We start from the raw sequence: 129,499 nt of genomic DNA, 5'->3' as shown, positions 1-129,499 counted from the left end.
TGAAAACGTCATGTTTCATCTAAAACTGGAGAAGATCAAATTTACCCTAAATGGAAAAAGGGCTGAGTTCAGGAAAACCTGGCCCCCATTTATATCTCATTTCACTGCTGTTACTGGCTAACAGATTGGAATGATGCATAGTGCTCGTATGGGAATGCAATAAAGTGTGAATGAATATGTGTAGCAGTATGTATGATAGGCTGCCTGTGTTTATGTGCAGCTTTGTTTATGTAAATTCTGGGTTCGACTTTAACATACGATGCTGAAAGAACAAGGAGCTGCCGGAGTTAGACAGTACAGTTACAGTTACATCTCCCAGGAGGTATCGTCCAGTTTCTTTTATTTATTTATTATTTATTATTATCAGTACCGACCTTATAATTATCAACTGCTACCCGGTCCTTACAGGACATTTGGATAATTTCACAGTGAAGAACCTCGGAGGTAATCAGAGTTATAGCTACGCCTAACAGAAAGTATCATGTAGTTATCAGTACAGTCCTTACAGGAGATTAATGAGTTTTAAGAGAAGAATCCAGGTGGCTCTTTTTCAAACGTCAAATCATTTTCTGTTATTTCACTGCAGCAACCATGTTATTTCACCATGTTATTTCATCACTAAACCAAAACATCGTTTAACCCACACATGTTCAACTCTTAAGTTTAAATGTATAAACATGGAATAATGGTCAAGTTTGCTGTAACTACTGTCTAACTCTGACTAATGCGCACTAACCACCAGGTAACTTCTGCAGGTTCTGTTGACGTACTCGCATTCGTCTTACAACATCCGGCAGCGCCCTGTTCTTTCAGCATCGTATGTTAAAGTCGTACCCTGTTATCCTTAGGCTATAGGACACACCACTTACATTTTGACATGAATCTTAAGTTCTGGCATATGATAAGATATTGCTGACATGAAATACTTCTTCAGGACAAATTTACAAATCCAAACAGAATGGGTTTGTCAGAGAGACTTTACAGTTTAGTCCTCAAAGTGTTAAGTTTTAAAGTTGCACATGCCTTCATAATCACATCTTTTCTTGCATTTTTCCTCAAAAAATATATGTTTGTCTGTGTTTACACAGGTATTTTTATTTGAAACATTTCTTTATTTCAGTTGACGTTGTCATTGCTGAAGTTGTTCCATCAACTGTTTAAACTAATGTCCCAGAAAACAGAATTGATCTCTTATGCAGCGTTAACGTTGTTGTTTGGTGATATTGATATCGCAGCACAGGAACAGACAGGAGTCGATCTGATCAATTAGTAGACGTTTAATGATGCATCATTGGAAAGAAACAACATGAACAGAGTCAGTGAGGCTAGTCTCTCTGCACTGAGAGAGACTTGTGATCTATATAGTGGTCAGTTACCTAATGACAGATAGTATGACCTTCAAGTGACAAGACACATCAGGCACATAGTGAGACTTAGTTCAACTTGGTCAACTTGGTCAGTCGTATACAATTCCACAATCCCCTCTTATTAAATGTTAATTCAATCAGATTTATACAAAAGTGACCAAGGTGGTAAATAGATGTATACATAAAATAACAATCAATCAATACCATAATCATAAACAATAATCATAATCATCATGAATATACCCATAACATGCAGTACAAGGAGATACCATGTGACTAACCTGTCCAGCATGTCCTGTGAGTGGGACTGATAGTATCAAGCTAAAGAAACACCCGCCTACTCAGACGGAGGTCAGACGGAGGTCGCAGGACATAAAGTTCCACACCGGCCAAACATCTCCTCCCACCGCTGACAAGGGAAGAGTGAAAGACACAGTGGGGAACATTTAGGACAACAAGACTAAGAGTCTAACAATTTTCATTCCTGCTGGAAATCGAACTTCGGTCTCGGAGAGCGTGCGGTCTAACTCCCTGCGTGCACTTTCACCCACATGACCCATAAAGTGGTGAACAGAGCGAGCGATTGACTGACCAAGAGTGTGATCCATAGAGCCCCTGCTGTCGCAGGGCTAAAAACCCTCAAAATGACTGAAAGAGGGAAAAATCCTAAATGAGGCAATACAATCTACAAGCAATCAAATTCAATAAACACTCAGTAATCGTCCTTTTGCAACACAAAACATTATTACATGTAAAGAGAGAATCAAAGAAATAGAGAAATGATTCCTTCACTACAAACTCAGTAATTCAGTATGACTAAATGGATCTTTAAATTTAGTGATTTTAGATTTTAAACTTAATCAAACCCCATGATTACAATCAAAAAGATAAAACTTAAACAAGATGAAACTTAAACCTAGCATTTAATCAATAATTACCTTTATATCCAAACTAAGACAAGGATTTAATCAATAACTACCTTCATATCAATCAATGAGATATAATTAATAACTACCTTCACATCAATCAATGGCTACCTTCATATTAATCAATGGCTACCTTCAGTATTTCCCCCTTTAGTCCCGTAAAGGACTAACAATACTCTCTCAGGTCATCTGTTGTGACCTGGAGCTTGTGACCAAAACACCCAGAGGGAAGAGAACAACTTCAGTACCTTATCTGATCAGTGAAGCCAAAAGTTTGTATATTAACCTTATTAAATTAGATTAAAGTTCAAACCCATTAATCATCTCATCTAGATCCACAGAATGATGGGGAAGTTGTAGGATCGACACTGTGTGATGTCATAAGGGACTTCACTTCTCATTTCAGCTGACAGTTATGAAAACACTCATCAACCAGAGGATCGGCAATGAGCAGAAAATCACCATCACACCGATCTTGGATCTGAATAGTAAAATTAAGTTATTCTGAATTAAACCAAAAGATAAAAACAATCCTCCTCATACACATCCAGACAGGCGTCTAGATGACCAGGGAGGTGGAAGATCTCTGTAGTCTTCATTGTACTTCTTCACAGGTCTCAGGTGGCAACACTCCACTGTAAATAAAACACAAATAGACAAGTTTTCAGTCGGATAAACTGCTAATCATAATGCAAAGCATACAATGTAAGAGCGTTCTCTTAATTGGATGTGTACCTTTTTAGTGAATATAAATATTCTATAATTTTGACCTCTTCCTACTTCATTGAACTATGTCATTAACCCCCTAAATCACAAACCTCTCCTACAGACTCAGGAGAGGAGAACTCCTCCCATTCACATAACAAGTCTTTCCTATTTTGGACAGTGCAGATAAGGCAGCAATCACATATTGCCTATTCTGTTAGAGGAAAGAGAAGTCAACATATGTTCAGTTCATAAACCTGCAGGTGCCGGTCAACCAAGAGAGGCTGGCAGAGCGTTATGAGACTGATGACTTCAATCAGCTCATCCTCTGTTTCTCCCTGGTGAGGCTGAGCCAGTTGTTGCTTCACCAATTTGGGCCTTCTGCCATAGAGCTGCACTATGAACGTGTGTCTCTATTCCAAGTACCACCTACCCTTTATTAAATATTTTTATACTATAAACACTCATATATGAATGCTGTATATGTGCTTTATTTTAGTATCAATTTAAATGTGATGTTACCTTTTCATTATAGGATGTTGGAGACTTGGTTCCTAAATGGATCATTTTGATTCTTGTAGCCCTGGTTTGTGATCCATGTATTAATGGTGTTAACATCTGTCGTTGTCATGACACCCTTGCCTTGAAGCAAGTCAGACCATTGCTGTACCATCTTTGTACAGTGTTGCTGAAAACTTTTTTCAAAAATGGTAAGCCTGGTTTTACTCTTCTGGTTGTTCTGAAAGTCCTTGAAGTTCTTGGTGCTATCCAACTTGAATCTGACCATTGCTCCAAGGATTGTCAGTTTGAATGTGCCCACAACATCATCCTTGCTTATGGCAGTAGCCAAGCTTGATCGGAACGCTTTTGATTTTGTACTGGGAAACTCTCGATGTACCTCTTGTGGCACATAAACAGTTGGAAGTTCACGGCCATATTTGTGCACATTAGGAATCAGGTTGGTATCCAGAGGAGATGAGTTTGTTGCCACTTCAAGCATGGCTGCAGCTAATTTGCCATTCTGGTTCAATTTTCTAGCTTCCAATATACTACTCACTGGTGGTTGGTGATCTGCATTGATGAATTGTCCAATTCCTGGATTTTTAACTCTATATTTTATCCAATCTGCGTAGCGTTTTATTTTTCCAACCTCTTTCTTAAGCACCGTTTTGTTTTCTTTTATGATCTTTTTTGGTGCAGCTCCCTCTGCCATATACCAGTCTCCTCCTCTGATAGCTTCAGTCCACTCTTTGCGCTTGATGAAAGGCTCCCATTGGCCCAGGTGTCTGTGGAGAGTGTCGGCCTCCCGCAGTTTCAACTCAGCGATGTCGTTCGTCATGTGATTTATCTTTTCTGCTGCAAGTCTATCCCTTCTGTTCTTAGCTTCCCCCAGAGAAGACACGGTCCTGAAGGACTGCTGCAGATGATCGGTGGACATGATTATCTGAGCAGATCCAGGTTTACCTTTGCGTGCGGTTCGGCCAAAAGCCTGGAGTTCCACTCTTGTGTTCTCAGAAAGGAAGGAGAGGATCACAAATAATCCTCCATTGTTGTTCACCTCTTTGGAAACTTTTATGTCTGTGCCACGCCCGGCAAGGTTTGTGGCAATAATGACATCACCAGGAAGCAGTTCCTTTTCTATTTTGCTTAAACTGTCTTTGTCACTGCGGCAGTAGAGAATGATTTCACCTGGGATGCTGCTTTTCAGCTCTTCGTAGATATCTTTGGCTTCGTTGATAGTTTCACAGATCACCAGGGCTGCTCTTCCATTTCTGTATGAATTTGGGGAAATTTGAGCCATAACCACACGTTTGATTTCAGATTTCCACTCTTCAACTGAAGTCTTCAGAGTGCCTTTGACCTCAAATAACTTCCTCCTGTTGAATGTTGGCATTTTGCAGGCAGAGAGATTTGGATATAGGTCCTGCAAAAACAGAATGTCTGTTTTGCTCCCAAGTGTCCCCGTTGTTCCATATATTTTCCCATGGTACTTTTCAAAAAAGGAGATGTTGGAAACGTAGTTTGTCACTATTGAAATTGTGCTCAGTTTGATTTGGTGTTTAATCTCAACAAACTGCTGCAGACCATCACCCCATTTCTTGTTCAGTTCTACAATTCCAGTGGATCTGAAGTCCACCGGACAGACACTGTCATTTTCTACAACATATTCCCGTCCTTGCTTCAGTCTCATTGCCAGAAATGCATTCTGGACCCACATTGACCCTTTCGTCTCTATCAGATTTCTCAGGAATCCTGGGATGCTGATTTTGTCATTGTTCATGTTGGTGTGGAGCACCTGAAAAAGAGCCTTAATAAACCCCTGTCTCAGTTCCATATGCTCAATGTGAAATTTACCCATGAGGCTTTGCAGGATCTCTGCTGCAAACACCAGGCCATCATTGTCCTTGAGCCTTGAAAGTTCCAGATTATGGGAAGCACTGAGACTTCTTTCTTCAATGATAAATCCACGACTCGGCTGAGGGTTTCCTGTTTCCATCACCTCTAAGCCGTATTGAAAGTAATCAGAGACAAAGTCATCCATGGTACCATACACAATGTCAGCTTTATAGACATCCCTGTGTAATGCATTAGCCTTCTTCATGTTTGTGATGACAGAAATTCCAAGGTGCTTGTAGAAGTCAGACCACTCCTTAGTTTGCTCCTCTGAGTGAACGTCAGAGCTTAGCACAATGTCCAGTCGGTTTCCCATGCAGACTTGTGTGGCTGCAAACATGGCTGTGACACATGGGTCCTCTTCCACACCAACCAGTTCTAGCGCTCCACTCTTCTCAGTCAGCACCAACGCACACCACCGCAGCATCTGCTTCACTGTGGGCCACCAGCCTTTTGTGTCAAAAACCGCTTTGCAGAGCTGAGACAGAGACTTCTGGATGTCATCTGCATCCAAGTTTACACATTTAAAGGAATCTTTCATAAATGGTGCATCTTTTGGGGCATTTTCTGAATATTGCAGGACGCCAGTGGTAATGTTTTTTATCATATCAATCACAGAATCATCCAATTTCCTGAACATTTTTAATTCAGCTAGAGCTGCAACTAGACTGCTCTCATCTTGCTTTCTGAGAGACGTTTGGAAATCCTGTTGGAATCTGTCAGGGCCAGCAAAGTCAAGAGCCTGGATGAGAGAGCGTCCGGAGTCATCCGTCCACTCTGGTGACATGTCATACACTTGTACCAACGTAAGCACTTCAGTTATTGGAGCATCCTCTGTGTATTTCTGTGACAGCGCTTTGAGCAGAGCCACTGCCTCTGTTGGAGTCCATTGGTTTGTTTGCACAAGTCTGAGGAGCATTTCAGTGGATTCTGAGTGGGTTTCCTTGCTATTTAGATGTGTGAGTGTGGATAAGAGAAGCTTCAAGCACTGTATTTCCATCTTTAAAATGAACACAGAGGCTCTCTCAACTGTATTCTGCAGCGATGGTATGAGGTTGCCGAGGAATTCTATCAGAAAGAGATCCTCAGTGGAAAGCTCATCCTCAGCCCAGTTGTTGGCTATGACGGCAGCATCAGTGTCAGAGCTTCCATAGTCATTGAAAAAGTGCATAAGGTTCAGATAAAGGGCTTGAGTCAGCAGGAAACTCTCACAAACATTACATGCTGATTGGCTGATGGACCCCACCAGGGACTGCACATGATTGGAGATGCTTTGCAGGGAAACTCCCTCAGATATCTCCAGAGACAGAGCACACAGCTCTGTGATGAACACTTGAGTGTGCTGCAGAGTGCTGAGGGATGGAAGAGCACCGATCCATTCATCAAACAGAAGTTTGTCCAGGGCCGACAGGATGTTCCCCAGCTGATCAGCTGTCAGCTGAGTGAGACTGAGCTTTGGAACTGGGATGCTGCATTTTGATGAGAGGATTTCTAGAAGCTCATCGCTGTCACTGTCTGATTCATAGTTTGCCTCAAACTCATCCAGATGGCTTATTAGAACGTCTCGCTTGGACTCACATTCCTCTGAAATGTCGCTGCTCAGTTGTTTCTCTTTCTGCTCTTTGGCTTGTTGGTGTGACTCTTGTAGTCTTTGATTCAGTTCTTATTGTCTCTTCTTCTCTTCAGCCTCTCTTGCCCTTTGCTGTTCTTTCATCTTTAGCTTCTCTTCTCTTCTCCTCTCCTCCTCTCTCCTCTGTCTTTCCTCTTCTCTTCTTCTCTCCTCCTCTCTCCTCTGTCTCTCCTCTTCTCTTCTCCTCTCCTCCTCTCTCTTCCGTCTTTCCTCTTCTCTTCTCCTCTCCTCCTCTCTCCTCATATTCTCTTGATCCCTTATTGGTTTATTAAAGCAATAGTCACACTCGTACAAATTATTGTGGCCAACTGGTCTGTAGTATTCACCTCCATTGAACACATGTACATACCGGCCATGAACAGTACTTTGGTATAAATCGTCGAAGGATTTGCATGGAGGCAGGACTTTATCACACTTCAGCATCTTAGGCTGTCGCCCATGTTGCTTTCTGATGGTACTTTGTTCCCCATTTTTGAAGAATTCTTCAGCAGCTAAGTGGAGATTTTCATGTGCAACCTGTGTTTTCCTGAAAGATAAAAAGTATACATTGCAATGACTTTATGTTAACTTATAACAGGAACTCCTGCTGCTGTTTTGATTGTTGCTTGCTAGAAAAAGAGAGTAGTCAACTAAAAAATAAGGTGACAGTTATGTAAGTAACAATTTTAATCAATAACAGATTGCATTTCTTTAGATTTTCGATTTTGACATTGCTTTCAAAATTACATTACTTTCAGTGTTATGAAACGCCCCTGGTCCTGAAATGCATATATCTCTGAGGTTCTACAGTATTTTAAAATATAGAATTCAAAATATATAGTCACCAAAATATGAAGAGTCTCTCAATACTATGGATGACATGGGACTAATTATCTTTAATATTATTTACGACATGTTCATATTCTGGCAGGAGCAGGGCCTCATTCATGAAACATGCGTGCCTAGGAATGTTTCCACAAACATTTCGGCATTCATGTTTTTTTCATAGTTGAATTTCTTCTTCTGTGCAATCAAAATCTACATCTGAAAAATCTACATCTGAAGGCGTATATACCGAAGAGGTTTCTACTTAGAATACTTCATTCTTCATGCAAAATCAATTTAAGTAGTTACATATTAACAACATGTTATAAAATTATAGGCCTAAATAGGCTATTGATTAATTAATATTAACGACCCTCTGTTCCGATTGGCTAAGCGTTTCAAGAGTGAAACGTGAGACGCCGCGGCCCGGCGGCTACAGGTAGGGAAAACTCTCCGGTAATAAATGATGACGACCGCTCAACCGCTTTGAAAAAAACACTTTGTTAGTCTATTATTTCTTACAAAAATGATAATGAGCGAACCTTTGTGACGCCACAAAGTTACGGAAGTCCAAACGGCTCGTTTAGAGGCTCGCTTTTCTAATATGGATTGTGTGGATTTAGTTTTGATACTTTCACCATGTTTAGATAGACCATCCAACTCCTTTATAATCAAAGAGGCAAGGGAAATCCTGTTTTCCATGATATGGGACCTTTAAGGTGCCTAAGTGGCTGGCCACCAGCCGCTCCGCCCTTTATATGTCCAGTTAACACCAGTTGGGGGGGCACTGATCTGTGGCTTTTTGACTGTTACAGAACAATAATGTGATTTTCATGAACAAATGTTTTATGGTCCTGTATCACTGTGAGCTTACCAGCTAAATTGGATTCCATGTGAGCTAGCAAGCTAATACATAACATTTTTAGCTCTACGCTGTTCTGGTGTCAAGTAAAATATTCTATGCCACATGTATATCATAAACAACTAGAAGGGCACTCGGAGAGCGCAGACCTCCGCCAAGGTTTGTGCTATTATTGCTTGTTCGTGAGTCGGATCCGGATCCGCTCCAAAATTTAATGGGTTCTTCCTTGGCCCATGGTACACCCTTCCACAAAGTTTCATGAAAATCGGGCCAGTAGTTTTGTCGTAATCCTGCTAACAGACAGACAGACAAACAAACAAACGGCACCGAAAACATAACCTCCTTGGCGGAGGTAACAAGAAACAAAGGGGGGTAGGGGAGGAGGAATGCCTTAACATGGTTACAACAATCGTAGCTAACGTTAGCTGCATAGTTAGCTAACTACTTAATTTAATTGGTTCTCTGAGTAGCATGAGTAAGATGTCTCGGTATGGGATACGCTCCCTTGCGTATCTTCAGAAGCATTTATTCCACTCAGCCAGTCCTGAGTGGCTGGCAGCACTCCTCTTCTCGCTTCACCAGAGCAGCAAGAAGGGCGGTCTGGTGAGACATCGCATTCATGCTACTTGGAGAACCGGAGTTACGCAAGTAACCTAAAGTTCTCTTTCATAGCATTTGTTTCAATGTGTCACTATGGGATATATGGTAACTCCCATATTGCTTATCTCGAAGACTGACCACCAATACTCGGGTGTTGGATCAACCAACTGCTCCGCTTTAGACCCAATGCTCAGAACAGCATGAGCAATACTCGGGGCAGTGACATCCAACTTATAAAACCTTGCAAACATGAGAGGCGAGGATATCCTGAATGGAGACCCCTCTAAACAGAGCCCCGGAGGTAGCCAAACCTCTGGTAGAATGTGCGCGTAAACCAGCCGGGACCTGAAGACCCATGCTCGAATAGGCCAGTGCAATAGCCCCCACTATCCAATGGGAAAGCCTCTGCTTTGTGATGGGCTTACCCTTGCAGGGCGCAAGACACAAACAACTGGTCCCCTTTCCTGAAACCACCAGTTCTGTCCAAGTATACACGCAAAGTGCGCACTGGACACAACAAGTGTAGCCGTTGCTGCTCCGGAGAGCCAAACAGGGGAAGTTAGGGTTAGGTTAGGTTAATTCCACAGGCGAGCATGAGTTGATTACCTTAGGGACAAAAGCAGGGTTAGGCTGTAAGGTCACCCGCAAATTCCCAGGGGCAAACTGCATACATGCAGGATGCACCGACAACACATGAATATCACACACACATTTTGCCAATGCAAAAGCTAACAATAAAGTCTAATCTTAAATGACAATGGCTTCATGTCAGTCTGCTCAATAGGCTGAAATGGATGACTTACCAAAGCCTCCAATACAACAGCCAAATCCCACAAAGGGGAAACCAGCCTAGAGACCGGAAGCAGCCTCCATGCCCCTCTCATGAACCGGCAGACAAGGGAGTGCTGACCCACAGTCTTACCCCCAAAACCAACATGGCATGCAGCAATGGTGGCCAAGTACACTTTAATAGCAGAGAATGCTCTCCGCTTTTCAATTAAATCCTGAAGGAAGGATAAAATCACACCCACTGTACACTGGCACACCATTCCTCAAACACCCTTCACTTACAATCATACAAAGACCTAGTGGAGTATGCCCTAGCGTTCTGAATGGTATTTATAACACTCTGAGGAAGCCCCCCACTCACGGGCCAGGCCCATAAGACGAGCCGTTCCGGGTGCGTCCTGGTCGCGTCCTGGTCTGCACTGTCATGCAGACAGAAAAACGGTGGACACTGCGTTCTCTCTGGAGGCAAACAGATCCACTGTCGCCCTGCCAAACCACGCCCAAATCTGGTTTACCACAGCTGAGTGCAGTTTCTACTCCCCGTAGAGAGGATTTCCTCTGGACAGCAGATCTGCTCTCTGTTTCTGAGTCCTGGGAATGTGCGTTGCCCTCAAGGAGAGGAGATGCGCATTGCTCCACAATATCAGTCTACATGCCAGCATGTGTGACTACCGGGAGCGCAGACCTCCCTGATGGTTGATATAGGCAACTGTAGTGGCAGTTTGTATGGTCATGCTGGAGACGACTGTGCCAGACCCTGTTCACTATCCTGCCTTCGTATACCCCCCCAAGCTTGTTAAGCTGGTATCAGTAGTAACCAGTTTTCTGAACAGGAACGTACCCCGTCGTCAGAGAAGACCATTAATTTCAGCGGCATAATGCATGCATGTACGCCGCTGAAACCATCACTCTGCAACGGCTGTGACGCACCGGGTCTAGCCTGAGAGAGGTCACCCAATGCTGGAAATCTCTCATGTACAGCCTGCCGAGTCTCACTACGAGCAGAGCTGAAGCCATCATGCCCAATAGTCTCAGGCACAATGTGAAGTCCTCCCCACGCTGAAGTAGGCCAAGGTGAAGATACAATGATTCAGCTGCTCCAGGAACATGGCTGGAGTTTAAGGAGGGGGTTAACGCAAAGGAAAAGCGCATAGGCAATTCCTTCGTTGTTGGCACTACAACTATGAAATTGGAGAACATCTTGGTTCACGAGATTGTTATAATAATGCGATAATTAATGGAATAATGTGATAATTGTTATATTCTCAAACTCCTTAATAAATGATCCTTCTTGCACTTAAAGGCGAATACCACTTAATATTTCTGCATACAGTTAATGTTACTACTATTATTACTGCACACTACTATAATATTGATTGAGAATCGCATATGAGACCAAGATGACATGCTAAATAGTAATAATAGCAAATTGCAATAGTAAAAAGCAATTTATTATTTTTGGCTGGTAAAAAATCTGTCTGGCCGGTAAATTTTTTCATCTACCAGCCACCTTGGCAGGTAAGCCAAAAAGTTAATTTTGGACCCTGCTTATAAGTCTGTCATAATTACAAAATTGTTACCCCTTAATTTCCAGACTTTTTGTGTCGTTACCCTGTAACTACAGCATTGTTATTTTATTAGTACTCCATAATAACAAACTAGTTACACCGTAATTAGCGGTCTGTAATATAAAGTGTTACCAACTTTTTTGATTCAGCTCGCCCCAGAAACCAAAGCTACTCTCTTCATTCTGTGACGACCCTCCCGCTCTGCTGGCTCTGTACCCAGGGGTTAAAGTGGGCCGGAACGATCCGGAACAGCGTTCCAGCACCTTCAATTAATAAGTAAATAAATCTGATTGGCAGTTTCATACATAATAATGTCAAGAGAGTTCACAGGGCTGCCAACTCTCACGCATTGACCGTGAGACTCACGCAATTGACATTTTTCACACGCTCTCACGCCACAAGTCCATTTTCTCACGCAATGAAAAACAAATTCATAACTGATAAAGAGACGCTGACAGCGCACGAGACGAGACAGAGAGCAGCACCGTGCAGCAGAGAGTTATTCAGACCATCTGAATAGAGAGAAATATACACTAATCTATTATATTGTAATTTATTCCCATGCATGGTGTTCAGAGTAATCTCAGTCCGCGGCTCTTCTGCGTCTCTCCCTCTCCTCTCGCGCCGTGCGCACGCAGGCAGGAGTGAGAGTGAGTTGCTATGGTTACGGGACGCTCTGTGTCTGTCGCTCTGAAACTTTCTCAAGATTCCCAATAATAGGTTTTTAGGTTAGTATGCCTATGCAAAATCATGAATGTAAGCACCTCAATGCTGAAATCTAGCAATATAACATAATTTTACATTTTTGGTTAACATTATACAGGGTTGCTGTTTCTTGACTTTATCCAAGAGGTTAGGTGGTGTAGAAATGCAGGAAATTTGTTTTAAATTACTATTTTTTTCTGATCCCCCACCAATTATGTATCTTACCCCCCCACCCGGAAACAGGGTTCCCCCACCTGCCAAATCCCACTTTAACCCCTGGCAGTAACCGGCTAGCCTCATTCTCCTGGATGCTATCTTCTCACTCAACCTTGGTAACCCCCCATACAGATGTTTGTTGGTAACGTGCTCGTTCTGGTCGATGTTTAGTACTGCACGCAGCATTCTGGTGTAGCACCCATCCAGGGACTTCTGCAGGGTGGGCTTCAGGGTCCAGCATTCACAGCCATACAGGAGAACGGACTCTACAGTCGCAGAGAAGAAGCTGAGCTTGATATGTCGGGGGAGGTTGGAGTTCCACACACTGGCCACGCCGTTCAGAGCCTTCCATGCGAGCGCCTTCCTCACTTTAAGGTCTTGCTCTGACGAGTTGACCCATGAGCCCAAGTATTTGAAGTCATTGACTTCTTTTAGAGCAGTGCCTCCTGTTGTCTTTAGAGGTGGATGGTCCAGGAGGATGTTGTAGGTGATAACCTCGGTTTTCTTGGCATTTAGCCTGAGTCCAACCTTGGCACACTCTGTCTCCACTCTGGTCAAGAGCTCCTGTGCCTGCTCCAAACGGTCAGATAGCAGACTGATGTCATCCGCATAGTCTAGGTCCGTTAGGACTACAGCAGGGAGTCATCTAGACCTCCTAGGTGTAATAGTGAGGCCGAGTTCCTGCTCCCGTCCACTGATGGCTTGCCTAAGTGCATAGTCCAGGACTATAATGAAGAGGAAGGGGGCAAGGGTGTCCCCTTGCAACACCCCCACCAGGATGTCAAACTCCTCGCTGTTGCCGTCTGGGGTTACCACCTTGGCTCTTGTACCCGTGTACATGGCCCCTATGGCCCGGAGTAGGTTGGGAGGGACACTGTAAGCCTTGAGTAGCTTCATCATCACGCCTCTGTGTATCGAGTCAAATGCCTTTTTGAAATCGATAAAACACAGCACCGCTGTCAGGTTGTTCTTTTTCACCTTCTCGATGATCCTCCTTAAGGCCAAGATCTGGGCAACGGTGGTTCTTTCCTCTCGAAAGCCATTTTGGTTCTCTCTCAAGTGGGGGTCGATGGCGCACCGTATCCGGTTTAGTATCATGCGGTTGTACATCTTTACAATGATACATGCCAGACTGATGCCGCGGTAGTTGTCTGGTTTCGAGAGATCTCCAGATTTAGGCACTGGGATGATGTTGGAGAGAGACCACATATCAGGCATGTTGTTTTTCATCAGAGCAAGGTTGCAAATCTCCAGGATGATGTCGTCGAGATCGCAATTCTTAAAGACCTCTGGGGGAATGCCGTCCGGCCCGGCACTTTTTCCCTGCTTCAGAGCGGATTTCACTCTGGCGAACTCCCTGACTGTAAAGGGACCATCATCAATATTGAGATTTGTAAGGACTGCAGGTATGTCCTCCTCAGCTCCATCCACTGCCAGGTGTGTGCCTAGGAGAACCAGGAGGTCACTCTCTCTTCCGGGCTGCTGCCTGCAACCTGTCCCTCCTTTGACCTTTTGCGCCCACACAATTAAATTCAAAAAAGAGTCTCTCTCTCTCTATCTCTCTTTTCCTACAGCAAATATCTCACCTCTCTCCAGTCATTTATTTCATGTTTTTTTTCTTGTTTGAAGCTAAATTTGTGTTCAACGACGTTCAATCAAATTGGAGCAAAGGATAAACGAGCTGACCTGCCGCCGCCAAACATACAGGTAATTTACAAAAAACAAAAATGAAGAATTCATGTTTTTATTATTTTTGGTATTATATCAATAAGTTTCTATATTTTGTCTTTTCAATTAATTAATGTTAATAATTTTTTATTACTATTAAATATTATTGTACTATTATATACTGTTATTATATACTACTATACAATTAGTCTCTTATTCTTTTTATTAAAATATATATATATATATATGTATTTTTTCTTAATATTTTTTTTATCTTAGTGCTTTTCTTTCATTTTCTCTTTTTTCTTACTATTTTTTCTACTCTTTTGTGGAATTTTCAATTTTTCTTTGAATTTTTAAATCTTATTTTTTTCGTTTTTTCTCTTTTTAAAATGTAAATTTTTTTAATGTCATTTTTTGTATTGACATGTTTTTTTTAATTTTATTATTCCCTTTAAAAATAAAAGTTATGAATATTAAATTTTATTTCTCTTTCAAATTAAAAGTCATGAATATCATAAAACATCTTTTTTAGGTGGAGTTGCTATGACGACGGTCTCCCGGAGTCGATGAAGGCCGATGATGTGACATCACTTCCTGCCGAGGTTTGCTTCTCTGTCGCCAAGGCAACCGACATGATCCTGACCGTCAGCGAGGCGTAAGTTACAGAAAAAAAAATTATTCATTCATACATTATATTGAATACATTACATTATATTATATTACATTACATTACATAAAATTGCATTATATTATAACACATTATATTAAATATAGTAGATATAGTAAACATAGTAGAACTCAGTAGATACACAATAGAACCCAATAGAAATATAGAACACAGTAGAAACACAATCGAACCCAATGGAAACATCGTAGAACTCAGTAAAAACACAGTACAACTCAATAAAAACATCGTAGAACTCAGTAAAAACACAGTACAACTCAATAAAAACATTGTAGAACTCAGTAGATACACAATAGAACCCAATAAAAACATCGTAGAACTCAGTAAAAACACAGTACAACTCAATAAAAACATCGTAGACCTCAGTAGATACACAATAGAACCCAATAAAAACATCGTAGAACTCAGTAAAAACACAGTACAACTCAATAAAAACATCGTAGACCTCAGTAGATACACAATAGAACCCAATAAAAACATCGTAGAACTCAGTAAAAACACAGTACAACTCAATAAAAACATAGTAGAACTCTGTAGAAACACAATAGAACCAAATAGACACATAGTAGAACACAATAGAACTTGATAGTTTATCAATGTATTCTATAATTATTTGGTTGTTTATTGGCATTTTTTTGTTGGTTGACATTTTTGGCTCTTCTGTCATTTTATTGTTGTTTTCTGTCATTTTTTCAGTTGTTTATTGTTGTCATTCTATGTTGGTTTCTGGACACTTTGTAATTTTGTACTTGTTTGGTCATTTTGCCCTCTTTTTATGTCATTTTGTGGTCATTTTTAGTTGTTTTTGTCATTTTTCACTCTATTCTGATGTTTTTAATCGCTGGTTGAACTGTTTTTTCTCCTGTGCTTCAGACTAGTTGAACTGGGTCTGGACGGCCTCCTGTTTGCAGAGCACCACTGGTCCAGTTTCCAGCAAATCCGGCAGGTTTTCCAGTCCAGGAGGAGCCAGACCTGCAGTAAGGAAACTTTATTCTCACGGCGCAGCCGAGGGCATCACAAGGCAAATTCAGGTCAGGCAGTCAGGCAGTCAGTCAGTCAGGTAATGCTTAGTGAGATGATGCGTTTCATCAGATGGCCTCTAGAGGGCGTTTTTGACTGAGATACAGTGTTTCCCATACAGAGGCACAAAATCAAAAGTTGGTCAGTGTATATAAATGGATCTAAATCGATCTCTAATGCGTCTGATGTGCGCATCACCTCATGTCTGCAAGTTGGAGATGTACAGACAGCAGACCAGCAGCATTGAACTCAATCCACAGAGTCTCCCGGTGTGAAAACAAAAGTGAAACTACAGACAGTAACTCGTCTTCGCTGCCCTGCAGACTTTAATGGTAGGTGATGTCATCTTGTGGTATTTAAGTAACGTTAGTGGAATTAGGTAATTTAACCGTGTCGCAGTGCTTCAGTGCAGAGAAGTGAACACATGCACCGTGGTTCTGTACAGGATCTGTGCTTGTTGTTAATATGAAAAAACACATGAAATATAAAAAGGAAAAAAAGAACATTTTAAACAAAAAAATTAAGTACTAGTAACGTCGTCCAAGTTGAATTCAATTAAATGTAATGTAAAACATTACATTTCTTTAATAATAAACAGATTTATTAGAAAATAAGCTGCCATAATAATAAAGCTTTATTTTGTATTTTTCCTGTCAGAAAAACGCAGCAGTAGCGGCGTTTATCAATGAGAATAATAGACACACCCCGAGTTTTTTCATCTTTATTGCGATATCTACCAGATTTTTCAACCAAAGACTTTGTTCTATTGGTGGACCAGTTTTATATCACAGAGAGGACGAAACTTGACAAAGATACAAGCTCTTTTTTGAGAATTAGCCTACATCCATACCAAGGTAAACGATCTCTTGTCTAGTTACCTAACGTTCGAAGGTAATGTAGCTAGTAAAGTATTCTTCATTCTCTTTCAGTCATATATGTTAGCGTTATGTCATTTAACTTTAATAACATGTTTGCGTGTTAATACTGTGGTACAGTGTTGTAAACAGCCAGGTTGCAGTCAGAGCTCGGTGCTACAGATCGATAAGGAAGAAAACCACATAAGCTCAAGGTTCATTAGGAGCGAATAATTCTTTGGATTGGCTCCTCTTTCTTCCTCATTGATCTGTAGCACCGAGCTCTGCAACTGGCCGTTTACAACACTGGACACCGTACATAACAGTATTAACGTTAGTCGCACAGAAATGTTATTAAAGTTAAATGACATAACGCTAACATATATGACTGAAAGAGAATGAAGAATACTTTACTAGCTACATTACCTTCGACCTGCGTATCTCGGTAACGTTATTAACAAACGTTAGCTAACTAGACAAGAGATCGTTTACCTTTGTATGGATGTAATTCTCAAAAAAGAGCTTGTATCTTTGTCAAGCTTCGTCCTCTCTGTGATATAAAACTGGTCCACCAATAGAACAAAGTCTTTGGTTGAAAAATCTGGTAGATATTGCAGTAAAGACGAAAACACTCTATACACTCTCTAATCTATTCTCATTGATAAACGCTGCTACTGCTGCGGTGCTTCCCATCTGTGATGACTTCCGCTGCGTAGAACCCGGAAATGTGAAAAGGGTCTATTGGGGTTTTTTTTCTTACTTTTTATCTAAAAAAAAATGTTCAAAATTTTGTGGCAGATTTTCAATAATTCTCACTTCCTCCTCTCTCAGGATTGGTGGAGAGACTCTGGAAGGAAGACTGTTTTTTCGGCCAGCAGTTCCTGAACGGCGCCAACCCGACTCTGATTCGCCGCTGCACAGAAGTCCCGCCCAACCTGGCCATTACCGAGGAGACAGTGCGGGCGTCGCTGGGGGGCGGAGCCAGCCTGCAACAGGAAATGGAGGTCATTGAAGTGAATTTAGGAGGAAATAACAGGAGTAACAAACAATACTAAAAATGAAATGAAGTGAAATTATAATAAAAATAAAAATAAAAAATATTTCGAAAATTAGATTAGATTAGATAAAACAATTTAAATTAATAAAATGAAACAATTTAAATCTTTACTAATTAAAAAACTTTCATTTTAGCTTTTTTATTTCAATTCTATTTTATAATACAAGTGAAATATATATATATATGTATGTTCATTAGTTTTATAACAAAACTGTTCAAATAATAATAATAATCTTTCTTCTATTAATTAAAAATATATACTGTATATTTTCTCCAATTATATTTTTAAAGGAGTAATTTCAAATCAGATTGACTTGACTCAAATAACTTTTTTGTATTTCAAACATGACGCGATTTGTCAAATTACATCATTAAAAAAAATTTCCTTTTCAAATTAATGAAATTAAATGAAGCTATGTTAGACTTAAATAATAAAAATAAAATAAAATTAAACAATTAAAATATATATGTAAATATAAATATTTAAATTATTTAAATTTACAATTAAAATAAATATTGTAACATATTACAATCAAGCCAAGGTAAAAATCTGAATTTAAATTCTTATTAAATAAAACCATTATTTTTTAAACATTTTTTTAATTTCAATTGTATTGTTTGCATCAAATTTCAACATGCAACATTTAAAATGTAACAATATCAATTAAACTAATAAAACCAAGTGAAATGATGTTAAATTGTTTTATATTTAAACTACAAATCAGGTGCAAGAAAATTCCATATTTGATTATGAAAAATTCATTTTTTTTTAAACACACAATTTAAACATGTAATATTTCAAATCAGTTGCTGTTCATCTAGAAAGCAATCTTAATTTTTTTGTATTTCAAATGACATTACATTCCTCAAACCTTGTTAACATAAAAAGAATGATTCCACTAATTAGCTCATTTGCATAATTCAGTGGGGAAACGTCTTCCTGGTGGATTATTGGCGGTTGGACGGCCTCACGCCAAATACAGTCAACAGGAAGCAGAATTACATCACAGCGCCACTCGTCCTGCTTCATCTGAACAACGACAACCTGCTGCTGCCCATCGCCATCCAGGTGACCTCTGACCTTTCCTTTCCTAGTTTCCTTTCCTCGCTTCCCATCGCCATCCAGGTGACCTCTGACTTTTCCTTTACTTGCTTCCTTTCCTTGCTTCCTTTCCTCAATTCCCATCGCCATCCTTTCCTCAATTCTTTACAGCTTTCCTTCCCTTCCCTTCCTCCTTTCCTGCCTTCCTTTCCTTCCTTCCTTCTTCCCATCTGGTTTTTCCTTCTTTATTTCCTTGCTTCCTTCCTTCCTTCTGTCTTTTCTTCCTTCTTCCATTCGCTCTTCCCTTCTTCCTTCTTTTTTACCCTTTTCTTTCCTTCCTCCCCTCCTATGTCACTTCTTTGCTTCTGTCTTTTCTTGCTTCTTCCATTCCCTCTTCCCTTTCTTCCTTCCTTCTTTCCTTCATTCCATCCTTTTCTTGCCTCCTCTCCTAGCTGAAGCACCACCCTCTCACTTACATGCTTCCTTGCTTTCTTTCTTTCCTTCGTCTTTGTCTCCTCTCCTAGCTGCAGCAGACTCCTGGTGAAGGAAACCCCGTCTTTGTGCCTCAGGATCTGGAATTTGATTGGCTGATGGCCAAAACCTTTGTGCGTGCCGCAGACTTCTCCGAGCATGAGCTGCACGCTCACTTCCTGCGCACGCATGTGATGTCAGAGCTGTTCGCCATGGCAACGCTCAGGAACTTTCCCATGGTGCACCCGCTGTACAAGGTAACACTCATGTTACTGAGAGTGGGTTTTGGTGTATTTTGCTGTATTTATTTTTTTTATATTATTTCTGCTTTATTGGACAGTTACAGTAGAGAGACAGGGCAGACAGACGGGATGACATGCAGCATGGAGAACGGGTTTGAATCTGTGCCACTGCGATTAGCCTTAATAGCACCAGTTGAGCCAATGGGTGTATTTTTGGGGGTTTTTGTGTATTTTTTGTGTACATGTTGTGCATTTTTTGTGTGTAATTCTAGCATTAATAGTATATTTTTAAAAATCTAAATCTAGTACTATTTGCAGTGTTTTTTATTTAATTCTAGTACTCTTGATAGTGTTGTGTGTGTAATTCATTCATAGCTGATTTTTGGAGTATTGTTTGTATATTTGTTGGTGTACTTTTGGTGTAATCACAGTACTTTTCATAGTATTTTCTGTGTATTCCAGCTGCTGATTCCGCATTTCCGCTTCACTCTGGAAATCGACACTTTGTCTCAAAACCTGCTGATGTCTGACAGCGGGACGCTTGCCAAGATGAGGCTCCGCCCATCCCTCATTAATAATTAATGGCATAATGAATACATATATTTTAAAAAATATTAATATTTACATTTTTTGTTATTTAAGAAATTTGTAATAGGCCTACTTTTCTTTTTAGTTTTCCTCTATGACCTGCTATGACTAACGTTTTACTTTAATAAAACTTTCATTTATGCTAACCTAATTTTAATCATCTTTTGTTGATTTGAACGTATATATAATTTATGCAATTTTTAATAACTTGCATATTTACATCTCAAACTTTAATTTGTAATTTTTATTGTATCATTTATTTAAAAAAAAATATTTTACTTTTTAGTTTGATTTTGTTTAATGTTTGCTAATATTATACTTTTTATTTTATATGTTGACCAAAGTATGGCTTCATCTAAATATTTAAATCTTAGAAAAATACTTTTGTTTTTGTTATTATCGTTGAAAATGTTGAAAATTTGCATATGTTCCAAAGTGTTAACTGATATATCATCTATATATTTTTTAGTAACTTCCATAACTAGTATAACTCTAATTTTTACTTTTTTCTAAGTTTCATTTTTGTTGACATTTATTTTATAATTTCAAATTTTTACCTTTTAGTTTTTCATTTAAACTTAATTCTGATCATTTCATCTCATTAAATATCGAATTTTTATCAATTATTCTTTTAGTTTTTACTTTTACTTTGTTTTTTTAATTAACACTAATTTATTTCGAATATTCATCTCATTAATTATTCAGTACACAGCGGTGGGCGGTCCCGGAACGCTGGAGTTCCTGCGGAGGGCGTCGGCCTCGCTGACCTACCGTGACCTCTGCTTACCTGATGACATCACGGGGCGGGGCATGGACTCCATCCCTGGTTACTATTACCGTGACGACGGCCTGCGGCTGTGGAGCATCATCCACCGGTCAATACGATTGGACAATGAAAATCATAATTTAGTCACAACATTCTAATTGCTACCTGAAGAAGTTCAAATCAACATGTGGCTTGGCAGATATTTTTAATAGACAAATAATGCAGTCAGAAAATAATTTTAGGAACACTTCGGCCTCAGGAATAAAAGTATGCAGGTAACCAACATGACAAATGCTCGACATTTAAAGTGACAAACACTCCTTTTCTTTTTCGCAATCTAAGGGAATCAATCTAGAGAAAATAAAGAAAAAAAGAGAAAAATATCCAAATAATTAAAAGGGGAGAAAACAAAAAGAGTGGTAACAAATTCAGAAAATGTATAATAATAATTATAATAACAATAATAATTGTGTAATGAATGGAAAGCATAGAGGAGAACAAAACACAAAAACAAAAACAAAAAATCTGGGGTCACAACATGGAGCCTTGTAGTAATAATAATAACAATAATAACCTTGTATAGCACCTTTCATACACAACATGCAGCTCAAAGTGCTTTACATCAATAAAAGGCAGATAAAAGACAGATTAAAAAGATAAAATTCATATAAAAGAACAAGCAAGATGCATTGCATTAAAAGAATCAAATCAAGTAAAATAGAAAGATAGAAGAACACAACAAATACTCCCACTTTTAGATGCACATTGTGAGTGAACCCATATGTTTTTCTTTAATTTACTTTCCCCCTGTCCTTCCTGATTCTACTCTTGATCCGATATTTACGTCAGATCTCACTGCCTAAGGCAGACGAGAATCATAGATTCTCCTCTTGGTCAAAAACCTCACCATCCACAGATGGATGAGAATCATACAGGGTAAAGCTCTGTCCCCCCCACATATAGTGTTCACTTGTGCAAGTAAGCATTACCCGGACAAGACCAATGAAAATTTGTACTTGCCCGTGTCAGCTCTGTTGGGATCCTGAACAGAAACAGTTAAAATGAAGGCTACTTAAAAGCTAAGCTGAAAAGATAAGTTTTTAGCAGTCGTTCGAAAATGCTTACAGAGCCCGCCTCTCTAATATTCTTTGGGAGGGTGTTCCACAGTTTAGGAGCATAGTTAAAAAAGGCTGCATCCCCAATCTTCTTTTGAGTGGGGTTTTGTACTTCTAACAAACCAGCAGTAGAAGACCTGAGGGCTCTTGATGGAATGTAGAACAGCAGGGATTCTGTAATGTAGGCCGGTCCTAAGCCATTGAGAGCTTTGTATACAAGTAAAAGAACTTTAAAATCAATTCTAAAGGACACTGGGAGCCAGTGCAATGCAGCTAAAACCGGAGTGATCTGCTCTCGCTTCCTTGTTTTTGTTAAAAGCCTAGCTGCAGAGTTTTGGATAAGCTGAAGCCTCTCAATAGACTTTTTTGGGAGGCCGGTAAAAAGGGCGTTGCAGTAGTCCAGTCTACTTGTAACAAACGCATGAGTTAGCTTTTCAGCATCTTTCTGGGTTAGGAAGGGCCGCACCGTGGCAATATTTCTAAGATGAAAGAATGCTGTTCTGGTCACCTTGTTTATATGGGAATTAAAACTTAGATCAGAATCTAAGATAACACCCAGGCTTGTTACTTCTGACTTGATCGAGGGATTCAGGTTCCCAAGTCTTGTGGAGAGTTCTTCTCTTTTGGCTTTGGGGCCGACCAAAAGTATTTCTGTCTTATCTTCATTCAGTTTTAAGAAATTTGTGTTCATCCAATCATTGATAGCCAATAGACAAGTAGTGAGGGAGCTTAAGGCATCTGCATGATTTGGCTCTACAGAAATGTATAGTTGTGTATCATCAGCATAGCTATGGAAATTGACATTATGTTCTCTGATAATATCACCTAATGGAAGCATGTACAGTGAGAAAAGCAGGGGACCGAGACAGCTTCCTTGTGCAACACCAGAAGTTAGATCATGTTTCTCTGATACATGATCTCCAAGACAGATGAAAAATTTCCTCCCTGTAATGTAAGTTCTGAACCAGTTTAGGACACATTCAGAGAGACCAACCCTGTTCTCGAGACGATCTATGAGAATATTGTGGTCGATGGTGTCAAATGCTGCACTCAAGTCCAAAAGAACCAGAACTGAGACCCTGTTGGCATTAGTGCTAAGTCGCAAATCATTGACTATTTTGGTGAGAGCAGTTTCTGTGCTGTGGTTGGCTCTGAAACCTGACTGAAACTTCTCCAGAATGTTGTTTTCATTTAAAAAGTTGTTAATTTGGTTAGAAACCACTTTTTCAAGTACCTTACTTAAAAAAGGAAGGTTTGATATGGGCCTGTAGTTACTTAGGACCCCACAGTCCAAATGTGATTTCTTCAACAGCGGTTTCACAACAGCGGTTTTAAAGGCATCAGGAAAAACCCCAGTCTCAAGTGATGTATTAATGATTTTCAGAGCAGAGTTTGAAACACTATTGAAAACCCTCTTAAAAAATGTAGTGGGGACAGGGTCAAGAGAGCAGGTGGAAGATTTACTCTCTATTACCATCTTATTAAGTTCTGCAACAGAAATACTAGAAAATGCCCTCATGGATGTTTGACTTTTACAAGGTTGGTTATTGAAATTACCAGCACCTGAAGCGATACTAGCCCTGATAGTTGTGATTTTGTTTTTAAAAAAGTTAGCAAATTCCTCACATTTTGCATCAGAGGCTTGGCTTAAAATGTCAGAGACAGGGGCAAGATTCAGCAGTTGGTCAATGGTGGAAAACAGTATTCTAGGATCACTCCCGCTCTCTGTAATGATCTTTGAGAAATGGGCTTTTCTTGCAGCACGTACAGCATTGTTATATGCAGTTAAGGATTCTTTATAAATGCTATGATGGACCTCAAGTCCAGATTTTCTCCACTTCCTTTCTGCTGCTCTACATGTTCTCTTGAGCTCACGGACAGAGTTATTTATCCATGGTGATATTTTGCCACTTAACCTCTTTTTGACCTTGAGTGGGGCCACTTTGTTCAGTGTATTACTCAGATTGTTATTGAAAGCATCAACCATTTCATGTACTGAGCAGTTTAGATGACATGAGTCCAGTTCTCTTACAAGCTCTGAGAACTCAAGTTCTGCTGTTGCATCTAGGAACCGCTTTTGAGCAACAATTTCTTTCATGTTCCTGGTTACAATCAAATGAGCATCAAAGAACACACAGTAGTGGTCGGAAACAGAGACATTAGACACTGATACATTGTCAATCGTTAACCCCTTCATCACGACCAGGTCGAGTGTGTCACCATGTTGGTGTGTAGCCTCAGTGACATGTTGAGTGAGTTCTAAACTGTCCAGTAGGTTGATGAATTCCATAGCCTTCGAATCAGACATATTATTTATGTGAATGTTTAGATCACCATTCAAAATTATTCTATCATATCTGGTGATAATAAGTGATGCCAATTCAGAGAATTCTGGGAGAAAAAATGGTAGTTGCCTAGGTGGCCGATAAGAGTGTTAAAATAAGTACTGGAGCTTCAGCCTTGAGGACAAAGGCCAGATATTCAAAAGACGAAAACTCTCCTAGGTCAACCTTTGTACAGTTAAACTGATCTGAGTAGATTGCGGCTATTCCACCCCCTCGTCTGCCCCGTCTGACTGACTGATAGAAGTTGTAATTTGGAGGACATGCTTCAATAAGTGTAGCATTGCTATTTTCATCTAACCAAGTTTCCGTTAAAAACATGAAATCAAGTTTAAAATTAACAATAAGATCATTAATTAAAAATGATTTGTTTGTTAGTGACCTAACATTTAGTAAAGCTAATTTTGACCGGGCCTGAACCCGAGTGATGAGGGACACATATCCAATTATCAAGTTGTTTCACACTTATCAAATTTGATAAGTTTGCAGCATGGAGAGGGTACGTCTTGCTTATTCTACTGCTAGTCAAAACAGGAATGGGGAAAGTTACAGGCACTGACGTAAAAACTCTTGGTGGTGGTTGTGATCCAGCAATACGTGTATTGGGTCCCAGCTTGATATGGGAAATTTCATGAGTACCAGCTACAGTGTAGCAGGGACCCCAAGGCCATCAGTTGTTTGCTTCTCCGGTGTTGATATCAGCAACGCTGGTGTGACACAGTGCGCTTGGCGCCTCCAGGATGGATGAAGGTCGAGGGGGGGCAGGGAGGGGGAGGACGTCTGGGAGTTGAAGAGGGGGGGCATGGGCGAGGGGGACGAGGGGGGAGAATTGAAGAGCGGGGCTGTGGGGGTGGTGGAGCCTGAGGGCTGGCTAGGACGGGGCGGGGAAGCGGTCGAGGGGTGAGTTTAAGTCCAGCATTCACCAGTTCTTCCATCTTATCTGTGAATCCTAATAGAGGGGAGGCGGGGGAGAGGGAGAGGGAGGGGGAGGGGGAGGGTGACTTGGAGGAACAGAGAGCTCCAAGCTGAGGCTGGGACTGGGGCTGCGGTGAGAGTGACTGGTCATCTATGGGTTGCTGTTGAAGTTGGGACTGAAGTGTGTCAGAGTTGAGTGCATCCGGGAGGGGGGCAGATGGGTGATGAAGGGAGTAGAGGAGATTGTCCGTTAGTAGTTTCACTCCGGACCCGTTTAGATGGCGGCCATCTGCTCTGAAAAGGTCTCTATGCCCCCAGAACAGGTTAAAGTTATCAATGAAGTTCAGTCCTTTTAAATTGCAGGTTTTGGACAGCCATGTATTCAATCCAAGTAGCCTGCTAAACTTATTGATTCCTCTGTCAGCTGTTGGTAATGGCCCACTGATAAAGGATTGAATCTCTAGTTTGCCAAGTCTGTTAAAAAGTTCAATGAAGTCCAGCTTCAGCAGTTCCGACTGCTCTTTGCAAATATCATTTGTCCCCACATGTACAATGATTTGATTCATTTCTGGGTGGTCAGACAGTACTTGGGGGATTTTTTCACTGATGTCACAGACCATTGCACTTGGAAAACAACATGTTTTGATCATCTTACCGCTTATGTTTCTGATAGCGGCGTCTCCAACAATGAGAATGTCCGGCACAGGTGTCTGCTCCACTGGGGGGCCAGGCTTCTTGTCCGTCATAGCCTTTGACTTTAACCCTTTATCTGTGCGCACCTTAGTCCGTCGCCATTCTTCCTTGTGCAAATGATCAATAGTGGTCGCCATTTCTGATTCACACAGATTCAATAGTGGTTCAAATCTATTTTCCAGCCGTAGTGTCGGGGATGACTGCAGTCTCTTATTTGCATTAGTCTGCTGTCTATTTGTGTGATTATTTTTGGGCTTTGCACCCAGCGTATACCAGTGGGTAGTAGACTCAGTCTGTTCAGTTAGTTTCTTTGGTACTGGTTCAGGTTTACCAAGTTTTGGGAAGGTTATGGAATCATTCAATGCTGGCACTTCATTAGCACTCTGAGCCTGAGTTCTAGGCTGTTTTAACTCACCGACTGAAGACATTGGAAGTGTGTCATGAAGTTCTCTGTCATTTTCCAGTGCAAAAATTCTGGTTTCTAGCAGAGCAATCTTCTGTAGCAGTTTATGGCAGTCCAGAGTGTGAGGAGGCATCGTGTATTCCCGAATGGTGAAAGAGTTTTAAAAATAGGTGATCACGACCTCTATCACTTTAATCCTGTAGAATTAGTAGTTAACAGGAACTCCCACTCGTATTTTTGTGCAATGCAGCCGGAAAAACAGGAAAATATTGCCGAAAAATTGATAAGCAGGCAGGAGCAAAGCAGGAGCAAAGCAAAGAGCGTCTGTAGTGCTGTAGTGTTATTTTTTTTGTTGTGTTTTTGTTTGTATATCGATAAAATAGTAAACAAAAATATATCAATTAAGACATGGCTTACGCATGCAAAAATCACGTTACATTATCAAACTTATTTTCGCCGCATCGGACTGCATTGCACTGTAGTGGAGATATTTTGACATTTGGAGCCCATTTGGACTCATATTAGCAGCAAGAAGCTAGTGACCGAGCTCAGACAGCTGACTCCAGAGTCAATATTGTCTGTGTGTCCAAGTACTACAGGTATGTAAGAGACAAATTATATATTGGTCCAAAATTGCCGAACTTATCCTTTAACAAAGTCAAAAACTTGAGCTATTTTCTCTAAATGATGAACTCATTTCATGTAAACCTTTTTTTTTTCCTTGTAGGTATTCCTGCCTGATTTGCCATGGTGTTCCTTAGCAAAATTAGAAAGACAGAAGATTTACATCTTTTGTCATCTGATCAGTTTGATAGATAGACAAAATTTTGACAAATCCTGTTGTAAATCTTATTAATATAGCATCTTTCAAATTTATCAAATTTTCAGAGGAGCGTGTACAGCGCTCCGGAGGTGAAATGATGTGTTTTATTTTTTAGTTTAACTTGGGAGCAAGATCTATCTCGTGCAGGGGCATGTCTAAGGGAGTGGCCCCTGAAATCTGATTGGCCACCCCCAAATCCTGAGTTATGATTGGATGATGGCCATGTTAGAGGTGGGACCATCAGGCCAGTGCATTTTTTCCCCCAAAACTATTCTCCTGTGCTCCAAGAAACACGCCATGGGGAGCGAAGAGAAGAGCAAATTAGGGATTTTTTAATGTGAAAAAAAAAACTATGTCTGACCAAACTGAATGGCAAACACAAACGCAGCACACAGCTGAAGATAAAAACCAAGAGGGAATGTTAGCAGCCTACATTTTTTTATATGCATACAGTAGACAGTGATGCCTGATAATTCTGGTTGTTTTCAACCTGGGCTTTGTATGGAGGATTAGGGCCACGTGAAAAATTTAATTCTGAGTTCTGAGTTTAATGTCAGAATTCTGAGAAAAAAAGTTCAAATTCGGAGTTTTCAGAATTCCAAGTTTAAAGCTGCACTAAGCAATTTTCCGACCACTAGAGGGCGACAGAAACCGCAGCACATTTGTAAACACACAGCAACACTGCTGGGCTACAGAAGCCCCTTTGGACAAACCGTGCATAAAGGCTAATGGCTAGAATAAACGTTCCTGCGGAGAAATGTTGCCGGTTACCAGTCTCGCTTTGCCAGGTTTTTCTCCTGCTGAAGGTCACATGTCCCACAATGACGAGTGAAGAGGCAGGTAGCAAGTTTACTGGTTTAACAAGTTTACTGGTTTAACAAGTTTACTAGTTTAACAAGTTTACTCGCTCGCTTCATTGATTCCATTACGAGAATGTTTTTCAGGGATGGGAGGGGGAGAGCGCCGCTTTCAAACAGCGAGGGAGGAGACGAGCTAGTTTTAAAAAAAGGAGAAGCTGCTGAATGGGTCGGGAGGAGCTTCGACCGAACATGACAACAAGCTTCAGAAAACCTAGAAATGGGAACGAAAGTTTATGATGTGTTCATTATTAAAAATGACAAAAGACGAATTGAACCAAAATACAATTGTGCCAAGTTACAAAAAAAAGTAAAACTTCTGAGCTGCGTTCTGATTGGCCCACAGGTATGTAGAGACCGTGATCAGCTACTATTACCGTGGCGACGACGATGTCATCAGGGACCCGGAGCTGCAGAGCTGGATCAACGAGATCGTTGTCTTTGGTCGCCTAGGTGGTGAAAAGAAAGGTCAGAGTACTTTAAACTCGTAGTACTGCAGTGCAGTAACTACAATACATTAACTACAGTACTTTAATGGCAGTACTTTAACTGCAGTACTTTTACTACAGTACTTTAACTGCAGTACTTCAGCTGCCGTAGTTTTACTGTAGTACTTTTACTGCAGAACTTTTACTATACTTTAACTACAGTACTCTTACTACAGTATTTCAACTGCAGTACTTTTGCTTATTTCAATACTTTAATTTTATGATTTCAAAATAAAAGTGGAATGAAGTAAAATTGTAATTGTATGAAGAAAAAAAAATGTAAAAGTTTTTTGAAAATGAATAAATAAATAAATAAATTAATATGTTTTCATACTTGCAAAACTTGCACGTAAAATCACATGAAGCAAATAAAGAAAAAATCCAATTGTCTCTCTCAGGTTTCCCAAAATCCTTCATTTCGGTGTCAGAGCTGGCGTACTTCGTTACCATGGTGATCTTCACAGCAACAGCGCAGCACGCTGCCGTAAACAACGCACAGGTGAAACCAAGGAGGTTCTATATTAACTGGAGGATGAACGGAAAAATGGCCGCCCATTCATTTGAACGTAAGCTGCTCACCCAGCGCATACGGCAAAAAATGTTTTCTTCCTCGTTTACTTCCGTGATGTGCGGCCCACGGGTCATGAGCAGTAGTGTCTGCTTACGTATTCCCGCCAGGAGTAGCGCGCCCACGAGCGAGCTAGCGAGCCCAGTCAGCCCCCAGGCGTCAGGTCTCAGCCTTGCTTCCAATTTGACATGGTGGCCAATGGTGGTACTGCAGCCTAAAATTCACCTGCGGCCCAAAAAGCTTTTTTCCCATAGACGAACATTGTAAAAGACAGTCCTCTAAAACTGTTCAGAAGATACCTACAACACCACACAAGACCTTAAAACACTCTTTGAATTATGTATTTTTTAACCATGAAGGTTGTTGAAGTCGCGCTCTCGTCATCAAGTGAGCAGGTCGGGAGCGAGCAGCTGCAGCTGGGAGCGTGGAACGGACAGTTTGGTGGGGGAGGGGCGAGCAGAGCAGAGAGAAGGAATCTCCTAAAATTAAAATCTAAAACTTTTTAGATATCAACTTTTGATTACTCACCAGTCAATATTATATAAAATATTATAATATTAATACATATTTATATGAATACAATTAATATTTATATTAGTATTATAATTAATTATATTTATATATTAATTAAATGTATTATATAATTATATTAATATTTATATTAATACATATTAGTAAGTATTCAGCCAGTAGTTGATAGAAGTCATTTGCTTGCAACTCTAATTTCCACGTCACTATTCCATTGTGAGAAGTTGTCTTAAGTTTATATTAAAGATAAAGATGTCATCACTTTTGTTATTACTAGGCAGGTTTCCCCAAGCATATCTGCTCATTCAATCTTATAATGTTTACATTTCTCCCAAGCTTGACTGAAGCCGCACATGTAGACCAACTTCATGAGTATGCATGTTGTGTTTCCTGATGTTCACACAGTCCTACCTGCAGCTGTCTGCTGGACACAGCCTGAAGGACCAATGGACTAATGTACATAAGATCAAACCCATGTCATGCTTGATGAATTTGACTTTACATTCTGACATTTAAATGCAGCTTCATTTCCTTGCTATTTTTATTTGAGTTACTTGGAAGAACCATGTAATGAAAATCATGAGTTGGCCCTGTATCCTTGGCCCTGTAGCTTTTACAGCACTTTGCTGTGGTAGTTTGACAACATGTCATCATACAGTCAGAGTTTATCATTAGTCTGTCAAAGCTAAGTCGACCTGGTTCACTTCCCTACAGCAGCCACACACTTCTGTTCAGAAACACAGTGCAACTCTGACTGGCAGCTGGACTCACCATGCAGGCAGGTTAACCACACAGCACCATACAATACTGTCATGAAACTGAATTAGAAATCGCGTACAGGGAAAGTTATTTAAAATCGTTTATTTAAAAAAATTAAAATAACATAAAGTTAATTCACAACGAAATACAAAAGTGATGAATAGCATGACTAGCTGGGTTCGCCAGACAGACCTGTGGAATACATGTAGGCTAAAAACAAGGCTAATATAGTTAGCTTGCTGTCTACATCTCCGTGACATGAACAAGCGAAGAAAACACACCTAATCCCAAACCTCCGTTTTCGGTGATCAGTTCTTATCTGTACATATTAAATACCGGTGGGCTACTCATGTAAAATACTTCATATTTTAATAAAAGCGAAGCCGGACTGTAGGAACACAGCTGACAGACGGAGCAGCAGCGGAAGCAGGAGGCTCGTTCCCGAGGCAGAGCTCAGAGGCGCGTGCTTTGCTCGTACCCTGAGGTGACGTCACCCACAAAAAACAGTGTTTTATACGGCTCTGAGTGATTTTAAAAAAAATCGGCCTTCATGGTTAAAAAATACATAATTCAAAGAGTGTTTTAAGGTCTTGTGTGGTGTTGTAGGTATCTTCTGAACAGTTTTAGAGGGCTGTCTTTTACAATGTTCGTCTATGGGAAAAAAGCTTTTTGGGCCGCAGGTGAATTTTAGGCTGCAGTACCACCGTTGGCCACCATGTCAAATTGGAAGCAAGGCTGAGACCTGACGCCTGGGGGCTGGTGTTAGCAAGTTAGCTGTGTAGCTTCGGTACCGGTGTTAGCTAATTAGCTGTGTAGCTTCGATACTTGTGTTAGCTAGTTAGCTACTTAGCTTCGGTACCGGTGTTAGCTAGGAGGCTACTTAGCTTCGGTGCTGGTGCTAACAAGTATTCACGCAGTAATAAGCGGCAACAAAACGGGCTCTCTGTGAGCATATCACGTTACCAACTCACTTAGACAAAATACTATTAAACACTGACAGTTTAGACTCTGCGTCTGATTGGCTCTAGCGGCTTCTCACTCTCTTGTCTCAGCTCAACTCTCAGCCTCTACTCGCTCAGCCTCTCTCTCTCTCTCTCTCTCTCTCTCTCTCTCGGCCTCTCTCTCTCTCTCTCTCTCTCTCTCTCTCTCTCTCTCTCTCGGCCTCTCCTCAAACTCTAACCTACTCTCTCTGTAAGTCCCGCCTCCACCAATAGTATTACAGGAAAAAGGTACGTGACTGTCATCTAACGAATAAAAGGCTGCATACACGAGAACACGGTAGGTTGTACACATTTTTACATGTGCAAGGCATGTGTGTCATGATGTATGTTACTACCAAACTATACAACTCTTTGGAACTTTATCAAACTAGAATAAAGGGGCAATAAACAAACTTCAACAGGGCTACATATTGTTACATACATATATACCAAAACATATAAAATATATATAATATAATAATCATTGTGTAATCAAAGGTCAGTATTTTGTATCGACTATGAATGTGCCCAGCCTCGGCTCCCTAATGGTTTGGGCAGAAAGAGAGAGACCTGAGCCTCCTCATTAGGAAAAGTCTACTCTGCCTTCCCTTGTACAGTGCCTCCATGTTGTCATACCAGTCCAGTTTGTTGTTGATATGCAACCCAAGGTACTTGTAATGTAAGAAAGCCCGTCAGCGACACCTAGCGTCATGAAAGAATATTACTCCCCTATGTCGGACTTTGCTGCATCAGCCGGTTACTGTGCACGCGAGGAGTGGCCATCATTCATGACAGTTCTTCCTCTTTACTTTATATTGCTGATTGTGCGTTCATGTAATTCTTGTAATTTGTTGCAAACTGGAAATCCACTACCATCTCCTTTGTCGTACTGAGGTTGAGCTGCAGATGGCTCTCCTTTCACTGCTTGACAAAGCTCTCTGCCAGACTCCTCATTGCTTTCACGGATGCATCCCACAATAGAGGAGTCATCAGTACTTCTGGAAGTGGCATAAACCAGTTGGTGAAACCATGGTGATCTTCACAGCAACAGCGCAGCACGCTGCCGTAAACAACGCACAGGTGAAACGAGCAGAGATCCTGTTCAGACCCGCGTGTTCAGGTCTCTGCCTGCAGCACTGCGACACGTTCAGTGACCTAACTCCACTAACGTTACTGAAACACCACAAGATGACGTCACCTACCGTTAAAGTCTGCAGGGCAGAAGAAGAGTTACTGACTGCAGATCTGTTCCTGACTGTGGAGTGTTATGCGCACATCAGGCGCATCAGAGATCGATTTAGATCCATTTATATAGCGACCAACTTCTGATCTTGTGCCTCTGTATGGAAACACTGCAGCTCACAGTCAGAGACGCCCTCTAGAGGCCAACTGACGAAGCATCATCTCACTAAGTGTTACCTGACTGACTGACTGACTGCCTGCCTGACTGACTGACTGCCTGACTGACTTTGCCTTGTGATGACCTCGGCTGCGGCGTGGGAAAAACAACAGCATCTTCCTGTTTGCATTTCAAAATAAAAGCGCACAACATTCATAATCACATTTAAAAAAATATATTTTTCCTTTTTCGTCTGCAGTTGGATTATTTTGGCTGGATGCCCAACGCCCCTGTCGGCATGCAGTTGCCCCCCCCGGCCACCAAGGGGCGTTGCAGCGAGAGCAGCCTATTGGCCAGTTTCCCCAACGTGAATGCCGCCGTGCACGGCCTCGCCACCGTCTACCTGCTGAGCAAGAAACCTGCCGATTATGTATGAATATAAAACATAAAATGTTATTATAAGAGGATAGAATTATGTAATGTAATATGAAACAAATGTTGATTTTTTAAATGTGATGTGTGGAATGTAAGGTAATAGAGAATATACAATTATTTTAGTTCTGGTAACATCCTATTTAATTTACAATTCTCAGTAGTGAAATATAATACATAATTGAATGTAATACAATTTACCATAGTTACAAATAATTTAAAATATTATTATTGCTTCGCTCCGGTCTAGGGGAATAGGAGCGCAACATAAAAATAGGTCTCCTTCCCTCCCGGCCCCCAAACCAAAGGCCAGCAGGCTCATGTAGGTAAAAAGAGTTTATTTATTTTCTTAGTGTTGCCTTTAGAAGAATTATGGTCAGGGTGATCATCAGGGACCAATAGGCAGGGAGTTCCCCCCCCGCCCCTACGGTCTCAGCCAATCCACGGAGGACACCTACTGCCAAGTTACATCACACAGACAAACGAGTCAATACGACCCACGGTGGTCAATTATGTAATGTATGGAATATAAGATAATAGAGTATCATGGAGCATGTAGAATATAAACGTTTTCTTCTGTAAAATAGGACTTAATTTACTCAACTATAAAGTGAAATATAGCCAAATACATAATTTCATATAATCAAATTTAACATAATTAAATAATACTACTTTCAATATGCTAATGTTATAATATAATCTATAAGGTAATACAATACCATGTAGTATATAGACTGTAAATGTATTTTACTATAATTCGTCTGTTAATTCTACATACAATTTAAAATATATGTATAGAATTCAATACCGTATAATGGAGGATATAAAATATAAAAGTGTGTAAGATGCAAAGTTATTTTATTTTTGAGAACACAATTTTATTTCCTACAATTCTCAAAAGTGCAATTATTAATACAGTAACATGATTAACCACAAAACAAACTAATTCAGTAAAACAATTAAACATATTAAGTAAAAATAATGCAATATAAGATAATATAGGCTAATATAGTGGAGTATATAAAACATAACATTATGTAATAGTATGTAATATATTTTATCAATAACAATTTAATAAAAGATACTGTAATAAATAATTTAAAATAATTTTATTTGAATATAAATAATGTAATATATTATAGTGTAATGTATAGGATATAAATTAATACACTAGAATGGAGCATATAGAATATATTTATTATTTTATAGAACATGCAATGTTAACAACTATAATTCTCAATTGTACAAAACAAAACAGAAATTGTTTCAAATAATTTTTAAAATAAGCTAAATTCACACTGTAAATACTAAAAAATATTTTAAATAATATAATGTAACACTGTAACACAACATAACTGCAATACAGTAGAATATGAAAATAATATAATAGAATGTGTCATTTATCGGCAGTTGCCCTGGATAACTTCTGCCCTCCTGACCTTTGACCTTTGACCCATCAGGTCCCGCTGGGCGGCTCGGCCGAGCGGCTCTTCACCGAGAGCGTTCCGGCCGAAGCGACGGCTCGTTTCCGCGGCGACCTGAAGCTGCTCAGCTGCGAGATCCGAGCGCGGAACGTCGGCCTGACGCCGCCGTACGTTTACCTGGAGCCGGCAGAGGTGGAGGACAGCGTGGCGCGCTAACGTTAGCGTTAGCATCTGTTAGCGTTAGCATCTGTTAGCGTCTCCGGTCGAGACCTGCCTCCCCACAATCAGTCCGCTGACCATCACAGCCTATCAGCTCCTTCGTGTCTACTGGCTCCGCCTCCCCAGCCCTTCAACTCGCCGCCGTCACCCCATCCTCAAAAAGCCCGCACTTGACCCGACATCCCCAAAAACTTCAGACCCATCTCAAACTTCCCCTTTCTGTCAAAAATACTTGTTGCTTCCCAACTCAAAACCTACCTGGTCTAACCTGAGGTGCCCTGTGGCTCAACCGGTGGAGCGCGGCCCGTTAAGGTGACGTCTGGGTTCGTATCCGACCCTCGCCCTGTGCTGCATGTCATCTCCCCTCTCTCTGCCCTCACTTCTCTCTCTCTCTACTGTAAAAAAAACCTGGCCTGCAATCAGCTCTAAGAACCTTTCTATAAACTTTTACTATTTCTGTCATTTTTTAGGTTTTTTTTTGTTCTATTCTGTTGTTTCTTGTGGATTTCTTTCCTCTATTAAGTGTTTTTTTTTAATAGTTTTTTTTGTTCTATTTTCTGTTTTTGTTTTTTACTCTTTCCTGTCATTTTTTGTTGTTTTTCCCTCTATTCTATCATTTTCAATAGTTTTCCCCCCTCTATTCTGTTGTTTTTATACTTTTTTATACTTTATACTGTTTTTTTTTGTCTAATCTGTCATCTATTGGTGGCTGGTGGTTCTTGCGGTTCTTTTGGCTGCTGGTTCCTCTGGTTCCTCAGCCAGCTCTTTTTAGAGTTCAGTTTTTATTGTGGTGGTGTTTGTCCTTCAATAGAAATGATAGGGAAAACCAGACTCTGGTGTAGACTGCAGGTTGGTTCTATTAAAAAAACCTGAGTCCGTCTGTCTCCGCCTCCCTTCCATCGGCATCAGTGTCTTTCCCTGCACCAGCACCAAACCACCCCCGCCTCTGTATAAAGAAATTCCTCAACGTCCTGGATGGAAAGCGGTCAGGACGGAGCGTTAGCACCCATAATAACCAGCGTATAAAACAAACATGACAGTTGGAGAGAGAAGAGGAGCAGTGGTATCCTCAAATTGCAACAGTCTTCTTGGTTGTTAAAGATATTCTTGTATTGAACAATGTCATTTTGTTTTGTTTGTTGAGTTGATTATAGTGATGTTGCTTAACTTGAATGTTGAATGAAGCACCAGATTTTGAAAATGTCTTTTGAGGCTTTTGATCATTACTGTACTTATCATATCCCCTAACTCAGCACCTAACACAGTGTTACAGATGCTCAGCAGCCTAGTGAAGGATCCTGCTCAGTGCCTTGCCTCCTAACGGCCACTAGGGGGCAGACAGGCTAGCTGTGTGGATGTGAGTGACTGAGCTACCTTACAGCTCCATGAGTTGCTTTGCACCTAAAAATGACAGCCTCTGCATCACTTGCAAATAGAAATGTGTTAAAGATGACAGTTGGTATGATACTCTACTTTGAAATCAACAGACCATGATAACCTCTTAAATATTTTTTAGTCTCTCTGTGTCTGATTCAATTTGACTTTCTGACTGAATTTCAGACTTAAACATAATTTTGTATTTGTCCTCTAGGTTGTTTTCACAAACCCCGTTAACCCCCCAAAACAACAGAGTGAGGAGCACAACATCTCTTTGGTGTCAGTATCAGTCAACATGTGGGCTATCTCTGATCTGCGACGCCCCGCTGAAATGAAGCCATTTCTTTTGGTGTCATTCAGCAAAATGTGAGGTACACACTACTTTTTACTACTGCTGTACTGTAGTCTTAATTACCTAATAGTAACAAAACCCCAGTGAGCGATTCTCACAGAGAATCTCCCGTCACCGCTGCTTGATCTCAGCCCGAACCTGGATGATTGTGATTTGAAGAAATACCCAGAATAGTAGACATTTCCCCTGTGCTGGCACTGTGGAGACTCATAGTATTGTGTAATCCTGACTGTCAACTTTGATATCCGTTTGTTTTCAAATCTAAGGTGTATCTTGTAGGTGAAATGTGGGGGAAGGAGCTCCAACAGGTTTGGCAAGAATCACCTCTGTATCGAAATTTGTGTTTTATTATCTGATAATCCAAAAAAAAAAAAAAAATTCACACTTTTCTTCCTCTCTGCACGTGAACAGTTTCTTATCTCGATCTGGGATTAAATGTCGTATGAAATCTGAATGTTGATATTTGATTAAAAGCATTACTCTGCTCTGCTGGGTTGTTCTGAGTGGATTCTGAGTGTAAAAGCAGATATGCTGATAATACAGGAAGCCTGAAACCTGCTGAAACACTGCAGAAAGTAAACCAGTTTCTAGCAGAATGAAGGTTCTTGCATGATAAGCTCAGAACAGTAAAATGACTCCTCTGTTGTTGCTCAATGGTTAGTGAAAAAAAGCCATGTGCTTTGTTATCTGTCTTTACTTCACTAGAACACGTGTGTGCGTGTGTGTGTGTGTGTGTGTGTGTGGGGGGGAACTAAGGAACACCCTGAACTTGTTCTACTAACGATAAGGAGAGCAGGTAGGAACGATCCACTCGCTGGCATCTTGTGAAGAACTGGTTGAATTTGACTACATGCTGAATAGGGTGGAGTAGGAAATGGGGCATTCCTATTGGTCATTGGAATGATTGACTCATTTCTCAGCCAATAAACACAGGAGTTGATTAAATGGCAGTTAACATTACAACTAATTATAGAACATTAGGAAAGTCATTAAAATGTCCGTGACCTAATCACCCTTTTGTACAATCCTCTTTTATATCTTTTCCTTATGTTTTACCTTTTTAAATTCTGTTTTCTAATCCTTTTTTGTGTTTTTATTGTGTTTTACTGCTGTATTTTGTATTTGTTTTGTGAAGCACTTTGTAACACTTAAGACAGGTGCTGTGCAAATAAAGTTTATTATTATTATATTGTAATAAACCTAAAGAGTTCAGGCTAACTGTATAAAGCAGAGTCCGGAGTCATAGACGGCATCCAAGAGACAACAGTCCCGTAGGAAAATATGCTTTATTAGAAATTATTAGACATTCGTTTTCCAGAGCAAACAGGCAACTGGACTTGGACAACTGGGTGATATGACACCGGCCCCCAAACTACAGGCTACGGCCCCACTTTATTCATTAAAGACAAGGAGGTTCAGTGCTTAGTCACATGTGAAAACCCACATGTGAATTCAAAGCACACGTGCCTTCTGGACGCATGTCGGTTTTCACATGAAACACTTTTTCTCACGTTGTATTCTGACGACACCTGACAGTTTTTACTTCAGATGTAAAAATTTCAATTTCTAGAATAAGTGTTTTCTTTTCCACATGTGAACCTTTTCTCCACATTTTCACCTGCTTGTGTTTGCTTCACATGTGACAACTTTCATTTCACATGCAAAGAGACAATTCGCAGGTGAAAATGTGATGGGAAAAAAATGAAAATAGGAAAACCAACATGTGTCCAAAAAGCACATGTGGGTTTTCAGCAGTGTTTTTTTTCGTTACACCGCCCCCCAGCCCACATTGGGAGAAATGTATTAGTAACCGGTCAGGTTCTTGACTGTGTGCTGGCTTGTCTCTATCCACGGCTCCCTTTCAGGAGGAGGAAGGGTTTCTCCACCAGCACCGTCAGAACGTAGCCTGCCACCAGCGTGAGAGCCAACAGGCCGCTGAACAGGTACATCTAGAGATGGAGAGAGGAGGCATCTGTCATGCTGACAGACGCACATGGAAAACACATCAAATTTCATGATAAAAATTGAAACAAATGAAATGTGCTCACAAAGTTGAGGTCGGTGTAGTGGATCTGAGTCTCCTGTGTGCCGTTGTAGAAGATCATTATCACAGGGTGAACCACATAGCAGGCATAGCTAATGTTGGAGAGAGGAACCCAGAGACCCAGAGACAACAGACGCTTGATAAAGCCTGGTGAGAGAGAGAGAGAGAGAGAGAGAGAGAGAGAGAGAGAGAGAAATGTAGAACAAAATGAAGTGTACTGGATATTTAACTGGAAGTGGGCGGGGCTTCAATAAAACGTGGGTGTGGCTTAGACTGAAAAGTTAAAATTTCTAATTCTTCGCTTTTTCTTTCCCTTATAAACATTGCCATTGCTATTGTTGAGATATTAAAGCATTAAACGTGTGGTTTTACAATGACATATCAATGATAATGAAGTACATTTAAAACTACACTAAGCTAATTTTTTCTGACCACTAGAGGGCGACAGAAACCGCAACACATTTTGTAAACACACAGCAAAGCTACTAGGCGACGGAAGCCCTTAAGGACAAACCGTTCATAAAGGCTATGGGTAAAATAAACGTACCTAAAGAAATATCGCCGGCTACCAGCCTCGCTTTGCCAGATTTTTCTCCCATTGAAGGTCACACTGAAGGTTAACAGATGTTTGGGGGATCGCTGTCGTTGTGAACAGCCTATCCAACATTTACTATTCTGATGCTATAAGCTGCAGCTAATGCAAAATGCTACCGCTAACAAACTAGACTAAACACGAATCAAGTAACATAATCCGAGCGTGGAGTTGTATTAATTGTAGTGATTACGGCTGATCAAGGTGGCAGAAGGCAGAACCAACGTAACCGTGGCAACCAGACGGCAAATGCAGACTATAAACAATGCAATTACAACGCACACACACTGGACAGGAGGAACGGCGGTGTCTGCTCGCTGATATAAGTTGCTATGATGGTTTCTTTCCCTTCCCCAAATGCAAAGGCAAACACAACTGTGCCCCGCTCTCTGTCGGCAGCCGGCTATGTACAGACAAGTGAAGCTAATATACTATAGGTTAGGTTATATAGCTTAGTAGCTGTACAGGTAGCTGACTACATAAATAAACTATGCCAGTACACATAACCGCAGATATAAACCATACTGGTCCTAAATAAAATTGTTAAAAACTTCAGTACACCTTCAGCTCCCGGAGCTCTCCGACGAGTGAACGCCCGGCCGCGGTCAACGCTGGTCTGACCCCGTGCTTCGTCACTCTCCTTCTTGGCTCTTTCAGCCTCTTACAGAGGGGCTCCGGGCTGCTGTGGACCAGGGGGCCGGGGACCTTCAATCGGTCCGTGGGGCTCCCGGGGGCTCTCCCCCTCCCTCTCCTTCTTAGCCCTTTCAGCCTCTTCTGTCAAAGGCTTCTTGTTTTGTTTTGTTGCAGAGGGTCGAGCAGTTACAGTCCTGTCTTCCATGTTACCACTATCTGCCATATTGATTAGCTTCACGCTGTTCAATCTAAGCAACTAGCCTGCATTCAAACTGCGGCTGTTGTCTTCCTGGTTTGGTGGAGGCGCCTCCTTTCGGCCGTAAGTCAGCACGGCACAGTTCGGGGCACAGAGAATGAACAGACTGAAAGCAACACATAGACTAAAGCAATTTTCTCTGCGTTGGTCTCATTTTTCTACTGACAAATCTTTATGGTATCAAAATCAATTGGAGGATGATAGAATCACATACAAATTTTACATGTAGGGGCTTTAACAAACAACAACCTAGATGTTATGTCACCATAAGCATAGGCTTTTATAAACACACCCACAAACAACCACAGCCATAAACAACTGTAAACAGAAAAACAAAATCATGGCTTGCATGCGAGTATGAACTGCATGAACCCAGTTTTTAGTGTTTATAGTAGTGATGCGCGGGTCAGGTTTTTTCAACCCGCGACCGCCCGATCCGACACACGTCGGAACCCGCCTGACCCATTTTCATACTCGTAAAACAACGACCCGAAACCGATCCGCAACCCGAAAAAAAAAAAAAGATTCAGGAGGCCATTTTCCAAAGACTCGTGTAACTAAGGTAGCCTAATACTTAATGCTGCAGTGTGCGCAGAAAATAATGTTTGGATGGCAGGATAAACCAGCTGGAGATTGGGGAAGTTTATTCCGTTCATTCAATTTTAAACTTATTGAAATTGAATCTTACATGGCTGCCAAGATGGCGTCGGAAGTGTCGGAAGCTACATGGCGTAGAGCTGGCAATGTTTGTTCACTAACCAAACCGGAGATATACAGAACAATTGATGGCAAGGTGATTATAGAAGATGAATTTCCTTGTTGTCAAGATGAGAACATTGAGTCAAGATGAAATTGTTTTGCTGGCCACGAATAACTTCAGCTCAGAGTGGATAGAAACTTCCAAGGAGCTTCTATTTGAGGTCGGTCCCAAAACCTCACAACGCTGTGTTTCTCACAAGGGAACACAGAAGGACATTAATAACGTAAAAACGTGCTTGAAGGTACTAAATGAGTGCGGGGAGAATATACCAAGGTTCGTCTCACACTATTTAGATGAACTTCCACTAGTCTCGTTTGATCACATTGATGTCTCGGCGTTGCTGGGTAGAATGGAACAAGTAAATAAGGACATTTGCTGTTTGAGGAGAACTCTCGAAGCCCAAACAAACGCCTGTGAAGATTTACGGGCGGTGTCTGTAGCAATTGAACATCGTGTGACTGCAATCGAGAAGGCCCACGGTCCCTCGAGCCAGGACACAGGTGCTGAGACTAGTTTATAGTATATCTTTGGATCGAGTTTTTAAATCCTCAATTTCATTTTACCTCTGCTTGTTGTTTAATTTGATTATTCATTGCAAAAAAGTCAAACGTGAAAACCCACGTGAAAACGACATTTTCACCTGTGAATTGTCTCTTTGTAGGTGAAAAAAAAAACACTTTACACCTATGAATTGAAATTTGTGTGTCCAAAAAGCAGATGTGCTTTGAATTCACACGGATTTTCACGTGACTTTTTTGTAAGGGTGATGAAAATGACGAAAAATAAAATCAAAAGCTTCCCTGGGAGAAAAAGCCTTTATGTTTGGCTGCTGTGCCTCTACTCAAACTTCACTAAGTCTGATTTTGTGAAGACCAGTAGTCTGGAGCGATGGGGAAACAAAACATCCCAGCTGTACTGAACAGAAAAAAAATTGGAAGGAACAAATATTCGTTTAAATGCAATATTCATGCTTTGCTGAAAACATGGTATTCAGATTGGGGAACATCCTCACTCTAGACTCACCTCCATAGCCCTCCTCACAGGCCAGTATGATCCAGGCTACAGCCAGGGCCCAGAGGGATCGGTGCAGTCCCTGATAGAGGGCATGGGGGACAGACGGATGGGGCGGGACCTCCCGTAGGACGTAGGCCAATCCAACCACCAAAGCCAAGCCTAACATGCAGGAGAACCAACCCAGTGCTGCTTGCCACTGGAGCAACAGTCGAGCAGGAGAGGCAGACAAGACGGACGGCAGTTTAGCGGTTGTCCAGATGTTGAGTAGGTTTGGTCCTGAGCTAACAATATCACAATAGACCAGAGGTGGGGACTCGAGTCACATGACTTAGACTTGAGTTACATGACTTGGACTCAAGTCAGACTCGAGCCATAATTTTAATTGCTTAAGACCTGACTTGATGCGAAGAGAAGACTTGAGACTTGACTTGACTTGTACTTTGATGACTTGAAAAGGTTTCTAAAGTCTTGACTTGAGATCTTGTGTTTGTGTAAATGACTTAGATTGAAAGTGATGAGATTTGTTCCAGCAGACGACTGAATTTAAATTCTGTTTTCTGAATTTGTATGGAATGATTTAATTTATTGAAGTTGAAACTGATTATAGAAATCAAACTCATGATGTTCTTACCAAGTTTTTATCCTATTAAAACCATATTGCATTGAAAAGTCCTAGATATTTAGTTTTCTTTAAGATATTAAATTGATACTGGACTCTTGATTTGTTCTGACTTGACTTGCTGTTCTACATTTAGACTTGAGACTTGACATTAATGACATGGACTTGACTTGGTAATCTACATTTAGACTTGGGACTTGACGTGAGACTGACTTGGTCAAAGCAAAGTTGACTTGGTCACCTCTACAATAGACCAACAGCAGGTTTTATGGATTTTCTTGTGGGCCCCCGCCGTGCGTATAATGTACTAAAGGTTCTAATAAAAGTGTGTAGTAGTAATTAGTGTAGTAATACTGGAAGAAATGTCTGTGATAGAAATCAGAAGTTCTCACCCGATGCTTTAGAAGCTGATCTTTCTTTGTTGTCATATATATTCCCATCATGATCCCTATCAAGTAAGGCCCATATCTTGTGTAGATTTTATCATAGTAATATACTAAATAATCATCAGAGGTTCTGCAAAACAAACAAACACATATTAATTAATGCCCGACAAAACAGCAAAAACAGAAAAAAGTCAAAGAAAATTAAAATGAATAGATATAAGCCAATGATAGTACACAATGATTATTTGCCATTGAATAAAGAATTTGTATTGGTCTGTGGTGAGAGGAGAGGATGGTTTTGCCAATCAATGAACTAGCAAGTGAGTGCAAGTGATCGCTAGGATCGAATTACCGCTATTAGCCTTAGCTTGCTTGCATAGTTTAGCTATGGATCGACATACTCCAAGTGGAGCAACTAAACGCAAGTTAAAGAAAGGAAAGGGCGAGAGGGAGGCAGCCATCCTTCAAAATGTGCCTTCAATTTCAAGCTTTTTTTAAAGCACAGCCATGGGATGCTACCAGCATGGAAGAGGCTACGGTTAGCCACAGGACCGCTCCCGACCTGACCGACAGAAGGTTAGCAGCAGCAGCAGTTGTACACACAGCTGGCGGGGAGGTTCGTCCTGCAACATCACTGCCGGCGCAACAGTAGCACCTCCTTCGGCTGTGGAACCAGCAGGCAGTCCACCACAAAAACCCTGGGGAGGAGGATGACTGGCCAGAGACAGTCACGGATCCGGCTCTGTGGCGAGACGTTCACAGTGACGGGGTAAAAACTGTACGAATTGACAGAGGGGCGGCGACTTTTCAGAACAGACAATCCAAATAATATAAGGCTTGAACGAGGGACAGCAGATCTAACAAATGACTCGCTTCACTGCCGCCTGCCAAATGGACGGATCGTGTCCAGAGAGTGGATGATGTATTCCCCTTCAACAAATTATATTGTGGTTGTATCGAATTGTGAACCCGGTATCATGTATTGAATCGTATCATGAGATAAGCAGATCGTCCCATCCCTAATAATATGCAACCACTGTGCGTACGTGTGTGTAGGGGGGTATAAAGGATGCTGTTGCCCAGGGTCTGAGGAGGTCATGGTCTGTCTTTGGGTACAAGATCATTGGTACAAGATCACGAACACTGAGTCTTACAGTACAGTTGGCTGATGGACAGGAATCTGGAGGAGGGCAGTTACAACAGCACTGGCCACGCTGGTTATTAGCAGTAGGGTTGCTGCCACTGCTGCCGACAGCACTCTGTTCCTGATAGAAACAGAAGATTGCAGGGATCAGACATTACACAAGATAATGTTTGAGCAGATGTAGTGTGTAATGACACTCATGATTCATAGTCATTTGGCCAAGGTGAAAGTTTGATGTACTTAAAGTCCCCATGAAATTAACTCCTATTACTTTTACTTCCAGGAAAACAGAGTATCTTTCATACTGACCTCATGCTGCACTAGTACGTGTAAATATACATTTCTAACCAATAAAACCATCCGATTTTTTGAACAATCTGCCCCTCCGCACCCCTTCCATCAAATAAAATTGCTTTCTCTCCCTAACTCATTGGTTTAGACTTTTGAATGATCCCTCACCGTCTGAAAAGACAGACCAGCAGAGGAGTGGTGACATAACACTGGAAGTCTAGAGCCAGGTACCATGTCCAAGAAACACACTGTGGAGAAATAGGCAAATAAGTATGAAGAAATAGGTCAGTAAAGGGAGTTAGGCACAGTTGATTTGTTGTTGATATTTTACCTAGAGAAGAGGAGAGACATAAAGAGGACATCAGAGGAAAGGAAACAAATCAAAAAAGTCATGTGAAAACCCACATGAATTCAAAGCACATGTTGGTTTTCACGTCACATGACATTTACTTATTAGATATGTCAATATTTTTTATTAATTATTGTACTTCCTGCGCCATCGAACATGGTTGCCATACAGAGAGCTCCTCCGCAATTTGTAAATTTTTTGTTATTAGTGTTTATGTCGGACAACCGTGTCACCAAGGGCAACCACGTCTATCATTCAGTATGATAGACAGACTTTACTGGACATCAGATCTATGGTGGAAACTATTTATCTATCTATCGACAACAACAAACATCGCGGACGACCCCGACCTGCTACCTGTGTTGTTACCTGGGAAACGGCACAGGACGCGCAGGAGGGGGAAAAGAGCCGGACTTCTAGTCAGGCTGAGGAAGTGTGAGAACCGGCCTCCTCTCCCGAGTATTCTTCTGGCGAATGTCCAGTCACTGGACAACAAACTAGATGAACTTCGGAGCAGGTTGGCTTTTCAACGGGACATTAAGAACTTTAACGTTGTGGTTTTCACGGAGACTTGGCTGGACCCCTCGATCCCCGACGCCGCCATTGTCCCGGAGGGACACAGCATTTACAGACAGGACCGGACACCAGAGTTGGGGAAGAGCAGGGGGGGAGGCGTCTGCTTCATGATCAACAACTTATGGCGTTCTGATGTGGAATTACTGTTGGACCAGAGTGCCTGCCCACTGGAACTATCTAGTGCAGGAAGAAGGCCCTGAACATTATTAAGGACCACAGCCACCCCAGCCACAAACTGTTTGAACTGCTACCGTCTGGCAAACGGTACAGAAGCATCCAGACCGAAACAGCAAGTTCACGGACAGCTTCTACCCCAGGCCATAAGACTTTTGAACATTTAACCCACACACACACACACACACACACACATATATATACCACACATGCATACTTGCACACTGCCCAGTTTAGCCCGCCGCACTTTACATCTCATCTTCATCCTATTTCATACGTCCATATTTTATTTTATTTATATATTTTATTTTATACTGTTAATATACTCTGTCACTTTATATTTTTATTACTTCTTACTGATGGTCACTACCATTTTGCACTGCTATTTTATTACTGCATTGTTTGTATACTGCATTTGTTTACTTTGTTTACATTGTTGTGGCTAGCTCTATGCTCAAGAATTTTCATTGCTAGCATTATCTGCATGTCGCTGTTTTGTTGTGTATTGTCTTAATTTCTCTAATCACAAAATTGACTGTATTAGAGATGAGATTAACAATTCTTTACCCACCGAGGGCGTTGATCCCTCTCCTAATTGTGCATTAGGTGCAATAGAGACCACCGCCGTACTCTCACAATTTGAGACTGTCTAGTACTTTCCTCTAAATCCATAACCAGCCTATCTGACCCTCTTCCCGCTAAGTTGGTTAAGGAACTTCTCCCAATATTAGGCCCCTCCCTACTCAACATCATTAACACCTCTCTCTCCTCTGGCGTTGTGCCCTCGTCCTTCAAATCAGCCGTAATTAAACCTCTGCTCAAAAAATCTAACCTCGATCCTGATGTTCTTAATAACTTTAGACCAATCTCCAATCTCCCCTTCCTCTCTAAAGTCTTGGAAAGAATAGTTTCTACCCAACTAACCGACTACCTCTCTTGCAATAGTCTTTTCGAAACCTCTGAATCTGGCTTTAGGTCTCTCCATAGCACTGAGACTGCTCTCACAAAAGTGGTAAACGACCTACTCCTCGCCTCAGATTCCGACTCTTCTTCTGTTCTTATCCTACTTGATTTGAGTGCGGCATTCGATAATATTCTCTTAAACCGCCTAGCGAGCTATGTTGGCATCCGTGACTCTGCGCTGTCCAACCTATCCGATAGAACGCATTGTGTCTCACATAAAAATACTATATCTGACTACTCTAAAGTTAACTTTGGCGTACCGCAGGGCTCTGTGCTGGGGCCTCTGCTTTTCTCCATTTACATGCTACCTCTTGGTGAAATTTTCCGCAGTTATGGTATTAAATTTCACTGTTACGCGGACGATACTCAAATTTACATACCAATTAGACCTGATGACCGTTCACAACTTACAAACCTAGAATTATGCTTATAAATCGTTACATGGGCTTGCACCATCATATCTATCCGACCTCATCATCTCTTATATTCCCCCTCGTGCCTCCGATCGCAGGACGCTGGCTACCTTACTGTCCCTAGAATCAAGAAAAAATCATCAGGCAGTAGAGCGTTCTCATACCGAGCTCCCTATCTCTGGAACCAGCTACCTCTTACAGTCAGGGAAACTAATTCTGTCGAAATCTTCAAATCTAGACTTAAAACCTATTTATTCTCGCAATCATACGACCTACCTTAGCACCGTTGGCTTGGGTTCGACAGTCTTTTCTCTTACCCTAGCCTAGACAGTATTTATATAGAAATTTGCCGTTGGGAACATAGCATAGGGCCGCCTCCTGGTTACACTGTGTCTAATCACTTTCTCAGCCCGCCCAAGGTTTCTTCCAAGTTTTCCTACTAAGGTTTCTCTTGGGAGTTTTTCCTTGTGTGCATTTAGGGTCTAAGGCTGGGGTGCCGGGTAGGTTAGGCTGTAGAATAGGTAGATAGGTTTGTCTTGCTAAAATCTGCTCTTGCCTACCTTGTGTTTTTCGCTATGCTTGTCCTATATAATTTTGTTCACCATTGATTGTGTTTAGTTAGATCTAGCTAGACACATCCTCTGTAAAGTCCTCTGAGACATGCTTGTGATAAAGGGCTATACAAATAAACTTGAACTTGAACTTGTGCTTATGACAATAAAGAAGCTTGAACTTGAACCTTATTTGTTTTACATGTGAAAACTTAATTTCACATGCAAAGAGACAGGAAATTTCACATTTTCACATATGAAAACCAACATGTCCAAAAAGCACATGTGCTTTGAATTCACATGTGGGTTTTCACATGTGACTTTTTTGTAGGAGAGAGGAGAACAAAGGAGAAGAGAAAGGAGGTCAAAGCCATTCATGTGGCAAAATAGAACAGGACCTGTGTAGAGTAGAATTATTGGCTCAACTCACCATTGCGTGGACACCGTAGAGATTGTTAATCAATAGTATGTTGGTCCACCAATACTTCTTACAACGCCTCACCTCGTCCTCAAATAGGAGCCCGTAGGGTCCCTGCCGAGCCACAGAGAAGACGCCAATGTCTAGACACATGATGAACAGATGCAGTGGCTGGACCCTACGGTGAAAGAAAGATAGACAGAAAGATAAAGAGATAAAGAGAGCATTTACATTTACATGAAACACACTTCATATAGGGTCATCACTGACCAATGAAATTATATTTGACTGTATGTAATAAGTCCAGAAATGTACTGTATAGGGATTGGTGTTTAAATTAGACCAAACCTTGAGGACAGAGTTTCAATGATGCATTGATTGATAGTTTGACTTGATGAACTGATGTCACTGTACCTTTTCAACCTCTTGAAGAAGAAGCCGGCCACCAAACCGGGGCTCATTTTGTCCTCAGCCCTGCGGATGGAGTTCAGCAGAGACCTGGCGCTAAGGAGACCCCTACAACACACAACGGGTTCAACAAACTGCTTAAGAATTAAAAAATATTGACCACTTAAAACTCAGTTTTTACTTCGCATTCCCTTACAAAAAGTCTCATATGAAAATGCACATATGAATTGAAAGTGTATGTGTTTGCTGGACACATTGGCTCAGATGTGAAAAAAAAAATTTCACCTTCAATTATAATTATGTACATATGGAAACCAATGTGTGTCCAGAAAACATGTTCTTTGAATTCACATGTGGGTTTCACATGTGACTTTTTTGTAAATGAATCAAACAAAGTTTAAAACTCAGTGTCTTTGCAGTCTCACCCTAGGAGCAGGAAGGTGTCTACAGACACATAAACAGGTCCACTATTGGTAAACACATGCAGAGGGTTGCCTTCAATTGTCTTCTTCCACGTATTGGAATTATCTACAATAGAGACATTGTAGTATGAGTGAAAAATAAATGAGTGAATGAATAATAATAATATTGTGCTGGTGAGTTGTAAGACAAGTGTAGTTCGGTCACACCCAGTATGGACAATGCGGTCATAAGTGAGCTGTGACCACAGATGATCCAGAGCAGGCTGAGGGCGCGGATGCCGTTCAGGGAGGAGAAGCTGCCTCCCGAGGAGGTGCTAAGGACGCCCTGGCTGGTCGTCTGAAGAGCGAACGCCTGGAGGCACTGGGAACCACAGCTTCGAAGAAAACACAGCGGAGTGCGTCTGGCGCTCTCTGTAACAGTTGAGACAATGAGACAATATTCAACAACTTGTTGAATCTGTTCACAATAGGGCTGTCAAAATTGGCCAAAAATGATGTTCGATTATTCCTTCTAAAAAAACACACAGGTTCGAACCATTCGAATATCTATTTTTGCGCATTATGTCCATAAGAGGGCAAACCAATACAACGAGAGACATAACTACTCGTATAGGTATATTTATTTCAACATAAACATGTCTTTTAAAAGATCTACATACCTACACATTACAAAATAAACAAATAAAATAATGTCCTATACCGTAAAACTTAATTTAAAGACCGTAGACCTCTTTCTCTCTCTCTCTCTCTCTGGTTGGTGCTAGAGTGAGAACTGAGGACGCGCTGTCTCTCGGAGCGAGATCAAATGAATGATTCGTAATTGATATGTTATTCGATAGCCTAATTTTTATACAGGTTAGGTAATATTCATACTGGTTTAAATAAACAATTTGATATAACTTTATCTCGAGGTTCCACAATTTTGCCGTCTGACCAAAATCCGAAGTATTTCCAAACAGCTTTTCAGATCGCTCGGAGGGGTTGTGAACTCTCTGCCATCATCACCACACGGTTGTTGTTGAATTATTCGCTCGTTTCAGCTTGACCTACATTTCATTTTCAATCAATGAAAGTGACGTTGTGTGACTTCTGTCCGTCATGCAGTGCCTTCAGTGCAGCGGCCCAGGCCCAGGCAGACAGCCGCAGTAGTGCTGCTTTTTTTTTTTTTTCACAATTGAATATTCATTTTCACAATCGAATGTCTGTTTTTTTTTACAATTCGATTATATAATCGAATTTAGAATATTCGTTGACAGCCCTAGTTCACAAGCGTGTTAAATGTAAGTTTTCAGGATATTTTCGTGGCCTCATTCAAATGAATGGGAAGTAAAAATCCAAACATTACAAACTCGTCCCCGCTGCATCCGATCTTGGTGAGTAGATTATATTCTGGTTTTCATGGCAGTCAAGAGCCGCGTAACTCCCATGTTAAATCTAAGTGGAATATTGCTTTAAGGCCTTCCGTGCTTGGCACTTTCCTTTAAGCATTCATCAATCTGGATTTAGGACTGAACATCTCTGCTACTTCAGTGGGTGTTAACAACATTATGACTGCTTTGGATAGTAATCAACATTGAGCTGCTTTTTTTGTATCTGTCTGTGAAACTTTTGATACAGTTGATCAAAATGACCAAAATTTCTCAAGAAATTGGGCATTGGGCCTTTAAATTCAAAGCCCCATCTGATTGGAATAGCCTGCCTAAATCTCTTAGATCCATTACTTCTCTTCGCATTTTTAGGACATCTCTACTTGCTCATCTTAAAACAACTTGCTCTTGCTTTTAATTGTGCTTAATCCATTAACAATAATTCCTCGATATTAAATACTATAGTTGCATTTGTACACGTTTGTGCAAGCATTCGTATGTTTTGTGTGCTTTTGCATGAATGCATTTATTTTTGTATGCTTCTGTTGTTTGGGTTAAATAAAGGTCAATAAAGTTCAATTCCCTTAGAGTCTTTCATTAATTGGCTTTTATCCTATTACCTGTGGATGGTTTCAAAACTACATCTCAATGTGTAGTGTTGGGTGATCTACGATCACAGTTTTTGAACATAACTAAAGGAGTTGCCCAAGGCTCAATATTAGGTCCTGTGTTGTTCACTATATTCACTAATAACATTCTATTATCCATAAATACTGTTCATGTATACAAAATATTAGGAACTCTTTTCTGCTGTTGAGTTGCATCCCATTGTGTACAATCAATGTCTTGATTGCCAAGAGGACTAAAAACGCTCTGTAATCCGTTTCCTCACCTCCATCTCCCCTTCATGACTGAAGTGGATTTAATCAGTGAAATCAACAAGGATCCACAGCTTTCACCTGGATTCACCTGCTCAGCCTATTTCATACAAACAGCAGGTCACCCTAACGTTTTGTCCAGTCAGTGTACATTTCTAGGCTGACGATACAATTCTGTACTGTTATGTTGATTCTATATGACTGACTATCAAATACCTGCAACTGCACACAGTGCACAAACGGTACTTACCACTGTCTTCTTCTGAGTTGCTTTTGTCCATCTCACTCTGCTGTTGGGCAGTGTAGCTCTTATTCCCTCCACTAGAGGAGCCATTGGGCATCCAGGTCTCATTAAGATTCAGACCGGTGTTCAAAGAAGAAGACTCTGCTCTTGGACTGACCTCTCTTTGGCGCTTCCACCTTATTATGGCTGTAAACAGGGTCGCCACGAGAGGAATCGCCACGATTACACAACACACAAACCTGAGGGAAAAGAGGCGTCTTGGGTAGGTGAGGATTGGCCAGCGATTTTTAAAGAAAAATAGTTCTGACATGAAGACCTGCACTTGAAAAGAGTCACTTCTCCAGTCCAGTCTACAGTAACAGCTACACATGGACATAGGACAGGAGGAGGTGAAGAAGTAAGGCGAGACTATTGAAATCTAATCATATACTCACAGGCAGATGATGGCTGCGGCGTCTGCGGTGGTGGTGTTGGACAAACAGCGGACCATGAGAATCCTTTGAGTGGACTGAGGGACCAGGCTGGGAGGAAAAGAAGGAATGAGGGATGTCTGACCCAGCTGGAATCTCTCTGGGAAACAATGAGACAAGTCAAAGGTATAAGGAAAAATATTGGTCTAATCAGATGATACTGTAATGGATCAGTTAGATCCAATGAAAGAAGATCTTGAAATCCACTGACCGTGCACCACCAGCATTTGCACCTCCTCTTCCCCACAGGAGTCTGGCACACAAATGCCCACAAAGTACGTGACCATGGCCTGGTAAAAACATCATTATTTCAAAAGATACCTTCATTGTTTGAACATAAATGGTTAAAATATGAAAACTGACAGTGCAGATACAGAATAGAGCATGCCACGCGCATTATTGTTGTACTTTCCCTGATGAAATGTTCCAGCTCAGGCAATTCTACTCTACTGAGCACACCAGCTGGTGACATCACCTGGCACCAAAGATCAGCCAATAGCAGATGGCAATTGCAATAGCACACTTTTAACCATTAGATGGCAGCAAATCTACAAAAGTGGTCTAGGGTTCAATTACTCTTTAAATGTATTATTGTCCTCTTTTTTGTTTACTTTTTTGGTACTTTTATCACTTCTCTGACCTTACAAACAGACTTGGAAAAGAAATTATGCTATCTTACACTTGGGAATAGCTCATCACTATGAGGTTGGCAGCTATCAAATCCGAAGAATCTACCAATTGAGAAGTTGGCATGACAGAGAGGGAAGAGTAACAGTATACACGTTACACTGTAGAAACACTCAGTACCACCTTTATTCAATACACTTAGATAGTACCAGAGCAGCCTAAATTCTTTGAGGCACGGATTCAACTAGATGCTGGAAACGTCCTTAGGCCGCAGTTCATCCATATCCAGAGCAATATGTCAGACATGCTGTGGAGTAACAGGGCATTTCTCTGTCCCCTTTATCGTTCACCCTCTACACCTTGGATTTCTGATTCAACTGGTTTATGCCACCTCCAGAAGTACTGATGACTCCTCTATTGTGGGATGCATCCGTGAAAGCAATGAGGAGTCTGGCAGAGAGCTTTGTCAAGCAGTGAAAGGAGAGCCATCTGCAGCTCAACCTCAGTACGACAAAGGAGATGGTAGTGGATTTCCAGTTTGCAAAATTAACAGATACTACTGCGAGAGCAAACATAAAAGTAATTTCCAATACTCACATAGTACTCATGAACGCACAATCAGCAATAGAAAGTAAAGAGGAAGAACTGTCATGAATGATGGCCACTCCTCGCGTGCACAGTAACCGGCTGATGCAGCAAAGTCCGACATAGGGGAGTAATATTCTTTCATGACGCTAGGTGTCGCTGACGGGCTTTCTTACATTACAAGTACCTTGGGTTGCATATCAACAACAAACTGGACTGGTATGACAACATGGAGGCACTGTACAAGGGAAGGCAGAGTAGACTTTTCCTAATGAGGAGGCTCAGGTCTCTCTCTTTCTGCCCAAACGGCCCCAGCCTCAGCCAACCATTAGGGAGCCGAGGCTGGGCACATTCATAGTCAATACAAAATACTGACCATTGATTACACAATGATTATTATATTATATATATTTTATATGTTTTGGTATATATGTATGTAACAATATGTAGCCCTGTTGAAGTTTGTTTATTGCCCCTTATTCTAGTTTGATAAAGTTCCAAAGAGTTGTATAGTTTGGTAGTAACATACATCATGACATACATGCCTTGCACGTGTAAAAATGTGTACAACCTACCGTGTTCTCGTGTATGCAGCCTTTTATTCGTTAGATGACAGTCACATACCTTTTTCCTGTAATACTATTGGTGGAGGCGGGACTTACAGAGAGAGTAGGTTAGAGTTTGAGAGGCCGAGAGAGAGAGAGAGAGAGGCCGAGAGAGAGAGAGAGAGGGAGAGAGAGAGAGAGAGAGAGAGAGAGAGAGAGAGAGAGAGAGAGGGAGAGAGAGAGAGTAGAGGCTGAGAGTTGAGCTGAGACAAGAGAGTGAGAAGCCGCTAGAGCCAATCAGACGCAGAGTCTAAACCGTCAGTGTTTAATAGTATTTTGTCTAAGTGAGTTGGTAACGTGATATGCTCACAGAGAGCCCGTTTTGTTGCCGCTTATTACTGCGTGAATACTTGTTAGCACCAGCACCGAAGCTAAGTAACATCCTAGCTAACACCGGTACCGAAGCTACACAGCTAACTAGCTAACACCGGCGCCGAAGCTACACAGCTAACTTGCTAACACCGGCGCCGAAGCTACACAGCTAACTAGCTAACACCGGCGCCGAAGCTAAACAGCTAACTTGCTAACACCGGCGCTGAAGCTAAGTGGTTTTCGTTAGTGAGCAGTTTGTAAAGAGACTGTAGTTTCTTCTTCTCAACCGTGAAGGAAGAGAGGACGCCAGATATCCTTCTCTGCCCTGCCCGGGTTTTTCCTGTGGGATTTCCAGCCAGCATTGGGACAGTTACCCGCCATTGGATCTTCAGGACCGTGAGTAACGGGACTACGAACTAACGTTACATCTAGACTGTGAGTACGGAATTAACATTGTTTTTGGCTCTGTATAGAGTGAAGGGGTAAGTTTGGCCACAACGCACCCAAGCTCCGACCAGGCCTGCAACGGGGTTTATTATTCATTTTTTATTATTCATTTTTATTATTCATTTTTATTCATTCAGATTTAATTACTGCCAGCTTGTGCGTGTGTGTGCGTGCGTGCGTGTGTGTGTGTGTGTGTGCGTGTGTGGGCCCACTGTATGTGTTAAGGTTGAAAAGCAAGTGTCTTGATTAGCATTTTACTGTGAAAGGTTGAGTTTACATTTATTCTTAAAGGAAAGTGTTTCTTAAAGGAAAACCACCAACGGGAAGGTTAGATTTGAGTTACATGGTTAAAGACTAGAAAAGGAGATACATGTTAATGCTTACCTGTTGATACTTACTTAGCAACTAAGTTAAGTTGGTATACTTGCCCATCATTTTGGAAACCCACTTACCTGTATTGCCAGTAATTTGAGAGATTTTATTTTATTGTTTATTTTGTACAGTTGCCATAGCATATGAGTACTTAATTGTAACATGCATTAATCATCCAACTTACCTTGAAGAGTAAATGTTAACCTGTGAACCAAAATACACTGGCACTTAATTTAGTTATCTAACACTTGGGTAAAGCTCATTTATTGTACCTGGAGATATTATTTCAGTTTGACCTTTTATTTACACTGATCATTAATAAATCAGAGTTTTATTTTTAAGAAATATACTTATTTGTGTTGTGTTCCTGGTAATTTATAAGTTGTTTTTGTATGAAGAAAAGAGAGAATGGCAGGTTAGGGTAAATTAGCCTAATTCATTGAAGTCTTTAAAACATAGAGGTATCATATCACTTAATTAAGATTTAGTGAAAAACCCAGGGCGCTGCCCTATAGATTAAAGGGTGAGGAAAGCGGCATAGTTGTTGTTAATTTTGTAACTATGTTCCTGGTAAGATTGTATAGAGTTTTTTTATTTATTCGATGTTGGTTGTTGTTTGTTTAACCAATATTAGTTTGTTAATGTAGGTAGTTGAATGTGTAAATGCCTAATTTGTTGTCTGTTAGTTTTTCTCCTCTCATGTATCATTTTAGTTTGGCTAGCCACTATATATGTTCCGTCATGTCTCATTTATAGCAGGTCAAGCTGGTTAAGGTTAAGCTGTAATTAAGGTCTAATTAAGTTGACCTCAGTTGTTTTGGCCAGATTTAGATTTTTTGATATATATATATATAATATATATATATATGTGTGTGTGTGTGTGTGTGTGTGTGTGTATATGTATATGTGTGTATATACATATATATATACAGTGATGTAAATAGGTTTTCAGTGTAGTGAGTCTCCAGGACCCACAGGTGGTAATTTGAGTGGGTCCCCAATAAAATTTGTGTTTTTTGACAAATTGTAGTGTTAAACTCGTGTTTGATGTTATATGGTTATAATTATAAATTATTATAAATTATTTATTTATTTATTATTAATTATTATAATTATAAATAATATAAGAGACGCAGGGGGGCTGTGTGTGCCCAGCAGCCTGTGTGTCACAGAGCTTCAGGAGAAAGTGAGGAGCATAAAACATTGTGCTTTTTTCCACGCATGGAAAAAAAAAAGCAACCGAGCCCGACCCGACCCGACATACAGTTGTAACAGTCGCAAATCTGCCTGCTATGCTTTTGGAACATTGTTTGGTTGCAGTAACAGATTAAGTCACTGGGTGGCGCTCCTTGTTTTTTACTGAGACTGAGTTACAGCAACAGGTTGAGTAGGTTACTACCAACTACTGCCAGTCTACCCAGTACTGACGTCGTCTCGCTCTGTCATGCTATCCAGGAGTAACGTTAGCCTGCTTTCCTAAAGCTAACAAGCACAAAGCTAATGTAAGCTAAGACACGACCGAGCGCGTTACGGTCTCGGGTCCCGTCGGGTTCGGGTCGGGTCGCAGACCTCTAATGTGTAGGAAATGAAACGACTAGTTAGTGAAATCAAAGTCCTATGTTGCAAACACAACGGGCATTTTTATCTTATGGCCATCCACAATGATATGAATCGATTTGAAGAAACATAGGGGCTGACGCACAGACATGTCAGTCATGGCGTTTTTTCCCGAATAATAACGAGCAACTTCAGGTAGAAGAAATATCTGTTTCCATCGCATTAGCTTATCTGTGCTTTCCCGAATACCGTATTCGGATTCGGGTACATCCCTACCTGCAATAGTTTGTTGGCCAGCAATATGTTTCATCTTTTTCTTTGGTGGCATTTTAAAACGTTTTCCTTTCACTCATTGAGACTGAACAAAACGGGAGATATGCGCGAGATATATGCGCAGACGTTTTTTTTTTTTCAACACGGCGTGTCCTCTGGACGGTAAAGCATCATGGGGTCATCATCGACATGAGTGAATACAGCGTCCACGTGAGTTTATTTACCAATTATCAATTTTGTAGCCTTGTTGAAATGAAATCTGTGCGGCGAAAGTAGCGTTGGATGCAGGCCCAGTGAGGGCAGTAAGTCTCTCCCGCGATGACTGAGACTATTTTAGGAAAAAATAGGGTGCATCCCCTGGACGCGTCGATAGTGAGTTTACTGCGTCCTTTCGATTTTAATGCGTCAGAGACGCAGGACGTGCACCTATTTACATCACTGTATATATATACATATATATATATATATATTTTTTTTTTTTCCTGAATGTTATCATTGGTTTTTGTTACCCTCTTAATTTGTAAATATTTTGGGTAAATAAAAACCCCTAAAAACATACCTGTGATTCCCTGTGTCTTTGGTTCCTACACTCACAACCGGGTTGGACCTGTTTTTGCCAACAAAACAACCTAAATTCTTTAGAACATCCCGTTCCACCTCATCCTGTTCCACCTCATCCCGTTCCACCTCATCCCGTTCCACCTCATCCCGTTCCACCTCATCCCGTTCCACCTCATCCCGTTCCACCTCATCCTGTTCCACCTCATCCCGTTCCACCTCATCCTGTTCCACCTCATCCCGTTCCACCTCATCCTGTTCCACCTCATCCCGTTCCACCTCATCCCGTTCCACCTCATCCCAAAGATCCTCATTTGGATTGAGATCTGGGCCCAAGCCACTGGAGGCTCATCTGCCTGAAGGTTTGAGTTTGTGTTATTAGCACACTGTCAGCTTGAGGGGCATCGTTAGACCTCATTTACTGGGGCATGAGCACGTAGGGTAGTATAATATATAGTATATATAGTATACAGTATAATAAGTATAATATCTACAATGTATTTGCTGATTTCAGCGCACCAGAATTAACTTTGTTTTGATTTTCAATGTATCTTTTTCTGGCATGATTCGGAGCAAAGAAAACAAACTCTAGGTGTGGTCGCACCCTAAAGCGATTTAGTACCGTGACAGATTGTTTATATATGTAAATTAAGGGTGTGAATCGAGTGCTGGGGCACAGGCAGTACTTCAATTCTGCTTGGTCAACAAACATCTATAATGTAGTGGCCTTTACTTGTTTACTAGCTCGCTGTCTTATCCTGTTAAACTGGAAAGAACCTAAACCCCCGTCTTATCTCCTGCCAAATGGATGAAAGATGTCATTCACCTAAAACTGGAGAAGATCAAATTTACCCTAATTGGAAAAAGGGCTGAGTTCAGGAAAACCTGGCCCCCATTTATATCTCATTTCACTGCTGCTACTGGATAACAGATTGGAATGATGCATAGTGCTCGTATGGGAATGCAAGAAAGTGTGAATGAATATGTGTAGCAGTATGTATGGTACCTGTGTTTATGTGCAGCTTTGTTTATGTAAGTGCTTTTATTGTCATTGCTGTTATTATGTTAATCGATTATTTTGACCTTTGACCAAACAGGGATGGGACTGGGGGTGGTGCTGGGAGGAATGGGGGTGGTGGGACTAGAGGGTAGGGTAGTTATTTTTTGTATAGTACATGGTGAATTGCATTATGTGTGTCACTACCTTTGAAAAAATTAAATAGAGATGTTATTAAAAAAAACATACAAGGTGTAATATTTATCGCAAATATCCAAGCCAGCCAAAGAGGGAGGGGAGGAGCAAGAAGGGTGACACCAGGGTCCGGTGTTGATCCTCGACTAACTATCAGGTGACAAAAAGTAGATGTTCAACAAAGTGTCACTGAACCTGTCTGCATGCTTTATATGTTGAGCCGCGTCACCTGGGAGGCGATTCAGCTCAGGTGAACCTAACAAAGGGAACGTGTGACGATACATAATCTGTATTTGAGTCAGTATCTCTGGACAGTTTTTCTGTAAATATGCAACCACCATCAACAAATATGTTCTGATTATGATAGAAATATTGATAACAAACATCAAGCACATGCCCTTGCATGTTGTCACTTTTTCTGTAAAAATGGTACCTCCGACTGGAGTTTTTGATTAGTGTAATAACAAGAAATACAGAAACTGTTTGCAAATATGTTGCTGGCTGTTGATGCAGCTGAGAGCAGAGGAACAAGCAACACTGTAGCAGGTATCTCTCTCTCTCTCTCTCTTTCTCTCTCTTTCTCTGTCTGTCTCTCTCTCTGTCTCTCTCTCTCTCTGTCTCTGTCTGTCTCTCTCTCTCTCTGTCTCTCTCTCTGTCTCTCTCTCTCTCTGTCTCTGTCTGTCTCTCTCTCTCTCTTTCTCTCTCTTTCTCTCTCTGTCTCTCTCTCTGTCTCTCTCTCTCTCTGTCTCTGTCTGTCTCTCTCTCTCTCTGTCTCTCTCTCTGTCTCTCTCTCTCTGTCTCTGTCTGTCTCTCTCTCTCTCTGTCTCTGTCTCTTTCTCTCTGTCTCTGTCTAAAATAAATAAATGAATAAAATAAAAAGTGTATTGGTCACTCACTGTTCCTCAGGTTGTGGCAAGTTTCTACAAACTGCCGCTAGGTCTGCTGTGTTTCCTTCTTCTAATAGAAGTAGTAATTTTAATTTTCTAGATGAAGTGGGGTTTTTTTCCACATTAATTTTTTTTCACATTTACACCTGCCATATGTCAATATTTGTTCCACATGTGAAAACTTCATTTCACTTGCAAGGAGACAATTTGCAGGTGAAAATGTCAATGGGAAATGTCACATGTTCACATATGAAAACCAACGTGTCCAAAAAGCACATGTGCTTTGACTTCACATGTGTTTTTACATGTGCCTTTTTGTAAGGGATATTTCACATTCTTTTTAGTCTCATAGTCGTAACGCTACTAATGCTATTTCACACCCTCCATCCTGTAATCAATACTTTTTTCATACTTTCCTCCATATATTTCTACTTAATATGTTCTACTGGTGAAATTGTTGTTTGTGTATATGTTGCCCTTGCTCTATTCTTATTGTATCCTCTTACTGCCCAATTTCGCCACAGGGAGCATTAAATCTCATCTATCTCTTGTCTTATGAATAGTTTCTTCACCTGCTTGATGAACACCTGGCAGTACTGTCCAGAGAAGGCGGGACTTCGGGCTGACTGACACTCCTGCAGCGAGCCGGGCCTGTTGACATTACCGTCTTCAACATCGCTGCCTATCTTCCCAAATGCATCATACACTGAGAACACACACACACACACACAAATCAGAATTGCCTAAAATAATGCGTGTAAAATGAGGAAGGATAACTATGATTGCGCAATAAGTGTGTATTATCTCATTCTATGACTCAAGAATTACAGTCATTTTTGGTGAGCCTCCACAGACTTCCTATCATTTTGTTTAAGCATTCAAAAATAACATATATCAAACTTAAACCCCCCAAAACCTAAATTCCCAGTGCGATCTATATAACTATAAGGAGCATAAGGAAAGCGTCATCACTTACTCAGAGCAGCATATTTCTCCGGCCTGTCCTGGTGGATCTCCCAGAGGAAGGCCTCGGTATCCTGCAGACATCTCTCAGACACATTCAAGGCCGGGCTTCTTCCCAGCAGCGCTGCGCTGCAGCCTGCAAACAGAACCACGGACACCCAGTCCAGGGACATGTTGGTAAAGGAGTGATCTTTTGGGAGTGGGAAGGACCTTTAAATAACACAGGAGGAGGAGGGGACACGACGTCATCAACGAGGCGGGGTGAAATCCTGCTTCCATGGTCTGCCTTGAAAAAGGTGCCCTGTCTTACAAACAACATCCAAATTTGCAGTGTTAATTACAACGCCACCTGGGGCGGGAGGCCTGGGGTCTGGGTCAACTAGCTGGACACACAACCAAACCGGTCTAACTGGTCTCACAAAGGTGCTTAGTCAATCACATGCAATATGGACCCAAAAATTGTCTTACCCATTGATGTTCTGACCCCCGATGTGCCCGGGTCAGATGGGCCCTGCTGATCCCGGCTGGTGACTAAAGCTGAGCTCAGATTCCAGGAGTTTTCAAATCCTAACCGATTTTGAGATCGGGTTTCATCACAGCACACATAAGGAGAAACTTAACCGATTTCTTCTCTCTAGAGAATAACATTGCATCCCTCACTAAGATATTATTAAGATGATCTTGCCCCAGGGAGCTGCTGTACCAACAGCTCACACGATCAGATGTTCAGACATGGAGGCTGAGCTGTTTGCGGTGACAAAATAAAGCGGAAGGCTAAAAGGATTTGCATGAGGAAATGGTTGTGGAGCAACACAGGCTGGCTGTGTCAGTTTTAATATCTGTTTTTATAACTTTGGTATGCTTTTGGCATGTTAAAGTTGTGTTGTCCAGTGTTGAAAGGCATAATGAACATTAATACCTGGCCATATTGTAAAGAAGTCACCATTGCTCCAGTGTAATAACAAGAAATACAGCAACTGTTTGCAAATATGTTGCTGGTCGCCGGCTGTTGATGCAGCTGAGAGCAGAGGAACAAGGAACACTGTAGCAAGGACTGGATTTGTTACCCATCTCTCTCTCTCTCTCTCTCTCTCTCTCTCTCTCTCTCTCTCTCTCTCTCTCTCTCTCTCTCTCTCTCTCTCTCTCTCTCTCTCTCTCTGTCTCTCTCTCCGCCTCTGTCTCTCTCTCTCTCTCTGAGTGGATGGTGAGTGAGTTCTATCTTGTTTATTTCTATCTGTTTTGTTGTTTTATGTGTTTTTCGTTCAGTTTATTTCTTTCATCTTGGGCAGCATGCCGGTGGTTGGTGGCAGTATGGAGTTTGAGCAGCTGACTCGTCGGCATGCGGTGAAGCTGGTGCCGACGGTCGGCCGCTCGGTGGAGGAAGCCGGTTCAGCCGGTGGAGCGGTTGTGGGTCACAGCAGTGTGAAATCTGCGTCCCGCATGAACAGCGCCATTGTTATCTTTTCAGATAGCATTGCTAAAGTGGATGAGTTGGTGTTGTGGACCGGGTAGCAGTTGATAATTATAAGGTCGGTACTGATAATAATAAAAGAAACTGGATGATACCTCCTGGGAGATGTAACTGTAACTACTGTCTAACTCCGACTAATGCGCACTAACCACCAGGTAACTTCTGCAGGTTCTGTTGACGTACTCGCATTCGTCTTACAACATCCGGCAGCGCCCTGTTCTTTCAGCATCGTATGTTAAAGTCGTACCCTGTTATCCTTAGGCTATAGGACACACCACTTACATTTTGACATGAATCTTAAGTTCTGGCATATGATAAGATATTGCTGACATGAAATACTTCTTCAGGACAAATTTACAAATCCAAACAGAATGGGTTTGTCAGAGAGGCTTTACAGTTTAGTCCTCAAAGTGTTAAGTTTTAAAGTTGCACATGCCTTCATAATCACATCTTTTCTTGCATTTTTCCTCAAAAAATATATGTGTCTGTGTTTACACAGGTATTTTTTATTTGAAACATTTCTTTATTTCAGTTGACGTTGTCATTGCTGAAGTTGTTCCATCAACTGTTTAAACTAATGTCCCAGAAAACAGAATTGATCTCTTATGCAGCGTTAACGTTGTTGTTTGGTGATATTGATATCGCAGCACAGGAACAGACAGGAGTCGATCTGATCAATTAGTAGACGTTTAATGATGCATCATTGGAAAGAAACAACATGAACAGAGTCAGTGAGGCTAGTCTCTCTGCACTGAGAGAGACTTGTGATCTATATAGTGGTCAGTTACCTAATGACAGATAGTATGACCTTCAAGTGACAAGACACATCAGGCACATAGTGAGACTTAGTTCAACTTGGTCAACTTGGTCAGTCGTATACAATTCCACAATCCCTCCTAATTAAATGTTAATTCAATCAGATTTATACAAAAGTGACCAAGGTGGTAAATAGATGTATACATAAAATAACAATCAATACCATAATCATAAACAATAATCATAATCATCATTAATAGACGCTCTCTGCTTTGGTCTCTGCCGGCTTATCTATTTTCAGCAATATTTTCCTGTTTTTTCCTGTTTTTCCCCACTGACCAACTATTTTTAAGTATTTTTTCTGTTGCTGTTCTTTTTTATCTTTTATTTATTTAATTTTTATTGTTACTGTGGGAAAATGCCGATGGTTAAAGTCAGTGACTCTTCCTCCTGCTCTGGCTGTGCTGGCTGCCTTCGGTTATCACAGCAAATTACTGAACTGGAAGGAAGGATTCTCACACTTTACCAAATCAGCCAGGATGAGCAGCTCATTGGCACGCTGTTTGAGTCTTCAGCCCGCATTCCTCATGTAGAAACATCTGGTAAAAGTACAGACTCCGACACTATGACCCATACTACGGACCTAGCTGACACTCCCCTGGCTTGACCCGACCGCAAATGGCCCGGCCGCGGAGGCATCCCCTCCGCCACTCGCTACAGACCCGACCGACGCCATCTCCGAGTCGCAAGGTGGACCGGCCCCAGAGGCATCCCCACCGCTGCTCACCACAGATATGGGATATTGGCACAGCAAGGGTGCTAGACCAAAAGTCTCTACTCCTGGTGAGCTGTGGTCGGACGTTGTCCGCCGTAGGGGCAGCGGAGGAAACAACAACAAAAACAGGAGGAAACCCCAATACTCTCCCCAATACACTCCCCAATACACTCCCCAATACTCTCCCCAATACTCTCCCCGGCCAGGACTACAACTGGAGAACAGGTACAAAATACTCAGTGAGCTGGATCCAGTGACTGCTAATGCTAATGACAGCACTTCCATGATGCACCCCAGTACTAGCCGCAAAGCTAATACTAATGCTAATGCTAATGCCAGCACTGGTCCCGGTGCTAACATTAATGCTACCTCCAGGCACTCACCGCCGACTACCTCCAGGCGGAAAATGCGGCCTGCTAATCAACATACTAGGCTGAGGGCCAGAAGAAATATTGTTAATTCCACACTTGATTAGCTGAGGGCCAGAATAAATATTGCTAATTCCACACTTGATAAGCCGAGGGCCAGAACAAATATTGCTAACTCCACACCTGATAAGCCCGATACTATTCTGACTGGGGACTCTATAACCAAGCATGTAAGAATGGCAAAGACTGAAAATCTAACTATGGATGACACATCTGTCAGGGAGCTAGCAGGGCTGTTGCCAGTTATCCTCTCTACACATCCAGGTAACATGAGGATTATTATTCACGCTGGGTCTTTTGACATTCTGCAAGGGAAAACTGGCTCTGAGATCCTGAAAAAAGACTTTTGCCTGCTACTGGAGAAGCTGAGTGACCGTCAGTCGCAACTTGTATTCATTTCAGGCCCCGTTCCAACCTCGGGGAAAGGAATCGAATCTTTTAGCAGACTCCTTGCCCTGAATACATCGGCGTGCCTCACCCATGGGATAAAGTTTATTGACAATTTCAATATCTTTTGGAACTGTAAAGATCGCTTTAAGCCTGATGGGATTCATCCAAGCATCACTGGTTCCAGACTACTCTGTGCCAACCTACGTCACGCTCTTGGGCCGCCGCACCAAAACAAGAATGCACGGATAAGCGCGAAGGACAAGGACAGCACACACAGGTGGACAGCCTGTATCTCTCCCCTCACCTGACCCTCTGCTCCACATCACCCAAGGCATTCAGAGGATGTCTCTGTCCCAATCAGGGACCCAACGCCCCCCCCCCCCCCCCCCCCCCCCCCCCCCCCCCCCTCCACCACACTCACCAATCAAGGAGTTAGTTAAAGCTGCCACGCTCAGTCAAATTGATGAACTATTAAACAGAAATAACCACAGACATCATCAATCAGGTGTCTGTCAGAGATGAGACAGACCCCATGCCGCTTCCTTAAACATACCGGTGATCTTAAACAGCCGGTGGTCAAACACATCGTAGCAATCCCAGACCATCTGGTTCCTGTCTCGGTAATCTTAAATTTGTCAATGTTCAGCCACCAGTTTCCTTTCCTGTCACAGAATCCCTACAGCTGAAATTAGCTCTTTTTAATGTCAGATCATTGGCTAACAAATCCTTTTTGGTTAATGATCTGATAATTGAAAAGAATTTGCATTTAATGTTTTTAGTTGAGACCCGGCTAAACAGCACTACTGGTGTAGCAACACTGATAGAGGCTTGTCCTCCAAACTATAATTTGTATCAGTCAGTCAGACAGAACAGGAAAGGAGGGATTGCAGCCATTTTTTTTTGACATTGACCTGGGTGAATTTACATCATTTGAATATCTTGCTCTTGAGCTCAAAGCAGAATTATCAGTGCTCATCATTACATTGTATCGGCCACCAACATATTCATCACTGTTTCTGCAGGAATTCTCAGAGCTGATCTCACTTGGTATCACTAGATATGATAGATTAATCCTGAATGGAGACCTGAATATTCATATCAACAAAAAGAATGACTCCAAAGCTATAGAGCTTGTGAATTTACTGGACAGCTTTGAACTTACCCAACATGTAAATGAAGCCACTCATCAGCATGGTAACATTCTAGACTTGGTAATAACAGCAGGGTTAAACATTGACAATGTTTCAGTATTAGAATTACCTATTTCTGAACATCACTGTGTGTTTTTTGATGCCAGCCTAATCTTAACAAAGACTAAAAGGGATTTTTTGGTTCAAAAGAGATTCCTAGATAGCAAGGCTGAAGCAAAGTTCTCTAATGTTATGAAATAATTTGAGTTATACAGCATTGACTGCTCTTTAAATGACATGGTTGAAAATTTCAACAATACCTTGTCATCTGCTTTAAATACTGTTGCTCCACTAAAGGTTAAGAAGAGGTCGACTGACAGAATCTCCCCATGGTTAAACAATAACAGTGTTAATGAGATTAAGAGAATCTGTCGAGCAGCTGAAAGAAAATGGAGGAAAACCAGGCTCACAGTTCACTGTAATATATACAAAGAAGCCATGACTGTCTACAACAAAGCAATACGTCTAGCAAGAAAGGATTACTTTTCTAAGATTATTACAGAGAATGCTGGAAACTCTAGAATATTATTCTCCACTATTGACCAGCTACTCAACACTGCCCCCACCTGTCCGCAGTCCTCTGGATCAAATTGTGAAGAACTTACATTGTTCTTCAATAACAAAATAACTTCAATTAGAACCAGCATTGCTGCTGATGTAAACACAGATGACCTCAGCAAACCCTGTAAAAAAGATGTAACCATGGGAAAATTCACTTGTATTACATTAACTGAGCTTTGCAAGACTGTCACCGAGTGTAACTCCTCCTCCTCATGTATGGACCCTGTACCTACAGCATTTTTTAAGCAGGTGTTCGATAGTGTTTCAAGTCATGTCCTGAAGATTATAAATACATCCCTTCAAACAGGCATCTTCCCAGATGCATTCAAAACAGCTGTTGTAAAACCCTTACTAAAGAAACCCAACCTAGATGGTAATGCACTGACAAGCTATAGGCCGATATCCAACCTTCCATTCATTAGTAAGATACTTGAAAAGGTAGTTTCAGTGCAAATAAACTCCTTTCTTAAAGAAAATAATATCCCGGAGGAATCTCAATCAGGCTTTAGAACATACCACAGCACTGAAACTGCTCTTACTAAAATAATCAGCGACCTCAGACTAAACTCTGATGAAAATAAGGTCTCAGTTCTTGTCCTCTTGGACCTAAGTGCAGCGTTTGATACGATTGACCATGATATCTTAATCAATCGTCTTGAAAAGTTGGTTGGTCTTTCTGACTGTGTGTTAAACTGGTTCAAAACATACATCAAAGGGAGAAAGTTTTACGTCAGTCTTGGAGATCATGTGTCTGAGAAACATGACATCTGTTTTGGGGTTGCACAAGGGAGCTGCCTTGGTCCATTATTATTCTCACTATACATGCTGCCACTTGGTGACATCATTAGAGAGCACGATGTATGTTTCCATAGTTATGCGGATGACACGCAACTGTACATCTCTGCTGAACCAAATGATGCATAAAGTGGTGAACAGAGCGAGCGATTGACTGACCAAGAGTGTGATCCATAGAGCCCCTGCTGTCGCAGGGCTAAAAACCCTCAAAATGACTGAAAGAGGGAAAAATCCTAAATGAGGCAATACAATCTACAAGCAATCAAACTCAGTAAACACTCAGTAATCGTCCTTTTGCAACACAAAACATTATTACATGTAAAGAGCAAATCAAAGAAATAAGAGAAATGATCCCTTCACTACAAACTCAGTAATTCAGTATGACTAAATGGATCTTTAAATTTAGTGATTTTAGATTTTAAACTTAATCAAACCCCATGATTACAATCAAAAAGATAAAACTTAAACAAGATGAAACTTAAACCTAGCATTTAATCAATAATTACCTTTATATCCAAACTAAGACAAGGATTTAATCAATAACTACCTTCATATCAATCAATGAGATATAATTAATAACTACCTTCACATCAATCAATGGCTACCTTCATATTAATCAATAACTACCTTCATATCAATCAATGAGATATAATTAATAACTACCTTCACATCAATCAATGGCTACCTTCATATTAATCAATGGCTACCTTCAGTATTTCCCCCTTTAGTCCCGTAAAGGACTAACAATACTCTCTCAGGTCATCTGTTGTGACCTGGAGCTTGTGACCAAAACACCCAGAGGGAATCAGTACCTTATCTGATCAGTGAAGCCAAAAGTTTGTATATGAACCTTATTAGATTAGATTAAAGTTCAAACAGCCCATTAATCATCTCATCTAGATCCACAGAATGATAAGAGGGGGGATGACTTGCAGACTGTCAGTACCAGACAACCAGAAGTCAAAGGGGAAGTTGTAGGATCGACACTGTGTGATGTCATAAGGGACTTCACTTCTCATTTCAGCTGACAGTTATGAAAACACTCATCAACCAGAGGATCGGCAATGAGCAGAAAATCACCATCACACCGATCTTGGATCTGGATAGTAAAATTAAGTTGAATTAATTAGCTGAATTAAACCAAAAGATAAAAACAATCCTCCTCATACACATCCAGACAGGCGTCTAGATGACCAGGGAGGTGGAAGATCTCTGTAGTCTTCATTGTACTTCTTCACCAATCATATTCTCAGGTGGCAACACTCCACTGTAAATAAAACACAAATAGACACATTTTTCCCTCAGATCAACTGCTAATCATAATGCAAAGCATACAATGTAAGAGCGTTCTCTTAATTGGATGTGTACCTTTTTAGTGAATATAAATATTCTATAATTTCTACCTCTTCCTACTTCATTGAACTATGTCATTAACCCCCTAAATCACAAACCTCTCCTACAGACTCAGGAGGAAGTGGCTGCACACAACTCCTCCCATTCACATAACAAGTCTTTCCTATTTTGGACAGTGCAGATAAGGCAGCAATCACATATTGCCTATTCTGTTAGAGGAAAGAGAAGTCAACATATGTTCAGTTCATAAACCTGCAGGTGCCGGTCAACCAAGAGAGGCTGGCAGAGCGTTATGAGACTGATGACTTCAATCAGCTCATCCTCTGTTTCTCCCTGGTGAGGCTGAGCCAGTTGTTGCTTCACCAATTTGGGCCTTCTGCCATAGAGCTGCACTATGAACGTGTGTCTCTATTCCAAGTACCACCTACCCTTTATTAAATATTTTTATACTATAAACACTCATATATGAATGCTGTATATGTGCTTTATTTTAGTATCAATTTAAATGTGATGTTACCTTTTCATTATAGGATGTTGGAGACTTGGTTCCTAAATGGATCATTTTGATTCTTGTAGCCCTGGTTTGTGATCCATGTATTAATGGTGTTAACATCTGTCGTTGTCATGACACCCTTGCCTTGAAGCAGGTTGGACCATTGCTGTACCATCTTTGTACAGTGTTGCTGAAAACTTTTTTCAAAAATGGTAAGCCTGGTTTTACTCTTCTGGTTGTTCTGAAAGTCCTTGAAGTTCTTGGTGCTATCCAACTTGAATCTGACCATTGCTCCAAGGATTGTCAGTTTGAATGTGCCCACAACATCATCCTTGCTTATGGCAGTAGCCAAGCTTGATCGGAACGCTTTTGATTTTGTACTGGGAAACTCTCGATGTACCTCTTGTGGCACATAAACAGTTGGAAGTTCACGGCCATGATATTTGTGCACATTAGGAATCAGGTTGGTATCCAGAGGAGATGAGTTTGTTGCCACTTCAAGCATGGCTGCAGCTAATTTGCCATTCTGGTTCAATTTTCTAGCTTCCAATATACTACTCACTGGTGGTTGGTGATCTGCATTGATGAATTGTCCAATTCCTGGATTTTTAACTCTATATTTTATCCAATCTGCGTAGCGTTTTATTTTTCCAACTTCTTTCTTAAGCACCTTTTTGTTTTCTTTTATGATCTTTTTTGGTGCAGCTCCCTCTGCCATATACCAGTCTCCTCCTCTGATAGCTTCAGTCCACTCTTTGCGCTTGATGAAAGGCTCCCATTGGCCCGGGTGTCTGTGGAGAGTGTCGGCCTCCACAGATCGGAGGCGGCCTGCTTCCAAAGCGATCTCTTCTTCACTGGCCTCTGGTTTCATGCCTCGTGCCAAAGCGTGAAACAGGCAGCTCTTGCCTTCGCTGGCTACGCTCACTGTCTGGTTATTGATGCGCACATCGTAATGGCCGCCTGGGTATTGGGCACTCTTTGGTCTGTAGATCAGTGTCACAGTTTGACCGGCAGGTTTAGTGCCTGGGTTCAGCTCCTGCATTTTGGTAAGTTTGCCCTGGCTGTCCTCTGTTAGGATTACAACCTTAGTGCCAGTGGTTTCTGACAGGACTCTGATATCGAGAATGGTACCCGCCGTTGTTGGGTTCCTGATCTTTTCAGCATGTAACTGTGAGTGTTTACCTGCCTCTCCTGCAAGTTTATGTTTAGTATTCGGGTCTCCAGGCATGTATGTAATGTATCTGTTGTTCTGTCCAGCTCTGAGTTTTTCCTCTGTTCTGTCACTCTTTAAGCCAGTTCTTACATAACGGCCAATGATGCCATTTACTTGACCTTGGACACGAGAAACAAAGTGACTGGAGAACTTCTGGTGGAACACTTCTACCAAAGCATTGGCCAATAAAGCACTGATGGTGTCAGCTAAATCCTGCTTGAGTTCTTTCAGCATCTCAGTGTCTGAAGCAGACAGCTCATTTACCTTCACTTTCTCTGAAAACCCTTTTTCTTTTTTAAATGTATTCAGCTCTTCATGAAGGTTTGAGAAAAACTCGCTGGAGAGGCTGAGCACTGCACTGATGGCGTCTCCTGCCAGTGCCCCCATGTGGACAACTTGGATGGCTGTCAGAATTACATGAGTTTTTCCTTTGGCCTCTGCTTTAGCGCTGTCAATCACTGTGGAGATGGATGAGTTAAGCTTTTTCTGCCAGCTGAGGTCTGCATAGAAAGGCTGTACTGCAGTGTTGCTTAACTCTCTGAAAATGGCCAGCAGTTCACTCTTTCTGTTCTCGTCCTGCAGGAGATCAGAAAATTGTTGTTTGTCCTCAAGGTGTGAAAGTATAATGGAGTCTACTAATGAAGCCAAGGGCTCTTTTTCCATGTTGGATTTCACATTATCAACAATTCCCTTTTTCACCTCATTGTTGATGCTGTTTAGTATTTGTGTCAGTATTTCCTCTTCTGCCTTTCCAAATCCATAGGTAATGATTTCCTCTACCATTTTTTTAGCAGTGTGTTTTACTGCATTCTTCATATTTGTCTTTGTGACAACACTTAAACCATCTTTAGTCTGTCTGGACAGAAACTTTGGCATCGACTTCAGCTGTTTGCCAAATCCCTTAATTGCCATTTTAGAAGCTTTGAAGCCCTTTGCAACCAGTTTTCCAACTCCAAACCCAATGAGAGATATACCAATAGAAATGGCTTTTTCTATAGCCCATGATTTCCAGCTGAATTCTCCTGTCACCATGGACTCTATGCCGGAGATGCAGTCTGATATTCCTTCGGTGATGAGCCCCATGCCGACTTGAGCTAATGTACCAAATGTAAATGCAGTGAGCAATGTCCCTCCAATAATCTGTAAAACTCCGAGGCAGAACACCAGCAGAGCTTCCCATGGGAAACGAGGCTGTTCTTCCACAGAAAAGATATATTTCAGACCTCGACTGTAGAGATTGTAGGCTTCCACTTGGAGATCTTCATCAGCACTCGACACCAGGGAGAAAATTGGTGATTTATTGGCCATTGCATCCCTGCCTCTTTCTTTTATTTCCTCTAGCTTTTTGATGGCCTCATTGATGTTTTTATCAAAGTAACTTAACATGTTGCACTTGGTTGTGAACTGTTTTTCCAGGCTGGTTGGGTTGCTGTTGGCTGAGTCTGGAGAGGACATTTTTACAAACTGCAGACAGAGCATGGATTCCTCACTGAGGTACTTCAGAGACTCCTGTGCCTTCTTTAGATCATCTCTGGCCTTAGTGAGGTAATCTGCCTTCTGCTGCTTTATACTGCAGTACGCATGATTGTAAAAAGCTATGGCTGCCCAACTTTCATCTTGTTTCATGGCTTTTTCAAATAGCCTGCTGCTGACGTCCCATTGTTTTTCACTCAGTGCAATATTCCCAAACTTGATGTAGTGATAAATGCTGGAGCTAGGTGAAGTCTGACTTTGAGACTGACTTTTTGCCAGAGACAAATCAGCTTTCAGGCTCTTTTGCAATTCATTTCTTTTCAACTGGTCAATTTCTTCTGATTTAGTTTGCAGCCATATTCCCCAGAATTCATTCATGATGGAAACAACAGCTCTTCTTTCAACTTCAGCTGTGTTCCTGTGGATGTCTTGAAGAGTTTTGCAGTACTCTGAAAACAGATCCTCCCGCAGTTTCAACTCAGCGATGTCGTTCGTCATGTGATTTATCTTTTCTGCTGCAAGTCTATCCCTTCTGTTCTTAGCTTCCCCCAGAGAAGACACGGTCCTGAAGGACTGCTGCAGATGATCGGTGGACATGATTACCTGAGCAGATCCAGGTTTACCTTTGCGTGCGGTTCGGCCAAAAGCCTGGAGTTCCACTCTTGTGTTCTCAGAAAGGAAGGAGAGGATCACAAATAATCCTCCATTGTTGTTCACCTCTTTGGAAACTTTTATGTCTGTGCCACGCCCGGCAAGGTTTGTGGCAACAATGACATCACCAGGAAGCAGTTCCTTTTCTATTTTGCTTAAACTGTCTTTGTCACTGCGGCAGTAGAGAATGATTTCACCTGGGATGCTGCTTTTCAGCTCTTCGTAGATATCTTTGGCTTCGTTGATAGTTTCACAGATCACCAGGGCTGCTCTTCCATTTCTGTATGAATTTGGGGAAATTTGAGCCATAACCACACGTTTGATTTCAGATTTCCACTCTTCAACTGAAGTCTTCAGAGTGCCTTTGACCTCAAATAACTTCCTCCTGTTGAATGTTGGCATTTTGCAGGCAGAGAGATTTGGATATAGGTCCTGCAAAAACAGAATGTCTGTTTTGCTCCCAAGTGTCCCTGTTGTTCCATATATTTTCCCATGGTACTTTTCAAAAAAGGAGATGTTGGAAACATAGTTTGTCACTGTTGAAATTGTGCTCAGTTTGATTTGGTGTTTAATCTCAACAAACTGCTGCAGACCATCACCCCATTTCTTGTTCAGTTCTACAATTCCAGTGGATCTGAAGTCCACCGGACAGACACTGTCATTTTCTACAACATATTCCCGTCCTTGCTTCAGTCTCATTGCCAGAAATGCATTCTGGACCCACAGTGACACTTTCGTCTCTATCAGATTTCTCAGGAATCCTGGGATGCTGATTTTGTCTTTATTGTTTGTACATGGGGTGTACTGAATCTTCTCTGATATTAATTCTGCAATGGGCTTGATGAGAATTTCCTCTGAATCATAGAGAGGACAACACAAGCCTTCTTCCAAAACAAGGAATGTAAGGTCTGGAATGTCCTGGTTGCTGTATGGGCTGGACTTTCTAAGACAGAGCAATCCGTTGTCATCTAAAGTGTAAACAGTGAAACCATAGGGGACAAAGTCCTCAATTTCATGGAAAAAATCCACCACAGCATCCTGACTCACACTTTTCAGTTTTGTAAGAAGTTCATCTTTTTTACTTCTACAGAAATCCTCTGTAAATCCTTTTGGCACAATGTTGGATTCTTCAGCAATGTGTAAAATGTCCATTGGGTCATTAATTTCAGTTTCTTCTGTGTCAATTGAGTCAAATATGGCCTTGAAGAATGAAACAGGGGGACCCTGTACAAATGTCTGGTGTCCTGTAGACAGGAAGCCGTACTGGCTGACCTGGCCCCAGATCATGGTCAGAATAATGTTCAGGTGCTGCATGGAGACCATGGGGCTGGACAGGTAGGTCAGCTGCACTCCCTGGTCCAGCAGCAACGAGTCCACTTCATCGATGATGATGCACTGATAGCTGCGATCAGGCCTCACATCCTTCATCTCAAATATCTGGCGAAGGTGATCTGCAGCGAAGGCTTCGATAGTTCCGTAGACCACATCCTTCTGGTAGCATTCTTTTCGATCTTCATCTTTGGTTTTATTTGTGTTTGTGTCAGCTGTGATGTCAAAGTACAAGTAGAAGTTGGTCCATTCTTCTGCATCTCTTTGACATAACACAGAAGAGCTGGATACCACATCTACTTTTTCACCCCTAAGCACACGCAGCACTGCAAACATTGCTATGACACAAGACTTCCCTTCTCCAGTGCCCATCTCCAGCAGTTTTCCAGTGTCAGACAAGGCCAAGAGGCACCAGCTTATCATTTGAGTGGCTCTGGGCCACCACTTCCTTTCAGCCTTGTGCAGATGTACAGCATTGCATAAGACTGCCAGGATCTCCTGAAGGTCTTCTGTGTCTGTGCTGTGACTCAGATTCCTAGCTCGCCGTACATCTGTGTGGTTTTTAATTTCACCCGTTTTAATCAGGTTTGTGACATGATTTACTACACAGTATGATTTGCTCAGTGTTGGTTCATCAATGTCTTTCATCTGCCTTATTTCATCAAAAAGAGTGTCAATGCTTTTTATTTTCTCAGCTTTGAGGCTCTTTTCTAAATGCTGGATCAGATTCTCAGTTCCAGATGAATCTAAGAGCTGAAGGAGAGACTGGTTGTTCTCATCTGTCCACTTGGAAGAAACCTGATATGTTGCCATCAAATGTAAAATCTTCATGATGGAAATACAGCCTTCATCATGATGATGGTCAGTTAATGCTCCAAGGAGGTCTAAGGCCTCTACTGGTGACCAAAGTTTTTGCTCAAGACTTGAAACCATCTGGAAGAGTTCTTTTGAAGTTGTTGATGCTTGGAATTGCACTGCATAGGCAAATAAAATCTCCAAACACCATTTGCCTGCAGGAGATGCCCTGTTTTTCTCAGCTTCTGTTTCTCTAGTAACCACTCTCAGCAGATTCTCAAGAAAGGTCAGAACAAAGACCTCATTAGAAGGAAATCCCTTTCCATGAATTTTCTGTGAGCTGGTGACAATTTTATTGCCAGTGTTTGCGTCATTGTTCATGTTGGTGTGGAGCACCTGAAAAAGAGCCTTAATAAACCCCTGTCTCAGTTCCATATCTTCACTGTGAAATTTACCCATGAGGCTTTGCAGGATCTCTGCTGCAAACACCAGGCCATCATTGTCCTTGAGCCTTGAAAGTTCCAGATTATGGGAAGCACTGAGACTTCTTTCTTCAATGATAAATCCACGACTCGGCTGAGGGTTTCCTGTTTCCATCACCTCTAAGCCGTATTGAAAGTAATCAGAGACAAAGTCATCCATGGTACCATACACAATGTCAGCTGTATAGACATCCCTGTGTAATGCATTAGTCTTCTTCATGTTTGTGATGACAGAAATTCCAATGTGTTTGTAGAAGTCAGACCACTCCTTAGTTTGCTCCTCTGAGTGAACGTCAGAGCTTAGCACAATGTCCAGTTGGTTTCCCATGCAGACTTGTGTGGCTGCAAACATGGCTGTGACACATGGGTCCTCTTCCACACCAACCAGTTCTAGCACTCCACTCTTCTCAGTCAGCACCAACGCACACCACCGCAGCATCTGCTTCACTGTGGGCCACCAGCCTTTTGTGTCAAAAACCGCTTTGCAGAGCTGAGACAGAGACTTCTGGATGTCATCTGCATCCAAGTTTACACATTTAAAGGAATCTTTCATAAATGGTGCATCTTTTGGGGCATTTTCTGAATATTGCAGGACGCCAGTGGTAATGTTTTTTATCATATCAATCACAGAATCATCCAATTTCCTGAACATTTTTAATTCAGCTAGAGCTGCAACTAGACTGCTCTCATCTTGCTTTCTGAGAGACGTTTGGAAATCCTGTTGGAATCTGTCAGGGCCAGCAAAGTCAAGAGCCTGGATGAGAGAGCGTCCGGAGTCATCCGTCCACTCTGGTGACATGTCATACACTTGTACCAACGTAAGCACTTCAGTTATTGGAGCATCCTCTGTGTATTTCTGTGACAGCGCTTTGAGCAGAGCCACTGCCTCTGTTGGAGTCCATTGGTTTGTTTGCACAAGTCTGAGGAGCATTTCAGTGGATTCTGAGTGGGTTTCCTTGCTATTTAGATGTGTGAGTGTGGATAAGAGAAGCTTCAAGCACTGTATTTCCATCTTTAAAATGAACACAGAGGCTCTCTCAACTGTATTCTGCAGTGATGGTATGAGGTTGCCGAGGAATTCTATCAGAAAGAGATCCTCAGTGGAAAGCTCATCCTCAGCCCAGTTTTTGGCTATGACGGCAGCATCAGTGTCAGAGCTTCCATAGTCATTGAAAAACTTCATAAGGTTCAGATAAAGGGCTTGAGTCAGCAGGAAACTCTCACAAACATTACATGCTGATTGGCTGATGGACCCCACCAGGGACTGCGCATGATTGGAGATGCTTTGCAGGGAAACTCCCTCAGATATCTCCAGAGACAGAGCACACAGCTCTGTGATGAACACTTGAGTGTGCTGCAGAGTGCTGAGGGATGGAAGAGCACCGATCCATTCATCAAACAGAAGTTTGTCCAGGGCCGACAGGATGTTCCCCAGCTGATCAGCTGTCAGCTGAGTGAGACTGAGCTTTGGAACTGGGATGCTGCATTTTGATGAGAGGATTTCTAGAAGCTCATCGCTGTCACTGTCTGATTCATAGTTTGCCTCAAACTCATCCAGATGGCTTATTAGAACGTCTCGCTTGGACTCACATTCCTCTGAAATGTCGCTGCTCAGTTGTTTCTCTTTCTGCTCTTTGGCTTGTTGGTGTGACTCTTGTAGTCTTTGATTCAGTTCTTCTTGTCTCTTCTTTTCTTCAGCCTCTCTTGCCCTTTGCTGTTCTTTCATCTTTTGCTCCTCTTCTCTTCTCCTCTCCTCCTCTCTCCTCTGTCTTTCCTCTTCTCTTCTCCTCTCCTCCTCTCTCCTCTGTCTTTCCTCTTCTCTTCTCCTCTCCTCCTCTCTCCTCTGTCTCTCCTCTTCTCTTCTCCTCTCCTCCTCTCTCCTCTGTCTTTCCTCTTCTCTTCTCCTCTCCTCCTCTCTCCTCTGTCTCTCCTCTTCTCTTCTCTCCTCTCTCCTCTGTCTCTCCTCTTCTCTTCTCCTCTCCTCCTCTCTCCTCTGTCTCTCCTCTTCTCTTCTCCTCTCCTCCTCTCTCCTCTGTCTCTCCTCTTCTCTTCTCCTCTCCTCCTCTCTCCTCATATTCTCTTGATCCCTTATTGGTTTATTAAAGCAATAGTCACACTCGTACAAATTATTGTGGCCAACTGGTCTGTAGTATTCACCTCCATTGAACACATGTACATACCGGCCATGAACAGTACTTTGGTATAAATCGTCGAAGGATTTGCATGGAGGCAGGACTTTATCACACTTGCAGCATCTTAGGCTGTCGCCCATGTTGCTTTCTGATGGTACTTTGTTCCCCATTTTTGAAGAATTCTTCAGCAGCTAAGTGGAGATTTTCATGTGCAACCTGTGTTTTCCTGAAAGATAAAAAGTATACATTGCAATGACTTTATGTTAACTTATAACAGGAACTCCTGCTGCTGTTTTGATTGTTGCTTGCTAGAAAAAGAGAGTAGTCAACTAAAAAATAAGGTGACAGTTATGTAAGTAACAATTTTAATCAATAACAGATTGCATTTCTTTAGATTTTCGATTTTGACATTGCTTTCAAAATTACATTACTTTCAGTGTTATGAAACGCCCCTGGTCCTGAAATGCATATATCTCTGAGGTTCTACAGTATTTTAAAATATAGAATTCAAAATATATAGTCACCAAAATATGAAGAGTCTGTCAATACTATGGATGACATGGGACTAATTATCTTTAATATTATTTACGACATGTTCATATTCTGGCAGGAGCAGGGCCTCATTCATGAAACATGCGTGCCTAGGAATGTTTCCACAAACATTTCGGCATTCATGTTTTTTTCATAGTTGAATTTCTTCTTCTGTGCAATCAAAATCTACATCTGAAAAATCTACATCTGAAGGCGTATATACTGAAGAGGTTTCTACTTAGAATACTTCATTCTTCATGCAAAATCAATTTAAGTAGTTACATATTAACAACATGTTATACAATTATAGGCCTAAATAGGCTATTGATTAATTAATATTAACGACCCTCTGTTCCGATTGGCTAAGCGTTTCAAGAGTGAAACGTGAGACGCCGCGGCCCGGCGGCTACAGGTAGGGAAAACTCTCCGGTAATAAACGATGACAACCGCTCAACCGCTTTGAAAAAAACACTTTGTTTGTCTATTATTTCTTACAAAAATGATAATGAACGAACCTTTGTGACGCCACAAAGTTACGGAAGTCCAAACGGCTCGTTTAGAGGCTCGCTTTTCTAATATGGATTGTGTGGATTTAGTTGGCGACCGTGCGTTTTGATACTTTCACCATGTTTAGATAGACCATCCAACTCCTTTATAATCACAGAGGCAAGGGGAGTCCTGCTTTCCATGATATGGGACCTTTAAGGTGCCTAAGTGGCTGGCCGCCAGCCGCTCCGCCCTTTATATGTCCAGTTAACACCAGTTGGGGGGGCACTGATCTGTGGTGTTTTGACTGTTACAGAACAATGACGTGATTTTCATGAACAAATGTTTTATGGTTCTGTATCACTGTGAGCTTACCAGCTAAATTGGATTCCATGTGAGCTAGCAAGCTAATACATAACATTTTTAGCTCTACGCTGTTCTGGTGTCAAGTAAAATATTCTATGCCACATGTATATCATAAACAACTAGAAGGGCACTCGGAGAGCGCAGACCTCCGCCAAGGTTTGTGCTATTATTGCTTGTTCGTGAGTCGGATCCGGATCCGCTCCAAAATTTAATGGGTTCTTCCTTGGCCCATGCTACACCCTTCCACAAAGTTTCATGAAAATCGGGCCAGTAGTTTTGTCGTAATCCTGCTAACAGACAGACAGACAAACGAACAAATGGCCCCGAAAACATAACCTCCTTGGCGGAGGTAACAAGAAAAAAAGGGGGGTAGGGGAGGAGGAATGCCTTAACATGGTTACAACAATCGTAGCTAACGTTAGCTGCATAATTAGCTAACTACTTAATTTATCTAACATTAACTAACATTTCACATCGATGAAGCCATGCCATCAGATATAACATCAGTAGTTGCAATGTGTGTCATTAAAGATATGAAAGTAGTTTTAAGTTGGAAGTATATGACAGCTAACTAATTATCATGTAGTGTAGCCTACTAGCTATAAGTCTTGATTTTCAGGTAAAAACAAACAATCCACATCATTGAATTACTTTTACTTTTTTTTTTTTTACTTTTGAGTATTGGAAGACTTCTTCGATGCAAATGATTTTTGTGTATATCCTCATCATTTCCAGATCTTATTTCCTACAGCTCTGTAAACTGTGACAACAAACATTTGGCATTCATCATCTGATAAACCAAAAAATCCCATGTTGGTTTGTCGTAGGCACTTTTCTCAACACCAAAAGTAAGAAGAACTTAAGGAAAGTTTTGTGAAAGAGGTCCATTGTGTTCCTTACAGGTTGTTGCTGTGCATATGAAAAAAGAAACAAGCATGACGGTCATTTGATGTCAGTAAAACTTTAGGTTACTTGCATTACTCTGGTTCTCTGAGTAGCATGAGTAAGATGTCTCGGTATGGGATACGCTCCCTTGTGTATCTTCAGAAGCATTTATTCCACTACGCCAGTCCTGAGTGGCTGGCAGCACTCCTCTTCTCGCTTCACCAGAGCAGCAAGAAGGGCGGTCTGGTGAGACATCGCATTCATGCTACTTAGAGAACCGGGGTTACGCAAGTAACCTAAAGTTCTCTTTCATAGCATTTGTTTCAATGTGTCACTATGGGATATATGGTAACTCCCATATTGCTTATCTCGAAGACTGACCACCAATACTCGGGTGTTGGATCAACCAACTGCTCCGCTTTAGACCCAATGCTCAGAACAGCATGAGCAATACTCGGGGCAGTGACATCCAACTTATAAAACCTTGCAAACATGAGAGGCGAGGATATCCTGAATGGAGACCCCTCTAAACAGAGCCCCGGAGGTAGCCAAACCTCTGGTAGAATGTGCGCGTAAACCAGCCGGGACCTGAAGACCCATGCTCGAATAGGCCAGTGCAATAGCCCCCACTATCCAATGGGAAAGCCTCTGCTTTGTGATGGGCTTACCCTTGCAGGGCGCAAGACACAAACAACTGGTCCCCTTTCCTGAAACCACCAGTTCTGTCCAAGTATACACGCAAAGTGCGCACTGGACACAACAAGTGTAGCCGTTGCTGCTCCGGAGAGCCAAACAGGGGAAGTTAGGGTTAGGTTAGGTTAATTCCACAGGCGAGCATGAGTTGATTACCTTAGGGACAAAAGCAGGGTTAGGCTGTAAGGTCACCTGCAAATTCCCAGGGGCAAACTGCATACATGCAGGATGCACCGACAACACATGAATATCACACACACATTTTGCCAATGCAAAAGCTAACAATAAAGTCTAATCTTAAATGACAATGGCTTCATGTCAGTCTGCTCAATAGGCTGAAATGGATGACTTACCAAAGCCTCCAATACAACAGCCAAATCCCACAAAGGGGAAACCAGCCTAGAGACCGGAAGCAGCCTCTGTGCCCCTCTCATGAACCGGCAGACAAGGGAGTGCTGACCCACAGTCTTACCCCCAAAACCAACATGGCATGCAGCAATGGTGGCCAAGTACACTTTAATAGCAGAGAATGCTCTCCGCTTTTCAATTAAATCCTGAAGGAAGGATAAAATCACACCCACTGTACACTGGCACACCATTCCTCAAACACCCTTCACTTACAATCATACAAAGACCTAGTGGAGGATGCCCTAGCGTTCTGAATGGTATTTATAACACTCTGAGGAAGCCCCCCACTCACGGGCCAGGCCCATAAGACGAGCCGTTCCGGGTGCGTCCTGGTCGCGTCCTGGTCTGCACTGTCATGCAGACAGAAAAACGGTGGACACTGTGCGTTCTCTCTGGAGGCAAACAGATCCACTGGCCGGTAGAAAAAAATGAATTTCCTACACGCGCTGGAGAAATCTGCTGGTTTGCTGTCACTTCAATCTGCTAGATTTGCCGTGCTGCGTGTCATGCGTAGTACGTAATTGCGTCAGTCATCAAACCGCGTGATGTTTTTGTTACAGTACGTGAGGTACTTGTTAAACCCAGAGCCATTGAGAGAAAGAGTTGCGTCACCTCCATTCACTTCATCAGGCCAATTATTTTACAGCAATGGCGGATCATGGAGACCCTCAATAGTTCCAGTTTCTCTCAATGGCTCTGGTTAAACCCAGCCATGTGGAGATTTATTGCGGGAGTGGAGCCCCCAGGAAAGAGAAAGAAAACAGGCGAACTTCAGGCCTCGTCTCATCCGCCGAAACTATCATCGAGGAAATTCTGTGAGAGGCGGCGATACAATGATTCAGCTGCTCCAGGAACATGGCTGGAGTTTAAGGAGGGGGTTAACGCAAAGGAAAAGCGCATAGGCAATTCCTTCGTTGTTGGCACTACAACTATGAAATTGGAGAACATCTTGGTTCACGAGATTGTTATAATAATGTGATAATTAATGGAATAATGTGATAATTGTTATATTCTCAAACTCCTTAATAAATGATCCTTCTTGCACTTAAAGGCGAATACCACTGAATTTATGAATTCAAATGTGTTACACTTTAGTGTTGAAACAGTTGAATTAATATTTCTGCATACAGTTAATGTTACTACTATTATTACTGCACACTACTATAATATTGATTGAGAATCGCATATGAGACCAAGATGACATGCTAAATAGTAATAATAGCAAATTGCAATAGTAAAAAGCAATTTATTATTTTTGGCTGGTAAAAAATCTGTCTGGCCGGTAAATTTTTTAACCAGCCACCTTGGCAGGTAAGCCAAAAAGTTATAAGTCTGTCATAATTACAAAATTGTTACCCCTTAATTTCCAGACTTCTTGTGTCGTTACCCTGTAACTACAGCATTGTCATTTTATTAGTACTCCATAATAACAAACTAGTTACACCGTAATTAGCGGTCTGTAATATAAAGTGTTACCAACTTTTTTGATTCAGCTCGCCCCAGAAACCAAAGCTACTCTCTTCATTCTGTGACGACCCTCCCGCTCTGCTGGCTCTGTATGTCTCTGGTCTGGTGGGCGTGGTCGTCATCAGGCTGACTGAGTTAACAGTTGTCTGATGTCCGATCGCTTGTTTGAGGTGAGCAGTTAATATTATATACAGTAAGGTGAACAGACATTGAATAAAAGCACAGGAATGTCAATGAAGAAGAGAGATCGTGTTAACTAACATTTGCTAGAAAGCTTGCTTGCTCATTTTAGTAAACCTTCACTTTCGCCTAATCTGGATGTTGTTGTTTAATAGATTCTGTAAGTAAGCAGACAGCTGTGTTAGCTGCGTATTGTGATTAAAAATGTTAAAACTGTCCATAGCATGGTCCTGGTTTGTTGCACTGTATTTTTTACTGTCTACAGAGTATCCATCTCTGTAGGTACATGACAAACCTAGATGGGCTGAACGGCCTGTTCTCAAACATGCTTGACTTCTGATGTTTTCTGATCTGTCCAGTCAGCTGCTGGCATGAAGGCAAGAGAGGAAACAGGTCTGCTGTCGCTGTACTTACACTGCCATGCCACAGCTTCTTTGCTTAGTGTGCTCCTGTGTCGTCTTATCACCTTCACTTGCTGTTTGTTGGAAGTGAGTTTATATTTTAATAAGGTGTTGCTCCACCAATAACTCTACTTTAACCTGTCCTCCATGTTGAATCACCAATGCTGTCGAGATGCCACACTATACACAAGTCAACTTGTATTGAACTTGTGTTACAAACAACATCTCAAGAACTGGGAAAAGAAGGTTATCAATATTTCTCAGGATCTAGCAGTAAAAAAGGCCACCAGGATGCTGGGATATATAACAAATAGTATTGAGTATAAATTAAAGGTTATATTGGTGTTATATAATGCCTTAGTCAGACCGCATTTAAAGTACTATGTGTAGTTATGGGCACATTCTTATGTTATATAACATTATCTGTTTTCAGAATCTCATTCCAGCCAGCTTTGTAAAATCAAGATAGAAAACAGGACTGTTTAGTTTTGGAATGTTCCTTGTACTTTCGCACGCAACTTTGGGATTTGATACTAAATATTTCTCTCTTAACTGAAAAAAAAAATACTGTGAGATATAGTATATCTAGCTAAAACTATTGAGTATAAATAAAAGGAGGTTATAAAGAGATGTTGGACATGTCTGGTCTGACCACCTCCAGAGTACTGTGTGAAGTGCTGGGCACTGAACTACAAGAAAGATATAAAATCTGTCAGTGTCTAAAATTTTAATTATGAGGAAAGGGTTATCTATCTATCTATCTATTCAGGCTTAGCAAAAGGAGAGGGGGAGGTTTAACTGAAGTTTTTAAATTCATAAAAAGGGTTTAACAAAGTGACCTACAAAAAATTGAGGTCTACCAGCAGAAAGAGAGGTCGATAACCCTGTTATTACTACAGTAGGACCTAAGGGATCCGAACCACTCAGGACTGACTTTATTGAAGAATAGCAACTTTTCTTAACTTTTTGTTATGGCAAAAGTTGTGAAGAAATAGCACTTAAGAAGGCTTAGAAAAAGGAAATTAAGGGTCCATGGTAATAAAGTGCTTGATATTGCTATGGTGTAACGGTGATTCTACTTCCATGTTCATAAAGAATTTGGTTTACTGGTCAGTCCACAACTCTGAGGTGCATATCTCCAATGTTGTACTGTAATACAGGTAAAATATCGCTGTGCCACCCTCAATGCAAACAAGGAATCTCCTGAGCACCCCTTGACATGTGGGATGGCTACACCCACCTTCAGCAAGTTAAGTGTAATATGAAGCATCAGGTAAGACACCCAGTGTGAAAGATAATTCAGCACAATACATTTTCATTCAACATAAATGTGAAAGACATTTGTAGTATTTGATCTTGGGCTCTGGATGTCGTACCTGACCGTTTAGGCGGGACGCCCCAAAAGACTGCCAGCCAACAGAGACGAGTAACAGAAATATCATGTGATGTGTTGACTGTTAAATGGTTAGTGTGTAATTTGAGTAAGGTGCAAATCCATAACGGTGCATTGAGTGCTGGTAACGAGAGGGAGAAGAGGTATGACGCATTTTACACCGTATGAAAAAGCAGTTTGGGCGGTTGTGGTAATTGTGGAAACTTCAAGAGAACAGAACGCAGCGATAAAACACACTTCCTGTCACTGCTCACACTGCACACACTGGAATGCACACATTGAGGAGAGAAGAGAGCCGTTAACCCACACAAACATAAACACAAATGACCAGAGTCATAACAGCACATATCACCACAATACTCACACACACTCTTAAAGAAGGACATGCTAACATACTACCAAGTACAAGCAAAGCACTTGGTCATTATTGCTTAGTGGTAACACTACAAACATGTTCTAGTCTGCCAAAAGGGCACTGATATAATCTATATCAATATATATATAATCTGTATGCTGCCTACTCATCTTAAAATAGCAAGATTCAAGCAGTGCGAAAAAACTTAGACTTAGAAAATGAACAGTTTCAATGTTAAAGGATAAGGCTGGTATTTTTTAATACATTGCTTACCATCAACAACTCTTATGAAAATAACAAAATCAACAATGCGTTTGCTCTCCTCCCGTTACTTTCTGACTTCCCACGTTCCGTTTTTAGCCGTCAACCCGCAAGTAAAAATCTCTAACTGTTACCATGAAAAGTCAGGCTGTTGTAGTTTTTACCAAATCAAATTCAAGTGGGAACAAATTCTTCATTACGCCGGGGACTATTTTCTGTGCTACGGAACTACTTTCCTGAGATGGAAAACGTGTTTACGGTCGGCTTATTAAGTCGTTTGAGGAAAAAGTCGTCCGGCCCGGTGCATCGTGATGATGAAATATGCTGCAGAGCAGCAGCATGGCTCTGTGACGGGTTTTAATAGTTTTTAATACAATGCAGTTCTATGGCTGCTGGGACATGAGGCTGCACTGGGACCGCTACATGGACGAGACTTGTTAGCAAAACAAATTCATTGCTGATTTTGTTATTTTCATAGGATTAGGGTTAACGGTAAGAAATGCATTAAAAAACACCAGCCTGATCCTTTAAATCATTCCTGGGCGTCTACAACACATTTGGAATAAAAATCATCAATACAAAGTTTTAATTATGTTTTCCCTGCACTGGTGTCTTTCCTTGAAGTGCACAGGTCGTCTGAACAGGTGTAATACATTCATTAATATTATATAAGTATAACATTATATATGAGATAGTTAGTCATTAATATTCATAAACCACAGCCCTGATTGGCTGACAGTACTGGTGACTGTCCAATCCTCTCAGCGCCTCCAAACATTAATGCAAACTGATATCTAATATTTCTATTTTTTTCTAATATATCTATTTTAATAGTGTGATAATGAGTGTCACATGCAGTACTTGGCAATGCAGGTGTAACTCACAAAGTACATGTTTTAATTACATTTCTTATGTCTATGTATCTTTCTGTCATAATTAAAACATGTTCAGAGGTCACCCATGTTGATAATATTATTCTAAACCCTGATAGGATGAGAACACACAAGGTGCAATGTGCAAGTCTAATTTATACCTTGGACTTCATAAAGTTCAGATTACTTTGATATTTATCAAAGTTTGAAGCTAATTTAAAGTTGAATTACATTATTATTTACTATCTATTTCCATGATGGTAAAGCAGAGGAACCTCACCTGTCTCTGTGCTGTGTTGTCTGCTTGGTAGAGTTCAGATCAGAGAGGAGTGTCGACTCAGCAGGTGAGGATCTGGTCTGGTTCAGCGGAGATAAGAACTGCTTTTATCCACACCTGGACTGTCAGGACCCACTGATACAGCATCACTGCAGAGAAACAGTAAGGTGATGAGATACTACTTTATATATTTGGTGCATGTGTAATTTAGCTTTGGGCAGCAGTGTGACGTGGTAATTTATGGAATTTTCTTTTCCCCTGTCCTTCCTGATTCTACTCTTGATCTGATATTTACGTCAGATCTCACCGAGAGAGTCATAGCTTCTCTTCACCATCCACAGATGGATGAGAATCATACAGAGTAAAGCTCTGTCATCTAGCTCTTTGAGTTCCTAGATTCAAGCTTACTCAGCTGCAGAGAATAAGATCAAGTAAAATATAAATATAAAAGAACACAATCAATTTGAACAGTTAAAATGAAAAGATATGTTTTTAGCAGTCGTGAAAATGCTTACAGAGCCTCTCTAATATTCTCTGGCAGGGTGTTCCACAGTTTAAGAGCAGAGTTAAAAAAGGCTTCATCCCCAATCTTCTTCTGAGTGGGGTTTTGTACTTCTAACAAACCAGCAGCAGAAGACCTGAGGGTCTTGATGGGATGTAGAACAGCAGGGATTCTGTAATGTAGGCCGGTCCTGAGCCATTAAGAGCTTTGTATACAAGTAAAAGAACTTTAAAATCAATTCTAAAGGACACTGGGAGCCAGAGCAATGCAGCTAAAACCGGAGTGATCTGCTCTCGCTTTTGTTAAAAGTCTAGCTGCAGAGTTTTGGATAAGCTGAAGCCTCTCAATAGACTTTTTTGGGAGCCCGGTAAAAAGGGCGTTGCAGTAGTCCAGTCTGCTTGTAACAAACGCGTGAGTTAGCTTTTCAGCATCTTTCTGGGTCAGGAAGGGCCGCACCTTGGCAATATGGTAAAGGCAACAGAAAAGAAAACAACATTAAAATCTAATCTAAAGGGGCTGTAACTGAAAGAGCACAATCTCCCTTTGTCTTCAGCCTTAAGTACTGAAGTGCCAAATTGAAAGCCTTGTAAGTATTAATAACATTTTAAAATCCACCCTGAAAGCAACTGATATCCAGTGTAAGGGAGCTAAAATATGTGTGATCTCCCATTTTGATTTTGACATCAGATTTCAAAGCAGCCAAGATCCGATCTGAGAGCGGACACACCTGACACACCTGACAGGTAATGCAAACTGGCGTGAGCGGATCGAAAGACCGGCGGAACCACGGCCACGAGCGGACCGTGTCGGGTCCAGCACTCGGTGACTCAAGCAATTCAAAAGAAAAAGACAGATTTGAACTCTCGGTAGATTTGGACATATTGGTCCTTGAGGTTCTGATCAGTATTTATGTGGTAGCAGAATAAAATGTAGCAGCGCTCGACCGCATCAGTGAGTACGCTTACACGCACACCAATACTTCAGTTACTGGGAGTAAACGGCTTAAGGAAATATTTCCATTACGTCCTTTAAATGGTTTGAAGTGACCCGATTCCTCTAACGAGTCGGTTTACATGGAACCAGTTTATTAATCAGTCTGCCGCTCGTCACTCTGCACCGCTCCATGTTGTTTGCTCTGAAAATACCTCCAGCTTACTGTGTCTGGTACATATATATACACATCATATACATCCTGTACTACGTCATGTACATGCTTCATATACATCATTTACTACATCATATACACACTATACATCATATACACGATATACCATTCTACACACAAACACACTCACGCCTATGGGCAATGTAGAGTCTTCAATTCACCTGGCCTGCATGTGTTTGGCCCTCCTCTTCCTCATCTTCTGGACATCAGTCTGAGAGGTAAAACAGTAACACTGGACACACACACACACACACACACACACACACACACATATATACATGTGTGTGGGTGTGTGTTTCTTCTTTCTACTCTGCTCTGTGTATCAAAATGGAATCTGAACCAACTGGCTTCAGACTGTTTTACTGTTCCCTCCCTGTTCTCCTGTACCTGGATCACCTGCTCAGTGTTGCTCCTCCCTCCTGGACATTACATTACATTGGAAATGCCAGATTAGGCTGAAGTCACGTGTGCACATCTGTGTGTGTGTGTGTGTGTGTGTGTGTGTGTGTGTGCTTTTTGCTGAGATTTGTTTATGAGAAACTCTTGTATTGAATAACTCTGATTGAAAGGAGGTTTGTGCAAAATCTTGATAATTTTTCTTGAAGTGTTGTTGCCACTGGAGTTGCTCTGAGTGCTGTTGTTGCCACTGGAGTTGCTCCCAGCCCTGTTGTTGCCACTGGAGTTGCTCTGAGTGCTGTTGTTGCCACTGGAGTTGCTCCCAGCCCTGTTGTTGCCACTGGAGTTGCTCTGAGTGCTGTTGTTGCCACTGGAGTTGCTCCCAGCCCTGTTGTTGCCACTGGAGTTGCTCTGAGTGCTGTTGTTGCCACTGGAGTTGCTCCCAGCCCTGTTGCCTCGCCTGTTGCTCCCTACTGCTACTGTTGTAAACCTTACAGCATTTAGACTAACCACATTTAGACTTTTAAACAGGTTTGAAACAGGCTGAAGTTTAAAAATCCTTAGTGAGCACAGGTGTGGTCTGTGGGTTCAGGAAACAGAGTGCAGTCGCAGAGTTTCTCCACTAGATGGCAGCAGAGCTTTATTCTTGTTAGGTTTACACTCTCAGCTCAGTTTCTAGTTGAGGATTTATTCCTTTGCAACATTTATATCATTTTTCTTCTAGTTTCCCCATTTTGTTGGTTATGAGGCGACTGACACTACACTGTAAAAACTAAAAGTGCCTCGAATATCCAATAGGGTACCCAAGGAACTTTAAAATATATTGGAGGTGCTTCAAGAAACCCTTTACATATGATGAGGTTACTCAAATATCCAATTGGGTACTCAAAGAACTTAAAATCACATTGAAGGTGCTTCAAGTAACCTTTCCATAGGATGAAGTTCCTGGAAGAACCCTCAACAACCTATAAGCTCCTGCAGGAACCTCTGACCACCACAGTGGGTTCCAGCAAGCACTTTTCTTCAGCTCACAACTTCTGGAGGAACCCTTTTTAATGTGAGTGAGTCCTCGAGCACCTTGGAGGGTTGCTAGAAGAACCCAGTGCCTAAAAGGGTTCTTTTAAGAACCCTGGACTTTTTCTAGGGTTACCCAATGATCCCTTTTACTCAAGAAAGCTCCTGGAAGAACTGAGGTTTCTGTGACCAATATTCATGACTGCATTGGTCTACTGCAGTGTTTTCCTTGGATTGTGAAAGGAAATTGCAACAAAAATAAAATAATAAACTAAAAGAATGGTTAGTGATTTTTTTATATCTCAGATTATTTAACTCTACATCAGTGTGGTTGTGATTGATAAAAAATAATAGGTCATTTTGAGATGATTTGCTGTAGGGCAAAATGAATCAATCGGGAAAATGTGCACATAGGCCTATTTAGTATCACATAAAATTAGGAATGTAATAGTTTAATACATTAGACAGTCAAAATAGAGAGAGTACACTGACAAAAAAGACAAAAAAGAAATAGGCTAATGATCTTGACAATCCATATTAAACTGTTAATATGACATTATGAATATTTACTATATATCCTCGCGGTCCTGTGTCGCCAGGATATGTATGTATATATATATATCGTTAATGTCTCTAAAAATTCATTCATATATGTATATATAAACAGGGTTCAACGTTAACATTTTTTTGCCACTGGGCCGGTGCGTCTGAAACCTACCGGCCCCAGGACAATTTTTACTGGCCCAACCTCGAAAAGTTGTAATTATCAGTATTATTATCAGTTATTATTTACCCATTTAATTTGTAATATTTTAGGTTTGCATAGACGTTTCATGTTTGAGTTCTGATGCACAGTGGGGTGGCTTATTGTCACAAGGCTTATGTTTGAACTTGTATGAACTCTAGTTCCATTTAATGGATATTAGAGTATATTGATATGGAACAAATAAGACTGTCTAATGGTGCAGTGTGTCTTTTTCCTTGGAGGGAAGTTGGGTGGGTTCGTTACCCTGCTAAAAAAACCAGCATAGACCAGCATGAATTCCTTGCTGGTCTAAGCTGGTTTATGCTGGTTAGTGCTGGTCTGATGCTGGTTTAGTTGGTGAAGCTGGTGGACCAGCATGGACGTGCTGGGGATGCTGGTGTCACCAGCATGGGATGCTGGTATGGTTGAATGACCACCCTTACAAAAATTTCCTATGGTACCTGAAAATGCTGCTGTGGTATTCCTGCGGTACTTCATTTTGGTACCACAGGACAAGCAAATTCTGTGGTACATTACCACAGGCTTTATGGTAAAGTACCATAGATTTACCACACAATGCATGTCCTATGGTAATGTACCACACGCTTTATGGTAATGAACCATATATTTACCACACACTGCATGTCCTATGGTAAAGTACCACATTTTAATGGTATTTTTCCACATGATCAATTCCAGCATTGGATGTGACATCTGGACTCAAACTGACTAATAAAACACACAGGGAATACGGATTAAGCATAAATGCAGCATTCACAGTATTTTAATAGAAACTCATAGGGAGAGTGCATACATTTTAATCTAAGTGTCACGGCAAAAAAATAAAATAAAACTGTATTATGACACGAAATGAAAAGGCTTTTCCGAGATATTTTCTGCAAACTCTGAATTTTAACATCTAAAAAGACTATCTACAGTATAAATAAGCGTTTGTTGTATATAAAAGTGATAATTTAATCCCATTAAACATGTTACATTCCCCAAAAGTTCCCGTTTGTTTGTGGAAAATAGTAAAAATAAAGAAAACAGTGGTGTGTCCAAACTTTTTTTATTTATTCTCTTCCTGTGTGGTGTAAGGGTGCAGTCATTTATATTTGCTGATATGGTGACACATTGAAAATGTATGCATGCAATGATGCTGTATTATTTCAGTCCCAATCGACACCTCCATTGCAACAGTCTCAGGGAAGAACACAGACTCTAGTGTCAGTCGCCTCATAACCAACAAAATGGGGAAACTAGAAGAAAAATGATATAAATGTTGTAAAGGAATAAATCCTCAACTAGAAACTGAGCTGAGAGTGTAAACCTAACAAGAATAAAGCTCTGCTGCCATCTAGTGGAGAAACTCTGCGACTGCACTCTGTTTCCTGAACCCACAGACCACACCTGTGCTCACTAAGGATTTTTAAACTTCAGCCTGTTTCAAACCTGTTTAAAAGTCTAAATGTGGTTAGTCTAAATACTGTAAGGTTTACAACAGTAGCAGTAGGGAGCAACAGGCGAGGCAACAGGGCTGGGAGCAACTCCAGTGGCAACAACACTTCAAGAAAAATTATCAAGATTTTGCACAAACCTCCTTTCAATCAGAGTTATTCAATACAAGAGAGTTTCTCATAAACAAATCTCAGCAAAAAGCACACACACACACACACACACACACACACACACACACACAGATGTGCACACGTGACTTCAGCCTAATCTGGCATTTCCAATGTAATGTAATGTCCAGGAGGGAGGAGCAACACTGAGCAGGTGATCCAGGTACAGGAGAACAGGGAGGGAACAGTAAAACAGTCTGAAGCCAGTTGGTTCAGATTCCAGTTATCAAAGCAAATACAATAAAGATATTCCAAAATCAATCTTTTACATTCCACAGAGGCAAAGTGTGTACCTTAAAATTAACTGACCAATCTTACTTTCTTTAGCTTATTCTCAAAATGAAATACAGCAATTGTGGATACACACACACTCAACAACACAGTTTTTGGAATAATAGTAGATCTACTAAAATAAATCAAAATGTCCAAATGAAATAATGGTTGCAGGCCTGAGTCGTTGCTGGGGTGCGTAGAGGCCTTTCAGATGATGATATTGCGTCCACTTCACTTGCTCCGAGCAAGGCAACAACAAAACTAACGCAGTGCAAGTGCACAGACAGTACTCAGGACTTGATGACAGTTTGTGATGGGTAGACCTGATGAGGGCGATGCAGGAAAACGGCGAGTGAGGCCGACTGCAGGCGGATCAAACAGACACACGTTGTACTCCTGCAGCATGTGGAAACAGGGCTTGAACAGGTCTGTTGTCCTCCTGGCCCACGGAGGATTTCCTGCTCCTTTCTCTCCCTATGCGGTACAACAGTCCAGTTCCTATATGCATAAAATCCAACTAAAAATCAAGTACATAACACACTTTGATCTCCTGCTGGTGCCGGCACGCCCTGATATTGTCTTGGGCCACATCTGATTTCTGCTGTAATTCCCGTATATGCTTCTGGTCAGTTTCTTTATGTTCCTTACAGGCTTTCACTTGTGCTTTTAAATATCTGTGATGGTTTTATTGGTTGGATTTTGGATTTATGCCTACTGGTACAGCATGAGGTCACCAGTAAAGATACACTGTTTTCCAGGAAGTAGCCTAAATGTAAATGCGATTTTGATATACAAGGACAGGAAAATCTTTTTTGTGCCCTTTATTATTAAATAGGTGAATACATGAAGAATTACCAAAATGGTGAAAGAAAGTCATTTTAAGACATATGAATGACATGCATAAGACATAATATAAGACACATAACATAAGACATGAAATCAACTGGGAGAAGCCGCACAAAGGTGAGATTTTATACTTTATTCAAATCACTTATCACTTACCCTTCATGCCATTTTCACTAAAACAATAACAATATTGACAATTATATTAACAATATTTGTGTATACATTACTGTAACAGTCTTTTAGAACAGGCTGCTGTGCACGAGTGTACCTCTGAACATGCAAAAGGCAAAGTCTACTGATGAGATATTCATAATAGTGTTTTCCGTTAAGCACATCAGCGTGTAGTCGGTTGTTAGAAAGATGTATTCATTTGATGGTTGTGTGTGTCATTTTATTGCAAAATGACATTTTGAAAAGAGATAAAATGGTTTTGAATGCAGTGTTTCATTTTGCCAGTGATTTGTGGAGTTTTGCATTTTGTGTTAGTGGTTTTGTGTTTAGAGTTTTGAGAAAATGAGCCTCAGTTTCAGAAAATGTGTGTAAGCAATTATGGAAAAACTGTAATGATGCGCGTCCACGTGAAAATGAGACCGAGGTAACTTCCGGAATCTAATTATCCAAAAGTACATTTAAGCAGCCGGCGGAGAGGCGCGCGCACTGGCGCTCCTCGGTGTTGTCCGGTGGGAGGACGAAGCGGAGCGCGATCATGGCACCTGCATTGATGGCCTGGGTTTGTATCGGTTTAACGCTAGCCCGGCTCAGCATGGGACAGAGCCAAATGGACTCCGACGGACGTTTGGCCGACCAGGAGCGAGTTTATGACGGTTATGATCCGGCGTTTAAAGCGCCTTGGGGGGCCGCGACCGGCCGGAGCTTCCCGGTGCCGGTTTGGAAGTACCTGCAGCCAGGTGAGTACGAATTTGACGTCATGATTAGTTTGTTAAAGTAGTTTTCCTCTTTTTAAAGTGTCCAGTTCCCAATGCAGTCCAACTCTCGACCAGAAAAAATCACAATGAATAGAATCTATGCAGACTGATCGAGTTCAGACACTTACACTGAACAAATAAATAAACGCAGCACTTTTGTTTTTGCTCCCATTTTTCATGAGTTTAAATAAAAGATCTAAGACTTTTTCTATGCACACAAAAGGCTTATTTCTCTCAAATCTTGTTCACAAATTTGTTTAAATCCGTGTTAGTGAGCACTTCTCCTTTGCCAAGATAATCCATCCACCTGACAGGTGTGGCTTATCAAGATGCTGATTAAACGGCATGATTATTGCACAGGTGTGCCTTGGGCTGGTCACAATAAAAGGCCAAGGAAAATTTGAGAGAAATAAGCCTTTTGTGTGCATAGAAAAAGTCTTAGATCTTTTATTTCAACTCATGAAAAATGGGAGCAAAAACAAAAGTGTTGCATTTATATATTTTAGTATAAAGAAGCAAAAAAGAAAACTGAATTCAAAGCATGTTGGGTTTTCACTTGTGAACATTTTTTTCAGTTTTCTGACGTCACATGCCAGTTTTTAATTAAGATGTGAAAGATGTGATCTCAATTCATAGGTGAAATGTTTTTTTCTGTGTCTTCATGTTTTCACCTTCCATTACATACAGCCTACACAGGCCAAATAATTGGAACACCACTTTCCCATAAAACTGGTTTCACATGTTCACAAAGGAAAACCAACATGTGTCCAAAAAGCACATGTGCTTTGAATTCACATGTCCATTTTCAAATGTGACTTTATTTGTAAGGGAGTTTTTATGTACGCCTGCTGGTACATGATGAAGTTGCCACTGAAGATTTAGTGTGTTCTGGGAAGTAAAACTGAGGTTTTGCTGTAAAATAGCTACAAGACAATAAAAGTTTGTTTTTTTGGGCTTAAACTGTCAAGTGGGCATATTAGATGGTTGGAATGGGCTAAAAAAAAAAAAATTCATTATGAGTTTTTTAACACCGTCATGACAAACTCTGTTTTCCAGTTTCTGGGAGCGGAGAGCTGTCGGACTTCAACCAGCCGCAGTATCGCTGCGGTAACGAAGCGCTCTCTGTCAGGTTTTCACTGCTCCGACATTCAGATCTGTATCTGAAAGGTGAGTTTGATTCGTCCACCTGCTTGAAAAACTGAATGACCCGTGTTGTTGAAGGCCAACATTTCTTGAAACCTCTTCACAGATGGGGTTCAGCTGAAGTGGTTGCTGTCGCTGCCTGACCGGTGTTACAGTTGCATGCGTACTTATGGGCCTTGGTTGCTGCTGAGACTTTCCTATACCGGCTGCCACCTGGCACTATGGGTACATTTCTTTCTTTTTACAGTCAGATGAAATGGGATAAAGGTCCCATATCATAGGAATTCAGATTTCCTCATTTATATGCAAGAGTATTAAAGAAGTTTAATCAAGATGTGTGATGGTATCATTGGTTGGAGTTTGTTGCCAACTGGTAAGACATGAAGTGACATAAAAAAAATCATCTTTGTCCATGAAGAAAAAATAATGGGATTTTGACTAGAAAAATAAAATGTGCTTTTTTGTTGGAGTTTATTGTTGAATAGCTGACTTAAAGTCACCTAGACTTTATAACATAGAAGATGGGCCAACAAGGTAAAAACGTATATTTACTTCCATCTTTTTCATTTCATTGTGACTTTAATTTTAAAATCAACGAATGAATTTATTTGATTTAAAAACACATATAGGCTAACTGCATTGCAGTCATTGCATACATTAGAATCACTGAGGATGAAAACACAATAAAGCCTGAAGGCTTATTTCCACTGCGGTCCTCCAGTATAACACGTAACAACACAAGATAAAAGCAAGCGAAGACAATACAATCAACATATAAATGGCAGGTGGCGGGGTAGCTATGTCCACATACTCATGTTTTCTTGGTCATAAAAAGTTAGACTTAAAATTGAATATGCTACATGATATTTTGTAACCATTTCTTTAAGGCCACTTTAAACGAGCTCTGTGAAACACTCAATTTCAGATTTGTGGGCAGATTATTCCACTGTGCTGCTGCACTGTAAAGAAATGTGTTTTTGCCCATTAGGCAATTGAATCGACAAGGTACGAAGTCTGTCGAGCTACTTCTTGTAAAGTAGCTATGATTGTCTCTTAGTAGTGAGAAATAATTAAGTACTTTGGTACCATATTTTTAACAATTTTGTAAGTGAGCAGCATCCTAATATAAATGGTTCTTTTCCCCACCGTCAACCAGTTAAGCTTTTTAAAATGTGCAGGATCAAGATGTGTATGTGGATGGACCTTTTAATATAACCCTTATCAATTTATTTTGAGCCTTTTGTAGTTTGTTTTTGAGGTGTTGCGATAATCTGGTGTACCAGGAGATGGCAGCGTAATCAAAATGACTTTGAACTAGAGCTCCAGCTAGTGTGTGAAGAATTGAGCTGTCCAGAAAGGCAGCTTTTCTGGCTAAAAACTTAATTCTTTGATTTATCTTGGTGAGGGCTTTTAACGCCATATTTTCACCTGATAAAAACTTGTCTAAAATGCAGCCAAGATAATTTACATTGTCTTTAGCCATTATATGGAACTCTCCAACTTTGACCTTAAAACCTGGTGACCTTGCTAATATTATTTTAGAACCAGAAAGAATGGCTTCAGTTTTTCCCAAGTGTAGGGATAATCTATTATCTGATAGCCATCTACTTACATTTTGAAGTTCCTCACTGAGTGTTCTCATCCACTGTTTTATCTTTATGTGCTACCAATAAAACAGAATCGTCAGCATATAAAAAAAGATTGCAAGAGGCGGCTGCTTTTAAGTCATTGATATATAATAAAAAGAATAGAGGACCCAGGATACTACCCTGTGGCACCCCACATCCCATGATTCTTGACTATGGAAGGGTCCCATTAACATCAACAATTTGAATACGATTTGATAGGTATGAATGTACCCACTTTAGGGTCAACCCACTGAAACCCATGGCTCTTAATTTAATTAATAAAATGCTTTGATCTACTGTATCAAATGCTTTCTGCAAATCCAGCATGACCATACCACAAAAGTTCCCTCTATCTACTTCTTTTCTAATAAGGTCCGTTAGAAACAGCAAGCATGTTTCAGTAGAATGGGTTTTGCTAAAACCTGATTGCAGCTCATAAAAAAGGTTACTTTTTGAAATATATTCACTTATCTGTTCCTGCATAATTCTTTCGATTATCTTTGAAAGAGCACTTAGAATGGATACTGGTCTGTAGTTGCTTGGGTCGCATTTGCTTCCTTTTTTATGTAGTGAATTACTCTTGCCATTTTTATCTCATCTGGAACTTTACCTGACTGAATAGACATATTAATTATATGAGCAATAGAAGGTGTGATCACTTCTGCAGCCTCTCTAAGAAATCTTGCCGGTATGTGATCTAAACCTGTGCCTTTAGTAGGATTCAATTCACTAAGCATTCTAAAAACAACAGCATCAGAAACCTTGGAAAAAACAAGAGTTTGGCTTGATTCCCTTTTGTGTATAAAAATCTATTAAGTGTTTTTCACCATATATACCTGAAAGCTGTGGAAGTTTGTCAACCAGTTTTTTAGAAATTGTAGCAAAATGTGAATTCAAGTGTTCAGCCACTTCCTTTTTGTCTGATGTGCTATTTCTGTCTATATCCAGACTGATGTTGCTTGCTTTTGATTTTAAACTTTTACTGTACCCCAATTCCTTAAGGCACTTCCAAAGCTTCCTTTGGCAGATTGCACTTAGACTAACAACACAAACGAATTGCGACACCTTGAGGCCTTGAACTTCAGACAAAATCATTTCGCCCTCGAACTTTAAACCTCCGCTGTATGAAATCACCTATGGGTAACAGACACTTGTTTCTCGCCCCAGATTCAGGATGGAACCCAGTTTCGCTCGCTGGAACTGCAGTATTTTGACCGTCTCCTGCAGAAGAACGTGACAAGCGCCGCCACTTGTGAAAGTCCCGTGATGTCGTCAGCCTCGGCGGTGCGAGCAACGCTACCGCTGGTTTCTTGCGGAAGAAGAAACATCACTGTGAAACTGCCTCTTGGAAGAAGACTGAGGAAAGTGAAAGTGCTTGGTAAGAGCAGCTTTTTCGCTTTGTTTTTTTTTTGTAACCACTTGAAATATCCAGTTTGCTTTGCTGGAGACACTAAGCAACTTGGGATTGTCTAAATTGGAAGTATTTCGGATTTCAAAGGTTTACAATGAAGGGGGTTTTTGATATTAAAAGGACTGCACTGATTTTGTCCATGCTAACGCTTTGCTCTGTGACAGACTTAAAGTTCCCTAGGTCCATTGGGACTGGCACTACACTGCGTGGGTGCCACTCCCGAGTCGTTACATTTAAAAAAGAAAGTAAATAAATAAAGACTTGACTTAATTTAGGCAATGTTTCCAAACTCTGAATTTTATCTGACAAGCTTTCTGGGGTCCTTGAACCCTTTTCTGTCACACAAGTAAATCATGTTGTTAGAAAGTATTTGCAATAAAGTACAAAATCTCACCTTTGTGTGGCTTGTCCTAGTTGTTTTCATATGGATGTCTTAAAAATGGCTGCCAGTCTTCTACTCCTCTTACCTGTGAGCTGTAAAATGTTGGCCCTGTTGGGGGCTCGCCGCACAGGAAAGAGGCATAGAAGAAGAGTGGCAGCCATTATGCCATATGAAAACAAGCCGTCAGTCTACAATGCATTTTAAAGTGTGAATGGTCAACTTGGGGAGTGCTTTTTGAGAAACCAGTAGACGACAATGATGTGAACATGATGTGCTTAAAATCCATCTGTAAACCACATTTAAACCAGGTTAATGTACTTTCAGGGGCTGAGCCCTGGGTGAATGCTGACAAAGGATACTCAGTGAGACACTGGACAACCCCTGGCGCTGTCTTTGTAGAGATATCAACGTCACTGGACATGGTAAGGGAGGAGTAAAACGTGTCATGGCTTGTATATTCCAACTTTTAAACTTGTTCAGTGTGAATGTGACAACTTGAATGTTCACAGGATTCAGGCTTTCAGTTGGTTTATCTCGACTCTGCTGGAGAGCTGTGCACTACAGTGGTTGGTTGTCCCCTTAACTCATCGGGAAACACCAGGCCGCATCGTGTTTCCAGAGCTCTAGAGGAGCCAATATGGGAGTTGTGGGGCTTCGATGAGGTTCCTCTAGAACCTTATGATCCAGCTCAAACTACACAAATGACAACCACTCCTTCAACTGCCTCGAGCATTGCCACAACACAGTTGACTACAGCTGCCACAGGAGTCTTTGACATGTGGGGATTTGAAGAAATTCCCATAGGCCCGTATACTGGCACCGCCGCGACTACGTCAGCAGCTCCCACCACCACAACTGCAGCTCCAACAACAACCACCACTGCAGCTCCCACCACGACAACCACAGCTCCCACGACAACGACTGCATCTCCAACCACCACTGTCGCTCCCACGACGACGACCGCGGCTCCCACGACGACTGCAGCTCCCACCACGACAACCGTGGCTCCCACGACGACTTCAGCTCCCACCACGACTGCAGCTCCAACCACCACTGCCGCTCCCACGACGACCGCGGCTCCCACGACGACGACCACAGCTCCCACCACCACCACGACGGTGGCTCCCACCACCACCACGACGGTGGCTCCCACCACGATGACCGCAGCTCCCACGACGACTTCAGCTACCACCACCACTGCCGCTCCCACGACGACGACCGCAGCTCCCACCACGACGACTACAGCTCCAACCACCACTGCCGCTCCCACGACGACCGCAGCTCCCACGACGACTACAGCAGCTCCCACCACGACGACTACAGCTCCAACCACCACTGCTGCTCCCACGACGACCGCAGCTCCCACGACGACGACCGCAGCTCCCACGACGACTACAGCAGCTCCCACCACGACGACTACAGCTCCAACCACCACTGCCGCTCCCACGACGACCGTGGCTCCCACGACGACTTCAGCTCCCACCACCACGACCGCAGCTCCCACCACGACTGCAGCTCCAACCACCACTGTCGCTCCCACCTCAACGACCACAGCTCCCACTACGACAACCGCAGCTCCCACAACGACTTCAGCTCCCACGACAACGACTGCAGCTCCAACCACCACTGTCGCTCCCACGACGACGACTTCAGCTCCCACGACGACGACCGTGGCTCCCACGACGACTTCAGCTCCAACCACGACTGTAGCTCCAACCACCACTGCCGCTCCCACCACGACTGCGGCTCCCACAACGACTGCAGCTCCAACCACCACTGCCGCTCCCACGACGACTTCAGCTCCCACAACAACTGCAGCTCCAACCACCACTGCCGCTCCCACAACGACGACCGCGGCTCCTACGACGACTTCAGCTCCCACCACAACGACCGCAGCTCCCACCACGACAACCGCAGCTCCTACAACGACTTCAGGTCCCACAACAACGACTGCAGCTCCAACCACCACTGTCGCTCCGACGACGACGACCGCGGTACCCACGACGACGACCGCGGCTCCCACGACGACTTCAGCTCCCACCACAACGACTGCAGCTCCCACCACGACAACCGCAGCTCCTACGACGACTTCAGCTCCCACGACAACGACTGCAGCTCCAACCACCACTGTCGCTCCCACGACGACGACCGCGGTTCCCACGACGACAACCGCAGCTCCCACCACGACAACCGCTGCTCCCACGACGACGACGACCACAGCCCCCACCACCACCACGACGGTGGCTCCCACCACAACGACCGCAGCTCCCACAACGACTTCAGCTCCCACCACAACGACTGCAGCTCCAACCACCACTGTCGCTCCCACGACGACGACCGCAGCTCCCACCACGATGACTGCAGCTCCCACCACAACGACTGCAGCTCCAACCACCACTGCCGCTCCCACGACGACGACCGCGGCTCCCACCACGACGACCGCAGCTCCCACGACAACTGCAGCTCCAACCACCACTGTTGCTCCCACCTCAACGACCACAGCTCCCACTACGACAACCGCAGCTCCCACGACGACTTCAGCTCCCACGACAACGACTGCAGCTCCAACCACCACTGTCGCTCCCACGACGACGACCGCGGCTCCCACGACGACGACCGCCGCTCCCACGACGACTTCAGCTCCCACCACAACGACTGCAGCTCCAACCACCACTGTCGCTCCCACGACGACGACCGCGGCTCCCACGACGACGACCGCAGCTCCCACCACAACGACTGCAGCTCCAACCACCACTGTCGCTCCCACAACGACGACCGCAACTCCCACCACGCCGACTGCAGCTCCCACCACAACGACTGCAGCTCCCACCACAACGACTGCAGCTCCAACCACCACTGCCGCTCCCACGACGACGACCGCGGCTCCCACCACGACGACCGCAGCTCCCACGACGACTGCAGCTCCAACCACCACTGTCGCTCCCACGACGACGACCGCGGCTCCCACGACGACGACCGCAGCTCCCACGACGACTGCAGCTCCAACCACTACTGTCGCTCCCACGACGACGACCGCGGTTCCCACGACGACGACTGCAGCTCCCACCACGACAACCGCAGCTCCCACCACGACAACCGCAGCTCCTACGACGACTTCAGCTCCCACGACAACGACTGCAACTCCTACCACCACTGTCGCTCCCACGACGACGACTGCAGCTCCAACCACCACTGTCGCTGCCACGACAACGACCGCGGCTCCCACGACGACGACCTTGGCTACCACGACGACTTCAGCTCCCACGACAACGACTGCAGCTCCAACCACCACTGTCGCTCCCACGACGACGACTGCGGCTCCCACGACGACGACCGCGGCTCCCACCACGACGACCGTGGCTCCCACGATGACTTCAGCTCCCACCACAACGACTGCAGCTCCAACCACCACTGCCGCTCCCACCACGACTGCGGCTCCTACAACGACTGCAGCTCCAACCACCACTGTCGCTCCCACGACGACGACTTCAGCTCCAACCACCACTGTCGCTCCCACGACGACGACTGCAGCTCCAACCACCACTGTCGCTCCCACGACGACGACTTCAGCTCCCACGACGCCGACCGTGGCTCCCACGACGACTTCAGCTCCAACCACAACGACTGCAGCTCCAACGACCACTGCCGATCCCACCACGACTGCGGCTCCCACAACGACTGCAGCTCCAACCACCACTGCCGCTCCCACGACGACTTCAGCTCCCACAACAACTGCAGCTCCAACCACCACTGCCGCTCCCACAACGACGACCGCGGCTCCTACGACGACTTCAGCTCCCACGACAACGACTGCGGCTCCCACGACGACTTCAGCTCCCACCACAACGACCGCAGCTCCCACCACGACAACCACAGCTCCTACGACGACTTCAGGTCCCACAACAACGACTGCAGCTCCAACCACCACTGTCGCTCCCACGACGACGACCGCGGTACCCACGACGACGACCGCGGCTCCCACGACGACTTCAGCTCCCACCACAACGACTGCAGCTCCCACCACAACAACCGCAGCTCCTACGACGACTTCAGCTCCCACCACAACGACTGCAGCTCCAACCACCACTGTCGCTCCCACAACGACGACCGCAACTCCCACCACGCCGACTGCAGCTCCCACCACAACGACTGCAGCTCCCACCACAACGACTGCAGCTCCAACCACCACTGCCGCTCCCACGACGACGACCGCGGCTCCCACCACGACGACCGCAGCTCCCACGACGACTGCAGCTCCAACCACCACTGTCACTCCCACGACGACGACCGCGGTACCCACGACGACGACCGCGGCTCCCACGACGACGACCGCAGCTCCCACGACGACTGCAGCTCCAACCACCACTGTCGCTCCCACGACGACGACCGCGGTTCCCACGACGACGACTGCAGCTCCCACCACGACAACCGCAGCTCCCACGACGACGACCACAGCCCCCACCACCACCACGACGGTGGCTCCCACCACAACGACCACAGCTCCCACGACGACTTCAGCTCCCACCACAACGACTGCAGCTCCAACCACCACTGTCGCTCCCACCTCAACGACCACAGCTCCCACTACGACAACCGCAGCTCCCACGACGACTTCAGCTCCCACGACAACGACTGCAACTCCTACCACCACTGTCGCTCCCACGACGACGACTGCAGCTCCAACCACCACTGTCGCTGCCACGACAACGACCGCGGCTCCCACGACGACGACCTTGGCTACCACGACGACTTCAGCTCCCACGACAACGACTGCAGCTCCAACCACCACTGTCGCTCCCACGACGACGACTGCGGCTCCCACGACGACGACCGCGGCTCCCACCACGACGACCGTGGCTCCCACGATGACTTCAGCTCCCACCACAACGACTGCAGCTCCAACCACCACTGCCGCTCCCACCACGACTGCGGCTCCTACAACGACTGCAGCTCCAACCACCACTGTCGCTCCCACGACGACGACTTCAGCTCCAACCACCACTGTCGCTCCCACGACGACGACTGCAGCTCCAACCACCACTGTCGCTCCCACGACGACGACTTCAGCTCCCACGACGCCGACCGTGGCTCCCACGACGACTTCAGCTCCAACCACAACGACTGCAGCTCCAACGACCACTGCCGATCCCACCACGACTGCGGCTCCCACAACGACTGCAGCTCCAACCACCACTGCCGCTCCCACGACGACTTCAGCTCCCACAACAACTGCAGCTCCAACCACCACTGCCGCTCCCACAACGACGACCGCGGCTCCTACGACGACTTCAGCTCCCACGACAACGACTGCGGCTCCCACGACGACTTCAGCTCCCACCACAACGACCGCAGCTCCCACCACGACAACCACAGCTCCTACGACGACTTCAGGTCCCACAACAACGACTGCAGCTCCAACCACCACTGTCGCTCCCACGACGACGACCGCGGTACCCACGACGACGACCGCGGCTCCCACGACGACTTCAGCTCCCACCACAACGACTGCAGCTCCCACCACCACAACCGCAGCTCCTACGACGACTTCAGCTCCCACCACAACGACTGCAGCTCCAACCACCACTGTCGCTCCCACAACGACGACCGCAACTCCCACCACGCCGACTGCAGCTCCCACCACAACGACTGCAGCTCCCACCACAACGACTGCAGCTCCCACCACAACGACTGCAGCTCCAACCACCACTGCCGCTCCCACGACGACGACCGCGGCTCCCACCACGACGACCGCAGCTCCCACGACGACTGCAGCTCCAACCACCACTGTCACTCCCACGACGACGACCGCGGTACCCACGACGACGACCGCGGCTCCCACGACGACGACCGCAGCTCCCACGACGACTGCAGCTCCAACCACCACTGTCGCTCCCACGACGACGACCGCGGTTCCCACGACGACGACTGCAGCTCCCACCACGACAACCGCAGCTCCCACGACGACGACCACAGCCCCCACCACCACCACGACGGTGGCTACCACCACAACGACCACAGCTCCCACGACGACTTCAGCTCCCACCACAACGACTGCAGCTCCAACCACCACTGTCGCTCCCACCTCAACGACCACAGCTCCCACTACGACAACCGCAGCTCCCACGACGACTTCAGCTCCCACGACAACGACTGCAGCTCCAACCACCACTGTCGCTCCCACGACGACGACTTCAGCTCCCACGACGACGACCGTGGCTCCCACGACGACTTCAGCTCCCACCACCACGACCGCAGCTCCCACCACGACTGCAGCTCCAACCACCACTGTCGCTCCCACCTCAACGACCACAGCTCCCACTACGACAACCGCAGCTCCCACGACGACTTCAGCTCCCACGACAACGACTGCAGCTCCAACCACCACTGTCGCTCCCACGACGACGACTTCAGCTCCCACGACGACGACCGTGGCTCACACGACGACTTCAGCTCCAACCACAACGACTGCCGCTCCCACCACGACTGCGGCTCCCACAACGACTGCAGCTCCAACCACCACTGCCGCTCCCACGACAACTGCAGCTCCAACCACCACTACCGCTCCCACAACGACGACCGCGGCTCCTACGACGACTTCAGCTCCTACGACGACTTCAGCTCCCACGACAACGACTGCGGCTGCCACGACGACTTCAGCTCCCACCACAACGACCGCAGCTCCCACCACGACAACCGCAGCTCCTACGACGACTTCAGGTCCCACAACAACGACTGCAGCTCCAACCACCACTGTCGCTCCCACGACGACGACCGCGGTACCCACGACGACGACCGCGGCTCCCACGACGACTTCAGCTCCCACCACAACGACTGCAGCTCCCACCACGACAACCGCAGCTCCTACGACGACTTCAGCTCCTACGACAACGACTGCAGCTCCAACCACCACTGTCGCTCCCACGACGACGACCGCGGTTCCCACGACGACGACCGCAGCTCCCACCACAACAACCGCTGCTCCCACGACGACGACGACCACAGCCCCCACCACCACCACGACGGTGGCTCCCACCACAACGACCGCAGCTCCCACAACGACTTCAGCTCCCACCACAACGACTGCAGCTCCAACCACCACTGTCGCTCCCACGACGACGACCGCAGCTCCCACCACGATGACTGCAGCTCCCACCACAACGACTGCAGCTCCAACCACCACTGCCGCTACCACGACGACGACCGCGGCTCCCACCACGACGACCGCAGCTCCCACGACGACTGCAGCTCCAACCACCACTGTCGCTCCCACCTCAACGACCACAGCTCCCACTACGACAACCGCAGCTCCCACGACGACTTCAGCTCCCACGACAACGACTGCAGCTCCAACCACCACTGTCGCTCCCACAACGACGACCGCAACTCCCACCACGACGACCGCAGCTCCCACTACGACTGCAGCTCCAACCACCACTGTCGCTCCCACGACGACGACCGCGGTACCCACGACGACGACCGCGGCTCCCACGACGACGACAGCAGCTACCACGACGACTGCAGCTCCAACCACCACTGTCGCTCCCACGACGACGACCGCGGTACCCACGACGACGACCGCGGCTCCCACGACGACGACAGCAGCTACCACGACGACTGCAGCTCCAACCACCACTGTCGCTCCCACCTCAACGACCACAGCTCCCACTACGACAACCGCAGCTCCCACGACGACTTCAGCTCCCACGACAACGACTGCAGCTCCAACCACCACTGTCGCTCCCACAACGACGACCGCAACTCCCACCACGACGACCGCAGCTCCCACTACGACTGCAGCTCCAACCACCACTGTCGCTCCCACGACGACGACCGCGGTACCCACGACGACGACCGCGGCTCCCACGACGACGACAGCAGCTACCACGACGACTGCAGCTCCAACCACCACTGTCGCTCCCACGACGACGACCGCGGTTCCCACGACGACGACTGCAGCTCCCACCACGACAACTGCAGCTCCCACGACGACGACCACAGCCCCCACCACCACCACGACGGTGGCTCCCACCACAACGACCACAGCTCCCACGACGACTTCAGCTCCCACCACGACGACCGCAGCTCCCACTACGACTGCAGCTCCAACCACCACTGTCGCTCCCACGACGACGACCGCGGTACCCACGACGACGACCGCGGCTCCCACCACGACGACCGTGGCTCCCACGATGACTTCAGCTCCCACCACAACGACTGCAGCTCCAACCACCACTGCCGCTCCCACCACGACTGCGGCTCCTACAACGACTGCAGCTCCAACCACCACTGTCGCTCCCACGACGACGACTTCAGCTCCAACCACCACTGTCGCTCCCACGACGACGACTGCAGCTCCAACCACCACTGTCGCTCCCACGACGACGACTTCAGCTCCCACGACGCCGACCGTGGCTCCCACGACGACTTCAGCTCCAACCACAACGACTGCAGCTCCAACGACCACTGCCGATCCCACCACGACTGCGGCTCCCACAACGACTGCAGCTCCAACCACCACTGCCGCTCCCACGACGACTTCAGCTCCCACAACAACTGCAGCTCCAACCACCACTGCCGCTCCCACAACGACGACCGCGGCTCCTACGACGACTTCAGCTCCCACGACAACGACTGCGGCTCCCACGACGACTTCAGCTCCCACCACAACGACCGCAGCTCCCACCACGACAACCACAGCTCCTACGACGACTTCAGGTCCCACAACAACGACTGCAGCTCCAACCACCACTGTCGCTCCCACGACGACGACCGCGGTACCCACGACGACGACCGCGGCTCCCACGACGACTTCAGCTCCCACCACAACGACTGCAGCTCCCACCACCACAACCGCAGCTCCTACGACGACTTCAGCTCCCACCACAACGACTGCAGCTCCAACCACCACTGTCGCTCCCACAACGACGACCGCAACTCCCACCACGCCGACTGCAGCTCCCACCACAACGACTGCAGCTCCCACCACAACGACTGCAGCTCCCACCACAACGACTGCAGCTCCAACCACCACTGCCGCTCCCACGACGACGACCGCGGCTCCCACCACGACGACCGCAGCTCCCACGACGACTGCAGCTCCAACCACCACTGTCACTCCCACGACGACGACCGCGGTACCCACGACGACGACCGCGGCTCCCACGACGACGACCGCAGCTCCCACGACGACTGCAGCTCCAACCACCACTGTCGCTCCCACGACGACGACCGCGGTTCCCACGACGACGACTGCAGCTCCCACCACGACAACCGCAGCTCCCACGACGACGACCACAGCCCCCACCACCACCACGACGGTGGCTACCACCACAACGACCACAGCTCCCACGACGACTTCAGCTCCCACCACAACGACTGCAGCTCCAACCACCACTGTCGCTCCCACCTCAACGACCACAGCTCCCACTACGACAACCGCAGCTCCCACGACGACTTCAGCTCCCACGACAACGACTGCAGCTCCAACCACCACTGTCGCTCCCACGACGACGACTTCAGCTCCCACGACGACGACCGTGGCTCCCACGACGACTTCAGCTCCCACCACCACGACCGCAGCTCCCACCACGACTGCAGCTCCAACCACCACTGTCGCTCCCACCTCAACGACCACAGCTCCCACTACGACAACCGCAGCTCCCACGACGACTTCAGCTCCCACGACAACGACTGCAGCTCCAACCACCACTGTCGCTCCCACGACGACGACTTCAGCTCCCACGACGACGACCGTGGCTCACACGACGACTTCAGCTCCAACCACAACGACTGCCGCTCCCACCACGACTGCGGCTCCCACAACGACTGCAGCTCCAACCACCACTGCCGCTCCCACGACAACTGCAGCTCCAACCACCACTACCGCTCCCACAACGACGACCGCGGCTCCTACGACGACTTCAGCTCCTACGACGACTTCAGCTCCCACGACAACGACTGCGGCTGCCACGACGACTTCAGCTCCCACCACAACGACCGCAGCTCCCACCACGACAACCGCAGCTCCTACGACGACTTCAGGTCCCACAACAACGACTGCAGCTCCAACCACCACTGTCGCTCCCACGACGACGACCGCGGTACCCACGACGACGACCGCGGCTCCCACGACGACTTCAGCTCCCACCACAACGACTGCAGCTCCCACCACGACAACCGCAGCTCCTACGACGACTTCAGCTCCTACGACAACGACTGCAGCTCCAACCACCACTGTCGCTCCCACGACGACGACCGCGGTTCCCACGACGACGACCGCAGCTCCCACCACAACAACCGCTGCTCCCACGACGACGACGACCACAGCCCCCACCACCACCACGACGGTGGCTCCCACCACAACGACCGCAGCTCCCACAACGACTTCAGCTCCCACCACAACGACTGCAGCTCCAACCACCACTGTCGCTCCCACGACGACGACCGCAGCTCCCACCACGATGACTGCAGCTCCCACCACAACGACTGCAGCTCCAACCACCACTGCCGCTACCACGACGACGACCGCGGCTCCCACCACGACGACCGCAGCTCCCACGACGACTGCAGCTCCAACCACCACTGTCGCTCCCACCTCAACGACCACAGCTCCCACTACGACAACCGCAGCTCCCACGACGACTTCAGCTCCCACGACAACGACTGCAGCTCCAACCACCACTGTCGCTCCCACAACGACGACCGCAACTCCCACCACGACGACCGCAGCTCCCACTACGACTGCAGCTCCAACCACCACTGTCGCTCCCACGACGACGACCGCGGTACCCACGACGACGACCGCGGCTCCCACGACGACGACAGCAGCTACCACGACGACTGCAGCTCCAACCACCACTGTCGCTCCCACGACGACGACCGCGGTTCCCACGACGACGACTGCAGCTCCCACCACGACAACTGCAGCTCCCACGACGACGACCACAGCCCCCACCACCACCACGACGGTGGCTCCCACCACAACGACCACAGCTCCCACGACGACTTCAGCTCCCACCACGACGACCGCAGCTCCCACTACGACTGCAGCTCCAACCACCACTGTCGCTCCCACGACGACGACCGCGGTACCCACGACGACGACCTCGGCTCCCACGACGACGACAGCAGCTACCACGACGACTGCAGCTCCAACCACCACTGTCGCTCCCACGACGACGACCGCGGTTCCCACGACGACGACTGCAGCTCCCACCACGACAACTGCAGCTCCCACGACGACGACCACAGCCCCCACCACCACCACGACGGTGGCTCCCACCACAACGACCACAGCTCCCACGACGACTTCAGCTCCCACCACAACGACTGCAGCTCCAACCACCACTGCAGCTCCAACCACCACTGTCGCTCCCACCTCAACGACCACAGCTCCCACCACGACTGCAGCTCCAACCACCACTGTCGCTCCCACCTCAACGACCACAGCTCCCACTACGACAACCGCAGCTCCCACGACGACTTCAGCTCCCACGACAACGACTGCAGCTCCAACCACCACTGTCGCTCCCACGACGACGACCGCGGCTCCCACGACGACGACCGCGGCTCCCACGACGACGACCGCAGCTCCCACCACAACGACTGCAGCTCCAACCACCACTGTCGCTCCCACCTCAACAACCACAGCTCCCACTACGACAACCGCAGCTCCCACGACGACTTCAGCTCCCACGACAACGACTGCAGCTCCAACCACCACTGTCGCTCCCACGACGACGACCGCGGCTCCCACGACGACGACCGCAGCTCCCACCACAACGACTGCAGCTCCAACCACCACTGTCGCTCCCACGACGACGACCGCAACTCCCACCACGCCGACTGCAGCTCCCACTACAACGACTGCAGCTCCCACCACGCCGACTGCAGCTCCCACCACAACGACTGCAGCTCCAACCACCACTGCCGCTCCCACGACGACGACCGCGGCTCCCACCACGACGACCGCAGCTCCCACGACGACTGCAGCTCCCACCACAACGACTGCAGCTCCAACCACCACTGTCGCTCCCACCTCAACGACAACAGCTCCCACTACGACAACCGCAGCTCCCACGACGACGACCGCAGCTCCCACCACGACGACTTCAGCTCCCACCACGACGACTGCAGCTCCCACCACAACGACTGCAGCTCCAACCACCATTGCCGCTCCCACGACGACGACTGCGGTTCCCACGACGACGACCGCAGCTTCCACCACGACAACCGCAGCTCCCACGACGACGACCACAGCCCCAACCACCACCACGACGGTGGCTCCCACCACAACGACTGCAGCTCCCACGACGACTTCAGCTCCCACCACAACGACTGCAGCTCCAACCACCACTGTCGCTCCAACGACGATGACCGCAGCTCCCACCACGACGACTGCAGCTCCCACCACAATGACTGCAGCTCCAACCACCACTGCCGCTCCCACGACGACGACCGCGGTACCCACGACGACGACTTCAGCTCCCACCACAACGACTGCAGCTCCAACCACTACTGTCGCTCCCACGACAACGACCGCAGCTCCCACCACGACGACCGCAGCTCCCACGACGACTGCAGCTCCAACCACCACTGTCGCTCCCACGACGACGACCACGGTACCCACGACGACGACCGCGGCTCCCACGACGACTTCAGCTCCCACCACAACGACTGCAGCTCCCACCACGACAACCGCAGCTCCCACGACAACGACTGCAGCTCCAACCACCACTGTCGCTCCCACGACGACGACCGCGGTTCCCACGACGACCACTGCAGGTCCCACCACGACAACCGCAGCTCCCACGACGACGACCACAGCCCCCACCACCACCACGACGGTGGCTCCCACCACAACGACCACAGCTCCCACGACGACTTCAGCTCCCACCACAACGACTGCAGCTCCAACCACCACTGCCGCTCCCACGACGACGACCGCGGCTCCCACCACGACGACCGCGGCTCCCACCACGACGACCGCAGCTCCCACGACGACTGCAGCTCCAACCACCACTGTCGCTCCCACGACGACGACCGCGGTACCCACGACGACTTCAGCTCCCACGACAACGACTGCAGCTCCAACCACCACTGTCGCTCCCACGACGACGACCGCGGTTCCCACGACGACGACTGCAGCTCCCACCACGACAACCGCAGCTCCCACCACGACGACCACAGCCCCCACCACCACCACGACGGTGGCTCCCACCACAACGACCACAGCTCCCACGACAACGACTGCAGCTCCAACCACCACTGTCGCTCCCACCTCAACGACCACAGCTCCCACCACGACAACCGCAGCTCCCACGACGACTTCAGCTCCCACGACGACTGCAGCTCCAACCACCACTGTCGCTCCCACGACGACGACCGCGGCTCCCACGACGACGACCGCAGCTCCCACCACAACGACTGCAGCTCCCACTACAACGACTGCAGCTCCCACCACGCCGACTGCAGCTCCCACCACAACGACTGCAGCTCCAACCACCACTGCCGCTCCCACGACGACGACCGCAACTCCCACCACGCCGACTGCAGCTCCCACTACAACGACTGCAGCTCCCACCACGCCGACTACAGCTCCCACCACAACGACTGCAGCTCCAACCACCACTGCCGCTCCCACGACGACGACCGCGGCTCCCACCACTACGACCGCAGCTCCCACGACGACTGCAGCTCCAACCAATACTGTCGCTCCCACCTCAACGACAACAGCTCCCACTACGACAACCGCAGCTCCCACCACGACGACTTCAGCTCCCACCACGACGACTTCAGCTCCCACCACGACGACTGCAGCTCCCACCACAACGACTGCAGCTCCAACCACCACTGCCGCTCCGACGACGACTGCGGTTCCCACGACGACGACCGCAGCTCCCACCACGACAACCGCAGCTCCCACGACGACGACCACAGCCCCCACCACCACCACGACGGTGGCTCCCACCACAACGACCACAGCTCCCACTACGACTTCAGCTCCCACCACAACGACTGCAGCTCCAACCACCACTGTCGCTCCCACGACGACGACCGCAGCTCCCACCACGACTGCAGCTCCAACCACCACTGTCGCTCCCACCTCAACGACCACAGCTCCCACTACGACAACCGCAGCTCCCACGACGACTTCAGCTCCCACCACAACGACTGCAGCTCCAACCACCACTGTCGCTCCCACGACGACGACCGCAGCTCCCACGACGACTGCAGCTCCAACCACCACTGTTGCTCCCACCTCAACGACCACAGCTCCCACTACGACAACCGCAGCTCCCACGACGACTTCAGCTCCCACGACAACGACTGCAGCTCCAACCACCACTGTCGCTCCCACGACGACGACCGCGGCTCCCACGACGACGACCGCAGCTCCCACCACAACGACTGCAGCTCCCACTACAACGACTGCAGCTCCCACCACGCCGACTGCAGCTCCCACCACAACGACTGCAGCTCCAACCACCACTGCCGCTCCCACGACGACGACCGCGGCTCCCACCACGACGACCGCAGCTCCCACGACGACTGCAGCTCCAACCACCACTGTCGCTCCCACCTCAACGACAACAGCTCCCACTACGACAACCGCAGCTCCCACTACGACAACCGCAGCTCCCACAACGACGACCGCAGCTCCCACCACGACGACTGCAGCTCCCACCACAACGACTGCAGCTCCAACCACCACTGCCGCTCCCACGACGACGACTGCGGTTCCCACGACGACGACCGCAGCTCCCACGACGACAACCACAGCCCCCTCCACCACCACGACGGTGGCTCCCACCACAACGACCGCAGCTCCCACGACGACTTCAGCTCCCACCACAACGACTGCAGCTCCAACCACCACTGCCGCTCCCACGACGACGACCGCGGTACCCACAACGACGACCGCGGCTCCCACGACGACTTCAGCTCCCATCACAACGACTGCAGCTCCCACCACGACAACCGCAGCTCCTACGACTACTTCAGCTCCCACGACAACGACTGCAGCTCCAACCACCACTGTCGCTCCCACGACGACGACCGCGGCTCCCACGACGACGACCGCAGCTCCCACCACAACGACTGCAGCTCCAACCACCACTGTCGCTCCCACGACGACGACCGCAACTCCCACCACGCCGACTGCAGCTCCCACTACAACGACTGCAGCTCCCACCACGCCGACTGCAGCTCCCACCACAACGACTGCAGCTCCAACCACCACTGCCGCTCCCACGACGACGACCGCGGCTACCACCACGACGACCGCAGCTCCCACCACGACTTCAGCGGCTCCCACCACGACAACCGCAGCTCCCACCACGACTTCAGCTCCCACCACCACGACCACGGCTTTCACCACGACATGATGTCACCACAACCACAGCAACGACGACACCTGCTTCCACCACCCCTGCACCTCCCACCACACCAGCTGCTCCCACCACAACGCCTTCTGCTTCCACCTCAACTTCAGCGCTTAAGAGAGATCGAGTTTCTTACAAATAAAAATAAGCTGTGTCAGATGAGTAATGTGTGTCATTTATTTTTTGGTGATCGGGGATGGCATAACGATAGGGAAGATATGAGTTACTGTTTTTTATTCTGCTCAGTCAGTGAATTGATATGGGTGCTACCAGGGCTTGAGATTGGCACAACTGTTTCCATTTCCTAAAATATTGGTCAATTGAGCTCCTTTTGATAAGCGCTGTTGGATGTTTGGCCTCAGACAGTAACACTCCTGCAGCAGAACTGAGTGCAATGCTACATGGTAGCCATGTTAGTTGTCATCACCTTATGCAGCTCTAGGCTGGACTGAAAGATGCGGGGTTTCTTTAATGCTTCTTCAGTTCAGTGTTTGGTCGCAGCAGCTGTCTGCATACGACGCACTTCTCGTTTTTATCCGGTGCAATTTTGGATGCCGTTCTCTTTCACAAGCCTGTTCATCGGGGAGGGGTTTTGTAACAAATGGCCAACCGCATGCAATGGAGACAGATCCAGAGCAGCTTAAGATGATTTTATTGATCCCTGTGGGGAACTTGCAGCTGCAAAATTTGGCAGGGAAAAGGAGTTTTGTTTATAAGCAAAGGCTAGTGTGTGTGTGTGTGTGTGTGTGTGTGTATATATAAAAAATATGTATGTATGGCAGGCTCGCAGCAGTCAGTGGGGTCCAAGCAGAATTAGAACTGTAGTGCCACATATTTACCAACTCCTGTCACATTCTGTACACACTATTACTACGTCTACTGCTCGTATATTACTACAAGTAATGCTACTAGTACTGCTAATATACTACTCCTCAGAAAACCAGCTCATCAATGGCTTGATGTGAATGTTCAAACAACCTAATAGCAGGGCTCCAGACTGTGACCGTTTGATTACGTTTTGGGATCATTTTTCTTGGCAGTGCCACCAAAGATATAACTGGTCGCACCAGTGCGAGGGGTATAATGTGGCAGATAACTGGTAACCATTGTAAACATCCCTTTAGGAGAATCCTATGTTGCGTTCAGATTCACTTTTGTAAACGTTCTCGGGTCCACTACTGCCCCCTACTGTGTAAAGATGAGACTGCTTATAAGAGTATTGCTGCTTTCAACAAAATAAATCCCTCACTACTACAACTTCTACTAGTAAAATGCTACCACTACTGCAAATAGAACTATTACTACGGCAGTCCATAGACGACATGCATAAAGCTTTTTTTTCTTTTGTCAAGGTAACGACTATCTCATTATCACGACAAAACAAAAGTAGTGTAGTTGTCATGACTTTGTTTTTTCTTATCACAACAAAAGTTTTCTCATAAGATAATATTGTATTGTGAGACGATGGGGTATATAACAAAAACAAAGCATTATTTTGTGCATATGGACTTCTCGTGCATATTTCGGATATTTACAGATGTTTATGATATTGTTTAAATACTGTGACGGCCCCAACTCCCTCTGCCAGGGCTCGTGTGTCTGTGGGCGTGTCTGCTCTATGCTTGCAGGTTCTGGTGGGGCGGAGTTGGGAGCCATCAGAGCAACTGGGAGCACCTGGCCAGTGTTCCCAGGGGTATAAGACCTGCTCCCACTCAGAAGCGGTGGAGACACTCTCCCAGCACCACGTTCTGTTCTTTTCTGCATTATCCATATCCTCAAACATACATTTCATTCATCCACCCACTACACTACTGACTCCACTTATTCACCTGCATTATGTTGTATTTCGTTGCTAGTTTATCCTGTTTGTAGGAGCCATTTATCTTTATTGTTGGCATGTCATATTATTTTGTTTAGATATATCTTGCAATATTATTTTGGACACTGGGTGGCGGTCATTAGATGCACACGGTTGTATAAGTAGGGGCATAGGTGACAGGAAATAGGCACAGGTAGGGGGAGCGCACACAGTTCTCACCAGACCAGGAACAGAGCAACACACTACAACTTGCAGAATTGGAAACAAGCTGGTATGTTCATCTCTTTGTACAACTACCTCAATAAACGACAAACTAAACTGCAACCACCGACTGGAAAATCTGTTGTATTGGGTCTGCGTAAGATCATTCCTAGCCTACCTGTGTATTAATGGCAACTGGAAAAAAGGACATTGGAAAATCGAAAAAATTCCATTACACTGTTAATAAATCCCCTTATCTTTTGTCGGTATCTGCGTGTGTCTCCCGTCTTTGTTGTGATCTTGGAGCCGGTCATAACAATACTGCTTGGTCTAAAACAGGTCTATACACAGCCAAAATGATCCTGGGCTATGTGACAGCTAACGCATAGAGGTGACGTTGAAATCATAACTTGTGCTCAGTGGGACGGCTTTAGGTTAATGCATGAGAAATGCCGTTTGGCTGGATTGCGCCTAACAAGAGGAATGGTGCGGGAAGCACAATTACAGCTTTATCCCAACAGAGTACAGCTGAGGAGGGCAAGACGACTGGGGAAAAGGCATTACAGTGTCCTGGGTCATAATTATTTGTGGCGTATGGACTCCTATGAAAAGTTGAAGCCTTTCAGGATAGCAATTCATGGGTGCATTGATTCCCGTCACATAATAGGAATGCAGGCCTACACCAACAATAACCCAAGAGTAATCGGCGGCTGCTACTTTCGAGCTGTTGTGGAGAAAAAGGGTTTTCCAAAAAAGATCAAGTCAGATTTAGGAACCTTGCAGGAATTTCTTTGAGGATGAAGCAGGGACACTTCATGGTTCATGTGTTTTCATATATATTTTTTGTTTTTTTTACAGTTGGCTACTTAGGTGACATTTAACTCATAAGTATTCAGTAAATCTATTTAAATTATTGTGCTATTATTGTCAAAGAAAAAGACAGAAATTTCCAATGAGTAGCTACCACGGAACTGAACTTGGCCTTTGCACTATATCTGCAACTTCCAGCAGATATAATAATAAATATAGTCGCAAGCGGCAACGGACGGGGTCCAAGCACAATATGGTCATTTGTCCAAAAATGAGAATCTTAAAGGCCCTGACACACCAAACCGACTTCAAAGAACCAGCGGTGACGAAGGCCGACTGTTGCGTCGCCTCACCTCGCCTGCGTCTGGTCCAAAAAGTTGCACTTGAACACACCGCAAAGACTACACCCGACGGCCAACTAGCACGTACGTTCTGCGCCTGCGTGAGGGGAAATAACTCTCCATACCTTATGTCTGATAAGAAGTTGCAAATGGCGCTGGCGATGTCAGCCCTTGGTCTTTTGGTTGTGGAAGAAGAAAGGAAGAGGCGGAGGCGAAAAATAAGGAGAAACCGCACTAAATGGGTGAAATCATGAATAACGTTATTCCAGCGACAGGCTCAAGGGGCTTTCCCAAACCTGTGTCGAGAGCTGGAGATAAATGAAACCTCCGATTTTAAAAATTTCGCTCGGCTCTTCCACATGTTGAAGGAATTTATCAGTCCAATCATCCAGAGGCAAAACACGAACTACCAATCAGAGTGATCTCTCTCACCGACGGCTCCGACGCCGATTCAACACGCTCAATTGGCCGAAAAGACGCCGACAGGGTCCGACTAGTGCCGACGGTGCGGGACACACCGCAAAAACTAGGGACACCGATGCTTACCGATGGCCCGACACTGCCCGACGGCCGACCGTCGGCCTGGTGTGTCAGGGCCTTAAGACATTACGCTTAGTTACCACAAGCTTAATGGTGTGTTACCCACGGAATTTGGGGGGGGGGGGGGAGGCGAAGAGCCGTGGTGTCTTCAGAGTCGTCCTCAGGGTCGTTGAGGGGGGGTGGGAGGGGTGGTGGTGAATGGAGAGCCAGACTGTCCTGCTGAGTCAAACCTATTGAAAAACAGGTTCAGCTCATTTGCATGTTCCTGCTTCCCCTCCACGGCTGGACCTGATTGTTTGTCACCAGTAACCCGTTTCATCCCCTTCTACACCTCCTTAGCATCGTTCTGCTGGAGCTTCCTCTCCAGTCTCCCCCTGTAGGTCTCCCCCTACCAGTCTGTAGTAGCCAGTGCACTCTTCTTTGCTGTGGTGTGCTGGGGAGGCGGCATCAAGGCAGGAGAAGCCAACAAACTGAACAAGCTGGTGAAGAAGGCCGGCTCTGTTGTTGGACACAAATTTGTAATAGAATACTCCATTGTCCATGCAATCAACACAAACTTGTACCATATGTATTCCGCAACGTTAATAAGTAAAACATGACAATTTACTCAGTAAGTAAGCTGAAACTGTACTGTAAAAGGAAGCCTTGTTTTTTTCCATGGTATTACCATGTTTTTACCATATCCTTTCTATTACAAAGGATATGGTTAGAAAACACTTCTGCAGACCTAAATCCAGCTGAAACCCCATCGGATTTGGTTGAAGTTGAGGATGAACTTGAAGAAAATGAGGCGAATCCCTGGCCATATTTAAGGGACTTCTTTGACTTCAAGTGCAAGAACGGCAGCAGCCTTGTTATGCAGTGTACGCTTTGTTCGCCCAGAGAGATGCTATCGGCTTACAAAAACTCTGCATCAAACCTGCGCAAGCATGTACAGGTAAGATAACGTCACGTTAAGTTAAATAACTAGTTAGCTGCCATTAATACTTCAATTTATCTATGGTAACGTTAATGTTAGCAATGCTAGCTTAGCTAACAATAGCAATCTATCCATGGTGGCAGCATGTCGTTAATGGTTTGCATCATCACTACCCTGGTTGTATAGCTATAGCTAGCTAACTTGGTAGTAAACTTTGCTTGACAGACAGAGATAGGAAAGACAACTGATCAACTGCCTGCGCTGTCAGTCCATAGCACGGCGCATTATGTATGCGCCCGTTGACACCACCTTTTCTTGTGGGCTTTTTACTCCTCCTGCTTATTCTCTCAGTCTTCAAGAAGAGGTCAGAGTCCTCATGAAGAGGACTGTGATGTCGCACCTCAGTGGAGTCAGCTATGTCGCCACTACCACTGATTGTCGGACAGCGCACCAGAGAAGTTACATCGGGGTCACCTGTCACTGGATAGATGAGGAAACCTTCGAGAGAAGATCCGCTGCACTTGCGTGCCAGAGGTTGAGAGGGTCCCACACCTTCGATGTGCTAACAGGTGCCCTTGATGACGTTCACTGGATAAGGGGAAAAGTGGTAAGAACCACAACAGACAGCGGCTCAAACTTCATCAAAGCGTTCAGTGTGTTTGGTGAGCAGAGCCCGTCCGAGGAAGCCGAGTCAGACCAAGACTCTACTGAAGAAGAGCCCCAAGCCAACCATCAGGACACATTCAACATCCTGGAAGAAGACAACGGTCTTGAGTACCAACTTCCTCCACATCAAAGGTGTGCGTGCCACCTGTTAAACTTAATCGCCGCAACAGATGCTGCCAAGGCAGAAGGGCAGAATGATACATACAAACGGCTATCACGTGCAGCCTTTGGGAAATGCCAAGCAATGTGGAACAAAACAGGTCGGTCATACATGGCTGCAGAAATCATGGAAGATGAAGCAAGCAAGAATTCAAGGTGAAAATGTGAGTATTCATTAAATAGGATATTCATATATTATGTAATCACTATTCACAGTTTGGAATTATGACTGTTCCATCTCAGGGTTCCTACACATTTTCCATTACATTTTCCATTACACCTCTTCCCATATATAAAACATACAGGGTGAATAGTACATAAATACACACACCTTGAGCATACAGCCTGAATCGAACATGAGTGGACTTGTTATTCCATATCATAAAAATGACCACAAGGTATCAATATTATCAGTAGCGAGATAGGTAAATAAAGCATCTGATTGCTGGAAATCCTTAGCACAGAGATGTTGTGCTTTGGGGTGGTAACTTGAATTTCCTGTCTTTTGTTAATTGTGGTTGTGGCAAACTTCCCATTTAAAACATAGTTTTTATCTGTTGACATTTGCTTTATTTCATACAGGCTGAGTCCGGCTGAAATCGCCTTCTTGACCGAGTACTGCACTGTGATGACGCCTGTGGTGAAGGCATTAAACATCCTTCAGTCTGAGACAAACACACACATGGGACGGCTGCTGCTGGTGATCTTCCAGCTGCAAGCAAAACTCAGATGACTGGAAGCATCCTCCAAGGTGTGTCAGAGCTAGGGCTGAGTATCGTTTAAAAAATGATGATACCAGTACCAATACCAGTACCCTTAAAGTGATACCGATACCAATAGAGTACTTCATTCGATACCTTTACCACCTGGTAGTGGGCCAATCACACGTCGCATTAAATCGAAGAACGCTTGTGGTGATTGGCTGCGAGCAAAACCATACAAATAGTCATTTTTTTCTAGATCTGTGTACAAAAAGTATTGAATGCAGGTATCGTTTGACTGGAGAAGTTTCGATACTACTTGGTACTGGGTTATTTCGGTCGATACCTTAAAGGTATTGAGTACCGATACCCAGCCCTAGTCAGAGCCATTCAGGATGTGTCCAAAAGCACTTCGGTGGGATGATGGAAGACCCTGAACTGATAGCTGCAGCAATCCTTCTGCCAAAGTTCAAGACCACTTGGACTGAGAAAGCTAATGTCACAGAAGCAGGTATGATTTCATTACTTAATATTATTGCTTAATAATATTGTTGTTCATAATTTTATTATTATTTATTATTAGTCCCAATGCTGTCCACTGTGTTCCTACTCAGTACAATATCATACATGCAACAATATAATGAGCCTGTCTACATAAGTATGGAAAGCGTTTTGGTTATTGTAATGTCAACATTATGATGAATTATGTTGCCACATAACTTAAAGCCTAAATGTCAGATATACTCTATGTGTTGTGTGTGTATTTGTCACTATACAGGTTTGGCCTATGTGAAACATCACCTTGACCAAATGACAGAGGATGAGATGGAGCATGTCGACCAACACTCATCAGATGAAGAGGATTTCTTCTCGTCACTGAAGTCCAGAAAGTCACAAGGTACAGGGGAGCTGGATGGGTACCTTGCCTGTGTCTCAGACAAGATGGATCTACTGAACTCATTTCCTTACATCAAAAAACTGTCTCTCAAACTCAACACTGGCCTGCCTGCCTCTGCCGCCAGTGAGCGCCTCTTCAGCTGTGCTGGACTGCTGTTCACTGCAAAGCGAGCTAGGATGAACTCTACTGATTTTGAAAACCAGCTCCTGCTCAAACTAAACAGCAAGTTCAGAGAGTAATGGTCTAAAGATTGAATAAAAATAGGAACTGTAATCTGGACATAGATTAGGGCAGGGAAATATACCGATATATGCCATTTATCTTCTGTCTGTATTACCGTATTGTGGGATTTTTTGATGTAATGAATCGTGATACACATTTTGTGGTCTAAATTAATGCTGAAACGTAGATATTATGTCAGATTTCTCACAACAATGATTTCAGAAATATTTGAGAAGGTTAATTGGAAATGACAGATTAATTTCGATACTGTATCACACTACTCATCACCAAGCAGTCCACTATGATGAACATTGATTAGATTATCTTAAAGGGTCAATTCAGAATTTTGGACCCCTGGCCCTATTTCCTACTTATCAATGATGCTGTCGATCGGTAGAGTCCTTTCTCAGCACAATCCATGCTGTTCTTCATACTGGATATCTGCAGCTCTGGCTAGGTAGCTTCAAACCAATGCAAATATAGCAGGTGGTTACTAGCTACTGGCAGGCACTTTGCACTGGGCACTTGTCACCGACCTGGCCTCGAACCGCCAACCCTCCGCTCACCAGCAGCATTTGACCACGCAAGTTAATACCATGGTCTTATCCAGTCCACCACCTGAAAAGGATCCAATTCAGGTAGCGAAGTGGAGATATTTAACTTAGGAGTGAGTGAGCCGCAGACTTTGTCCACCCACTGCAATGGTAAAAAAAAACCAACAACAACACAAGGACATTTTCTTATTACTGTACTGCTTACGAAGACAAACAAAGCAGGAAACACTGAAGGCCGGATCAAAGCGTCTGTATCGCTTACAAAGAGGAGCAAAACTTGAGATACACAGCAGAAGATGTGTGGACGCCATGTTTGGCCCCGCTGTTGCTCATAAAGAGGAACAAAAGCATTAAATACACAAAAAAAACTACAAAGGCCATGCTGTGAGGCATCCCAAGGTCAAAGGTAAAGGTCAAAGGTCAGCAGTCTTTAGCTGTAAATTCTGTAAAATAAAGTGTTTTCCAGGCAGGTTTTTAAATAATGACTTTTCACTTGTTAGGTTACCTATTATCAACCTATTATATTTCTACAGATTCATATCATTATTATTATTATCATCATCTTTATTATTATTATTGTTCTGTATTCAGTCTAATGACATAGCATCTGGACATGCTGAATATTTTTTGCCTTTTCTTATGAACCATAAGTACAATCAACATGAAATCTGGTACATATACTCATTATAAATGCCTTAACTTAGTTTATGAAAAGCTAAGTTATCAGTCCAAAAATGGCCAAGTTATCTTTTTTAAGTAAGTAATCAATACTGTTCTATTCTACAGGTTGGACAGAAACATCATTTTAAAGAGAGAGCCACATGTTGAGATTTGAAGCCAGTTGAACTTCTGTTGTGTTGTGATAATCACAAAAACTCTAATACCCACAATGCCTTGCAGGGCAATCAGGGAACTCATGCATACTTTGTCATGCTGATTGCTGCTAGCAGTTAGATTTTTATTGTTCTATTTAGCTGCTGCATTCTTTCAACCTAGTTGTTTTTCTTTCCTTCACCTCTTCAGCCTCCATCTGGTTTAACACACACACACACAGAGAGAGAGAGAGAGAGAGAGAGAGAGAGAGAGAGAGAGAGAGAGTCCCGTAATGGAAACATCACTGGATCAATCCTTAGACACTCAACTTGAATAACAAAATAAATCCCAACCAGTTGTAAAATGGAAGACACTCTTAAAAAATATTCATGTCTCAGTTTGGGACTTTGCCACTGGGAAAAAAAAAAAATCAGTAATTTTCTCTTAAAATTTGATTTTTGGTGACAAGTGAAAAAACAACAACCTCTTTTTAAAGACTTGTTGCTGTGTTGTGTTTCATCACGTTGTCATGTATGTTGTCATTCACATCAGGTACCATATTACCTGGTACCTGGTACTTTTTTTGGTAGCACCTCCGTCGAGGTTCCAAGCAAGCTGAGGCGATACTAAAAGGTGACGTGAAAACACTGCAGACTACTGATTGGTCAGAGAGAATCGTCATCATTGCGCATTACGGGACATAATGCTAACGCTAGCTACCAGGTTAGCGGTTAGCTTACCCTCTTGCGTCGCCTTTAGCAACCAGAGAGCAGTCTTTTGTCTGGCTGCCTTCAGCCTCTTCTGAAATAAAATCTGTCTCCTTGCTGTGACTAACAGCCACATACCGAGGATCAAGAACACCATCCCTTCGATATCCTCCATTGTTGCTGTGTGTATCGCGTTGAAGATGACGTCACGGCAGTTTCATGCGGCGTCGCTATGACGACCATATGTGGGGGCGGGGGGCACATTGACGGGGTACTATCTGCAGTGGAAAACCAACTAGTACTACCAAAAGCGAGTTGAGTCGAGGCGAGTTGAACCGGTACCATGCGGTGGAAAAGCGGCATTAGTCTCCTGGTAGGGACACCCAAGTCGGTCAGGTCGAAGGGTAGAGGTCTGACAAAGTGCAATCCACTGGTCCTCCTTGTTTTCTGATCTGCTTCTGTTGGGGTACGTTAGGTAGACGTTTTTGTTGTTACTGCAATGCATTACGATAATTACGGTAATCGACGACGGCACGCTCCAGAGACTTCCGCCGGCCGAGCCGTCTTGTGCCACTTGTATGTTACTACAAACTACAGTTACAAACAGGCAGCAGGAGTTTACCAGTATCCACCGTTGTTTGCATGTAAGCACGGTTCGAATTACGGGGGGGATTGGGGGGGTCTGACCCCCCTAATTAAGACTTGGACCCCCCCAAAAGAGGTAAAAACAACAGGTCGGGGGGGTCGAAATATTTATATATCCTTCTTACTTGTAATCGTAAATATTACAATATATTTCCCATATTCATGCCTAGAAGAATCTTGTAATACGATTTCAGACACCCCTAAAGTGGACCATACCATTTCTTAACCTTGACGTTAGTTGAACGTCTCGTCTGCCTGCCTCACTCAAACAAGGCTTTAAAGTCTATGCTCGCGTGCAGTTAAGTGGTGTAGAAATGCAGGAAATTTGTTTTAAATTACTATTTTTTTTCTGGGGGAGGACCCCCAGACCCCCCTGCCAATTATGTAGAGAATACTTTGTTGGTGACCCCTGACTACAAAAGTTGTTGTGTGGTACGTGCCCCATGAGCTGATGTAATGGATTTGATTTATCATCATCTACAGACTGCAGACATTACGTTAAACAAGCAAGACGCTGTAAGGGTTGTAAGACTTCAGTTTACTGAAGCACGCGTCTGCGCTGTACTGGGTTCCCTTTACGCCCTGGAGAAAAAGTTGACCCCCCCCCCGATTGTCACTGTATAATTCGCACTCTGCATGTAAGCTGAAGCTAACTGAACCTGGGCGCCGATGTGTTCCCGGTGATCCAGCAGAGATTTCGGCGGGGGTCCTGAGCTTGGATCGGGAGGATCAATGCGGGCCGTGGGTGCGGTGGAGAGGAGACGGACACGGCCCAGCCATATACTAGGTTTTGACCTAGTCTCGTTTCCCCCGGCCTGTATTTGAGGCCGGCCTTTATTTGTTCGTGTCGACCACGCCCCCGGCCATTATCGGAGACCCGGCTTTTAATTGACTACAGGCCACTATTAGAGGATTTACGGTATCCGAAATATGCACAAGAAGTCCATATGCACAAAATAATGCTTTGTTTTTGTTATATACCCCATCGTCTCACAATACAATATTATCTTATGAGAAAACTTTTGTTGTGATAAGAAAAAAAACAAAGTCATGACAACTACACTACTTTTGTTTTGCCGTGATAATGAGATAGTCGTTACCTTGACAAAAGAAAAAAAAGTTTTATGCATGTCGTCTATGGACTGCCGTAGTAATAGTTCTATTTGCAGTAGTGGTAGCATTTTACTAGTAGAAGTTGTAGTAGTGAGGGATTTATTTTGTTGAAAGCAGCAACACTCTTATAAGCAGTCTCATCTTTACACAGTAGGGGGCAGTAGTGGACCTGAGAACGTTTACAAAAGTGAATCTGAACGCAACATAGGATTCTCCTAAAGGGATGTTTACAATGGTTACCAGTTATCTGCCACATTATACCCCTCGCACTGGTGCGACCAGTTATATCTTTGGTGGCACTGCCAAGAAAAATGATCCCAAAACGTAATCAAACGGTCACAGTCTGGAGCCCTGCTATTAGGTTGTTTGAACATTCACATCAAGCCATTGATGAGCTGGTTTTCTGAGGAGTAGTATATTAGCAGTACTAGTAGCATTACTTGTAGTAATATACGAGCAGTAGACATAGTAATAGTGTGTACAGAATGTGACAGGAGTTGGTAAATATGTGGCACTACAGTTCTAATTCTGCTTGGACCCCACTGACTGCTGCCAGCCTGCTATATATACATATTTTTTATATATACACACACTAGCCTATGCTTATAAACAAAACTCCTTTTCCCTGCCAAATTTTGCAGCTGCAATTTCCCCACAGGAATCAATAAAATCATCTTAAGCTGCTCTGGATCTGTCTCCATTGCATGCGGTTGGCCATTTGTTACAAAACCCCTCCCCGATGAACAGGCTTGTGAAAGAGAACGGCATCCAAAATTGCACCGGATAAAAACGAGAAGTGCGTCGTATGCAGACAGCTGCTGCGACCAAACACTGAACTGAAGAAGCATTAAAGAAACCCCGCATCTTTCAGTCCAGCCTAGAGCTGCATAAGGTGATGACAACTAACATGGCTACCATGTAGCATTGCACTCAGTTCTGCTGCAGGAGTGTTACTGTCTGAGGCCAAACATCCAACAGCGCTTATCAAAAGGAGCTCAATTGACCAATATTTTAGGAAATGGAAACAGTTGTGCCAATCTCAAGCCCTGGTAGCACCCATATCAATTCACTGACTGAGCAGAATAAAAAACAGTAACTCATATCTTCCCTATCGTTATGCCATCTCCGATCACCAAAAAATAAATGACACACATTACTCATGTGACACAGCTTATTTTTATTTGTAGGAAACTCTATCTCTCTTAAGCGCTGAAGTTGAGGTGGAAGCAGAAGGCGTTGTGGTGGGAGCAGCTGGTGTGGTGGGAGGTGCAGGGGTGGTGGAAGCAGGTGTCGTCGTTGCTGCGGTTGTGGTGAAATCATGTCGTGGAGGAAGCCGTGGTCGTGGTGGTGGGAACTGAAGTCGTGGTGGTAGCTGCGGTCGTCGTCGTGGGAACTGAAGTCATGGTGGTAGCTGCGGTCGTCGTCGTGGGAACTGAAGTCGTGGTGGTAGCTGCGGTCGTCGTCGTGGGAGCTGAAGTCGTTGTGGGAGCTGCGGTCGTTGTTGTGGGAGCGACAGTGGTGGTTGGAGCTGCAGTCGTCGTGGGAGCTGAAGTCGTCGTGGGAGCCGCCGTCGTGGTGGGAGCGGCAGTTGTTGTGGTGGGAGCCGCAGTCGTAGTGGTGGTGGGAGCTGTGGTCGTGGGACCACAGCTGGGAGCGGCAGTGGTGGTTGGAGCTGCAGTCGTTGTGGTGGGAACCGCGGTCGTCGTCGTGGGAGCGGCAGTGGTGGTTGGAGCTGAAGTCGTCGTGGGAGCTGAAGTCGTCATGGGAGAGGCAGTTGTGGTTGGAGCTGCAGTCGTTGTGGTGGGAGCTGAAGTCGTTGTCGTGGGAGCGACAGTGGTGGTTGGAGTTGCAGTCGTTGTCGTAGGAGCTGCGGTTGTCGTGGTGGGAGCTGCGGTCGTTGTGGTGGGAGCTGCAGTCGTCGTGGGAGCGGCAGTGGTGGTTGGAGCTGCAGTCGTTGTGGTGGGAGCTGAAGTCGTCGCGGGAGCCGCGGTCGTCGTCGTGGGAGCCGCGGTCGTCGTCGTGGGAGCCGCGGTCGTCGTCGTGGGAACGACAGTGGTGGTTGGAGCTGCAGTCGTTGTGGTTGGAGCTGAAGTCGTCATGGGACCTGCGGTTGTCGTGGTGAGAGCTGCAGTTGTCGTCGTGGCAGCCGCGGTCGTCGTCGTGGGAGCTGAAGTCGTCGTGGGAGCTGCGGTCATGGTGGGAGCGGCAGTGGTGGTTGGAGCTGCAGTCGTTGTGGTGAGAGCTGAAGTCGTCGTGGGAGCCACGGTTGTCGTCGTGGGAGCCGCGGTCGTCATGGTGGGAGCGGCAGTGGTGGTTGGAGCTGCAGTCGTTGTGGTGGGAGCCGCAGTTGAAGTGGGAGCTGTGGTCGTCGTGGGAGCGACAGTGGTGGTTGGAGCTGCAGTCGTCGTGGGAGCTGAAGTCGTCGTGGGAGCTGCGGTTGTCGTGGTGGGAGCTGTGGTCGTCGTGGGAGCGGCAGTGGTGGTTGGAGCTGCAGTCGTCGTGGGAGCTGAAGTCGTCGTGGGAGCGGCAGTTGTGGTGGGAGGTGTAGTCGTCGTGGGAGCGGCAGTGGTGGTTGGAGCTGCAGTCGTTGTCGTGGGAGCTGCGGTTGTCGTGGTAGGAGCTGCGGTCGTTGTGGTGGGAGCTGCAGTCGTCGTGGGAGCGGCAGTGGTGGTTGGAGCTGCAGTCGTGGTGGGAGCGGCAGTGGTGGTTGGAGCTGCAGTCGTTGTGGTGGGAGCTGAAGTCGTCGCGGGAGCCGCGGTCGTCGTCGTGGGAGCCGCGGTCGTCGTCGTGGGAGCCGCGGTCGTCGTCGTGGGAGCCGCGGTCGTCGTCGGGGGAACGACAGTGGTGGTTGGAGCTGCAGTCGTTGTCGTAGCAGCTGCGGTTGTCGTGGTGGGAGCTACGGACGTTGTGGTGGGAGCTGAAGTCGTCGTGGGAGCCGCGGTTGTCGTGGTGGGAGCTGAAGTCGTCGTGGGAGCGGCAGTGGTGGTTGGAGCTGCAGTTGTGGGAGCCGCAGTCGTGGTGGGAGCAGCAGTGGTGGTTGGAGCTGCAGTCGTTGTGGGAGCTGAAGTCGTCGTGGGAACTGCGGTCGTCGTGGTGGGAGCCGCGGTCGTCGTGGGAGCGGCAGTGGTGGTTGGAGCTGCAGTCGTTGTGGGAGCCGCAGTCGTGGTGGGAGCGGCAGTGGTGGTTGGAGCTGTAGTCGTCGTGGTGGGAGCTGCGGTCGTCGTAGGAGCGGCAGTGGTGGTTGGAGCTGCAGTTGTCGTGGGAGCGGCAATCGTTGTGGGAGCTGCAGCCGTCGTCGTGGGAGCTGCCGTCATGGTGGGAGCGGCAGTAGTGGTTGGAGCTGCAGTCGTTGTGGGAGCCGCAGTCGTGGTTGGAGCTGTAGTCGTCGTGGTGGGAGCTGCGGTCGTCGTAGGAGCGGCAGTGGTGGTTGGAGCTGCAGTTGTTGTGGGAGCCGCAGTCGTGGTGGGAGCGACAGTGGTGGTTGGATCTGCAGTCGTTGTGGTGGGAGCCGCGGTCGTCGTGGTGGGAGCGATAGTGGTAGTTGGAGCTGCAGTCGTTGTCGTGGGAGCTGAAGTTGTCGTCGTGGGAGCGACAGTGGTGGTTGGAGCTGCAGTCGTTGTCGTGGGAGCTGTAGTCGTCGTAGGAGCTGCGGTTGTCGTGGTGGGAGCTGCGGTCGTCGTCGTGGGAGCGGCAGTGGTAGTTGGAGCTGAAGTCGTCGTGGGACCGGCAGTTGTGGTGGGAGCTGTAATCGTAGTGGGAGCGGCAGTGGTGGTTGGAGCTGCAGTCGTTGTGGTTGGAGTTGAAGTCGTAGTGGGACCTGCGGTTGTCGTGGTGAGAGCTGCAGTCGTTGTCGTGGCAGCCGCGGTCGTCGTCGTGGGAGCTGAATTCGTCGTGGGAGCTGCGATCGTCGTGGGAGCTGCAATCGTCGTGGGAGCGGCAGTGGTGGTTGGAGCTGTAGTTGTCGTGGTGGGAGCCGCGGTCGTCGTCGTTGGAGCGGCAGTGGTGGTTGGAGCTGCAGTTGTTGTGGGAGCCGCAGTCGTGGTGGGAGCGGCAGTGGTGGTTGGAGCTGCAGTCGTTGTGGGAGCTGAAGTCGTCGTGGGAACTGCGGTCGACGTGGTGGGAGCCGCGGTCGTCGTCGTGGGAACTGCGGTCGACGTGGTGGGAGCCGCGGCCGTCGTCGTGGGAGCTGCGGACGTCGTCGTGGGAGCTGAAGTCGTCATGGGAGCTGAAGTCGTCATGGGAGCTGCGGTTGTCGTAGTGGGAGCTGTGGTCGTCATCGTGGGAGCGGCAGTGGTAGTTGGAGCTGTAATCGTAGTGGGAGCGGCAGTGGTGGTTGGAGCTGCAGTCGTTGTCGTAGGAGCTGCGGTCATTGTGGTGGGAGCTGAAGTCGTCGTGGGAGCCGCAGTCGTGGTGGGAGCGGCAGTGGTGGTTGGAGCTGCAGTCGACGTGGGAGCTGCGGTGGTTGTGGTGGGAGCGACAGTGGTGGTTGGAGCTGCATTCGTCGTGGGAGCTGAAGTCGTCGTGGGAGCCGCCGGCGTGGTGGGAGCGGCAGTTGTTGTGGTGGGAGCCGCAGTCGGAGTGGTGGTGGGAGCTGTGGTCGTGGGACCACAGCTGGGAGCGGCAGTGGTGGTTGGAGCTGCAGTCGTTGTGGTGGGAGCTGAAGTCGTCGTGGGAGCTGCGGTCGTCGTGGTGGGAGCTGCGGTCGTCGTCGTGGGAACCGCGGTCGTCGTCGTGGGAGCGGCAGTGGTGGTTGGAGCTGAAGTCGTCATGGGAGCTGAAGTCATCATGGGAGAAGCAGTTGTGGTTGGAGCTGCAGTCGTTGTCGTGGGAGCTGAAGTCGCCGTCGTGGGAGCGACAGTGGTGGTTGGAGTTGCAGTCGTCGTCGTAGGAGCTGCGGTTGTCGTGGTGGGAGCTGCGGTCGTTGTGGTGGGAGCTGCAGTCGTCGTGGGAGCGGCAGTGGTGGTGGGAGCGGCAGTGGTGGTTGGAGCTGCAGTCGTGGTGGGAGCGACAGTGGTGGTGGGAGCGGCTGTGGTGGTTGGAGCTGCAGTCGTGGTGGGAGCTGAAGTCGTCGCTGTAGCCGTGGTCGTCGTCGTGGGAGCCGCGGTCGTCGTCGTGGGAGCCGCGGTCGTCGTCGTGGGAACGACAGTGGTGGTTGGAGCTGCAGTCGTTGTGGTTGGAGCTGAAGTCGTCATGGGACCTGCGGTTGTCGTGGTGAGAGCTGCAGTTGTCGTCGTGGCAGCCGCGGTCGTCGTCGTGGGAGCTGAAGTCGTCGTGGGAGCTGCGGTCGTGGTGGGAGCGGCAGTGGTGGTTGGAGCTGCAGTCATTGTGGTTGGAGCTGAAGTCGTAGTGGGAGCTGTGGTCGTCGTGGGAGCTGTGGTCGTCGTGGGAGCCGCGGTCGTGGTGGGAGCGGCAGTGGTGGTTGGAGCTGCAGTCGTTGTGGTGGGATCTGAAGTCGTCGTGGGAGCCACGGTTGTCGTCGTGGGAGCCGCGGTCGTCGTGGTGGGAGTGGCAGTGGTGGTTGGAGCTGAAGTCGTCGTGGGAGCGGCAGTTGTGGTGGGAGGTGTAGTCGTCGTGGGAGCGGCATTGGTGGTTGGAGCTGCAGTCGTCGTCGTGGGAGCTGCGGTTGTCGTGGTGGGAGCTGCGGTCGTTGTGGTGGGTGCTGAAGTCGTCGTGGGAGCCGCGGTTGTCGTGGTGAGAGCTGAAGTCGTCGTGAGAGCGGCAGTGGTGGTTGGAGCTGCAGTCGTTGTGGTGGGAGCTGAAGTCGTCGTCGAGGGAGCTGAAGTCGTCGTCGTGTGAGCGACAGTGGTGGTTGGAGCTGCAGTCGCCGTCGTGGGAGCTGCGGTTGTCGTGGTGGGAGCTGCGGTTGTTGTGGGGGCCGCGGATGTCGTGGTGGGAGCTGCGGTCGTCGTCGTTGGAGCCGTGGTCGTCGTCGTGGGAGCGACAGTGGTGGTTGGAGCTGCAGTCGTTGTGGTTGGAGTTGAAGTCGTAGTGGGACCTGCGGTTGTCGTGGTGAGAGCTGCAGTCGTCGTCGTGGCAGCTGCGGTCGTCGTCGTGGGAGCTAAAGTCGTCGTGGGAGCTGCGATCGTCGTGGGAGCGGCAGTGGTGGTTGGAGTTGCAGTCGTTGTCGTAGGAGCTGCGGTGGTCGTGGTGGGAGCTGCGGTCGT

The 129,499-nt window shown here is 44.9% G+C and overlaps 2 protein-coding genes and 1 pseudogene across 3 annotated transcripts; 1 reads left to right on the top strand and 2 right to left on the bottom strand.

Annotated features, from left to right (window-relative positions):
• The first annotated feature begins 9,537 nt into the window (after positions 1-9,537).
• Positions 9,538-34,844, top strand: LOC139921309 (polyunsaturated fatty acid lipoxygenase ALOX8-like; annotated as a pseudogene).
• A 3,001-nt stretch (positions 34,845-37,845) lies between these two features.
• On the bottom strand, positions 37,846-60,099 carry LOC144542391 (O-acyltransferase like protein-like). Its single transcript, XM_078288935.1, has 15 exons — positions 59,940-60,099; positions 59,536-59,669; positions 51,760-51,838; positions 51,513-51,648; positions 51,085-51,317; positions 48,797-49,000; positions 48,593-48,695; positions 48,174-48,275; positions 47,772-47,937; positions 44,484-44,563; positions 44,035-44,145; positions 42,887-43,010; positions 41,885-42,071; positions 38,625-38,767; positions 37,846-38,525 (listed from the first exon to the last, which is right to left on the bottom strand). Exons 1-15 carry the CDS (start codon positions 60,097-60,099, stop codon positions 38,421-38,423), a joined length of 2,067 nt encoding a protein of 688 aa, XP_078145061.1. The 3' UTR covers positions 37,846-38,420.
• Positions 60,100-66,751: 6,652 nt separating this feature from the next.
• On the bottom strand, positions 66,752-86,693 carry LOC144539822 (uncharacterized). 2 transcript variants are annotated; one of them, XM_078285854.1, is made up of 4 exons: positions 86,617-86,693; positions 84,792-84,937; positions 68,163-76,439; positions 66,752-67,559 (listed from the first exon to the last, which is right to left on the bottom strand). In XM_078285854.1, exon 3 carries the CDS (start codon positions 76,381-76,383, stop codon positions 68,170-68,172), a length of 8,214 nt encoding a protein of 2,737 aa, XP_078141980.1. In that variant the 5' UTR covers positions 76,384-76,439; positions 84,792-84,937; positions 86,617-86,693; the 3' UTR covers positions 66,752-67,559; positions 68,163-68,169. The 2 variants fall into 2 exon arrangements, with proteins under 2 accessions (XP_078141980.1, XP_078141983.1); XM_078285857.1 differs by having other exon boundaries at positions 86,586-86,684.
• Between the last annotated feature and the right edge of the window lie 42,806 nt (positions 86,694-129,499).

Source organism: Centroberyx gerrardi, chromosome 2, assembly GCF_048128805.1.
Source record: "Centroberyx gerrardi isolate f3 chromosome 2, fCenGer3.hap1.cur.20231027, whole genome shotgun sequence".
Taxonomy (NCBI): domain Eukaryota; kingdom Metazoa; phylum Chordata; class Actinopteri; order Beryciformes; family Berycidae; genus Centroberyx; species Centroberyx gerrardi.
Note: the sequence above shows the minus strand (reverse complement) of the source record. Positions and strands in the feature narration are given on the sequence as shown.

What these genes read in the sequence shown, in the direction of transcription:
- LOC144542391 (XM_078288935.1), bottom strand. Translation starts at nt 60,099, where the DNA reads ATGTCCCTGGACTGGGTGTCCGTGGTTCTGTTTGCAGGCTGCAGCGCA. An exon ending in GGAGAAATATGCTGCTCTGA is followed by an intron (nt 59,670 to 59,939) that starts GTAAGTGATGAC and finishes GTGTGTTCTCAG; the next exon opens with TGTATGATGCATTTGGGAAG. An exon ending in GACACCTTCCTGCTCCTAGG is followed by an intron (nt 48,276 to 48,592) that starts GTGAGACTGCAA and finishes TGTGTGTTGTAG; the next exon opens with GGGTCTCCTTAGCGCCAGGT.
- LOC144539822 (XM_078285854.1), bottom strand. Translation starts at nt 76,383, where the DNA reads ATGGGGAACAAAGTACCATCAGAAAGCAACATGGGCGACAGCCTAAGA.